This window comes from Lepidochelys kempii, chromosome 5 (genome assembly GCF_965140285.1).
Source record: "Lepidochelys kempii isolate rLepKem1 chromosome 5, rLepKem1.hap1, whole genome shotgun sequence".
NCBI lineage: Eukaryota > Metazoa > Chordata > Testudines > Cheloniidae > Lepidochelys > Lepidochelys kempii.
In genome coordinates, this window is record NC_136384.1 from 18,506,287 (window position 1) to 18,650,465 (window position 144,179).

The window sequence follows — 144,179 nt, forward strand, 5'->3', positions numbered from 1 at the left end:
TTGTTTGGATAAGCATCCTGATATTCAGATGCTTATTTGAACATTGGTTATGGTGTTGGCTGTCCTGTGACATGGATTATCATATTCATTTTGTGAATGTGCAACTCCCACTGATTCAAATGTTAGACCCTTGTATGTCTGAAAAATTGGTCTGGATTTCTCGAGGACAGCCTTTCTTGTGAATTGTAAAGCATTGCCATCTCTAAACTCAGTGAGAAAATGGAAATTGAAAAAGAAATGCAAAATTTCAGAACCTGAAGAAGATTCAGAATAGGTTTGGTTTTAGATATCTGTGAGTCTTCAGGAAGAGGAGATTCTTAAATTTTACATAGTAATTCAGTCATCCCTAGTTTGTGGGCATTTGCAGTCATACCTGCAAATATAAAGTAGCTATTTATTTAATAATCCTACTCAGAATCTCTGGACTTCCTCTGATAAAGTTTCTGAAGGGCATTATTGCCCAGAGATCCTTCATTTTTCCTGTAGACCCAAGTTTATTTTCATTTAGCTTGATATAAGTCACAGGGCTACAGCTTCTTTTTTAGCTATCAAGTGAAATCTTAAAGGAGACTTATGTGCAAAACCTAAACTGTATAAACTGGATTGGCAAGAGGAACAAATTGAGGTAATCTACCAATGTTCATAGCTTAGTAATTGGCTAGAGTATTTGGAAAATGGAGAAATTAAAAATTAATCCAAAAACTCAGTTGGTTACTTTTTTATGTGAAATATGTATTCAATAGGCACACTTCTACTTTTCCTGGCAAATTTTAAACTCAACTTGCAGCAGAAGCATCTTACTAACTAGAATGAAAAGTTTTAGCATTTCTTGGTATTAGCTAATAGAATGAGCTGTTCTTTCCCATAGTTTATTTATAGGATAGAGAACACAGGAATTTATTTTAGCTCAGACTTTGTCCGCAGTCCTGCAAAGTTGTATTGACTTAGATGAGACAACTCACTTCCGTAAAGTTAAACAGACGGGTTTGAAGGACTGACGCCCACATTAGGACTTCAAAAGATATTGACCTTCTACATAAACATCCAAACATGGGAGACTCACATGAGTGTAATGGCACAGAACCTTTAAAGGCATATTTTGATAGTGCTACTTTTGCAGTGAATTCAGCTGTAAAATTTATTTCAGTTTTGACTGATTCCTAAGCTTTCAGAATATTTAAAATGAAAAATTATTGACACTGAATCATTCTCTACCACAAACACCCTCGTAAATGTAAAGAAAGATAAATCAACTTGTAACGAATTTGTAAAGCTGCCATGGGGAAGTAGCTAGCTATTCACACCTAGGAATGGTTTCCTTGGCTGCCATTACAGGTAGCAGATAGACTTTGCAGTCAACACTTCTGCAGCTGTACATCTTGTATCATATTCATTTTTCTGAGAAAGACTTCACAGATGAAATGCTGCCAAGAACTTCATTGTTTAAGAATCCTCTAGCTTGAGAACTTGGCTGTCAAAGTTAGTTTGGTGATGGTTGGCTTTTTTTTTTTTGGAAGGCTTAGTTCAGGAAACCATCCAAACATTTAGTTACCTATCTAAGGCCATTTATCCTTTTGGTTGGTAAACTAGCAGAAAAATTGGTGTACTCCCATATGATCTCCATTACTTCATGGTTTGGGCTGGATAATACTGCAAAAGCTGCCCAAACCATGGTGTATGGGAATTTCTGCTTCCTGACCAGAAGAAGCCATGAATTGCAAAGTATTGCAAACTGAAATCATTGTGGCTCCATATGAGTACAGCGGCCACCCAGGTGATTGAGATTGCAGTCTCAAAGGCCTAATTTACCTTTTTGGAGTTTCAAAACAATGTTACCAATAGTTCAGGAGTTATTACTCATTTTCTCCAAACCAGTTAGCCCACCCCTAGTTGTGAACACAATTCCCAGGTTAGTCTCACAACTTTGTATTGTTTAACAAATGAAATCTGAAAACCACCCCACTAATATACAAATATACCACAAACATAAATAGCACCTCTCTGATTCCACTGAAGGAAAAACTCCATTAACTTAAATGGAAGAAGTATGATGGCCAAGTTATTTGTACATTCAAAGTTTGCCCTAAGAATTTTTTTAACATGAAGAGCAAAATCATAATTTACTAATCCCACATCCTTATTGTAAGAATCGTTTGGTGAACTGTTGTGTTGATAAAAGGCCTTGTCCTGCTCAGCACTGAAGTGAATGGGAGCTTTGTCATCGAGTTTGGTGGGAGCTGGTGAGTTTTATATTGCGTTATAAAAATGTCCTCTCTTAAATGCAATATTATTCTCAAGTCTGATTTTCCACAGTGTTACTCCAGTTATACACTAATGCAGACTCACTGCAATCAACAGAATTGAATCAACAAAAACTAGAGTAACACACTTGAGAACCAAGGCATCAGTTGTGATACTTTAGAAAATCATGTCTCTTACTGTATCAAGACTCAACCTCATAATGAAATGATTATTTCCATAAGAACATTCTGATCCTGTTTCCAGTAGCCCCTTATCCCTTGTTATTTGACAGCCAAATATCTTCACTGAATCCTTTAATAGGCATGCCAAATCTGTATTTTATTAAAAATGGCTAGGTCCCAATCTTGCAAACTTAGGGTTGTCAATTTTGGTTGGATGTATTCCTGGAGGTTTCATCACATGACATAATCTTTAATTAAAGATAAATCTTCGATTCCTGGAGACTCCAGGACAATCCTGGAGGATTGGCAACCCCATGCAAACACTTGTGCATATGTGTAACTTACTGCTGAGCCTACTCACGGTAATAAAGTTAAGCACATGCATATGTGTTTTCAGAGTCAGGGTGTTAAACATTATTGAATCTATATATAAGCATGTAAAAATATGGAAAATAAAAATATTTCAGGTCACAAACATACACATTGTACAGTGTAAATAAGTAACATAAAGGGTGGATAAGATGAAAAGCATTCAATATTCTGTCAGAAATGGAAGCACTGGAAACTGGATAAAGGAAGCTGATTATTAGCAAAGCCACAAACTACTGAAAGTGTTCAGAGATTATTTTTCTTATCTGTTTGACTTGTCTCTCTGTTGGCCAGCAAGTGTCCTGTCTGATTTCAAGTTGAATTTGCTCAGTCTTTCTTTTTAGATCTCAGCAGACAGCATTTTAAGCATCTTCATTCTGACCTTTTTTGATTGGAGAGAAACAATAACAATACAGTACATCTGTCATAAAGCAGCACAGGCCAGAGTCTCTCACTGTATGCTGTACACGTATTTTGAAGTGCAAGAAAGCAATGTTGGTAGAAGAAGGGAAAACTGCTGTTTTTATTATTGTAAAATATACCTGGCAATTCCTACATTTTTGAATTGTCACCATGTGTAGGATGGGAGGGTTGGGGGGAAGGGTGTACTTTTTATAAGTAATATTTAATTTATTATTTAGAGTGTTTTCTTTTGGATAATTTATGATAAAAGGGAGATCTGGTTGGAAACCTAGAGTTGGCTGTTAAAGCTGCTGTGTCCCATGTCTCAGTGTGTTGTGTTTTGAAACTATATTATTCAGACCTAACTATAAGAATACTCAAGAGTAACTGGCAAAGATATCTTGCTAAATATTCACTGGTATCTGCCACTGAGGTCACACAAAAGATGGTGTCTGTGAAACACTGACATAAACTGTTAATTAATCATTACAACATTAAGGAAAACAGTGCTCTCTCTTCCTTTAAAGGGCTTTGCGAGGTAATTCAAACAAATTGTTATCCTACTAGTGATACCTTAATCTGGTCGAAATGGGTTACACTACAGCTTTAACTAGCCTTAGTTTAAAAAAAAATCTTGTTGTTACAAAAGGCCTAAAAATGGCATTTTGAGCCTATAAACAGTTTCTTTAAATTGTCAAATTCTAGCATTGTTAACCAAATTAGACTAGTGACTGCAATATTTAAGTGTAAATCTCGTTCTATGCGAAAGGAAACTTGCTTACGATGTAAAAATAAATGACTGTTTCTACACACACTCTTGTATACTGCTACATGAAGAAAAAGGGGGTTTTGTAATGCACTGTAGAACAGTCTCATATTCATTTTTATAGAAATGTTATTCCAATGGTGCATTTTTTTGTTTAATAAATAAAGTTTTGATACAAACGTCCTCCTGTGTGGTATGGTGTATAAAGTTCAGGCATTTTTTATTTGCACTGAGTGACCCAAAGTGAAAACAAGAACATTGACTAGCTTTGTGAGGATTTTTGTTTGTCACAACACAGAAAGGGTAAAAAGTCTGTAAGCTTTATCCAGCTGAATTCACAGAGAGCAACAAAAATTAATTAGGAGGCTAGAGACTGATTTATGAAGAAAGATTAAAGAGTTTGAGTGAGGATGACAGTACAACCCCTAGATACACTGGCAAGCACTTACTCACCCAAGAAGTCCTTTGAGCTCCTCCAATAAGCAATTGTTCACCAGTATAAGTAAAGTTTGCACGATCTAAATCAGACTAGATAGTTTAGCTTGGTGAGGACAAAGGGTGGGTGGGAAAGAATCATAGAATCATAGAATATCAGGGTTGGAAGGGACCCCTGAAGGTCATCTAGTCCAACCCCCTGCTCGAAGCAGGACCAATTCCCAGTTAAATCATCCCAGCCAGGGCTTTGTCAAGCCTGACCTTAAAAACCTCTAAGCAAGGAGATTCTATCACCTCCCTAGGTAACGCATTCCAGTGTTTCACCACCCTCTTAGTGAAAAAGTTTTTCCTAATATCCAATCTAAACCTCCCCCACTGCAACTTGAGACCATTACTCCTCGTTCTGTCATCTGCTACCATTGAGAACAGTCTAGAGCCATCCTCTTTGGAACCCCCTTTCAGGTAGTTGAAAGCAGCTATCAAATCCCCCCTCATTCTTCTCTTCTGCAGGCTAAACAATCCCAGTTCCCTCAGCCTCTCCTCATAAGTCATGTGTTCTAGACCCCTAATCATTTTTGTTGCCCTTCGCTGGACTCTCTCCAATTTATCCACATCCTTCTTGTAGTGTGGGGCCCAAAACTGGACACAGTACTCCAGATGAGGCCTCACCAATGTCGAATAGAGGGGAACGATCACGTCCCTCGATCTGCTCGCTATGCCCCTACTTATACATCCCAAAATGCCATTGGCCTTCTTGGCAACAAGGGCACACTGCTGATAAATAACAGGCAAGAACTCTTTGAAAATTATGAACAGTAAGGCCCTGATCATAGAAAACACATGGGTACATTCTTTAAACACACGGAGAATCCTACTGAACTCAACCCAACTACTCATGCTTAAAATTAAGCTTGTGCATAAGGGTTTGCAGGATTGAGACCTAAAGAAAGAGAGGAACTTTTTAGGTAGAACTTGGGAAAATGGGATGGCATAGAAATAAGAATAAATATAACTAGGGGAAATAGGGGAAACTAGGTATAACTAGGAATAATAGCGCATAATTAAGAAAAGGGAAGATTTATGCTGAATATAAGGGAACACTTCTTGACAGTGAGCTAATTCAATTGAGTGGGGTGAGAATCCGCCCTGGGAAGTAGTTGAAATCCTGTTGCTTGGAACAGTTAGGGCCAAGTCTTACTTAGATTAGTAATCTCAAATAAGTGTTTGCATGGTTGGGGGGCCTTAGAATGGACAACGCACTATTAAAAAACCATAGTGAATATTCCTGTATTGGCAGAGAAAATGATCTAGGGGACTGATTTTCAAGGTGCTGAGCACCCAAAGCGGAAATCAGTGGAAGCTGTGCTTTCAGTACCTCTGAATCAGGCCCTAACCAGTATCTCCCATCAATAATATTTGTCTCCCTAATATTGTGAAAGGACCTATGACATGAGAAGAGTCATCATCCCCTGAGTACAGGGCTACTGTTACAGCCTGATTCGTGCTAATTGGCTACACCAATGGGTTCACAAATTTAAAAGAACATGAGAATTTATGACAGGTTTCAGAGTAGCAGCTGTGTTAGTCTGTAAAAAGAAAAGGAGTACTTGTGGCACCTTAGAGACTAACCAATTTATTTGACCATAAGATTTCGTGAGCTACAGCTCACTTCATCGGATGCATTCAGTGGAAAATACAGTGGGGAGATTTATATACATAGAGAACATGAAACAATGGGTGTTACCATACACACTGTAACGAGAGTGATCACTTAAGGTGAGCTATTACCAGCAGGAGAGTGGGGGATGCAGAACCTTTTGTAGTGATAATCAAGGTGGGCCATTTTCCAGCAGTTGACAAAAACGTCTGAGGAACAGTGGGGGGGGGGAGAGAATAAACATGGGGAAATAGTTTTACATTGCATAATGACCCATCCACTCCCAGTCTCTATTCAAGCCTAAGTTAATTGTATCCAGTTTGCAAATTAATTCCAATTCAGCAGTCTCTCACTGGAGTCTGTTTTTGAAGTTTTTTTGTTGAAGAATTGCAACTTTTAGGTCTGTAATCGAGTGACCAAAGAGATTGAAGTGTTCTCCAACTGGTTTTTGAATGTTATAATTCTTGACATCTGATTTGTGTCCATTTATTCTTTTACATAGAGACTGTCCATTTTGACCAATGTACATGGCAGAGGGGCATTGCTGGCACATGATGGCATATATCACATTGGTAGATGTGCAGATGAACGAGCCTCTGATAGTGTGGCTGATGTGATTAGGCCCTATGATGGTGTCCCCTGAATAGATATGTGGACACAGTTGGCAACGGGCTTTGTTGCAAGGATAGGTTCCTGGGTTAGTGGTTCTGTTGTGTGGGGTGTGGTTGCTGGTGAGTATTTGCTTCAGGTTGGGGGGCTGTCTGTAAGCAAGGACTGGCCTGTCTCCCAAGATCTGAGAGAGTCCTTCAGGATAGGTTGTAGATCCTTGCTGATGCGTTGGAGAGGTTTTAGTTGGGGGCTGAAGGTGATGTGGATACAATTAACTTAGGTTTGAATAAAGACTGGGAGTGGATGGGTCATTACACAAAGTAAAACTATTTCCCCATGTTTATTCCCCCACCACACCCCCCCACTGTTCCTCAGACGTTTTTGTCAACTGCTGGAAAATGGCCCACCTTGATTATCACTACAAAAGGTTCCGCACCCCCCACTCTCCTGGTGGTAATAGCTCACCTTAAGTGATCACTCTCGTTACAGTGTGTATGGTAACACCCATTGTTTCATGTTCTCTATGTATATAAATCTCCCCACTGTATTTTTCCACTGAATGCATCCGATGAAGTGAGCTGTAGCTCACGAAAGCTTATGCTCAAATAAATTGGTTAGTCTCTAAGGTGCCACAAGTACTCCTTCTCTTTATGAGAATTGATAAGTAGATCTGCCTCATTCCTATTACTAGTCATGATGAGCTGGTTTTAAATTTAAGCATGGGCAGTAACTGATGTCAAAAAGGCATCCAGATTGATATTATATAAACATGTTTTAGGAAACTGAAATTACATGAAATATCTCAAAACACCCTACCATTTAGCTCTGAACACATCAGAACGTGGTCTTCTGCACAGATTCCCCAACCCTTAGAGTTAGGAGCTTAGCCCTTTCCCTCTAATAAATTCCTAGGTAGCATTTAGTTCTCATCTTTGCCTTTACTAGATACTTTCCCGGCATGTTCTGATCCTTTAAGCAACAACAGAAGATATAGCCTGTAATGAGGTGTCTTTGCTGTAGGCTCTCTCCTTTCCATCTGGTAAGTATCATAGAAATGCAGGTCAAGGAGGGACCTCGAGGAGTCATCCAGTCCAGCCCCCTGTGTTGTGGAAGGACCAAGTAAACCTAGACCACCCCGACAGGTGTTTGACCAACTTTTTTTTTAAACACTTCCAATGATGGGGACTCCATGCCCTCCCTTGGAAGCCTATTCCAGAGCTTAATGCCCTTATAGTTATGTTACATGGGAGGAAAAACTTTCTGACCCATTACTTGTTGTCATGCCTTCAGTGGACACGGAGAACAGTTGTTACCATCCTCTTTATAACAGATTGGGAGACTGCTATCAGGGTCCCCAGTCTTCTCAAGACGAACCATGCCCAGTTTTTTTCTACCTTTCCTCATAGGTCAGGTTTTCTAAACCTTTTATCATTTTTTGTTGCTCTCCTCTGGACTCTTTCCAATTTGTCCACAATCTTTCTAAATGGTGGTGCCCAAAATTGGCCACACTACTTCAGCTGGGGTCTCAACTGTGCCACGTACAGCTGGACAATTACCTTCTGTGTCTTATATACAACATGCCAGAATCATAGCCCAGATCCTTTTCAGCAGTGCTACCATCTAAACAGTTAGTTCCCATTTTGTAGCTGTGCATTTGATTTTTCCTTCCTAAGTGTACTACTTTGCACTTGTCTTTACTGAATTTCAGCTTGTTGAATTCAAAGCAATTATCCAATTTGTCAAGGGCATTTTGAATTTTAAACCTGTCCTCTTGCAAACCACTCCCAGCTTCGTGTCATCTGCAAATTTTATAAGCATACTCGCTACTCCATTATCAAAGTCATTAATGAAAATACTGAATAATACTAAACCCAGGCCTAACCCCACTACAGGGTCCCACTGGCTCTGCCCACTGGACAGGGGACTCCAAGTGTGGCAGCAAACCATTGATAACTACTCTTTAAGTGCAGTCTTTCAACCAGTTGTGCACCCACCTTATAGTAATTTCAGCTAGACCACATTTCCCTGGTATATATAAACTAAATTATTATTTAACTGGCGTCGCAGAGACTTGGTGGGCTAAGTCTCATGACTGGAATATTGGTATAGTGAGGCATGGGCAGCGCGTGACTCCTCCATTTGGGGAGGCTGCGCGTGCCTGGTTTGTGGCCCCACCCTGAGGCCTGCCTCTGCTTAGCCTCCTCCCCCTAAAGCCTTGCCCACTCGTCACACCCAGAGCCACTCAGTCCCCCTTCCCGAGACCCCCCCTTGCTGCCACTCACACCTCTTCGCTGCCCTCTCCCAGGGCCTGCCCCCTGCCTACCTGATGGCTGGCCACTCACGGCTTTTGCACGCTTCTTCACCTCCTCACGTGAGGCCCCCATGCCAGCAGAGCAGAGGTGGGAAGAGGAGGAGCGGGGCAGAGCATGGCTGGGGCGCTTTTCAGCAGCGGTGTGCTCCAAAGGTGGTGGGCCAGTTGTTTGGGGAGGCTTAGCCTCCCTTCACCTCTTATACCCACTGCATGTGTAGAGGGGTATAGCTTGTTCAGCAAGAATAGGCAGGGAATAAAGGGAGAAGGTGTTGTATGCTACATAAAGGATATAGGCTCTTGTTCTGAGGGCCAGAAGGAAGCGGGAGGCAGACCAGTTGAGTGTCTCTGGGTGAAGCTAAAAGGGTTAAAAAATAGGGGTGATGTCATAGACCACCAAATCAGAATTAGGCAGTATATGCAACATTTCTAAAACAAACAATGTAAATATTCAAACACAGGACCTGGTACTAATGCGGGGCAGGATGGGGAGCGGGCTTTAACCACCCAGACTCTGTTGAGAAAGTAATACAGCAAAACACAAAATCGCCAATAAGTTCTTGGAATGTATCAGGGACAACTTTTGGTCCAGAAAGTGGAGGAAGTAGCTGGAGAGGCAGCCATTTTAGACTTGATATCCTTAGCTCCTATTATATTTTCCACTTTGCCTTATTCCTGAGGCATTGGCACAGCCTCAGTCTTGTTTAAAAGCAGCGTTTTATTCCTAAAGGTGTTTCTTCTCTTTCACAGTGTTTGTCTTGACTTGGTAATTTGGGGAGGTGTTTCAGTGGAACAAAATATTTGCTCTTTTTTCTCCCTGAAGTATTTATTTCTGAGGCCATGTGATCCAGTGTAATGTATCAAAAAAAAATATTTTTTTTGCATTCTGAAAAACTTGTTTGAGAAAATTAATGTCTGCTATAAGGATCAGAAAGCTCTTACGCAAATACCTGCTCTAAAAAATAATACTTAAGCATTTATATGAGACAGCACAGCCTCTCTCTATGGCACGATCCTGCTCAATAAATAGCAATTTTCTATCGTGACCTATCAAGAAATAGCCCAGCCCAGGCAGTTTAATAAATGACCCCTGAAAAAATCCCTCAAGCTTCTTGCTTTCCAGCCTTTCCTTTAGTCCAATAGTTCCTGCAGATTCTATAATCTAGAGCATCAACCAGTTTTTTCCATTTCCACCTTGTCCTTAGAAAAAGAAATGCTGATATTAGATTTATTAGGATTAAATGAACATGAGAAATGCATCAATACACTATCTAGGAAGCGCTCACCTCTAGTATTTTAGTATTTCCCCTTCCAATTAAAATCCATAAAAAAACCCCCAAGCCTCTCAGAGTCTCTGTGGTTCTCTTCACTGACATTTGATGGGGAATCACTAGGGACAACATTATCCCCCTGGGTTCATGTATCCTGTTAAAGGTTTATGATGGGGTTGTCACCCAACACCAGCCTCTGAAAAAGTTAAGGTGGCTAGATGAGCCAATTAATTGTCTAGGCTGCACCTGGAGGAGCAGTCAAGGAGCAGTGAGGACTAATTAAAGGAGGAAGCTCACCTGGACAGCAACAGTTGGGGTTTATATAAAGCCAGGTATAGCACAGAAAGGGGTGGTAAGGAGGAGTTCTGTAGTTATTCTCTTTGATGCTTGGTCCAGAGGGACAGGCCTACCTGGGTAGCGTAGAGATAGAGCCTGAGAGAAGCACTGTAGGAAGTAGTCCAGGGGAGGAGCAGCAATGTGTGGGACAGTGCAGACCTCAGCTGCTGATTGTAGGGTCCCTGGACTGGAATCAGCAGAAGAGAGTGGGCCTGGGTTCCCCACCAGCCACAAGGGAAGTGGCACCATTGAAAGGCAGTGAATTGGAAGACTGCCTGGGTTGGCTGGTTGGTACAGAGAGACTTTGATACACAACCTCATCCCCCCCAAAGGGGCAAACTACAGTGAACTGGCTGGAGGGCCAAGCACAAAAGAGGGAGCAATTGAGTCATAACAAAGTGATCGAGTGAGCAACTGCAAGAAAGGGATGGCATATTGGAAAGAATTCATCTCCAGAGCAGAGAGGCGGAGGTGCCTAGTGGTGAGTGGAACCCCATAAGTTGTCTTGGTTTTGGAAGACTTAGTCATTTTGCCCATTCTCCACAGCCCTTCTTACTTACACACACACACACAGTCTTCTCAGATGTCAATCACTGCAAACTTCTGCAGCCTTGGAGACCATGCAAGGTACTGAATAATTGCTAAGGAGCTGCAGGTACCAAGCAGTGCCAAATTATAATATCAAATTGGTAGGAGACTTTAAAGTTTCAAAGTTAATATAGAGAAACAAATAACCATGGAATTTGCAGAAGGGACAACTTAATGTCCTTGGATTTAAAACAGAATAAAAACAACTCTCATGCCCCTCGGCAGAGGGGAGACAGCAAGAGGCACGCAGAGCATCCAATCACATAACTTTCTTGAGCTGGGTAGTGTGTGACTTGCGTACCGTAGTGAGGTCCCTGGGTGACATCAATTCGGGATGTCAGTTTTGTGGGGCTTCTTAGATACCGCAGTGATGGGTCCTGTATTAGAGAGAGTAACTTGAAAGGCTAACCAGCTCAACCTAAAGATGAATATCCCCTATGCCAGCACCCCAATCAGCCAAGTTGGGGGAGTATTTGCATCCTCCCCTTATCCCTGCACCAGAACTTCACTAGTGACAAGGGAGGCACCAATCATCACAGCAGCCACTGGGAGAAATGGGGGCAGAGAGGAGACACTTCCTGGACAAGTTTTCTGCTACGGAAATAGGCTCCGCATCCCCAAGTAGCCAAGAGGCAAACCTGAGATTTAACAGTAGCAGACCCACCCGCATGACTCCCCTACATGCCTGAGACTCTTAAGACTCCAAGAGGCTGGCTTAGCCAATTAAAGATTTACTTATGTGAGTAAGAGCTTTGGAACTGACCACCTACACACAGCCCAACATCCACAGCCTCTGGAGCACAAAAGATTGTAGTTTTTTTGTGGAAAAATGAGGGCTTGTATACCTTGTGCATGATCCTGAGTTCCCTGCCCATTCCCAATCTCTCACCAGAGTCAATGACTGCCCCAGGAATGCAGGTGTGGAGTCAGTGCAGAGGTTGGAGGTGATAGTTTAGACTTTCCTTCTGGAAGCATCCATTGGTGCTAAATATGATTGGGCTGCAGCTGTAGAGGCTTATAGCCCCTCCTGTCTTGCAAGAGACTTTTCTACAGGAACTACTCAATAGAATTTATCCTGCAGGGTAGGAAATCATCTACAGGACAAGTCAAACAGGACCCAGGAATGTACATGATATGTTAAATGAAATCCCTTCCAGCCATCAAAATTGCTATATGACAAGTCCTTTACTTAACTGATAGACTAAAGAATCATTGTGGTGCAGTGTAGCAAACATGCTGACTCTGCCCGTGCTGAGCTGGATGGAAAGGATCTAGCCAGCGGAAGACACTGTATTACTTCGTTCAACAGCCAGCTGGTAGAGTAATCCATAATCCCTAGCCTACACTGTGCATTGCTAGCATTCTGCAGTTTGGATAGCAAAAATTCAGCCTTTCCCCAAGGGATCCAGAATGTGAACGGAATCAAAAGGGGGTATCTTACAAAGGAGTCAAACTGGTGCATTAATATGGGGGCATCTTGGGCCCGCCTAACCCTGACCCATTTAAACTGTTTTGTTTTGTACAGTGACAGGATCCCGTTTAACCCTTCAACTCTCTGGGCCCCCCTATTCCACCAAAACGAACAGTCTCTCCCTGTTTGAGACTTTTCTTTTATTCGGCTTTTAATCTAAACTAAATCATTCCAAGTGAAAGCATGGGATTGCCCTTTGTGTGTTTGGGAAGCAGGAGAGAAGGAGGGAGGAATATAACCAGCAGTAAACTGGAAACCAGCCCATACATGCAGCAGCTTGAGGGGGGAAAAGCAATCAGACAGGATGGGAAGTGCCAAGATCTCCTCCAACTGAAGACTCTTCTCATCAGCTCTTGAGTCACAGCAAAAAGCCTTTCTACCAACACAAGAGGAAACTCGCCTACTATAACTCTAGGAACTATTCTGGTCATTCTCACTGGTTGCCACTGAGGTAAGGGCAAGGGGAATTGTCTTTTTCATATACTCTCCCATGCCACAGCTGCTCTTAAAAATATTGGTTGGTGAGCAGGCTCAGACACTTTAGGCCTGGCCGCATTGAAAGCATGAATTTTGTAACCTGCCAAAGGGACAGGTGTCTTAACATCTTTCTGCTTGTTTGCTGTTGGGGAAAAAAAGGAGGCAGCTAGTAAGTACAGGACAAAGTACCAGCATGATATGAGACCATGCCCTCTGAGCTGTCTCGCTACACTATATAGAACCTCCCCAAAATATTCCCTTTTGCTTTGAGTGTAGTAAGACACAGCCAGGAGAATAAAGGACCACACAAAGCAAAAGGGAATATTTGGGGGGAGGTTCTATGGGCTGTGTTATATAGGAGGTCAGACTAGATGATCACAGCTGTCCCTTCCGACTTTGCAAACTAGTAGAATAAACCCATTTTTAAGTCAATGAGGTAGCGGGCCTGTAAGTCTTTACAGACGGGCTGGCCCAGTGGTTAGGATGCTAGCCTGCGACTTGGGAGACCTTGCTCATTTCCCTGCTCAGCCACAGACTTCCTATGTGATCCTGAGCAAACCACTTAGGGCTTGTCTTGGAGTGTAGTAACTGGTGCAAACTGTGTCCACAAAGACAAGCCCTAAGTCTCCCTGTGCCTCAGTTCCCCAACTACAAAGTGGGGATAATAACACTTCCTTACCTCACAGGACTATTGTGAGGATAAATGCAGTGTGAGGTGCTTATATTCTCTGCTGACGGGGGCCACATAAGTACCTAAGATACACCAGTACACACTACAGTGGCAATGCCACTGAAATCGTGTTACGCTGGTGTAAATAGGTACAAGGGTGGGGAAAGTCAGGCCCCAGCTTTTCTGTAGACAGAAAGGGAAGTTCCTGGAGTAGAATGTGATCAGCAAAAGAAACGTGCCTGGCTTTGAAAATAAACATCTCTGCTTTGCCTTGATGCCATCTCTTCTTCCCTGCCTCAGCACTTACCTAGCAACAGGAAACCATTATCTGTGACTATGTTCTTGTCTATTGATACTGGGCCAGATTCTCCTCTCACACAGTTATAACTTGATTTCAATGAATTACTCCCGATCTGCCCTAGCATATGAAAGAGGTGGATCATTATCTCTAAATGATGGTCCAGGTGCAAACCTGAGGACATGTTCTAAACCACTGCTTTTATTTTTGTGCTAGAGTCCTTGAAAAAATCTATTTGGGACTGTCAGTCGGGATTAATGGAAGCCTTTTCTATTATATCACATTTAAGGGCAGAGAAATATGAGTGTAGGGTAAACCAAGCCATGATGAATTGTATGTGTGAGGTTTTACTTTGAATTTAAAATAGTGGCTCACTAATAAACTGATCATGATTCAGTATTTTATTGGCCAAGTGGGAATATTTTTATTTCAGGCACAAAAAGATGCTGTCCTCCCTTGGGCCTAATAAATTAAATCCAGTTGAGAGTTTCATGTAACAAAATAACAGTATGGGAAATAAATCAATAGAGTTTAAAGAGAAAATGTTGCTATCTGGTTTTGGGGTGTTGGTTTGTGTTTTTTTAAAGTCAAACTTGACACTGTTACATCAATGTGCTTTCATGTAAAACCTTTATATTTGGGAGGAGGAGGAGGTTATTTATATGCATAGAGTTCAGTTGCTGAATATGTATTTGTGCAGCATCCTTTGAAGTCACTGATGCACGTTGAGTCACTGCAGTACTTGGTGCCAGTACAGGCTTCCTGTCCTGTCAGTGTTTGCCCTATGCATCTGTAGGGGGCTTCGGCCAGCTCATCCCTCTCCGGGGCGGCGGGGAGCCAGACCGCCTCGCTACAGCATCCTAATAATTCCAATAGTGCTGGCTGGCTCAGGAAGTCCTCCAGGGAACACTAAGTGTTTTTCTTTAAGACCCATTTCCCTTTTTCCCCCTCCGTCCCCCACCCTTTCCCCTATTCCCGAGAGAAAAACTAACCTTTACTTTGTGCACTGAGAGCTATGTAATTACTCATGCATCAGTGCTTTTAACTCCCAGAGCTAAGGGCATCCCAAGGAAATGAACCTCAAGTGAGCCTCTGTGTACATCTAGTCATCCACAGCGACAAACAGGGAACACAGAGCTGCTCTACTGCGTTAGTCTCATAGTTTGAAGGAACCACAGTGCCTCACAAAATCTTTCGAGTAAGAATAGGGCATTGCACAAAAGTAAAGCGAATGCTTTTTTGGAAGCTCTGCAGCGCTGGGGCCATATCTTGCACTAGGTCTAACACATTGGGTTTTGGGGACTCACCAACATATAAATATAAAATCATAATAAAATTGATGTGCATGATAGTCTACCAATTATATGAATAACAATGGGAAATAACATATATATGATTGCATGGGTGTTTTTTTTTTGTATGTTGCATATTTGATCAGTGAGCCACCCTGTCTAGCATGGACAGAAAATGAATTCTTGCGTCCTAGATATTTGTCCATGGGGGTGTTATGTGTTCCCCTTCTCACCATAATACTAAGTCTTTTAGAAAGAGGGAGCAGATGAGCTTATACAAGTTTTATCTGCAGGGAGGTGGTGGGAGGTTCTGTAGTTATGACCCCTGTGTTGCCTTCTCCAGACCATACCTCAGCTCATCACATGATGACATCCAGAGTGAATCTGTACCACTGGACTACCAGTGCCTTTTGGTACTTGTCTCAGACTCATTTTTGGGAGGACATTGGTACCACCTGTGTCTCTGAGTCAGAACAAATCTTCCCTCCTCCTACTCCACATATGCACCCTAGCAGGGTTGGGCACTGGGCTAAACCAGTGGCTGGTGAAGCCCCTACCCAGAAGTGCAAAACTCAAGAGGAATCCTTTCTCAGGCTCCCTGCCCTGTCTGGCACATACCCTGTTCCCTGCCATTTTTCTGATACACTCTCTCTCAGCCTCCACCCACTCAGCTGATGCCTTTAATCTGTTTATACTGGGAATCCAGGAAACCAATGAGCAAATGACTGGTGCTTGAGTGGCTAAACATGCACCTTCAAGTTTAGTTGTGCCTTTGGCACCACTCACTCAGAAGTACCTGACTGGGCATGTAGGGCCCTTTGAGTACATGGGTGAATGTTGCAGGAGCACACATCATGTATGGCACAGCCTCCTGGAACACTCAGCACCCGGAGATCTCAGGAGACTTTCGTACATCAACAGACTGTTTCTACAAAAAGGCCTGGAGTCCCCATATATATGCTGAGCCCCCGGTCAAGTGCGCAGTGGACCACTTGGGCTTCGGCAAACTTTGGAAAATTCCCATCTCAAGTTACAAAGTGCACTAGCAAAGGGTTCATGGGGGTGATAGACTGAGGAAGTGAAATTTATCTCCTCATTGCTTGTTTGTCCCATGCCTGGAGCGTTCCCTGGTAACATACAGTCGAAAAGTCATTGGTGTTCATTTGACTCTACAAGAGTTGGGTTGAGGCTTCTTGGCACATGCCAGTTTAACAGATGTAGTGATGTCCTAAGCCCAGTGATTCAAGTCTGTCAGTGCAAGTTACCTGTGGCACAAAGAAAGAGATGAAGACTATATTATCCGCCTCAGCAGCCAGGGCAGAATGATTGGGTCTCCACTTGAAACAGTTTTGGATACAGAAACAAAGCTTGGGAGGTCAAAAGTTTCTTAAAGGTGCCCTACAAAAGGAAAAGGGAATGGTTTCCTCTTTGGCTGGCTGTGTATAAAGAATGCCTGTAAGGTATTTTTCCTCTTTCTGTTTGTGTTTTCATCTGAGATTCTGGTCTTGTTGCTATTTTTTATTTGCATTACACTAGCTCCTAAAGACCCCCCACTGAGATATGGCCCCCATGGTGCTAGCCCTGTACAATCATAAATTCCTGCCCCAAATAGCTTATAGTCTAACTCAGTGGTGGGCAACCTGCAGCCCATGGACCACACATGGCCCGTCAGAGTAATCCACTGGCAGGCTGCCAGACAGTTTGTTTACATTTGCATGGCCATCCGCAGCTCCCAATGGCCACAGGAAGCAGCGCAGGCTGCAGGGACGTGCTGGCCACCGCTTCCCACAGCTCCCATTGGCCAGGAACAGAGAACTGCAGCCACTGGGAGCTGTGGGCAGCTGTGCCTGAGACAATCAATGTAAACAAACTGTCGGTGGCCCACCAGGTTGCCCACCACTGGTCTAACTGGACAAGAAAAGGGAAATGTTGTTGTTCCTGTTTTATGATGAACCACTAGTTTAAGATCACAGAGGGAGTCTGTGGCAGAGACAAGACAAAGATTTCTTGAATCTGAGGCCAGTGCCTTGACCACACAGCCAGCTTGCTCTAATCCACCTGTAAATATGGGAGAACTTACACAATGACATCACAAAGACAAAGAAGGGGAAAGCTGAGTAACTGAGGGGAAGGAATTCACAGTCAGACTTAAAAACCTTTCCTTTGTTTTGGTTAACAACAAGCAAACAACTGCAACACTGTTGGGACTGGGCATCTCTATCAGGGATTCAGTGCTCTTACCTCTTCAAATGGTAACTAAAAGTTCTGGTCATCCAAGGAGCTCACTAGCAGCAATAACAAAATTCCTGATATTCTTTATAGCTTTAAGGGGGAAATGGCCTTTTTATGCACACCAGAACTAAGCACAATTGGGCAAAAACCTAACTTTGTTTTTCCTTCACTTTTTTTTAACCAGGAGAATTACAGAGAGTGTCAAAATCATCAGTTGCTTCTCGTAATGTTCTATTCCTAAACAGTTTTAAATATTCAAACACAAATAACATTAACAATCAGCAACCTCTGAGGAAATCAATCACCCCATGGCACTGTATATGCCTCCTAAGAATGCTTGCTCTGATATGCCTGCTTTTATTCAATGACTCTAGCTTGATAAAGGCCATTTCTGTGATGGGCTGTATCGATAAGTTTTATTTATTTTTCCATCTTAAGCCCATCTACTAAACACAGAAATGAATCTTTTGCTGATTTGGGCAGAATTAATGTACTGAAATTGTTTGGTTGTTGCATGTGATAAATGGTTATGGATATGAACTCTGTTCAAGGACAGAACATTGAGTATTCAATTGGCCATATATCCATCCCTCTGTAGAGGAAAAGGCTTCATTATTAATGTGTGCTAAAATAATGACTTAGTTTAGTTGGCATATTTTGGAGGAGAGAGTCAGGATCATGTGAAATAACCTCAGAAACATTGTTTAAAAGAAATACTTCTATGTCCAGGCTGTTACAGATACTATGGCAATTATATCAATGTGATAAATTTGGCTGTACTGATCTTATTTGATATTTAAATTAATTACAACTTAAACTGGGAAAAATAAGGAAAAAATTCAAAACGGGGAAATCTGAACAAATTGTGAAATGATATCAATGGATGTGATGGAAGCCCCATCACTCAAAATATTTTAAAACAAGCTAGAACTCAGTGCTAGATATACCATAGAAAGTGAATCCCACATTGGCCAGGAGATGGACCGGATGCCAGAATAGGTCTCTTACCATTTTGGACTTCTACAATTCAATGACTTTTCCCCTTCCATCCTTGTTAACAATATTATGAAAATTGATGCTTCTGGAAACACCTTTCTCCTTAAAGCCTGGACTGAACTGTTCTAATTCTCTAGTCTCCTAACAGCTCTACCCAGTCCTGCAATTAGCAGACACCTGCGCCTGCATGGAACCTCACAGATTCCAATGGGTGCCTGCCTGTCGATCCTTACCATGTAACTAAGTCCACTGGCCAGCTCAGCGGAGCAGGTCATAACACTTGCAGAAGATCACAGACCTGGACAAAAGGAAGGTGACTGGGGAGTCAAAACAAGATATTACACAGAGAGAGAAGTGAATAGTATCTAAGAATCCTCCTTGAACATATTTTCTCTTTCAAGCAAGAACAAGAATTGTGTGTACTGTCTCCAGTGGGCCTCACTTGATCTTCTACCATATATTATGTAGTAGGGTGGGTAAAGCGGTCACTAATCCAGGATGAGCTACATTGGCTGTTTAAATGGCTTGGCTTTATAAGCACTTCTATCCAAGCTTCTCTGACTGGCAGAACTGAACAGAATACCAGCAGTGTCCCTCTTCTTTCTTAACCTTCAGAGAAGCTGTTTGACTGGAAATAGTCTGAACCCACGCTACCAGATACAAATGAGCTTGACAAGGCCGTTCAGTTAGACACAAATGCTATGCTGCAGATCAGTGTTTTCAGGTCTTTCGTACACGTTTCTAACATGAAAGGCAAATTTGCCTATCTGGGAATTCTACTACTATTATATCCATTTTACAGATGTGGAACTCAGATTAAGTGCCTTGCCTAAAGTCAATCAAAGTCTCCCCAGTCCAGTGCCTTAATCACAAGACCTTCTATTCTATTCTGTATAGGTTTTTATACCTCACTAACCACTGTTGTATCTAAGCACCTTCCAGTAGTACATTAAGCAACATGACTACACATGTGGCACATGTGAGGAGGTTTTCTCATCCTCTCCCAAGGGAGATAAATGTGTGCAGTGGAGTGTCTTGTTAGCAGGATGTGGGGTTTGGTTTTTTTTTAAAATATAAACATACCTATTCTTGTGTGTTGCCTCCAGAGAAAGCTCTGTCTCCTGCACAGATGAGCTTTACTCTTATTGTTGAGAGTTCCATTGTGCTATAAGCACACCATGGTCTTCATCCCAGAGCTTTAGATTATCTTCTAGATAGCACATCTTGGTCTGGGCCCTGGGTTTGAAGATCAGGCCTGAGACCTTGAAATGGATTCAAAATTCTATAGGAATCCAGTGTAGAGAGCAGAGGACAGGTTTGCCTGTGTTGCTGAGGAGACATGGTGCAGCATTCTGAATCATTGGAGTTTCTTATATGCTGAAGGCTGCATGCCCAGGAATATTGTTTTGCTGTACTCCAGCTGAGAGGTGATGAAGGTAAGAATAACTGAGGCCAGATCTTTGTATACCAGGAAAGGGTGGAGTTTCCTTGCCTTGCGGACATGGTAGAAAGTGTTACAGATGCTGATATTTCAAGCTAAATATGAGTGAACAGTGTAATACTGTTGCAAAGAAAAGCAAACATCATTCTGGGATGTATTAGCAGGAGTGTTGTAAGACAAGAGAAGTAATTCTTCCTCTCTACTCCATGCTGGTTAGGCCTCAACTGGAGTACTGGGTCCAATTCTGGGTGCCGCATTTCAGGAAAGATGTGGACAAATTGGAGAAAGTCCAGAAAAGAGCAACTGTCATAAATATAAAGGGAAGGGTAAACTCCTTTAAAATCCCTCCTGGCCAGAGGAAAAATCCTCTCACCTGTAAAGGGTTAAGAAGCTAAAGGTAACCTCGCTGGCACCTGACCAAAATGACCAATGAGGAGACAAGATACTTTCAAAAGCTGGGAGGAGGGAGAGAAACAAAGGGTCTGGGTCTGTCTGTATGCTGCTTTTGCCGGGGATAGAACAGGAATGGAGCCTTAGAACTTTTAGTAAGTAATCTAGCTAGGTATGTGTTAGATTATGATTTCTTTAAATGGCTGAGAAAAGAACTGTGCTGAATAGAATGACTATTTCTGTCTGTGTGTCTTTTTTGTAACTTAAGGTTTTGCCTAGAGGGATTCTCTATGTTTTGAATCTAATTACGCTGTAAGGTATCTACCATCCTGATTTTACAGGGGTAATTCCTTTACTTCTATTTCTATTAAAAGTCTTCTTGTAAGAAAACTGAATGCTTTTTCATTGTTCTCAGATCCAAGGGTTTGGGTCTGTGGTCACCTATGCAAATTGGTGAGGATTTTTACCAAACCTTTCCCAGGAAGTGGGGTGCAAGGGTTGGGAGGATTTTGGGGGGGAAGACAGGTCCAAACTACGTTTCCCAGTAAACCCAGTTAGAGTTTGGTGGTGGCAGAGGATATTCCAAGGACAAAGGATAAAATTAATTTGTACCTTGGGGAAGTTTTAACCTAAGCTGGTAAAAGTAAGCTTAGGAAGTTTTCATGCAGGTCCCCACATCTGTACTCTAGAGTTCAGAGTGGGGGAGGAACCTTGACAGCTACAAAAATTATTAGAGGTCTAGAAAACATGACCTGTGAGGGAAGATTGAACAACTGTGTTTGTTTAGTCTGGAGAAGAGAAGACTGAGTGGGGACATGATAAGTTTTCAAGTACTTTAAAGGTTGTTACAAGGAGGAGGGAGAAAAATTATTCTCCTTAATCTCTGAAGATAGGACAAGAAGCAATGGGCTTAAATTGCAGTAAGGGAGGTTTAGGTTGGATATTAGGAAAAACTTCCTGTCAGGGTAGTTAAACATGGGAATAAATTGCCTAGGCAGATTGTGGAATCCCCATCATTTTAAGAGCAGGTTAGACAAACACCTGTCAGGGATGGTCTAGATAATACTTAGTCCTGCCATGTGTGCAGGGGGGTCTTACAAGTCTATGTGAGAGCACAGTGTAAGTAAGGAATCAGAGTACTTCTAGACTACACACTATATCACCAATTGTGGGTTTGTATTTTCAACCAACAGAGACTGCACCGTGGCTGCAAGTTCTTCAAAGTATTGTCCTCTGCCCACGAGCATCACTTCTGACTTACTCAGTTTCAGCTTCAGCTTGCTGCTCTTCATTAAAGAGCAGATCTCATCCAATCACTTGATTCATCTTGGTGGTAATGGTGTGATTATGAATTTAGGTCAGAGTTACTTTGTTCTTAGTGTTCCACTTTGCATTGTGGCTCTGACGTATAAATGATTATACGTATTGGTGTATACATTATCCTTGATAACTGGAAATAATTTTCATAACAAGCAGACTCTTTTGATAAATTATTTAACTTCTAAAATTTGAAAAATACTATTTACTCTTTAATTTTGAAAGAGTAAACATAATCTATAGGGTTTGGAATGTGTGAAAAGAAAATGGCACCAACCATGTAAAATCCATATAGCTTTATTATGACAATGTGCTATCCAGCCTCACAACAACCCGCTCCAGACATGAATATTTCAGTAACCAAGGAAGAGTTAGTGTGAGATGGAAACAGAATAATCACAGTGTAGATTAATCACAAGGCTGTTAGAGGCATTTTAAAAGGATAATTAAAGCAGGACAAGTAACTAACACAACAGCATACGGAGAAAGTGGAAAGCTACTGCCTCATTATTATAACAATCTAAGCTACTGGCAACCAGAAGTTGACCAGGTGATTGTCCCAAGAGGAAAGGCCAGCAAGTAAATAGGTGCAAGGAAATTAGGAGTGGGAAAAGACCAAAAGAAAGGGAAGATACGTAAATGGAGTAGAGGGGAAGGGCAGGTTTCTTTCATTTGTTTACGCTAGAAACAAGCACAAGCTTCATCCGATAGAAACAAACTTCCTATCTGGCTCACATCCCTGCAAAACCAACAGTGATGAACTTCTGATTCAGTTGCAGATGGAAATCCAAACCTTGGGACTCTAGCCCACCTCCAGCTTAGCACTAAAATAGCATACTAGTGCTCAGGGGTGTTTGCCTTCATGAACTCAGGCATGTGGGTGTGAGTATAAAACAGATCTCTAACTCATAGATGCATGCTTTATAAGGCCAGTGGGTTCACTGTGATCATCTGATCTGACCTCCTGCATACCATAGGGCATAGGACTTCCTGGATTTAATTCCCATTTTAATTAGAAAAAAGAAAAGGAGTACTTGTGGCACCTTAGAGACTAACCAATTTATTTGAGCATGAGCTTTCGTGAGCTACAGCATCCGATGAAGTGAGCTGTAGCTCACGAAAGCTCATGCTCAAATAAATTGGTTAGTCTCTAAGGTGCCACAAGTACTACTTTTCTTTTTGCGAATACAGACTAACACGGCTGTTACTCTGAAACCTGTCATTTTAATTAGAGCGCAGCTTGTAGCTTTCAAAATTTCAGTGTTGGAGAATCCACCACAACCTTGGTACATTGTTAATTACTCTCACTGTTAAAAATATGAACTTTATTCTAGTCACAATTTGAATAGATTTAATATCTAACCATTGGATTGGGTTATATACCTTTGTCTGCTAGAGTGAAGAGAGCCTCTATTATCAAATGTATGTTCCCCATATGCGTACCTACAAACTATAACGGAGTCACTCATTAATGTTCTCTTTAACAAAACAAAACAAAACAGATTAAGCTCCTTGAGTCTTTCACCTTAAGGCATGTTTTCAATTATTCTTTGGCTCTTCTCTGAACCCGCTCCAATTTCTCAACATCCATATTGAATTCTGGACATCAGAGCTGGAATCAGTATTCCGTTAGCTTTTGCCTCTCTGCCAAATACATAGCTAATATAACCTCTCTACTCCTCCTCAAGATTCCCTTGTTCATACATCCGGGGATGAATTAGCCTCATGTTCAGAACTCATGTTCAGCTGACTATGCACCATGTACCCCCAGGTTTTTTCCAGAGTCACAGCTTCCCAGGATCATCTCTCATCCTGCATGTATGGGTTACACTTTGTTCCTGCATGTATAACTTTATACTTGGCCATATTAAAATGCACATTGTTTGCTTGCACCCAACTTACCAAGTGATCCAGTTTGCTCTATATTAGTGACCTGCCTCCTCATTATTTATAATTTTCTGCCAATATTTGTGCCATCTGAAAAAAAAATTAAAAAATTCATGAAAGATAGGTGCATCAATGGCTATTAGCCAAGGTGGTCAGGGATGCAACCCCACGCTCTGAGTGTCCCTAGCCTTTGACTGCCAGAAGCAGGAGTGGATGCAGGGGATGGATCACTTGATGATTTGGGTCTGTTAATTCCTTCTGAAGCACCTGGCATTGGCCACTGTCAGAAGACAGGATACTGGACTAGATAGACCATTCGTCCAACCCAGTATGGCCACTCTTATGTTCTAAACTTTATATGTAATGATTTGTTTTCTTCCTGTTCATAGATACAAAATGTTAAATAGCAAAGGACCAAGAACCAATCCCTCCAGGACCCCTCTAGAAACATTCAGTTGATGAGGATTCTCCTGTTCCTTGTTGAGGATATTCTATCAGTTAGCCAGTTATTAATCTGTTTGAAGTGTGCCTTGTTGATGTTGTACCAGTCTAGTTGCTTAATCAAAATGTCATGTGGTACCAAGTCAAATGCCTTAGAGAATTCTAAGCATATTACATCAACACTATTTGCTTTTATCAACCAGACATGTAATCTCATCATAAAAAGACATCAGGTACATTTCACAAGATCTATTTCCATACACCCTTGTTGCTTGGCATTAATTACATTAATCTCCATTAATTCTTCGTCTAATTATTCCTGTATCATCCATTCCATTATTTTGATTGGGATTTGCCCAAAACATCAAAATTCTAGAACCTGGCAGAATAGGTCCTTTCCCCTTGATATATACACACACACACACACATATTGTGACAGGGTCAGGCCAGATGGCTACAGCGGAGTGATAGAAGGCAGATATATTAGTCCCAGGTTAAGTAGGTCCCTTTTCCCTGGGTAAGGTAACGGAAGTTTTCAGAACAATCAGGAACTTTCTGGAAACAATTAAGGCAGACAGGCCGATTAGAACACCTGCAGCCAATCAAGAAGTTGCCAGAATGGATTAAGACAGGCAGGCTAATCAGGGCACCTGGGTTTAAAAAGGAGCTCACTTCAGTTTGTGGTGTGCGTGTGAGGAGCTGGGAGCAAGAGGCCCAAGAAGCTGAGCGTGAGAAGGCGTACTACTGGAAGACTGAGAAGTACAAGCATTATCAGACACCAGGAGGAACGTCCTGTGGTGAGAATAAAGAAGGTGTTGGGAGGAGGCCATGGGGAAGTAGCTCAGGGAGTTGTAGCTGTCACGCAGCTATTACAGGAGCCACTGTAGACAGCTGCAATCTACAGGGCCCTGGGCTGGAACCCAGAGTAGAGGGTGGGCCCAGGTTCCCTCCATCCCCCCAACTCCCTACTTGATACTGGAGGATTTGACCTGGACTGTGGGTTCCACCAGAGGGGAAGGTCTCTGGCCTGTTCCCTGATCCACTAGGTGGATCAGCAGAGACTGCGGGGATTGTTCTTCTTCCTTTTCCCCATGCTGGCCAGTGATGAGGCTAACTGAGTGAATGACAGATTTGACCCATGAAAGTGGCCAAACTGAGGGCTGCCGTGAACCTCTGAGGTGAGCAAATCCATCAATAAGCGCAGGACCCACCAAGGCAGAGGAGGAACTTTGTCACCATATATATATATATATATATACACACACAGCAGCACCCCGAAGCACCAACTGAAATCAGGGGGCCATTTGCTAGTACACAAAATATGAGACACTTCCTGCCCTAAACAGCTTGTGCTGTACGTAGACAGAGAATGAGCAGGAGAGCTGAACGGAGACACAGACTAAATGATTTGCTTAAGATCACACAGCAATGTGACAGAGCCGAGAACTGAACCCAGATCTCCTGAGTAGTCTGGTGCCTGAATCACAGTGTTAGGATATAGATATTCAGGCCTGTCTGTAAAGGCCTATACTCTAAGAATTTAGGTGTATTCTTATCACTTGGCTAGTTATAGAGGTATAAAAGAAAGAATCAAAATCACTGTCTGCCGGTGTAAGGGCCTTCTCTTACTGTGACAGTCTGAGGCCCTGTTCTTAGGCTAAGGCCTTTGGCTAAGCAACAGAGGCAGCCATAAGCTGGGAAGTGACCGGTCACATCCTCACATTCCAAACTAGTCACATTGAAAGAAGGTGCTATTGGGCTGTTAGGAATACAATCCTGTCCTGATAATGCCTATCACCTCCAGAGAAAGGGAAGTGCCTAGAAGATGTAAAAGGAAACTTAGTTTGATAGCATCGTGTCTGGCAAGAACTCACTTATCAATAGCTGGGATGTGAAATCCTCACTACTGTATTGTTTTGTCATTATAGTTCCCACTTTGCTATTGTTTGTCTGTATAATCTCTGTCTGGTTCTGTGATTGTTTCTGTCTGCTGTATAATTAATTTTGCTGGGTGTAAACTAATTAAGGTGGTGGGATATAATTGGTTACATAATCATGTTACAATATGTTAGGATTGGTTAGTTAAATTTCAGGAAAATGATTGGTTAAGGTATAGCTAAGCAGAACTCAAGTTTTACTATATAGTCTGCAGTCAATCAGGAAGTGGGTAGGTGTGGGGAGGGGAAATGGGAACTGGGTGGGGAACTGGAATCATGTTTTGATAAAGGGGGAAATGGGAACAGGGAATGGGGATAAGGAAATTGGAATCGTGTTTGGCAAAGGGCAGGAATGGGAACAGGGACACAGGTGTAAGGCTCTGTGGTGTCAGAGCTGGGAAGGGGGACACTAAGGAAGGAAACTGGAATCATGCTTGCTGGAAGTTCACCCCAATAAACATTGAATTGTTTGCACCTTTGGACTTCGGGCATTGTTGCTCTCCGTTCATGTGAGAAGGACCAGGGAAGTAAGTGCGTGAAGGAAGAAGCCCACTAACACACAGTCACATACAGCTAGCCCAGGGGTCGGCAACTTTGCAGAAGTGGTGTGCTGAGTAAGGTTTCGGGTGCCCGTAATACATTTTAATGTTTTTAGAAGGTCTCTTTCTATAAGTCTATAATATATAACAAAACTATTGTTGTATGTAAAGTAAATAAGGTTTTTAAAATGTTTAAGAAGCTTCATTTAAAATTAAATTAAAATGCAGTGCCCCCCTGGACCCGGGCAGTGTGAGTGCCTCTGAAAATCAGCTCGTGTGCCGCCTTTGGCACGCGTGCCATAGGTTGCCTACCCCGAGCTAGCCTGTAAGGAAATGGCGGCCATCTTGCTGGCTCCAACCCCACTGGCAGTAAGAGGGGATGGTGGCCATGTTGAATGAGGAAAACGCATCAGTTGGCAGCCTTTCATCATGTTGTCAGGTAAAACACCCCAGAATTGGTAGAGTCACAATAAAACTGTCAGAGTTGGAAATGCTGCTGCGCTACCTGGTGCCAAGCCTCATGGCCACTGTGCTAGTCAGGACACGTGCTAGGTCTAAACTTCCCCTGGCCTGCTCACCATAGGTAAAGCTGCTCTTGGGCCTGATCCCTCCAGCAGCTGCAAAATAAGATGTCTTTAGGCTTTAGCTGTGTATCTCCCATCACTCAGTCTACCCTTGTGCAGATGATTGGCCCAGAATCAATCTGGTGGCCTGCAGCTAATCCCTGCCCCACTTGGCCAGGAGTCACTCCACAGTAGAAGCTGAGATTCCCCACTTCCAGTGGGATTTGGGCAGGGACAAGATGATTTTGGACTTTGAAGACCAAGATGAACTTCCCCAGCCAGGGTGTGTGCGTAACCCACTCCCATTCAGTGTGGTGCACTGTCCCTGGGCCAGCTATAGAGATTGGAGAGGCTGTCATAGCATTGGCTAACAGATCAGTCTTTCAGCTCAGGCAGCAGAAACTCATGCTGGTGAAGGCAGAGGATTCTGGGTCTGATCCCTGCTGCTGACAATCCAGGGCCATCACATTGCGCTTACATTAAGGTTGTAATATTGAGAACTTTACTCTGCAAAGAGTCCCCTTGACTTCACGGATGGAATAAAATACTGCTCAGCGTGGGTAAGGGTGGTGGAATTTGGCCTGCTATAGGTCAAAGAAGAAAAAGCACATTTCTGCAAGATGTAAAAACAAAATACTACTAAAGTGATTTGAGACCTCCCTTCAAGGCCGCCAGTGATCTGTAATCCCCTGTGCTGCTTGTGTGCAGATCTGTCTACCAAGGCACCTTTGTGGGAGTCAATGAGGAAAGAAAGGACTCTGTCTGAGACAAGTCTGCATGTGGTAGAGGGTTGTATACGTGGGGGTATAAAAATAAGAGGCAATGAGGGACAATGTGAATTTGTCATGAAGGCCAGATCCACTGCAATTTTAGGCTGTACTGAATTCAGTAGAGAGGAAGGATGGTTAAATACTACTGTATACTGATATATTCAAGGTTCGTTATAGTGCATAAGCAAGTCAACATGAGCTTCCCGTGCAATGCTGGGGCAAAAAATGTGCTAATGTGATTCTTGGATGTATAAACAGGGAATTAGGAGTTGGGAGGTGATTTTTAACTCTGTATATGGTGCTGGTGAGACCGATACTGGAATAATGCCCCCAGTTCTCATGTGCATGTTTTTTAAAAGGATGTTGAAAATTTGGAGATTCAACAGCTGGAGAAAATGCCTTGCAGTGAAACTTAGAGCTCAATCTGTTTAGCTTATCAAAAAGGTTGAGGGGTGACTTGATTACAGTGTGGAAGTACCTTCACCGAGAGAGAATACTAGGTAGTAATGGGTTCTCATCTAGCAGAGATGGGCATAACAAGAACCAATAGCTGGTAGCTGAAGACAGACAAATTCATATTAGAAATAAGGCACATTTTTAATGGTGAGGGTGATTAACCATTTGAACAAACTACCAAGGGAAGCGGTAGATTCTTTATCTCTTAATGCCTTCGAATCAAGACTGGATGCCTTTCTGGAAGAGATGCTTTAGCCAAACACAAGTTATTGGGCTCAGTACGGGAGTAACTGGATGAAATGTAAAGGCGTGTGATATACAAGAGGTCAGATGCAATGGTCCCTTCTGGTATTAAATATACATCTATGATATTGGGACTTCTGAACACAAATATCACTGTCTGAATAATGACCTACCCTCCCACTGTCTTCTGACTAGAGGACTCCTTGTCCTCCCATTATAGTACCTAGGCCCCACCTCTCTTGAGATGTCTTCTAGGAGGGGGGCGTAGTCTATTCTTAATGGCATTCTATTCCCCTTCTTTACATCACTTATTATGGCTGCTAGTTTCTTACATGACTCTCTCTTCAGAGAGCAGCCAGCTAGTCCACATCTCCACCTGTGTATTTGTGGCAGAGAAAAAGCAGACCAGTTACTTTATTTTTTTTAAGTTTGCACTTCACTGCACCCTCCAAAGCCCCCAGATAAATATTATTAGAGAGGCAAGTAGCATGCAGCAGGCCTGGGAATTTCACCACAGGCACCCATTACTGAAGCTGAGACAGCCCCACTTGGGGGAGAATACATGCTGAATCTATTTTTCCAGGAGGCATCATTCCTAGCACTAAACTACTCCCCGCAGCAAATTGTCCTTCCAAAAAGGCCCTGCCGAGTTCTAACGAGCCATCAGTCTCCTGCTACTAGAACACAGATAGCAGCGAGACTGGCTAACACATACATTACAGGGAGCATCTGCACATTATTGCTGTTCATGCTGTGCTTGCATCTGCTTTGTTCTTGTTCACACTTCCTGGCAGTAAAGGGAAACTTGCAGTAATAATCCTGATTTTTGGCCTGCTTCCAACAACTGGCTTCTTTTGAATGGTGTCATATTCCTGTACCAGATATGGACTGGCTAGAGAGCTTGCTTATACACACCAGCTGTGTTCATCGCAAGTTCCTTTACTACTCTGCCAGGTATGACTGAGGTTCATTTATATAAGGTACTTTACACACAGTCCCACCTAGCAGATCAACAGTATAATACATTTAGCATTCCATTACATCTCCCCCTTAAATTCTACATTCCGACCATTTACAATATTTACACTAGCATGCTGTCTTTGAAGTTCAGTAGGTAGCAATCTCTTAAGTATCTCTGAGTTGTACTGGTTTTCTAATTACACGACCTGAACACTAACAACTTGGTCATCTGGCTATCCATTAGTTACAATGACTGTCTCCAGTTGGTTTGGAATAAGAGTCGTCATCTTCATGGTCTGCATCTGCCATCTATTTGAGATTTTGAGTTTGCTCTGTTGAAGCACTTCGAGGAGAGGAAAGTGATCAGAAACAGTCAGCTTGGATTCACCAAAGGCAAATCATGCCTGACTAACCTAATTGCCTTCCATGATGAGATAACTGGCTCTGTGGATGAGGGGAAAGCAGTGGACATGTTATTCCTTGACTTTAGCAAAGCTTTTGATATGGTCTCCCACAGTTTTCTTGCCAGCAAGTTAAAGAAGTATGGGCTGGATGAATGGACTATAAGGTGGATAGAAAGCTAGCTAGATCATCGGGCTCAACAGGTAGTGATCAATGGCTCCATGTCTAGTTGGCAGCCGGTATCAAGCGGAGTGCCCCAAGGGTCGGTCGTGGGGCCGATTTTGTTCAATATCTTCATTAATGATCTGGAGGATAGGGTGGATTGCACCCTCAGCAAGTTTGCAGATGACACTAAACTGGGAGGAGTGGTAGATACGCTGGAGGGTAGGGATAGGATACAGAGGGATCTAGACAAATTAGAGGATTGGGCCAAAAGAAATCTGATGAGGTTCAACAAGGACAAGTGCAGAGTCCTGCACTTAGGATGGAAGAATCCCATGCACCGCTACAGACTAGGGACCGAATGGCTCGGCAGCAGTTCTGCAGAAAAGGACCTAGGGGTTACAGTGGACAAGAAGCTGGATATGAGTCAACAGTGTGCTCTTGTTGCCAAGCTTGATATCAACATAGTCACGGTATTCTAGAATTAGCAGCTGTCCGAGTGACATCTCTTCTAAAAGTATTCCTAAACTCTTTTAGCTGATTCGGCTATTCTCTTCATGTGTGGCCACTTTGGAGATAGATTCTTTTCCAAAGTTGGAACAGTAGTTCTGAGTTGTCTTCCCATAGGGAGTTGTGTTGGACTATATCCAGTAGCTGCTACTGGTGGTTTTCTGTAACTCAAACAAGCAAGGAATGTCTCTTCCTGTTGTAGGATTTTCTTGGCTGTCTATACAGCTCTCTTAGCTTCTGCCTTTGCTTGTGGGTAACGTGGACTGCTAGTAATATGATCAAAATCATATTTTATTTGGAATTACTTAAATTCTGCTGCAGTGAATTGTGGTCCATTGTCTGTCACTAGTTGTTCTGGAATACCAAAATGAGCAAAAGTGCTTTTCAGTTTCTTGATAACACAGCTACGTTTTTTGTCTCAAACACATTTGTTCTATATTCCTGGAAAAATAGTCCATGCCCACCAGGTAATAATGTCCTCTGAATTTGCATAAATCTGCAGCAAGATTTGTCTGGGAAAGGTGGTGGTGTTAAAGCATCTTTGTGTTGTGTTGGCCTGTTAGTTCTGCAATGTTCACATGCAGACACTTCATTCTTTATGTCCTTGCTGATGCCCAGCCACCACAGTGACTAGTTGTTCCATTAATACTTGATGTCTTTCATGGATGAGTTTTATGTTTTCTCCTCTCATTTCATTTGGAAATGCGACGCAATTGCTTTTAATCATGAGTCCCTTTGACTCACTTAATTGTCCATGCACCACAACACAGTATAGGCGCTTCCTTGGTGACCTCTTATTATACTTACGCCAGCCACCCCTAATGTAACTTAGAATTGTGTGGCAAAGTTGCTTTTTTGTAACTGGAATAGTCTCTCTTCAGACATAGGTCTGTGTCCACAGCATACACGTATGCCTTTACTTCATCTTTGAGCTCATGGGTAGTTGAGTGTGATGGTGGGCTCCTTGACCGAGCATTTGCGACTACCAGATTTTTCCCAGGAACATATTTAGAAATGAGGTTAAATCTCATTAACCAGAGAAATAGATACTGGCATCTCAGCTTCCTGATCCAGGTCTTGTCCATCAATGAGGGTTACAGGTGGTTTATGGTCTGTTATCTGTGTAAACGATTCCAGTCCACACAAATATCTGTAAAACGCCTCACAAGCCCATATGCTTGCCAGGCACTCCTTTTCAATCTGCACATATAATTTTATGCTTGTGCATGTGCAATAACAAAAGGAATCCTGTGAGGTGTATGTACACTGTATGGCAGTGGTTCTCAAAGCCGGTCTGCTGCTTGTTCAGGGAAAGCCCCTGGGGGGGCCGGACCAGTTTGTTTACCTGCCACGTCCACACGGTTGGTCGATCGCGGCTCCCAGTGGCCACGGTTCACCGCCCCAGGCCAATGGGGGCTGCAGGAAGTGGCGCAGGCCAAGGGATGTGCTGGCCGCTCTTCCCGCAGCCCCCATTGACCTGGAGCAGTGAACCGCGGCCAGTGGGAGCTGCGATAGGCCGAACCTGCGGACGTGGCAGGTAAACAAACTGGTCCGGCCTGCCAGGGGCTTTCCCTGAACAAGCGGCAGACCGGCTTTGAGAACCACTGCTGTATGGTTCAGCATTGTCTCTTAAGCTTATTTGTACAGGATCTGCTTTCAAAAGTCCAATTTCACTAAATATTCCATTGAGTTCTTCCACCTTTCTCACTAGGCCCATCATGGCTGCCACGCTGTGGCTGAGAAGACTGTTAGTCTGTGGTCCTTTAATCATATATGCTCTGAATTGCACAGCTTTTGTCTTTCTAAGTTGTTTATGTGATGAACTGGCTCTAAAGCTTGTCTCTCTAACCAACAGAAGTTGGTCCAATAAAAGATATTACCTCATCCACCTGGTCTCTAATATCCTGGGACGGACACAGCTACATCAACATTGCATGAACTGGTCTATGCCATTAAGAATACCTCCAGGGCTAGTTTAGAGCTATGTCATTTTACTTGAGCTGTGGGAGGTGTTGAAGATTATTTTAAATCCCTTTTGAGATGACTGATATCAGCTTCTGAGTCTATTTTAAAGTCAGTAGTCTTGCTATGAATATTCAATTTCACTCTCCAGGCAGGTTGTATGACATCACAAGTGATAGGCCCCAGAAAGAATGGTTCTTGATTGTCTGTTTGTAATATGTCATCTCCCTGACCACTTTGGTGCATCGAACAGTTGCAAAATCTCCATATTTAAAGTGATTATTATGTCAGGAGCCTCTGGCTGGCCATGCATCACTTCTTGGGACATGATTTTTTCCACACTTTGTGCATGTAGACTGGAATTTGTCCCTGGGAGTTTTCTGTCCTTGCCTCAGGAGTTTTATGATGATGATTTTTGACATACAAGTGATTGTTTATAGCTGCTAATCTAGTTTCAGGTTTTTCACGTTTGTCAAGTTGCTCCTGTTTCACCAACTCTGATTGCTTTGAATAGCTGTGGCTAGTGTTAAATCTCTCTTCAGCTGTAGCTGCTGTGAAAAGTTTTTATATGTTAACCTAATAACCAGCCTGTCTCTGATGTTTTCATGTATTGCATTCCCAAAATCACAGTTTTCAGCCAGTGTATGCAGAGCTTCTTATAAAACATTCAACATTTCCCCCTGGTTCCTGAATTCTCTGGTGAAAACATGTTTTTCGTAAACCACATTTCTCTCAGGTATAAAGTATGCATCAACCTTAGCCAGAATGCTTTCATCATCATCTTTGTGACTGTCTTCAAAGGATTTAAAGATATTCTCTGCCTGCTTCCCCATAGTATAAATTAAAGAAGATACCTGTATACTTTCAGTTTTTGTGTGGAGTTTTCTTGCAATTCCAGTTCTTGAAAAATATTGCTTCCAGTCTGTCCATTGTGAAGGTTTGTCAAAGCTGAAGTTCTCTGGGGCATTGAAGAGTGGCATATTGATGAAATCCTCCAACCTTTGGTACTGTTCCTTCTGTCTGCAACCTTTGCTCTTTCTGTTTCTGTTTTTAGTTTACTCCTGACACCATGTTGTGTTCCTGGACCAGATATGGTCTAGCTACAGAGCTTGCTTATACACACCAGATGTGGTCATCATAAGATCCCTGCTATTTTACACACAGTGCCACCTTGTGGCTGAATAATATAATACAAGTATCAGAGGGGTAGCCCTGTTCGTCTGGATCTGTAGAAGCGAGAAAGAGACCGGTGGCATCTTATAGACTAACTGACGTATTGGAGCATAAGCTTTCATGGGTGAATACCCACTTCATTGGATGCATCCGACGAATACCCAAAGCTTACGCTCCAATACGTCTGTTAGTCTATCACAGGGGTCGGCAACCTTTCAGAAGGGGTGTGCCGAGTCTTCATTTATTCACTTTAATGTAAGGTTTTGTGTGCCAGTAACACATTTTAACGCTCTTTTTTTAGAAGGTCTCTCTCTATAAGTCTATATATTATGTAAATAAACTATTGTCGTATGTAAAGTAAACAAGGTTTTCAAAATGTTTAAGAAGCTTCATTTAAAATTAAATTAAAATGCTGATCTTACGCCGCCAGCCCGCTCAGCCCACTGCTGGTCTGGGGTTCCGTTCACCTAGGCCGGCAGCAGGCTGAGCGGGGCCTGCGGCCGGGACCCCGGCTGGCAAGGGGCTGGCAGCCAGAACCCCAGACCGGCAGCAGGCTGAGCGGGGCCGGCGGCCGGGACCCCAAACCGGCAGTGGGCTGAGAGGCTCAGGGTCCTGGCTGCCAGCCCTGCTCAGCCCGCTGCCGGTCTGGGATCCCTGCCCTGCCCACATAGAGTGGGTACCCACCTTCTCCCTGGTTCTAGCCCATTCTCTTCCTCTCTTTCTGCACTGAGCTGAGGGTGGGAGTGCACTGAGCACAGGGCTGGGGGTGAAGGAGCAGGCTGGGGTTTGGGTGTAGGGTCTGGCCAGGAACTAGAAAGAGGGAGGGGGCTCAGAGTTGGGGCAGGAGGTTTGGGTGTGGAGTGCTTACTTGGGCAGCTCCCATTTGGTGCGAGGGGTGCAGGTAAGAACGTGGGGGGGGGTGCAGGAGCTCCCGGTTGGTGCTGAGGGTGGAGGTGAGAATGTGGGGGGTGCAAGAGTCAGGGCATGGGGTGTGGGGGGGCTGGATATGTGTGGGGGTGCTGGAGTAAAGGCTGGGGGTCGTGGGGGGTGCAGGGGTCAGGGCAGAGGGCTGGGGTGTGTGTGAGGGGGGTGCAGGGGTCAGGGCAGAGGGCTGGGGGTGTGGGTGTGGGCTAGGGTTGTGGGGGTGCTCCCAGCTCCCTGCCCAGACTGGCTCACAGCAGGGGGCTGGAGGGGATATGCCCTGATTCCATCCCCCTTTCCCAAGGCCCCGTCCCCACCTCTTCCCCACCTCCTCTCTGGAGCAGCGAGCGCGCTGCGGCTCCGCTTCTCCCCCTCCCTCGCAAGGGCCATCAGCTGATCGGCAGCAGGGAGAGAGAGGAGGAGGGGCAGGAACCCAGCATGGCAGGGGAGTGGGGGGACCTTGCCTGCCCTGCAGCAGCAGCTGGCAGGACCAAGCTTCTTCACCCTGCCCCTGCAGTGGTGGAGGCGGAGAAGAGCGGGCCAGGGCGGGCAGGATTTTTAATGGCACACTGCTGCCTGCCGGGGTCCCAGCCTGGGTTCGGCAGCGCACTGAGCGGGGATTGGCGACTCGGACCCAGCAGGCAGCAGCGTGCCATTAAAAATCGGCTTGCGTGCCATCTTTGGCACGTGTGCCATAGGTTGTCGACCCCTGGTCTATAAGGTGCCACAGGACTCTTTGCCGCTAGCACAATACAAGTATCAGAGGGGTAGCCGTGTTAGTCTGGATCTGTAAAAGCGGCAAAGAGTCTTGTGGCACCTTATAGACTAACAGACGTTTTGGAGCATAAGCTTTCGTGGGTGCAGCCAATGAAGTGGGTATTCACCCACGAAAGCTCATGCTCTAATACGTCTGTTAGTCTATAAGGTGCCACAGGACTCTTTGCTGCTTTTAGTATAATACAGTTTAACATTCCCTGACAAATAGTTCTTCATTGACTGCTTACAAAAACCAAAAAGCAGGCAAGCATTGCAGAGAAGTTGTTGTTAGGGTTATGATTATTATTTGTATTGCCACAGCACCTAGGAGCCCTACTCCTGGACCTGGATCCCATTGTGGTAGGCACTGTACAAACACAGTAACAATAGTCCCTTCCCCAGAGCTTACAGTCTAACCAGACAAGACAGACACAGGATGGGGAAGGGTTGTAACACACTGGTTGCCAACCTTTTTTCACTTGCGTGCTCTTAAAAATTTTTGAATGAAGGTGTGGACCCCTTTGGAAATCTACTGTTTGTATATGTAGTTGAATTCTGTTCAGTCAGTTTTCAGTCTGTCTTTTGCAGACCCCTTAGGCCACAGGTTGAGAACCACCACTGTAAAACACAAGCAGAGTGAACAATGTGATGACTGCGACTAGCATGTTAGTTACACGATAAGTGTTTCTTTGGGGGGAGCCAGGGGGTTTACTTAGCTAGGGATCAGCTAAGTGGGGAAAAAAGGGAAGCAAGGGGGGAAGAGGGGAATGGAGCGGGGAAGGAGGAGCAGGTGTGGCGTGCAGCTGAGGTGATAAGACTATTGGGATTGCTGGTGCAAACAGCCAATCAGCACAGGGCAGGGAAATTCAGACCATTCTACTGTTTTAACTAGAATTCCCAGAGGTCCCAGGTTTGGCTGCTTCTTGTAAGGCTGGAGTCTCTGGCTGGCTCCTCTCTGCAGTTGTCCCCCAAGGCCACAGGGTAGGGCAGAGGGGATGCACCACTGGACCCTAATATCACCAGAGTGGGGGGTTCTCACTTGCCTTAAATGGGAAGGGTAGCCTTAAATGGGCCCCATTTTACCTCCTTCCTCCTAATGCAGCTGTCTCTGCTTTGGGTCCTACTGGCTGGAGCATCACCCTTTCATTCGCAGTTAAAAACGTAAAAGGTTTAAATAAACCTTGTGGGGGGGGTGACTCAACCCACAAACCTCAGCCTAAAACTGGCTTCCCCAAAACTCGAAGGGATTCAGATCTGATGTTCTGGTTTGAGTGTGTGTCTTTTTTTAATTTTTTCCAACTCTGCCAATGTATCCCTGGAACATGTGGACCCCTGCTGCTGCAGTTACATCTATAATCCACCAGATGGCAAAAATAAAATTGCTCCAGATACAACAGTTCTGGGCATCTTTCCCAAAGAGAATGATCCTGGTGCCTGGTGGAGGAGGTCAGTCAGACTCAGAATGGCTCATTATAAGCCAGATACCCTTTTAAACTATTATCTCCACAGTATACGGTAGGGAGATTTAAAATGAATATTCTGTGAATGAGGGGAGTCAGAAAGACTCCTTTGGAGAAAAAATCCTCCATTTATTCACACTGGAGGTAGCACAAGCAAAGCAGTGCAAGGTCCTTCACCTCCTCTCCAGCTTGACCTGGTGATGTGGCTAGAGTTCAGTTCCTATGGTCAGTTCAGTCCTTGCCTTTAATAAGACTACCAATAAGGGTGCCAGCTGCTGCCTAGTAGCACGATATTTTTTTGATACTTCTCCACAAGGAGCAATGCTGAGATTACCAATTAATGTCACAAGGGTCACTATACAGTTCTAAAGTAGCTTAGGTTGAGAAAATGCCTTTGTCTCAAAGTTCTAGCAAAACAAGCACACTCCCTATTACTTAATCAGTTCAACATTTTGGTCCTGTTTGTTTGTTTTTTAATAGCCCCCCCCCCCCCATGTACTTGCAATTTCGCATTGTACAGCCTTCATTTGCTAGTCTTGGATGTCCAGCTAGCTGATTTGTGGGCTTAGTCGTTTGCATCCATGATTATTTGTGTATGCAAAAGCGGCAGCTGAGGTTTAAAAAATCATGCCTGATGGCTACATTTTGCAAAAGACACATGACACACCGCAGCTTTAAACTGCAAAGGAGAGGGGCATTTTTAAAAAGCCCCGTCCTTTGGCCTAATTCTGCTTTCATTGTACTAGAACATCTTTGACCGTGATACTTCAGAGAAGAAAATCTAGTAGTGCACATCCAAATGAGATACAATTAAAAATTAGCTGTCTAGCTGGGAGGAATGAAATGAGGGGACAAGGCTATCAGTTTATACACTCAAATGCATGTTCAGAATGATCAGCTACCTACCTTGTTGCCTAAATTAAGGCAATGTATTTGCACATACAAGTAAAAGCTGGTTATTTACTTGTCAGATTTTGTTTCCAATTTCCTAATAATCAAATTCCCCAAGGGAAGATTTGAGCATTAATTCATTTTGAAAATGTTGTTTGTTGCAATACTCTCTGCTACATTTCTGTAAATGGAAAAGGCAGACACACAAATACCCAGCCAACTGCAACAAAATGGTTACAACAAAAAAGTATTGGGGGGGGGGGGCGGGGAGAAGGTATAAAGCTTTACAGATCATGTGACTCATGCTTCACATATATAGCTACAATCAGCCTTAACTATGGGTGAGCCATTAAGAAATACTTAGAATACCCGGATCTGAGAGCTCCACATTCAAATTATATCTCTAGCCAAATAAATGTGAAAAGTCTACTAAATCTGCCTACGGAATATACCCCGGAAGGCTCATGCATTTCCATTGGATGTAAACATACAGGGGAATTTTTATTCTGTTGCCCATCTCTGTAATATCTGAACATCTTCAATGTAAAAACAACAGCAGCAACAAAGTCCCAAGAGGATTTAACAGAATCTCTGACACTTCACCATTTGGAAGTGGGGGAGGGAGGGGAGAGGAAGGAATTGTGTGCTGGGGTGGGGGGGGGGGGGTAGTGCTACTTTGGTTTTTGTTTAGGTTTAGGATTTGATTTATTTCAGGGGATGGTTGGTTGGTGTCAATGTGGTGACTTACTCTTGTGATTACAATGCCTATTCAAAGAACCATAGGACTGGAAGGGATCTTGAGAGGTCTTCTAGTCTAGTCCCCTGCATTCATGGCAGGACTAAGTATTATCTAGACCACCCCGGCAGGTGTTTGTCTAACCTGATCTTAAAAGTCTCCAGTGATGGAGATTCCACAACCTCCCTAGGCAGGGGTGCTGGAAGAATTTGGATAATGGGGGTTCTGAGAGCCATTGAACCAAACTGTAAACCCTGTATATGATGGGTTTGATGTAACTTCAAGCCAGGGGGTGTGGCAGCACCCCCCGCACCACTAGTTCCAGCACCTATGTCCCTAGGCAATTTATTCCAGTGCTTACCCACTCTGATAGTTCGGAAATTTTTCCTCATGTCCAACCTAAATTGCCCTTGCTGCAATTTAAGCCCACTGCTTCTTCTCCTATCCTCAGAGTTTAAGGAGAACAATTTTTCGCCCTCCTCCTTGTAACAAAATTTTATGTATTTGAAAACTGTTATCATATCCCCTCTCAGTCGTCTCTTCTCCAGACTAAACAGCACCCAGAACTGGACACAAGACTCCAGTTGAGGACTAATCAGTTTGGATTAGAGTGGAAGAATTACTTCTCGTGTCATGCTTACAACACGCGTGCTAATTCATCCCAAAATGATGTGTGCTTTTTTTGCAACAGTGTCACACGACTCCTATTTAGCTTGTGATCCACTATGACCCTCCCAAATCCCTTTCCGCAGTACTCTTTCCTAGGCAGACATTTCTCATTTTGTACGTGTGCAACTGATTGTTCCATCCTAAATGGAGTACTTTGGATTTGTCCTTATTGAATTTCATCCTATTTACTTCATACTATTTCTCCAGTTTGTCCAGATCATTTTGAATTTTAACCCTATCCGTCAAAGCTCTTGCAACCCCTCCCAGCTTGGTATCATCTGCAAATTTTATAAGTGTACTCTCCATGCCATTATCTAAATTATTGATGAAAATATTGAACTGAACTGGACCCAGAACTGATCTCCGCAGGACCCCACTTGATATGCCCTTTCAGCTTGATTGTGAACTACTGATAACTACTCTCTGGGAATGATTTTCCAACCAGTTATGCACCCACCTTACAGTAGCTGCATCTAGGTTGTATTTCCCTAGTTTGTTTATGAGAAGGTCATGCGAAACCGTATCAAAAGCCTTATAAAGTCAAGATGTACCACATCTACTGCTTCCCCACTATCCATAAGGCTTGTTACCCTTTCAAATAAAGCTATTAGGTTAGTTTGACACAATTTGTTCTTTGTAAATCCATACTGACTGTTACTTATCCCCATATCAGCTTCTAGATATTTGCAAACTGATTGCTCCATTATTTGCTCTATTATCTTTCTGGGTACTGAAGTTAAGATGACTGGTCTGTAATTTCCCGGGTTGTCCTTATTTCTTGTCTTATGTCCTTTTTATAGATTGGTACTATATTTGCCCTTTTCCAGTCCTCTGGAATCTCCCCCATCTTCCATGAAGATAATCGCTAATGGCTCAGTTGTCTCCTCAGTCAGCTCCTCGTGTATTCTAGGATGTATTTCATCAGGCCCTGGTGACTTGAAGACATCTAACTTGTCTAAGTAGTTTTTAATTTGTTCGTTCCCTATTTTAGTCTCTGAAGAAGGACTTTAAAGAGAAGCAAGAGTTTTAGACATATAGGCCAGCACAACCTGTATGGCCCTGCTCTTCAAGGAAATGCTGGCCCTACTCCAAAGTCAGAGCTGTTCAGCCATGTGCTGGGGCACTCCCCAAGGGTTGGGATACCTGGGAAGTGAATATCACCCACCCAGGTTGTTAAGAACTGCCCTCTTTCAGTGAAGGAATACCCTAGAGAGCTATGTGAATAACTGGTGTGGGTTGCTGGGTTATTTTTTGGTTGGTTGGTTAGGGGGGTTTTTTTTTGGTTGTTTTTGTTTTGCTGGCAAACTGAAAAATGTCATTTCCAGTCAACAAAAATGTTTCATCTGACCTGAAATGAAACATTTAGTTTTAAAGAGGTTTTTAACCTTTTTTCCTAATAAAAACTGAAGTAAAATTTGGAACAAAAAACTTTCAAATTGAGAAACATTTCGTTACAAAAATGTCAATTTTTTTGGGGGGGAAGTGGCTTTGAATGAAACAACTCAGCAAATTCGACACGAATTTGCGGAATGTTTTGGTTGACCCAAATATGAACTGTTCAGTGGAAAAATTTCACCCACTTCTAGTGTCCCACTTAAGTTGCAGGCAGGGCCTTTTGTACCAGCAGAGGACTGATCAGAAATTGCCTCAACATGCACACAGCAAAACTGCCAGCCAGTGCACCATCACTGAGTCTACATCCACAGCCCACTGCTACCAGAGACTGCGTTTGCTAACTGTCCTTCCTTTTTTCCCTTCCTAGGAAGTCATGTCAGATTCCCTGAACATTGTTCAATACGAATTATGAGCTCAGACTCTCTTTCAGAATATGCTGAAAAGTGAATGTTTTCAGGTAACGCTTCAGGCTGAGGCCCAACCTCTGTTTTTGTGAGAACAATTTGCAGCTAAAATTGAATGCCCGGTGGTGTTAATCCCTAGCACTGTCTCCTTTAACTACCTAACTTGCACCTTCAACCAGCAAGAGGCACATTTCAATCATGAGCTGTAGTTCAGAAGTCAAATATTTTGCACTTATGAGAGTAGGACTTGTCAAGCAAAGAGCTCAGCAATTTGCAAACAAGCTTCCTGTTCTACTGGTGGCTATACCAAGGCACAGAGATTAAGTCAGTGGTACAGCCAGGATTCCCTGCACTGGCAATGGAACCCAGTTTTAATGTGTTAATATTAGGCCCTATTTCTCAATTATGGTTGCAGATGCATGGAGCAACTTGGGCGGACTCACGAATGAGTATTAGAACAGCTAATGAGATATGCTGCTATGCACTAATATCCGTGCTGTATGTTCTGTGAACTTTCCATACACCAAATATAAATATCATCTGACAAAGGAATGAGCCTGTTAAAGGAAAAAATTGCCTCCAACTCTACAATGTGGATAATCGGGCTGCACTGTATTATCTGTTGGATTTGATTCTCTGTGTGTTATTTGCTGTCCGTTTTTGTTTGTTTGTTTTTTTATTTATGTTAGAAATTGATCTACAGAACACTTCATTTTCTTACCAAGTAAATCAGCAAGAAAATTCATCATATTTCTGGACTCTCCAGCCAAGGAGGGCTTTTCATGGATTTTTAAGGCCAGAAGCAACTATTTTAATCATCTAGTCTGACCTCCTATATAACACAGGCCTTTGAATTTTACTCCATGATTCCTGCATCCAGTTCATTAACCTTGGGGCCTTGGGGGAAGGGGTGGAGTCGGGTCATGGCATGGAGCGGAGCAGCGGTCCAGCACCCCTGGGGGAAAGTGAAATGTTGGCACCTCTGAATGGAGCAAAGTTTCCTGCAGCAGAACCAGCTGGATGGCTGAAAGCACTAAGAAGCTCTGCAGTGAGCCTGGAGAGGAGGTTTAGTGAGAGTGATGCAAATGCACAGTAAGCCCAGAGAAAGGCTTTTGGAAAGCCCTGAGATAGGGCTGATAGGAAGTGCTTCAGGAGGCAGTCAGGGGTCCATGTAGCCAGACCTTGACTGTTTATTAAAGGGTGCCTGGACCGGAACCCAGAGGAGGGGCTGGGGCCTGGGTTTCCCTACTGACCGACTGAGGAAGATAGGATGGAAGCCTCTGGACACAAGAGGGAAGGGTTATTGAAACTCCCTGATACAAGTGGTAAGGACTAGAGAGCCTGGAATTGGGAGGTTGATGGACTATTGGTTGTTGGACTGTTTGTTTATCCTGGAATGGCGGGATTATATATAATCTGGATGGAGGGCCGAATCTCAAGAAGAAGCAAACTACCTCAGGGCTGGTGTGACTGTCAGCTGACAGCCATGCCAAATAGGAGGAGACCCTGCTGTGCCATACCCTGCTACAAGGGGGCAGGCTGACTGGTGAATCACACTTACAATTGGGTTTTGGGCCTGTCCAAAATAAAGAAAGAGGCCACTTAGGAAATGTTGATCCAGATCTAAATTAGATTAGTAATCACCATACAAATTTAGGAATGTTTGAATCCAGGGTTTCAGGTTCAGCCATCACTACAACTTTAAACACAAAGAGAAACTTAGAAGGTGTGAAACCATGTGGATCGAAACCAAAGAGAACATTTTCAGAAACCCTTATGAAGCAACACACTGAATTTCTTTTGGCTCTCATCTTGACTACAGATAACTATAATCTGATGCACCCTGACATACAGATCCACGTACCACCAGAATACACACAGGAAATCAGCAAACCAAAGTAACTCTTAACTGTGCTTTTTTTTTTTTTTAACCCAAAGAAGCCTGAGTAAATTTCCCAAATCCCACTGACTTTCAGTCGGTATTGGACACACTTCACACTCCTCTGAAAAACATGCAGTGTGGATATTCAGTATTTCTCGTATTCATTAAAAGGCTCCACTGACATGTAGGTCAAAAGAGATCTAGTGATTAGAGTACAGACTCAGAATTCCTGTGTTTTGTTCCTTACTCTTCCATTGACTCAACCTTCACATTTTGCAGAGCTAACCTATGTAACCATGTGACCTTATTACTATTAACCTCCTTATTCCTTCCCTCTTCCCACCTATTGATTGTCACATCTTGTTTCTTGATTGGGGTCTTTGGACTCTACCACAATACAGATAATAACTTGCTTTTGATCCTGCCTCTCTGTGCCTCAATTGGCCTGAGTGGAAATAAGAACCTCTCACAGAGGTGTCAGAAGGGTTTAGTTTGGGCCACCTTCTTAACACCCTTGTATTAAGTAGCACCTCACTCTGCGGATTAATTTTCATGGATACTCACAGTGTGAGGTGCTACTCAGTGTGAGTAATGATTCAGTCTCTGGCAGCCTATCATTTAATCATTGAGATTCTCAGGAGGAAGGCACTATGTAGTGGTGCTCATTCATTCATTTCAATATTACTTTGCCAGTATTAGGTCTAGAAAGAGTTCAGATCTATCTGAGCAACTTTCTCAAATAGCTGGTGCTCAGTGATACTTTCCTGTTCAAAAGTCAACCCCAGCTCTGCCTGTCTATGGTTTACCCTGATATAGAGTTCAGATATTGATTGCCTGAGGAGAACTGTGCACCAACAGGTTTATCTTTACATAACTCCGGCCCCTGTTAAAAACTGAATCACATGAAACCATTACTCATGTACAGCAAGCAGTACTGTCATGCAGGAAGGATACTCTTCCAAAATCCATAGCAAGGATAATGTCCTTGGAGATAATCCCTTTTGCTGAGTTCTTACTGCAGGATTGCAAAGTAATCCACTGGTAAGAGCAGAGGTTGCATTCTAGCAGAAAAATCTTCTTAAAACATTGGCAACTCAACAGGGGATGTAAATCCAGGTAGCTTCTCCTTACTACCATTTGACTTACAGCTTGTGGTTAATGCAACCAATATCTGCTCAGGTAAAGCATGGACAAACAATGTTTAGTGCAGCATTTAGAGAGCAGCTGCACCATACATGGCTAGATAGTCGCAGGCCTTACTCAGCTTTGCAGGTGAGTAAGGGGGACGACAACAGTTTCCCCCACACCCTTACTTGGACCTGCTCAGATTGTGATTCCAGCCAGAGAGGGGAAGAACAAGGGCTATTCAAATACTGCAAGCAAGTGGGTAGGGATGAGAAGTAGAAGCTCTGGCTCCACCCCCTCTACTGGCCAGCCTAGGCGGTTGGCTGGGCACATTAGGGGACTAAGATGCTCCATGAAAAGAAATGAAGGGAGCACAGGAGAGGAGTTTTCCATGAGTCTCAACTTGTGCTCTGCTTCTGGAGCAGTGCAGCTGTGGGTCACCCCTTCATCAAGACAATTAGCCCCTAACAATCAACACAGAAAGCCTCCCAATTCTTGGAACAATACTCCTTTCTACTTCCTCTGCCCCCTCTGTTTCAGGGTTATACTAGAAATATTTGCTGTTGCTCAAACTGTCACCTTCCTGCTGTGTGAGCTTTCTCCAAGGGAATATTGTTTTTCTGCATTTACAATTCACTGACGTGTGGTATGCATGCAGTTCAGATTACAGGGAATGCACTAACCCACTTTCCCAGCCACCGCCTGAGTGCTGAGCCCTTCCCCTGAGAGACTGAAGCACTGAGCAAGCTGTGCCCAGCCACAGGTGTACCCTTGCAGGTCTGATAACTACAGATGCTGAAAGGCTTGCTGAGGAATGAGAATGAAGCAAATTAACTGGTGATGTGCAAAGAATGTAGCCTGAGTGAATAGAGCCATCTGTGCTTCTTCCCAAGCAAACACAACCACCTTTAAAGGAAAGCCACCAGGGTGTTTGCATAAATATTTCATTTTGCAAAGTTCAGCAAACGAATGGCTTGTGGAGAAACGACAAAGTTGGGAACTCGCACACTCTCCCCAGGTATTTTCCCCCCATTGTGGGTTTTTTGCTATTGATCTCAAAGGTTAAAAATTCAGACTGCCAGGGTAAAACTACTTTTCAGTCCCTTGCATTGATGTGGCCATTGTGCTCTATTTCACTTTCAAAGCTAGTGATGGATTTTTGAATGAAACTTTAAAAAAGAGAGGTCCTGTGTGTTCTGCATTAACGATCCCATGCCACTGTTACTAAGGTTAAGGGCGCTTGATCAGCCATTTCTCCTCAGCCAACCAGGGGGAACTGTTCTGTGTGTCAATCAGTTTTCTACTATCCAGCGCCAATGCTGGCAGAAGCATCTTCACTGGTGCTGCACTCGTCCATGCCCCATTCTGTATTAGTTTTGCTACTGAGGACCCCTGCACCTATGCAGAGCCTCACTAACTAGTGAGTTTCTCCAGCGAGAAACTGCTGAATTGGAATTCATTTGCAAATTGGATACTATTAATTTAGGCTTAAATAGAGACTTGGAGTGGCTAAGTCATTATGCAAGGTAGCCTGTTTCCTCTTGTTTTTTCCTACCCCCCCCCCCCAGATGTTCTGGTTTAACTTGGATTTTAACTTGAAGAGTGGTCAGTTTGGATGAGCTATTACCAGCAGGAGAGTGAGTTTGTGTGTGTATGGGGGTGGGGGGGATGTGAGAACCTGGATTTATGCAGGAAATAGCCCAGCTTAATTGTCATGCACATTGTGTAAAGAGTTATCACTTTGGATGGGCTATCACCAGCAGGAGAGTGAATTTGTGTGGGGGGGTGGAGGGTGAGAAAACCTGGATTTGTGCTGGAAATCACTTTAGATAAGCTATTACCAGCAGGACAGTGGGGTGGGAATAGGTATTGTTTCATATTCTCTGTGTATATATAAAGCCTGCTGCAGTTTCCACGATATGCATCTGAAGAAGTGAGCTGTAGCTCACGAAAGCTTATGCTCTAATAAATTGGTTAGTCTCTAAGGTGCCACAAGTCCTCCTTTTCTTTTTGCGAATACAGACTAACACGGCTGTTACTCTGAAAACTAACTAGTGTGGCTCCCTGCAGCTGAAAAGGTACATGGACTGAGTCTGATTGTAACAATGGGTCCATAGTTTGTGAAGCACTTTAGGATCCTTCTGGATGAAAGGAGTTTTGCATGTTTTACATAAATATATACGAATATTTTATTATGGATATTCAAAAACCCATAGACAGTATATTTGCAGCAAATTTAGGACAGAATAAAGATCTTCATTGACTTAGTTTTTAGGGTTGATTTTAAAGGATCACTGAAAATGTCTTTACACTAGTCTCTCTTATTGGTGTTTGGGAATATAATGCTAGAGAACTCTGCTTTTGCTAGGGGAAAAAAAAGTAACGAAAACACTAAAATATGAACAAAGAGCTGTCATATTACAATTGGCTCACAAAAGGTGTTGGCTAATAGTCAGATGGAGACTTCAGAATTTCACTTGATCCGATGGCAAAGTCATCCCAACGGCTTGCTTTAAGAAAAAGACAGGGATGAGAGGAGTGGAGAGTTGAAGAGACACAAGTCAGGCAGTGCAGTAATTGGCTGGAAGTCATTCCTCAAATCTACCTCAAAGACCACAACTGAAATAACTCTGATAACCTTGCTTTAAATTTTAATGACCAGCTCGGTGCTCCTAACAATGAATCATCGTTTTCAAATGTTCCATATGATTAGGAACTACATGCTTGATTGCACTGTGGATGAAAAGTGGAAGGGGGAAAAAACCCAGCACTTGTAGCTTGAAAAGACAAAATAATGATTTGGTTGCAGGTGTTTTGTTGAAGCAAAGAAAGGAGAAACCTTCTGGGTAAAAGTGTCCTTTGGAGAACTCCACAGTCAGAATCATTTTTATTTTTAAATTAGGTGAGTGCAAATGAGGAAAGCACCATTCCAGGGGGGGAATGCTGTTGACGAATTTCCACTCTAAATAGCTAATAAAATAGCCTAGATGTGCAGTTCGATGAGGAAATTGAATTGGTCCAAAAGAGAGATTTCTGCTTTAGTTAGTCTCTTGGACTGAACTTCAATTCATGGCATTTTTCCCATTAACTTCAAGGGGAAGAGAGTGGGATTCAAAATATCTTGCAGATGCATTCAAAAAGAGACATAAATTCAGTGGTATTTATGAAAGCCTCCATTAGCAAATGGAGCAGGCAGGACCGGCTCTAGGCACCAGCAAAGCAAGCAGGTGCTTGGGGTGGCTCAATTCCAGGGGCGGCATTCTGGCCACTTCCCCCCCGCCCCCCCCCCTTTTTTTTGTCTTTGCTTGGGCTCTCAGAGCTTGGGGTGGCAAAAAACCTAGAACTGGCCCTGGGAGCAGGTCAAATCAAATGTAGGCCCTGATCCTGCAAACACATGCATATGTTAACCTTATAGTCAATGAGCTACTCATGTGTAAAATTAAGTATATGCAGCCGACATCTTCAAGAATCAAAGCTTTAGTGGGTTTGAGAATCTGATCCTTTCTCTTCCAAATGGAATTCACAAGAGGTAGCACCGACAGAAGATGAAGAATGCAAGGCAATGAAATTGGCTGGCAATAGCTAACCTTCTTTGGGTCTGTTGTAGTTCAGATACAACATGCACAGGGTGCCCAATGCAGCTTCTATAAAGGTTGTGTGAAATCTGCGTGTACACTGTACAGAGTGAAACCAGGCAAAGCTATAATGAGAAGATGGTAGTGGTGCAACCCTTTCCGCCTTCCTACTCAATAGCCCAGGGGTTAGAGCTCTCATCCAGGATGTGGGAGACCTGGATTAATATCTGTATCTGATTCAGAGCAGATACATACACCCAGATCTCTAACTTCCCAGCTCAGTGCCCAAACCACTGGGCCACTGGGTAAAGGGCACATCACCACCACCTCCTCTTCCTCCTCCTCCTGGCTGCCTTTTGTGCAGGACAGGTGATGTTGAAGAATGCCTGCTGGATCTGGCCACGGAGATGAGATAGAGGAATGCCTTGTTTGAGAATCCTACCAGGGCGTAGGTGTGAGTTAGGTATTGAGCAGCTCAGTGGTGTCAGGACTTAGGCCCCTAGGAGACTTTACACATGGAAACTTAGGTACCTAGGAGGTTAAGTGCAAATAGGACTAGGCAGTAGCTGAGCAGTGGTTTTGTGAATGCAAGTGACACCCAAATGTTGAATTTAGGTGCCTAAAGTGTCAGCTAGGCACATTCTGATAAGTAAGCTGGAGAATTGCAGGCTTGGTGAAACTACCATTTAATGGATACATAACTGGTTAAACAACCACAAACAAAGTGTAACTTATTAATGGAATGATGTCAGATTGGAAGGAGGTCTCAAGTGGGGTTCCACAGGGCTCTGTTCTGGGTCTGGTGTTATTTAACATCTTTATGAATGACCTGGATGTAGGAATAGAGAGCATACTGATAAAACTTGCTAATGACAAAGATGGGGGGGGGGAAGATTCAAACACTTTGGAGGAAACTGGAAAGGATCCAGAGACAAGTGACAAAGCTAATCAAAAGGATGGATTGCAAGCTATCTGAGCAAAGGCTGAAAAAACTGGGTATGTTTAGTTTGGGAAAGAGGAGACAAAGAGGGGACGTGATGGCAGCCTTCAAGTACTTGAAAGGCTGCTATAAACAAAGATGGAGAAAATTTCTCTCTTGCCACAAAAGGCAGGACACAAGGCAATGGGTTCAAACTACAGCATAGCAGATTTAGATTAAATTGCAGGAAAAACTTCCTAACTGTAAGAACAATAGGACAATTGAACAGACTGCCTAGGAGATCATGGAAGCTCCTTCTCTGGATAGGCTAGATAGCCATCTTTCTTGGATGATTTAGACACAACAAATCATGGCTCTTGGCATGGGATTAGACTAGATGACCCTTGTGGTTCCTTCTACTTCTATGTGTCTATATAGATCCCCTTTGTGAATCTAGCCCTAAGCTACTTCACACCTCTCTGTGGCAATGCAAAGGGTTCTGTTGTGATAAATGGTCCTACAAATTTACCCTAATTGTCAGCTCTACTGCAGAAAAGTGGGTGTAAATTCATAAGATGTCACAATAAATAAACAATAAATAACAATAAATGTTGATAAGTAAAGGTGCAAAAGCAAGACAGAAAGTCTGAATTAGTCCAAAGAAAAAGGATTACTGATTTAACTCATGGACTGTGTTACAGTCATGCTTGGTAAACACGATACGTGTGGAACCAGAAATCAGTAAACCAAAATTGATGTGTCAGAAATTAGGCCTAATTGGTGGAAATAATGAGCTGTTTCACCCATCACTCCATTTTGGTGTCCTTCAAGAGACTTTGAGGAATAAAACTGGATACTGGAGCAAGTTTCACTATCCTGTCTGTCACCCCCACCATCTGCTGCAACCCCAGACCTTCATCATCCTGATCCTGAGAGATGTCCTGACCAGACTGGGCCAGAGAGACAAAGCCAGATGACCTCACCACCTCTACCAGTTCTGTATGAATCTCAAACACCTGGGATGATAGACTCTCTCCCTCTCCTTTTTCCTTCTGTTTAAAAAGAGCCTGGCTTAGCCAGGCAAGACTACATATTTTACAAGCCTGTGAGTAAAAAGGCAGCTAAAAGCAACACCCTAAACAGCTTGACACTGTATAAGTTGGCCAGGTCTTGGAGTGGTTGTTAGGACAGTGTGCTGTGCCTGTCTTTTTCCAGCAGCGAGGTTGCACATGAGAGTCAACACCAGAGACAGAAGCTGCATTTTCTATCATTGCTGTTCTTTTCTCTCTCCCTTTTGTATGTGTTTGTCCTGTTTTGTCCTCTTAGTAAACTAGATTGGACTTTAACAACAGCAACAATAAAAACTCCAGCCCATCTTAACTAACTTCTCTTTTCTCCAAAAGGACAGTTATTACTATCTTTAATAAAATCTAAGAGATTGTCAAAGGAAGGTTTTTTCCTTCGAGCTAAAGGGAAAGGGAACAAGAGATGTTGTTAAAATGAAAGCCTTTATTTAATACTTTGCATTTCAAATGCTTTAACTATTTTTCTTTCTTTTCTGTATCTTTAATTAAAATTTAAAAGGATTTTTAATGGTGTGTTTGCTGTGGTACTAAGCAATCTGAGATCTCTGTATACCAAACCCGAAATCTTATTTAAAACTGTTTAATGCTGTTCAGTGACTGGATTATGTTAGTGCCTTTGACATTTTGGGCCTCTTTATTCCATCTAAATTAATACAACAGTCCTTAAAGTGGAAGTAAATTATATTTGCACATACATTTTGGATCCTTCACTTTGCTAAAATGATGAAAAAGGGGCCTTTGTGTACATTAGAATTAGGCTCGATAAATTCCAGATTATCGCTTCTTTGTAATTTTGAAATCCTTTTCAAAGCTGAATATATTAGGAGTTGTTTGGAAATTCTTTAGTTTATTGAGGAAGCTCATATTTTAAAAAAAATTCTAAACCTTTGTTCTACAGTATTTGCTTAGGGAAGAAAAATCTATACCTATATTTGCAGCATTATTTTCTTTAGTGTTTGCATTAGAAGAAACGGGGAAAAAATCAAAGCAACATTGATTGTAAGTCCACTTTAATATTTATTTAAAGACTTTTGTCAGTACCTTTTTATCTAGTTTAGATGCGGTATTCCAGAAAGCATGAACCTTTGTCTCACTCAGCTTTGATTTAGATTGCAGCCCGTATTGGCTTATTCCAAACTTCTTTCTTTAACAGTTTGTAACTGTTTAACTGCCCACTAAATATACTGTCTGCTGGATGGGTGTGGAACAACAATAGTGCCTAATGATGATCTAGAAAAATCCCAGGTCATCCTTCCTCAATGTCTCAAAGCCTAGAGGCAAATTTTTCTATATATAAAGTACTTAGATGCCCCCCCTCACAATCTTTGATATATTTCTCCCCTAACACACTCCTAAATCAACTAGGTGTTATACTACTGACACAGCAATGCCTAAACCCCTTTCCAAATTGGGCCTAAGTGACTTGCTCAGTATCACACAGGAAGTCTGTGCCAGAGCAAGGGCTGGAGCCCAAGTCAGCACTCTAATCACTGGACTATCCTTTCAAACAGCTGTCATTTCAGGAATCACTTGAGGGAAAGGATGGAGGAAGCAGGATCTCAAGCATATAGGGTCTAGTAGAAGTCACAGAGACAAGAGCGGGAGAAGAACACAATGGGAACAGTAAATTATGGAATGAAGGATGAGTCACCCATCTGTAAAATGGGGATAACAATATTTCCCTCCCTCACAGGGGTGTTCTGGGGACAAATAAGATAAAAATGGTGAGGTCCACGTAAGTACCACAGATAGGAGAATAGAGAATAAGGCTAAAGCTGAATTGTGAGAACTAGCATAAGCAGCTTCAGTTCTATACAGATGACAAGGGGAAGGCTGCAAATGGATTTGATAGGGCAATGCATGGTAGCAGCAGAGTTATGCATTTATGCTTTACAGCTTACTAAAACATAATTGCCCCTTTAAATTTACATCTTGAAAATTAAATATGCTGAGATTAACCTTCCAGCTTGTGACACTCTGGAAAATAAGTGCCAATATGGTTCTGTACACTAAGTATATAGTATATAACTGTCTGATGATTTTAATCCAAACAAAACAGGCTCTGCCGGAATTGAGGATGCACTGGTATTTTAAACGAACAAATAAAAAATATTAACTGGCTTCTTGAACAAAAAAAAATCTCTTTCTCTCTCCCCTGTAGTCACAGCTGTTATCCTTCATATTGTTTTGGCCTTTGGCTGCGGCTAGTTTGTGATCACAAAATGAATCTCAAACCAAAATACTGGGAAGGTAGGCAGTTATATTTGCATTATGGGAGGTTCTCTGGGCCTGAAATTAATAAGTGAGGACTTGTTGCCAACTACGCTGTTCCTTTACATATCATTCCTTCAATCTGCTATCAGAATGAATGACTGTTGCACAGTGGTCAGTGTTATTCAAAAAGTCTGTTTGAATATTCTGTTTGGGATGTCTGTCTCTGTTAGAGCTGAACTTCCCTGTGGCTCTGTGGGGGTGCAGGCAGCAGGAGTCAGCCAGGGAGTTTGCTCATCTGTGATTGTTATACCGTGATGAGCCTGTTCCTGGGTTACCTAAACCTGGATTTGTTTTGTGCCTTTACCCATCTAACACAAAATACCAAGGACATGAGTGAGCATATATAGGACAAAGAGCCAAGACTCGGGACTCCTGGGCCTTACTAGTTAAAAACCAGGGAAACAAATATTATGAAAATATTTCAAACCATGAGATGTCAAAAAATGCCATCAACATTTTCAATTTAAAACAAAATTGCAACTATTTCTCCCACTGGCTTTCCCAGTGACCTTGAGCAAATGCACACAGAAGTACGGTGCCTCAGTTTCCCTCACGATAAAACAGGATAGTAACTACCTTACATGGAAGTTAGGAAGATTACTATTTGCACAGTATTTTGGGATCCTTTGGAGTGATAGATCAAGTAGCACTATACACTGTCAATGTTTGCAGACATAACTTTGGGTGCTCCCTCCCTTTCACCAAGCTTTAACCCTCAGGAGCTTTCTTGACAAGGCTGAATATTTTCATGAAATATCCTTGGCACTTACAACTATGGTGGTTTATAGGAACTCTAAGTGCGAGTCACAAAGGAGACTTAGTCGCTGTAACAGAAGGCAGACCTATGGATTACCAGCAGAGAGGTCAGTCCAGCTTGGACCTCATCCTGAGTGCCAGGACACCCTGAACTGACAGAAAGACTGAATCAGAGGCCCAGACCACTAGGCCTTTTGACTGACTAAACCACATCACTACTCCCAGACCCTCTGTTTTTTTCTAGTTTGAAATATAAGTTTTCCTGGAATCAAAAAGCATAGCTTCAGTGTGGTGAGAAGATGTCGGGGAACCAAGGTTCATACTTCAAACCACAGCCTTCTTGACAAATACAGGCAAGTGAAAGCAAAATCTACATTTGCTAGAGCTCTCTGGCCAAGTGAGAATCCAGGCTGGAAATCTCCAAAAAAGAAAACTGGGTGTCTTTACACTTCTTGGAAGTTCAGTGGGGAACTCTTTTAAAAATGTCAACCCAACATATGCTAAAACAAGTGGCAATAAATGTTGAACTCCTCTTTAGAAGCTGAAAAAAACAAAGTAGCCCCTGAAAACTTCTAGGCAAGCAACAGCATTGTACATTGACTTACAGGGACTGCAATGGATTCATCACTTAACTCTTGGAGCATCAATTCATATTTCTGAAGGTTAATATAAAAGAGTAAACACATTAAATCAGAGGCTCTGAAGACAGAATATGATTTAATTAGTTATGGTCAGAAAAACAAATTTAATTAAGGAATGAATACTTAGCACATATATAGCAAAACTGCTGTTGGGTATAATATATATGTAATTATTAATGTTCCCATTTTACAGATGTTAGAGAGTGTTAAGTGCACAACTTTGCAAATCCTTAACAGTTCCGACACATAAAAATAGTTTGAGTTCAATAACAGTATTCTCATGAGTACGAATGGCTCAGATGAGTAAGAATTTCAGGATCAGGCACTAAAGGCCAGCTCCTCAAAGGTACAGAATCATCAAGTAACAACTATACAGTTAGACAGCAAAGGATCATAGCACCGAACGTCCATGACCATGCCTTACGGCTTTATTCCAATGCTCCAAGAGCTCCTCACTGATCTGATTCAGCCACGTTAATCCTGGGTGACCACATGACTGCTGGCAGGTAGTGACCCTCTCCCCCCCATCCTGACCTCAAGTCTGATCTTCAGAGCTCCGTGTGCATGGACCTTGTCTCTGAGGCAGACAACATGACCAAAAAGAGCCTGTGGTCAATGATGATTGCAGTCCTCTCAAGGCCCATTCTCAACGATACACCCCTACTATTGATAAAGTCAAACCAGTTTATATCCTGTAGTCACCACTGGCAACGAAGAAACATATGAAATGCCTCCAGCTTCCTGATGTCTTCTCTAAGCAATGTCCATATTTCAAACCCATATAAGAGCATTGGAAGTACACAGGTTTGATTAAATCCATACTTTTGCATATAGTTTTGTCTTCTTTTGGCACCTGACCTTATGCAGGTCCTTCATGACTGAGGCTGCTAAAACAATTCTCCTTAGAATGACTGACTGGCTGCGCTCATTTGATGACAATTTATTGCCTAGATAGTTAAAGTCATCCATTATTTCCGCAGTCTATCTGGAAGCATAGATGTTTTGTATCACAACTTTTGTGCCAACATTCTGGATTACATTTGAGGATCGGGGCCTACTTTGCTTGTCCCAGGCCACAGACAGAGTCATTGTTTAGAAGGTTTAAAATTCAGGACGACTTCCTGGCTTGCTGTCCTGAGTTCAGATCACTAGGACGTGACTCTTGTTTAATCAAGCAATTTCGTTCTGAGACAGTTTGATGTGGTATGAGTTCACTTCTTATTTAATTCAAACTGCTGTGTGCTGGAGACCGAGATTGCTCAGGGGATTGGTAACAGGCCAAAGAATCTTTCAGACTGCTTGAAATCCAACCCAGCTAGGTAACCCAGGTTAGAAATGATTCAAAGTCATTAATTTCTAAAGGATTTTCAGAGATCTGTATAAAGTGAATTAGTCACAGTTCAGCTCATGGTGGAGTGAAGCTACCATCACCCTTTGCACTAATAGACACCTTTGTTGGCACTCCCTGCAAGGACAAGTCCATAGACAGAAAGGAGTAGGGAAGCTTGAGTAGCCACTACCTAAGATGTACCTGTTCCACTCTTGATTTGCAAGGTGCTGAACACCCTCAACTCCAATCTGATGCCAGGCCCTCATGCCAAAGTCTAGATAGCCATCTCCAGGCATGTCAATACAGCATTTTTCACAACCACTAACGGATTCATTTAAAAGAAAAACAAAACGCATCTGTGGCCTAGATCCTCAGATCCGAACTTCTGTGGGAGTTAGATGCCTAAAATACCTTTGAGAATGTAGGCTGCAGGGAGAAGGGGGATGGTAGATAAAAGATAAATTACATGAGAGAGAGAGGTTTTCATAGATTTTAAGGCCAGAAGGGACTATCAGATCATTTGGTCTAACCTCCTGTACATAATAGGCCACATAATTTTCATCCAGTTACTCCGGAATTGAGACCAATAACTTGTGTGGCTAAAGCTCATTTCCTGAAAGGCATCTAGTCTTGGTCATTTGTTCCAATGATCATTACCTACAAGAAATGAATTTTTAAATACTGTAGAAAGGTTTATAACCTACAAACTTTTCTTTCAGGAAAAAATGTGTGCTACAGATACGTATACCAGGAAGGAAAAGGAGAGCTTTTCTATAGTTAAACGTTCATGAGAAATGTTTATGGTTACATACTTATTTTGGTAGTTCCTTATTGGGTTTATTTGTTGTTGTTTTTAATTTGCTTTCATTGACACTGAACAGATTAAAAGGTGGAGACGGTGTCTGGAGCGAAGCCCAGGGTGCAGATCACTGGTGGAAGGCTGACTAAAAGAAGGAGCCTCAGTACAGAAAGTTAAAGAAGTGTGAGCTGAAGTTGCTCCAGGCCTAAGAAGATGAATGAAAAAAGTTGTGGATCTGCTTTATGTGTACCAACTTTTCGACCCTTTCAAGGGTCATCCATCACTGGTTATGGTTATGCGCTGAAGTAATTGCTCAGAATGTATTAGCATTGTACTGATGATACAGAAGTACTGAAAATGTCAGTTAAAATTAGCACAGCCATAATCAATGCCTCACAGCAATAGTTTTACATTTAGTAGGCTACAGTCTTTTCCTACAGCAAAGGAAGTTGTACAACTTAATTATGTTTTGCAAGACTTGTGTTTCTGAGTGGAAACAATAATAGAATCTAGAACCATTACAAGCTTTCACACAGTGATATCACCTGTCAATTCTCCTATAAAATAGGCAGTTGTGTTGAGCATACACTGTAGATAACAGACAAGTTGTTATTTGCAACTGTGTTCTGTCTGTATCATGCTGACATTTGCATTTCTTTAGCACCTATCACCTGAGATCTCAAAAAGCTATGCAAACATAATTTAAGACTCACAGTAACCCTATGTGCTACGTGGGTGTTGTGAGATATAGAACTTTGGGCTCCAAAATCAGAGTTAAGCCACTTGCAACCAAAACAAATCTTTATCAGTGATGAATAGTTGTGGCATTTTCTTGATTTCTTCGAGAAGCAATCGTTGCCCCCATGGTAAAGCCTCGAATAGGTCAGCGTGCATCCAGAGGTGAACATAAACAAACCACTATGTATAGCAAACTTTTAACTAGTGCAGCATCTAATGCTTTGCTAGAGCCTAGCGAAAGAACACAAATAAAAAGTAGCTGTGAGCAGAGTTCAGTTTCAATAATTTTTCCACTTTGTCTCTCTGTCTCCCCCCAATAACTGTGGATGGCCATGAGCACCAATTCTAGTCAACCATGTAGTCCACAATACATTTTGGCGACTTAAGATGCTGCTATGCCAATATAAATGCAGGATATCAGAACAGCTTGGGCTGTGATGGATCACTATTGATCACACTGATATTCATGACAAGGCCTTTCCTACCTACAGAATTAATTCTGACTGTTAAAAAGAATTTTAAAAATGTTTTTTGCTTGTTTGTGTTTAAAAAGAAAAGGATTGTCCAAGATTGCAACTCTGTAGGTATCTGAGTTTCTGAAATAACCACAGGTTAAGAGCCAAAAATGAGAGAAGAAACAGTTAATACAATTTATAAAACCAATAACATGCTCCAAAAAAAGTGTAGCTGTTAATAATCTGCATTTTTGAGTAGTTGAAATCACTTTGCTTTTGGCCTCGCTCACTATGTACTGTTGTGATATGCTGTAGGATCCTAAGCCTTGATGAATAACAGTAATTAAATGGGAGAGTGATCCGCTTGACTAACAGTTCCAACTTGCTTTATTATATCTTATCAGCATGCCCAGCTAGTTCAACTCTATGCAACCTTTCTAGGACCAGACTTTTCCAGAACTGAGTATTTGTATTTAAATTCCAGGCACTGTTACCATTACTGTATGTTTGTTTGCAATAAGTGCATTTGCAAATGATCATAGTGGCTTGTAAATTACAGCCTTAAAAAAAAGTAGCCAACACAGTGCAAGCACTAATCACCCAAGCAATTGTATGGTAAAATTGTCCTGTCTTCATCTCCCTCTCACTCTGCCATTAAGTCCTTTTGCTCTTGTCTTAATTTAGGCCTCCCTCTTGCAATCTGATCTGTGCAAACAGACTCTGGCACTTGTGCAGAGCCCTATTGACGTATTCTGTGTGGGGACTGTTTGTATTGATCCCATAGCAGGATTGGGGACAGAGGCTGTAAACTCTTCAGATCAGGGAATTGATCCTTGGTGCTCTATAAGTAGTAATAGCTCTTCATTCTCACACACTATTACCCTATACTGCACAGGCCACTAGATAGGGTGATGGCTTATGACTCAAGCCACCAGGGTTCTATTCCTGCCTCTGCTATTGATCAACTGTGTGACTTTGGGCAAGTCAGTCTACTTCTGGTTCCCCTGCCACTGACTGTCTGGCTTGTCTTGCTGATTTGGACTGTAAGCTCCTCAAGGCATAGACTGCCTCTTAGCATGTGTATGTATAACACCTAGCACAATGGGGCCTGTAGGTACTACTGGAATACAGATAAAAAAAGGTGTAAATTAGGTTCACAGAACACAACTCTGAAAATCTGGCACTTCAAGTTATATGTCTGTATAGGTCTTTAAGTCACCCCATGCCACTGTAACTGAGCATTGTAAGCCCTTTGGAGGCAGGGAATGTCTTTTTGCTCTGCGTTATACAGCACCTAGCAGAAAGGCTCTGGTCCATGGTGGGGCTCCTGGACACTCACAATACATTAACTAATAATAGCGTATCTGCTTATATCATGTGTTTGTGGTGGAAGCTGTCCTCTCTGGTAGTTTGTTCCAATCCCATCCTTTCCCTCTGGGTGGAGAAGACTTTATCTCGACTGTAGACGTTACAGCAATACACTTATTAGTGAGCAAACAGTCTTCATTGCTAGCAAACAGGCCAAGTGTCCCTCCAAAATCCTCCCTTAGTCACCAATCAGGGCACATTTGTGCTCAGCCTGAGTCTTGCATACAGTGCAATGCAGGTTCCTATTAGCCGCGCACCCAGGGTGCCCTCTAGACCTGACCAACAGCCCTGACTCAGGCTCTGGACTTGCAGTCTCCCTAGAGTAGTATCTGTCCTCTAGCCCATGCAACACTTTATCAAATGGCATCCCCATCTTTCAACAGGAAGAGAGCTGGTGGCAGGAAGCATGGGTGGGATTTCCCGCCAGCTCTGTAGCCAGCTGGGGCCACAGGAGGTCAGCTCTGCTCTCTGACAGTCCCCAAGTCCATCAGTGTTCATGGGGAATAGGGCTACCCCTTCCCTATTGCTGACATGTGTAGGGGAGACCTTCGTAGTCTCTCTCTAATTCAAATGTTGAAAGTATAAAGGGGACAAACAATGTGAGAAGTTATCTGTGAAAGGAAATGAACACTATGTCTTGTCTCAGTGCTGTTTGGACGTCGTATTTTGGTTCTATTAGCTGTGGGCTTGTGGGGATTTTTTAGCAAGTCCACTCTGCAGTTTTGTAGAGTTGTTTAAAAATTAATAAAGAGATTGTAAAAATAGAAAATGCTGTAACAGTTGTAACCTCAGAGGTGCTGCTAATGGAGACATCTGTAGGGCTAAAGGGCCTTGAAGATAATACTTTATTGTAGTCAAGATCTCCATCTATTTTAAGAAGAGACTGTTCAGTCCAATCAGCCCTCCGGAAACTATTGAGATGGAAATTGATGAGAAAAACCACTGTAACCGCAAGCAGCCCTGGCTCCTGACTCTTTCTGGAAAATATGCTGTAGCTCAAACAGAAGTGAGGGACTTGATGCAGGAATTGTTGGATGAGATTCTTTGGCCTGTGTTATGTAGATCAGAACAGCTGATCATAATGGTCCATCCTAGCCTTAAGATTATGCATCTGATCTAATTATGGAAATTGTGAGGAGAGATAACCAATGAAAGTAGCCTCACCTCTTCCTATGCACTCAAGGCCTTTTAAGACTCCAAGGCTGTGTCTACACTATGAGCGAGGGGGTGTGATTCCCAGCTTGCCTACATATACTTATGCTAGCTCTCATCTAGAATGCTATAAACAGTAGCGTAGCTGTGATAGTTTGGGCAGCACCGGCACATGCTAACCACCCTGAGGATGTATCCATGGGACTCGGGGCGGGGGAGAAGGAGGGTTGAGTTTGAGGCAGCTAGCTTATGCTAAACAGCTACACTGCTTTTTTTCGCTGGTTAGCTCAGATGAGAGTTAACATGTTTGTCTATGTGAGCTGGAAATCACACCCTAGCTCCGAGTGTAGATGTAGCCCAAGTTTGACATTTTGCCATTACGAGGTTTATTTCCTTGCTATATAGTTTGCCAAGCATTGACGTAACCATGCCATGAGCATCCGTCCATTCCTGTGGTGCAATATTTGTCAGTTCTGCTCAGTCAGTTAAAGTATTCGCTGCATCACAGTCACGTTCCAGACAACTCCTTGCACTAACTTCAAGGTCTGATTCAATGAAATGGAGACTCCATATTATATGCTCCATTGTCTTTATAGCCAAAACCACATATGCCAACATAAAAATATCTTCCCTAGTGTATGCAAAACAGCAAATATCTCTTTCCAGTTCTCCCATTCACCCTGTACCTTAGGAATGGCAATAGCAAAACAAAGGGCTTCAGTCACTGTAACTATCTTCCCCAAACGCCACATCAATGGGATTAGAAAGGCTGCTAGCACTGTACAAATGGATGAATTCAGCCAACATAGATCAGCATAGTAATGTGCACTTTTATGAGCAAGCTGTTTTCTTTATTCCTGAAATACAGGAGTCTAAGCTCTCAAATGAAATGGGTGCATGCTCAATAATGCTGATTCATGTACACCCAGATGATACTAACCAACTGAGCTGCATGCCAAAGCTTATGGGCCTTACATGTGCTCATACACTGCTGGACATTTGCCCCAACCTACCAGGTCCCATCTAAGGCAGTTGCAATAGAGTTTTCCACTAGGAGCCTTTACCCAAAGTCCACTGAAGTCAATTTGTGTTGTTATATGGTTTAAACACACTTTGGATCAGACTCTAAAAGCAGTGGAACAGGTAGCAGCTTTCACTCCTGCTGCAACCTCATTCTTCTGTTAGTCTTTTAGAACTGTTCTATTGTATGTTATTTTCACTCAATCAGTAGTGTTAGAATACAGATATTCAGGCCTGTCTGTAAAGGCCTATACTCTAAGAATTTAGGTGTATTCTTATCACTTGGATAGTTATAGAGATATAAAAGAAAGAATCAAAATCACTGTCTGCCGGTGTAAGCGCCTTCTCTTACTGTGACAGTCTGAGGCTCTGTTCTTAGGCTAAGGCCTTTGGTTAAGCAACAGAGGCAGCCATAAGCTGGGAAGTGACCGATCACATCCTCACATTCCAAACTAGTCATATTGAAATAAGGTGCTATTGGGCTATTAGGAATACAATCCTGTCCTGATAATGCCTATTGCCTCCAGAGAAAGGGAAGTGCCTAGAAAATGTAAAAGGAAACTTAGTTTGATAGCATCGTGTCTGGCAAGAACTCACTTTTCAATAGCTGAGATGTGAAATCCTCACTTCTGTATTGTTTTGTCTTTATAGTTCCCACTTTGCTATTGTTTGTCTGTATAATCTCTGTCTGGTTCTGTGATTGTTCCTGTTTGCTGTATAATTAATTTTGCTGGGTGTAAACTAATTAAGGTGGTGGGATATAATTGGTTACATAATCATGTTACAATATGTTAGGATTGGTTAGTTAAATTTCAGGAAAATGATTGGTTAAGGTATAGCAAAGCAGAACTCAAGTTTTACTATATAGTCTGCAGTCAATCAGGAAGTGGGTGTGTGGGTGCGTGTGGGGAGGGGAAATGGGAACAGGGAATGGGGGTGGGGAAATGGGAATCATGTTTAGCTAAAGGGGGAAATGGGAACAGGGACGCAGGTGTAAGGCTCTGTGGTGTCAGAGCTGGGAAGGGGGACACGAAGGAAGGAAACTGGAATCATGCTTGCTGGAAGTTCACCCCACTAAACATCAAATTGTTTGCACCTTTGGACTTCAGGTATTGTTGTTCTCTGTTCATGTGAGAAGGACCAGGGAAATAAGTGGGTGAAGGAATAAGCCCCCTAACAAGTAGATTGGCAATAATGTTCCTGGAATTGAAATCTGGGCCCAGCTGAAGGTTTCCTTGCCACTTACAAAATGCAGTAACCCATTTCCCTGCTTTCTCACAAGTTTATTTTCTCCAAATGCCTTGGTATTTACCTTTCAGCGGGAATCATTACTCAGTTCCAACATTCCTTTCCAATGACAGTATCACTTAGTTGTTCCATTTTCATAACAAGGAATCTATTTATTGCAATACTGGAAAAAAGTGATGATTCAATTAGCTATATAAACACTAATATGAATACTTCGTAGGATTCTTACTGTGAATTCTAGCAAAGCTGGTGTAAGTGAATCTGCATACATGTTAATCCAGTGATCCCAATTTGTCTAAGGGATGCAGAAGGACTGTGGCTAGGACAGATGGTCTAGCATGTACTTGTACCTGCATATAGTTGACAGGTTTCAGAGTAGCAGCCGTGTTAGTCTGTATTCTCATAAAGAAAAGGAGTACTTGTGGCACCTTAGAGACTAACAAATTTATTTGAGCATGAGCTTTCGTGAGCTACAGCTCACTTCATCGGATGCATTCACTGGAAAATACAGTGAGGAGATAGGCTTGAATAGAGACTGGGAGTGGATGTGTCATTACACAAAGTAAAACTATTTCCCCATGTTCATTTCCCCACCCCCCACCCCCCACTGTTCCTCAGACGTTCCTGTTAACTGCTGGAAATGGCCCACCTTGATTATCACTACAAAAAGTTTCCCCCCCCCCCCACTCTCCTGCTGGTAATAGCTCATCTTCATCACTCTCCTTACAGTGTGTATGATAACACCCATTATTTCATGTTCTGTGTGTATATAAATCTCCTCACTGTATTTTCCACTGAATGCATCTGATGAAGTGAGCTGTTGCTCACGAAAGCTTATGCTCAAATAAATTTGTTAGTCTCTAAGGTGCCACAAGTACTCCTTTTCTTTTTGCATATAGTTGCTGGCTCATTCAGAGACTTCTTGTCTGGCCTTTGGCAAGTCACTTAATGAACCTTGTGCCTCAGTTCCCCATCTTTAAAAAAAATTGGGACAAGCACTTCCCTACCTCACAGGATTGTTGTGAAAATAAAATCCATTAGCGATGGCGAGGTGCTCAGATACTAGAGAGATGAGGTCAGATAAGTATCTAGATAGGTAGAAGTCACTATTCCCACTCTTAAACAGGTATTGTTTCAGCTGCATGGTCTCCCTGCAGAATGAAAGCTAGAGCCCATCTTTTTCCCACCCCCAATGAGTTGTCAAGGTTTGTGTGGAGGGTTTGGCTTGGTGAGTTTATTAAGCAGAGGAAAGATTAGATGTTTGTTTAGTTGTTTTTCACTAAGTTGTAATTTTCTGTAGTCAGGCTCTAGTAGATCCATCTGGATAGCGAAAGCGTCTGACTCCACTGTTCCCAGTAACGTCACATTGTCTCTCCTGAAAAATGGAGTTGGATAGCCTCAATATGCACTACATTATTTGTAAGCTTTTACAAAACAGTGTCAGTGGTATTTAATCCTGTCTTTTTTTTACATAAACCCCACAGTGCTATATCTCATCACTGCTGGAGAGCTCATAACTATCTGGTACAAAGATATTTCAAAATTTCAGAAACCAAATCTCCAAATACATTGCAACAGTTATTAACACTACTTCTTGGCCATTACGGTATCTTTTACAATTTCAAAGCACTGTATAAATCAGGGATCAGTAACCTTTCAGAAGTGGTGTGCCGAGTCTTCATTTATTCACTCTAATGTAAGGTTTCGCGTGCCAGTAATACATTTTAACGTTTTTGGAAGGTCTCTTTCTATAAGTCTATAATATATAACTAAACGATTGTTGTATGGAAATTAAATAAGGTTTTTAAAATGTTTAAGAAGCTTCATTTAAAATTAAATTAAAATGCAGAGCCCCCTGGAATGATGGCCAGAACCCGGGCAGTGTGAGTGCCACTGAAAATCAGTTTGTGTGACACCTTCGGCACGCGTGCCATAGGTTGCCTACCCCTGGTTTAAATCAATTATCCTTAAGTCTCTTCTTTAGGATACAGAAATTTTCTCTTTCAGGCCCTGGTATGATAGATGACCTTATTCTCTACCTAACTCACGTGAGTAGTCCTTAAGTACACTGAACTACTGTACTGAGCTCACATATGTAATCATATCTTTTAGTTCTATTAGCTGTCCCAAGCAGCTACGGCAACTTGTTCTTGATTCATTCCTAAAGGAATTCTCCTTTTGCTAAAGGAGCAGGGGCTCGATCATGCTACAGTGGCTGAAAATCCCAGATTCAATTCTAGTGGATGAAGAGGGGGGCTTATAGATACTACATATGACCACAGTTTGTTTATATTACTCATGTGAATAACACTTTGTAAGTATGAACCTACAGGGAAATTGATTTTGAAGCTATACTGACTGCCAAAAGACCCCACTGCAGTATATAGAAATAATGTTTCTAGTTCCTTCTCACAGTGCCCCAAAACAGAGAGAAAGAGATGAATGAGAGAGAGAGAGAGCATAGAAAATGTAATCACTCACACTAGCCCCGCAAAGACCCAGCTGTGGGAGGTGAACTGGGGAGAGGATGGAGTCCCTAACATCCAGAGGCACAGGAGGTAGAACAGAATGTGTGAAAGCATCAAGGCAGTGGCCCGCTGGAAAATTACAGAACATTTTGCCTTTAATTGCAGGAATTTTCTTCTGCTTCTGCTGGAAAAAAAACAGACAAATGTGATACTGCCCATGTTTCTTTGGAAACATACAATTTTGTTCCATACAATATAATTATGCTTACACAAGGCTGCTGAACAAGCCGTTCACATTAAATTAAACTCCTGAAGTGTTGTAAGATGTACTACTTTGGCCAAAGCTGGATTTCACTCAGAAAGAATTACTCCTGTCTCTTTCTACCTATTCCTGCTTAGTACAGCTGGTGGAAAAATTGATTTTATTTACCACAAAAAAATTCCAAAAAGAAAACAAAATTTAAAAAAAATTTGCTGAATTTTCCAGGTTTTTGTCAGGAAAAAAATATCCTCTCTGAAAACCAAGTTTTAACAAATGAGAACCACAATGTTTTCAGTCTTGAGGTGGTTTTCTTTTTGCAAACCCAGAAATTTATATGAAAAATTCCATATCATCAAAAAGCCATTTACAGAGAAAAAAAAATTTTGGTGGAAAATTCTTGACTAGCTCTTTTGCTTATTTCAAACTGTGAAGAGACAAGCTCCAAGCTATCACAAATGTCACTGTAAATGGAGAAGGAGCCATCTAGTTGGCTACATATCCACCAAGTTACCTCTTCTCCCATTCTTCACCTATATTTTCCTATTTTTTCATTTTTGCCTATATTTCTCTCTCATGTCACTCCCTTCTTTCATATGTCATATTCATGTTGATACTTCGCTTCCATTTCTTTTCTTCTCCTTTCCTCAATTCTATCTCCCTGTTTTTTAGCTTGGAATGTCAGTTCAGACCCAGTGAGCCAAAGCAGCCAACGGCCAATGGCTACTAATATAACTCAGCCCTGGTCTACACTAGGAGTTGAGGTCGAATTTAGCAGTGTTAAATCGATTTAACCCTGCACCCGTCCACACGATGAAGCCCTTTTTTTCGACTTAAAGGGCTCTTAAAATCGATTTCCTTACTCCACCCCCAACAAGGGGATTAGCGCTGAAATCAGCCTTGCTGGGTCAAATTTGGGGTACTGTGGACGCAATTAGACAGTATTGGCCTCCGGGAGCTATCCCACAGTGCTCCATTGTGACCGCTCTGGACAGGACTCTCAACTCAGATGCACTGGCCAGGTAGACAGGAAAAGGCCCGTGAACTTTTGAATTTCAATTTCCTGTTTGGCCAGTGTGGCAAGCTGCAGATGACCATGCAGAGCTCATCAGCAGAGGTGACCATGATGGAGTCCCAGAATCACAAAAGAGCTCCAGCATGGACCAAATGGGAGGTACGGGATCTGATCGCTGTATGGGGAGAGGAATCCGTGCTAACAGAACTCCGTTCCAGTTTTCGAAATGCCAAAACATTAGTCAAAATCTCCCAGGGCATGAAGGACAGAGGCCATAACAGGGACCCGAAGCAGTGCCGCGTGAAACTTAAGGAGCTGAGGCACGCCTACCAGAAAACCAGGGAGGCAAACAGCTGCTCCAGGACAGAGCCCCAAACATGCCGCTTCTATGATGAGCTGCATGCCTTTTTAGGGGGTTCAGCCACCATTACCTCAGCCGTGTTGTTTAACTCCTTCAATGGAGATGGAGGCAACACGGAAGCAGGTTTTGGGGAGAAGGAAGATGATGATGATGAGGTTGTAGATAGCTCACAGCAAGCAAGCAGAGAAACCATTTTTCCCAACAGCCAGGAACTGTTTCTCACCCTGGACCTGGAGCCAGTACCCCTCCCGAACCCACCCAAGGCTGCCTCCTGGACCCGCCAGGCAGAGAAGGGACCTCTGGTGAGTGTACCTTTTAAAATACTATACATGGTTTAAAAGCAAGCATGTTTAATGATTAATTTGCCCTCGCATTTGTGGCTCTCCTGGATATACTCCCAAAGCCTTTGCAAAAGGTTTCTGGGGAGGGTAGCCTTATTCCATCCACCGTGGTAGGACACTTTACCATTCCAGGCCAGTAGCACGTACTCGGGAATCATTGTAGAACAAAGCATTGCAGTGTATGTTTGCTGGCGTTCAAACAACATCCGTTCTTTATCTCTCTGTGTTATCCTCAAGAGAGTGATATCATTCATGGTTACCTGGTTGAAATAGGGTGCTTTTCTTAAGGGGACACTCAGAGGTGCCCGTTCCTGCTGGGCTGTTTGCCTGTGGCTGAACAGAAATGTTCCCCGCTGTTAGCCACGGGGAGGGGGGAGGGGCTAGCCACGTGCTGGGGGAAGGCAAAATGCAACCTTGTAACAAAAGCACATGTGCTATGTATGTAATGTTAACAGCAAGGTTTCCCGTGAAAGAGTGTACCCGTTATTCTAGAAAATGTGTCTTTTTAAATACCACTGTCCCTTTTTTTCTCTCCACCAGCTGCATGTGTTTCAAGGATCACAGGATCTTCTCCTTCCCAGAGGCTAGCGAAGATTAGAAGGAGAAAAAAAGGCACTTGTGATAAAATGTTCTCTGAGCACACTGACAGAGCACAGACGAATGCGTGGAGGCAGACAATGTAAGAGTGCAGGAAAGCACAAAATGACCGGGAGGAGAGGTGGCGGGCTGAAGAGAGTAAGTGGTGGGTGAAGAGAGGGCTGAAGCTGAAAGGTGGCGGCAGCTTGATGAGAGGAGGCAGGATTCAATGCTGAGGCTGCTGGAGGCTCAAACCAATGTGCAGGAAAGGCAGCAGGAGCACAGACCGCCGCTACAGCCCCTGTGTAACCAACCGCCCTCCTCCCTAAGTTCCATAGCCTCCTCACCCAGACGCCTAAGAACGCGGTGGGGGGGCCACTCCACCCAGCCACTCCACCCCAGAGGATTGCCCAAGCAACAGAAGGCTGGCATTCAATAAGTTTTAAAGTTTTAAACTTTTAAAGTGCTGTGTGGCCTTGTCCTTCCCTCCTCCACCACCTCTCCTGGGGCTTCTCTCCTCCACCACCCCTCCTGGGCTACCTTGGTAGTTATCCCCCTATTTGTGTGATGAATGAATAAAGAATGCATGAATGTGAAGCAACAATGACTTTATTGCCTCTACAAGTGGTGATTGAAGGGAGGTGGGGAGGGTGGTTAGCTTACAGCGAAGTAGAGTGAACCAAGGGGCGGGGGGTTTCATCAAGAAGAAACAAACAGAACTTTCACACCATAGCCTGTCCAGTCATGAAACTGGTTTCCAAAGCTTCTCTGATGCGCACTGCGCCCTCCTGTGCTCTTCTAACTGCCCTGGTGTCTTGCTGTGCATAAGCAGCAGCCAGGTGATTTGCCTCAACCTCCGATCCCACCATAAACGTCTCCCCCTTACTCTCACAGATATTGTGGAGCATACAGCAAGCAGTAATAACAGTGGGAATATTGGTTTTGCTGAGGTCTAACCGAGTCAGTAAACTGCGCCAGCGTGCTTTTAAACATCCAAATGCACATTCTACCACCATTCTGCACTTGCTCAGCCTGTAGTTGAACAGCTCCTGACTACTGTCCAGGCTGCCTGTGTATGGCTTCATGAACCATGGCATTAAGGGGTAGGCTGGGTCCCCAAGGATAACTATAGGCATTTCAACATCCCCAATGGTTATTTTCTGGTCTGGGAATAAAGTCCCTTCCTGCAGCTTTTGAAACAGACCAGAGTTCCTGAAGATGCGAGTGTCATGTACCTTTCCCGGCCATCCCACGTTGATGTTGGTGAAACGTCCCTTGTGATCCACCAGTGCTTGCAGCACTATTGAAAAGTACCCCTTGCGGTTTATGTACTCGCCGGCTTAGTGCTTCAGTGCCAAGACAGGGATATGGGTTCCGTCTATGGCCCCACCACAGTTAGGGAATCCCATTGCAGCAAAGGCATCCACTATGACCTGCACATTTCCCAGGGTCACTACCCTTGATATAAGCAGATCTTTGATTGCGTTGGCTACTTGCATCACAGCAGCCCCCACAGTAGATTTGCCCACTCCAAATTGATTCCCGACTGACCGGTAGCTGTCTGGCATTGCAAGCTTCCACAGAGCTATTGTCACTCGCTTCTCAACTTTGAGGGCTGCTCTCATCTTGGTATTATTGCACCTCAGGGCAGGGGAAAGCAAGTCACAAAGTTCCATGAAAGTGCCCTTATGCATGCGAAAGTTTCACAGCCACTGGGAATCATCCCAGACCTGCAACACTATGCAGTCCCACCAGTCTGTGCTTGTTTGCCGAGCCCAGAATCGGCGTTCCACAGCATGAACCTGCCCCATTAGCACCATGATGCCTGCATTGCCAGGGCCCGTGCATTGAGAGAAGTCTGTGTCCATGTCCTCATCACTCACATCACCACGCTGACGTCGCCTACTCGCCCGGTATTGCTTTGCCAGGTTCTGGTGCTGCATATACTGCTGGATAATGCATGTGGTGTTTAATGTGCTCCTAATTGCCAAAGTGATCTGAGCGGGCTCCATGCTTGCCGTCGTATGGCATCTGCACAGAAAAAAGGCGCGGAACGATTGTCTGCCATTGCCCTGACAGAGGGAGGGGCGACTAACGACATGGCTTACAGGGAATTAAAATCAACAAAGGGGGGTGGCTTTGCGAAAAACTGAATGGCCCCCTCAAGGATAGAACTCAAAACCTCAAGGATAGAACTCAAAACTGGGTTTAGCAGGCCGTTGATTTCACAGAGGGAAGGAGGAGAAAATGAATACAAAACAAATCTGGTCTATTTCTTGTTTTGAGCCACTTCATCTATCTTTATACATCTTGCTGGCAGCAGACTGTGCAGTACAACTGCTAGCCATCGTCAACACCTGGATGCTTGGCAAAAGACGGTGCAGTATGACTACTGGCCATCATCTTCTGCTAGCTGCAGATTAAAAGACAGTGCAGGACTGAATCGCCACGAGACGAAACAAGGGAAATGACCTGGCTGAGTCACTCCCATGTTTGCCCAGGCGCCCGGTTAAAAGAGCACCCGGGACTACGTTGATGACAGCTATCAGTCATACTGCACTGTCTGCTGCCAAAAGGCAATAAACTGCTGCTGTGAGGCAATGTAGTACCACGTCTGCCAGCACCCAGGAGACATACGGTGACGGTTTGCTGAGCAGGCTCCATGCTTGCCGTGGTATGGCGTCTGCACAGGTAACTCAAGAAAAAAGGCGCAAAACGATTGTCTGCCCTTGCTTTCACGGAGGGAGGGAGGGAGGGAGGGAGGGAACGGGGGCCTGACGATATGTACCCAGAACCACCCGCAACAATGTTTTAGCCCCATCAGGCACTGGGATTTCTACCCAGAATTCAAATGGGCGGCGGAGACTGCAGGAACTGTGGGATAGCCACCCACAGTGCAACGCTCTGAAAGTCGACGGTTGCCTTGGTACTGTGGACACACTTCGCCGACTACATGCACTTAGAGCATTTGTGTGAGGACACACACAATCAACTGTATAAAACCGCTTTCTACAAAACCGACTTCTATAAATTCGACCTAATTTCGTAGTGTAGACATACCCTCAGACAATAAAAAAAAAGAGGCTGGAATATAAATGGGGGAAAATAAACAGGGAACCATAAAAGATGATAAAAATCATGGAAACCATAATTTATTTTAACCTTTTCAATCTTTTACTGTTCTTGAAAGTCAGCTTAAGACAGTCTAAATTCCAGTGCTGAAATGCAGAGGGAAAAGTCAATCAGGAAAGCAGATAAAGATGTAACCATTAATATTAACAGTCCAGAACTATTAACTTTCATCACCTCAGAATTGAAAGCAATCCCAAGTGCCCAAGCTGTCCTGCCTCTCACCAAGTTCAGCTGGAGATATATCCTTCAGTGTCCTTTAGACAGTACTAGCAACAGGTACCACTGAGAAGTGGAAAGTGAGACAAGGATACAGAAAACAAATGTTCCATAGAAAAGAGTTCAGCGCAACATTTAAACCACCTGTTAAATATTTCCAGGGCGAGAGCAGCAACTCTATGGATACCAAAACTTAAAGAAGAGCAACATACCAGCAAACAGCCAATGATTAATTGCAAAAAACTGCAGCAAAGGAATGGTGATTTAAAAAAATAAAGATAGTATCACACTGCACAGCTTTGGAAGTGTGTGAGATACACAGCAAACCATCCATGCAGCAATAGCTCCACAAAGATGCCAGCTGCTCTTAGACAGACTTAAAAAACAACAGCTCTCACAAATGGTACTAACAACAAATAAAAATCCCCCAGGCATAAAATGCCCAGCTAAATAAACTACACAGCTGAAGAAAAAACAACACAGAACCAGAGGACATTGATAACTGCCTCTCTCCCCATTAGCCTGCATACACACGCACAGTGGATTTGATTGTGACTTTAGGCACAGTCCTGAATAAAGGGTGACACATAGCTTGTGCCATCCTAGGCCTAGCCCCTGAAACCCTTAGATGACCCCCTTAGTCAAAATTCCTCCCCAGCTTCCACTTTGCTTCTGATGTACAGGCCAGCAGTAAATTACTAACCCTCCTCAATATGCTGGTTTAGCTACTCTATGAAGCAAGTTGGGGCTTGGAGCTATGGCTCCGCCCATTATCTGCTCAGTCCCAGGCAACCCATGCGTTCTAAGGCAGGAGTAAGTGGACATCTAGACTGACTTACTTCTATGCTTCTGGAGCCAAGGTCTAGTAGTCTGTTTAGGAAATCTACAGGGTTGGGTTGGGCAGGGGGGCTCTTACTCCAAGCATTATAAGTAGTTCATGTCAAAATATGGTTCTTAGGGGGCAAATTTTGAAAAGCATAATTAATCGTTTGCTCTTCTAGACCCTCTAAGCCTGCAAACATTGATTCTCTTGGGTAGCATCGTTTTGGTCTTGCTTCGGTACAGTTACAGCCAGCTGCTATTCCTCCGGGAGCCAATCTCTTGTAGGCATGGGGACATTTTAGTAATAATGGTTGGCGCATCAGTGGAGAATGAGATCTGCAATTCAGTGTCATCATTGGCATATTGTTAGTAGTGAATCCCATGATGTCTCACTGTATTTTTAAATGGTTTCGTGTAGATACCAAAGAGAAGAGAGAATAGTGTTGAGTCCCATGGGACCCTACAAAGGAGGATCTTTGAGGAAGAGGAGCAGTAATGCATCACTGCTTTGTGGTTTCTACTGAAGAGTAATCATTGGAGACCAGAGTACTGCCTACTCCTGATATGTAATGTAGGTAGGTTAACAATAGCTGTAATCTACATGTCTTGTGAGCCTTTAGGATGGTAAATAGTAAATTGATATAAAATATTTTAGTGTAGGAGTATTAATAATGCCTATTAATTATTATTAGTCATGAGTGATTTACAATATTTATTTTAATGTGTTCCAAACTTGTATAAATAAATACAAATACAAATAAATAAATATAAATGCTTGTACAATCACTGGCAAGTCCAAATAATACCAAAAATGTTCTTAATTTTAACCAAGACTGCTGTAAGGATACCAGGGACATTTATATGGATCAGAAGAAGCTGCAGAGCTAGAACAGTAAGGCTATTTTTTAAAGAGGAAAAAAGGCATTTTGAAAGGAATATGAACTCTCTTGCTTCAGGGCGCAAACCAACTCCTAACTAATAGAGGTTAGGAAGAATTTTTTTCCTGTGGTCAGGTTGTTCCAAAACTGGTTACTGCAAGGTTTTATTGCACCTTCTTCTGATGCATCTACTATTGGCCACTGGTGCAGACAGGATACGGGATTAGATGGCCCACTAATCTGATGCACTACATCAGTGCCTATGTTTGCAGGAATATGTCTGAATATGAAGTTACCATTTATAAATGTGTGGATTAGGAACTGAAGGGATTAACACACACTTCTGTTTTATATTGGGTACAGCTGAGGATTTAGAAGAACAATGTTACAGATACCCACACTACATTTGTAAAATCAAATTACTCTAAAGAAATATCTATTTATATTCTACCTCAAGCCTGCTCAAAAAAAGAGTGTACATGATTGGGCAATTACAAAGCCAAGCATGAGCAGTTATATAAATGAGAGAGCTGGGAAGAGTATAGAAGAAAGGGCTCAGAGGACAGCAGTTTCCTAAAACGCAGAGAGAAAAAACTACAAAACAAGGAAAAATGGCTCAGAGAATGAATTAGAGTTGATTAAGAAAGCCACAAAAAGGGGTAAACGTAATAGAGAAAGATCAGGAAACAGTAACATCAGAACAGAGGATGCTTAGGCCCTGATCCGGCAATGTGTTGCATGCACACAGACTGCTGTATCCAGACAGCACTACACTGAAGTAAAAAAATAAAACAAATCAATGGGGTTCCATATGAGTTCAGCTGTCAGCCGTCATATAACAAATTGTGCGATCAAGTCCTTTGAACTAAAAAGCCCCCTCTGTGCATTCAGTGATCCAAGTTTAATGTGTTTGATCTTGGTCCAGTGTTCCAAAGCTCCAGATTGCAAGTAATTAACTCCAGAGCTCTGCTATTTGTTACATTTTAAAACGTGCTTTTCAAGTCCAGCGGCGCTTCTGTGAAAATGCTCTGTATGTCCTGAGAAATGTTTTGCCTGTTGCTTTTCACTCACTGATTGGCAGAAACAATTTCTTATTTGTAGTGCATCTTTGATTTGCAAGCTGCTTTGCATAGTTTTCATTACCTGGTTTCGTTATATGGTGTTCAGGTTCCCTGACTGGCTAAGCCTACTCCACATGCTGTGAAGATCAGCAAAAAGCCATTTAAAGGGGGAAAGGAGAGTATTATTTCTCTTTAGGAGTCACGAATGAGAAGGAGTAACCTTAACATGTATAAAATACTGGTCTAGGGACTTGATCCAGTCCCACTGAAATCAGTGGGAGTCTTTCCATTGATTTCAAAGGACACTGACTCAAGCCCTTAAATCCAAACCCCGCTCAGTCCAATTTATGTCTGCCTGAATTAGGACTGAGATAAAAAGTAAGGACTCCAGCATTCAGTTCACTGGCCAAAAAAAAAAAAAAAGGGTGGGGGGGGGGAATTGGGTCAACCCAAAACTAAAAGTAGTTGAATTCTTCTGTGAACTGAAAGAGCAGGGGAAAAAATAATTTTTGTTCCACCCAAAATGAAACATTTTGTTTTAGAGTTTAACATTTTTAAAGAAAATTAAAGTAATAGTTGAAACAAAGTGGTTTTGAATGAAAAACATCAAAACATTTTTAAAATGTCAAAATGAAACATTTTGGGTTTTATTTTCAAAAAATATTTTTGACCAAAACAATTTGTGGCTAAATATTTTAGCCAACCCAAATTTTCATTTTTCAGAGAAAAAAAGTTTTGGCCAAAAAAAATTGCCCAGACTTGAGATCATCTGGATCAGAGGCTGCCCCAGCTTGCAATGGACTTTGATTCTGGAGCCCTTATTCAGGCAAAAATCTCTTTTACTTTTATGGGAATTTTGTTTTACGTGGACTTCAAGGTTGAGTCTTAAATGTGGAAAACACTCCCTTTTGGGGGGGATGTCTATTCAAAGTATGACAAGTAGAATGTGTTCATAATTTACCTCTTTGCCTCCTTAACACAGAGTTGTATCTTCTAACTCTGCCCATATGGCCATTGTAAAGAAATGTGATTTCATTAGCCAGCGCGCATGGCTCCAGTGATCTGATCCAGGTTGTGATTTTATGGGCCCACTAGATAAAACATGATAACTCTGATTCACTTTGCCAGCTTCGAGCTGATGCTATTCTTAAATAAAATTCAATACTGCAAACCAGAAGCAGGGCACGACAGATTTGCCAGCTGTTAGCATTATGTTTACAGCATGAGTTTGGAGCCAAAAGCATTACACAGAATAATTTATACACAACTGGAGAATAAAATGCATTTGACAAAAAAATGTTTTCCTGCCAAGATACCATCCCTTGTTTCACTAACATGTCTCTCTCTCCATCACTGTCTGTCAAGATTTGTAGGTTTCTTTGATGTTTCCTTCTTGAGGACGGCCCACAGAAAGGGTAAGTAACTTGCTACTGATGTTCTTCCTTTATGTTAAGTGTTAGTATCCTATGTTTTGGAACTGAAGGACCAGAGTTCTAAGTTTGCATCCACATGGGCTATGTGTAATTTATATAGTTATTGTGTCATGTGCAGCACCCCCATTATTATTTTATGATAGTTCCCATAACATGCTAGGTGCTATGCAGACATTCAAGAAGGGACGATCTCTGCCATAAGATGCTCACAATTTAGGGACAGAGCCAGTAGACAGAGGTTAGGGGAATGGAAACATCACTTGTGAGTGAGCTGGGGGAGGAGGGGAAACAGAAGAAACCTGAAGGTGAATATATAAGGTGGTGACAAATGGGTAGATAAGGGTGGGAACACAGGTGGAATCATAGAGGATTTACATGAAGCTCCATCATTTCATCACAACTGCTTTGTCATTTCACCAGAGTGTCTCCATCTCCCACAACACTCCTCCCAAGGCTGCCTACTAACTGTTCCTTTGTGTCCTTCACCTACTCTTGCCTCTGTGCCTCCTTTCACACTGTCTGCTGTGTTTGAAACGGCCTTCTTCATCTTATGTATCTTATGCACCTTTCTTCTTCTAAACTAATTATTCACTTACCTTAAGCTCCTCTTTTCATGATCTTTCTCACTGACAGCTGCACCTATCACTACCTAGCTGTTATCCAGAGTATTGCATAGGTCTGAGTCAATTTCTAAGTTCCTTGTGGCCAGGACTTTGGCCAAAAGCCACTCCTAGTACGTTACGTTGTGTTGGCTTACACCACATCTGAATTTGGCCCATATGTGTAAAGTGATATGGACCTTTGCTGTATTGTGAATTGTAAGTAACAACAATAATTGTTCAATGTGCTGTGCCTGTCTTTACAGAGCAATTCTCCAACCTTTCAAATCAGCATTTCTCAGTGCTAACAATGTAATAAGCAGGTGATTATTTGTTACTCACCTTAGTGTGGATAGAAAGAATACTTCCCCACAGGATACTTGCATTTTACAGGACATTCAGCGGATACATTTTCCCATCTCTAGCAAAAGATGCATACCATACACTCACATAAGCCTATCACAGCATGCATCTTTGTAAAGGTACAGACGCAGTGTAAGTACATGTATCTCCACTGACTCTGCTTATACACAGGCTGAATTCGAGCTTCATTGTTGCTATGACATTCACAGTTGTGGCCTGATTTTCAGTGGAAATTGTGGGTGGTGAAAAGTGCGGTTGAGATAATTCTCCTGGCAGACACTGGATCTCCCTCTCTAGAAAACTACAGAAGAAGAAATAGCCCCATCCTTCAATCTCTAGCATGCCATTATTCCAGTGACAGGATACCCTGAGCGACACCACTACACATGGGTGCTGCTGCGTGGCAAACAACACCTAGAAAGTTCAGGTACCTATTGAAAGAAAGGAGACCGCAATATGAGACAAATATTTGCCCAGAAGAAAAAGAAACTCTTCTGATGTTTTCTCAAGCTGGGGAACTTTGTTTCGCACACCACCTACTGAATTCATTTTGTTTTCAGCATTAGCCTTATTTCTTCATCTAAAGAATTTCCAGATGACTTGAAGTGCATCCTTATTTGTTTGTATGTCTTGTCAGGATCAAGTTAATTACTTCTATGTTCAGTGTTTTAAAAAGTAACCTGCCCTCAAGTCTTGCAGGTAAATTGCGTTGGCATGGTTACCTAACCCATTACTCTATGGATATTGATCCTATTACTCTTGAAAGCCATAAATTCACTTCCCAATAATATCAGTCTAATCAAGATTCAGAATTATAGTACATGGAGTTTCTAGGTCTAGAAACCCTGTGACAAGATGAGAACTGGGAATCCAATACCAGATTCTTTATAATGGCTGTTGCATATCGATGGAAGAAGTATTAAAAGGAAAGAGACAGACCAGTTTGCATACGAATGAAGATGTTACGGAAACATGCAGAGGAGCAAGGACAGATTTTCTCTCTCTCTGAAATCACTCAGTTGCTTTTATTTAGAACATAAGAATGGCCATACTGGGCCAGACCAAGGGTCCATCCAGCCCAGCACCCTGTCCTCTGACAGTGGCCAATGCCAGGTGCCCCAGAGGGAATGAACAGAACAGGTAATCATCAAGTGATCCATCACCCGTCACCCACCCCCAGCCTCCGGCAGAGGCTAGGGACACCATCCCTGCCCATCCTGGCTAATACACATTGATGGACCTATTCTCCATGAACTGAATTTAGTTCTTTTTTGAACGCTGTTATAGTCGTGGCCTTCACAATATGCTCTGGCAAGGAGTTCCACAGGTCGACTGTGCGTTGTGTGAAAAAAATACTTCCTTTTGCTTTTTTTTTTAACCTGCTGCCTATTAATTTCATTTGGTGACCCCTACTTCTTGTGTTATGAGAAGTAAATAACACTTCCTTATTTACTTTCTCCCCACCAGTCATGATTTTATACATCTTGATGATATCCCCCCTTAGTTGTCTCTTTTCTAAGGAGAACAGAATGCAGGAATTATCATATGGAATCAGACCAGGGCCATTCTAGTGCAGTATGCTATCTACAACCATGCCTAGCCCCAAATATCTCAGAGAAAAGTCCAAGAAACCCCATAATAGACTAATATGCAATTACTTACCCATAGCCATTTCATGGGGCATGGGTCTCAAGCTGAACCAAAGCCATATCCTCCGTGGATCAGTGTCAGGTGGGGACATGGAAGGTAACACACAATGACCAGTGGGTTACATATTTCCCACGTCCACTAGCATAACACCAGGCAGAGCCGTGTGGAGGCAAGTGTTCCACAAACAGCCCCCCTTGGCTCTACCTAGCCACCTGCATCCTCACCTGAACGCTCCTGCTATGCCAGTCTCGAGGCTCTTGAGCAGAAACTGCCAACTGCGTGTTTCCCTTTTGTTTTTTTAGGCTAGAGCTAAATCAGACACCTTCCTAATGCCGAAAGGCTAGTGCGGTCTCTGCACCACTGCTGTATCAGCCCACAATATGATGCTGCAGTCAAACTAACTGTCTGGTATGAGAGTTCCCAGCTGTAAGAGGTTTCCTCATATAATTATTCTTTTTATGCTGTTTAGTGGTGGGAACAGCGGATTGGGAATTAGGATTCCTAGCTTCTGTTTCCAGCTCTATCACTCACTTGGTCTGTGACCTTAGGCAAGGCCACTTATCCTCTTTTCCCCCCATCTACACCCCATTTCCCCTCATCCAGCTTATGCTCAAATAAATTGGTTAGTCTCTAAGGTGCCACAAGTACTCCTTTTCTTTTTGCGAATACAGACTAACACGGCTGTTACTCTGAAATCTGTAATATAGCGATTGCACTTACATAGGCCCTAGGGGTGTTGTGAATCTTAGTTTTTGTAAAGCATGTTGAAATCTTTGCATGTAAGGTGCTACATCTGTACAAATATTATCATCAATGTGTAACCCCCCTACACACATGCACACACACACACTCCTGTTCACCATCCCTGTAGGATTTGCTCAAGATAGGGCCTTGTGACTTTTTACACAACTCTGGGGGACAGGGCTCTGCGTTGTGTGCCAGTGTGTATTCACCACAAACCAGACACACCACCAGGAACAAAGTTTTAGTTTTATTCTGTAACAAAACACAGAACAGGATTCCAGTCCTGCAGCCACCTCTCTGCACAGCTCCTGCTCCCAGCTTCAGTGCTTAAACTTCCTGCTGGGAGGGCAGCGGGTCTTCCTGGCAGGAAACGAGGAAATTCTCCCAACATGCAGTCGTGTGTAGTCCACCATTTGTAGTTCCTACCACTGCACCTTAGGCTTATAAATGTATTATAACTTTATTCTCATGCAATCTCACCCACGAGCCATCCTTACTTCTACATTGTGTGGGTCTCAGAATACAGTTGCATTGTAGACTCTTTGTTGCGAGATTAGATAACGAATGTATATTGCTTATATGAACCATCATTAGGAAGAATCTATATTGATGTCACCAAATTGCATCATTAAGTGGCGTTATCCCATTAGCAAGGAAACTCCAGGGATTGTACCTCCCAGGATGGTGCTTGCCAACATACAGGGGAGTGCGTGGGCCAAACCATCACATAGGTATGGATACATTCCAAACCACTGGTGGCAGCGCATAGGGTATGCGTAGCTACACGCCTCAGTGAAAAGCAGGCTGCGTCCACACTACACTATGAAGCTACACGTCTCAGTGAAAGGTGTTCGCAGGGGGAGGCAGCAGGGAAGGCTCCAGCAGCTTCTTGTGGCAGACAAAGGCTCTAGCAGCGGGGAATCAGCAGGACGCTATGCTGCTAAAAACTGTAATGTAGCTGGGGGAGGCATTGCTTGGGCATGTAGAGAAACATGGAGGGTACAGACCCACAGGGGTCAGGCATGCCTCACCCAAGCAATATCTCACCATCTACACTGCTATTTATATCCACCCGGGGAAGGGGGATGAGGCATGCAATGTATATACTCAAAATACTGCTGTAAGGCATGTGCAGTGTAGATGTTGCCTTAGGATGGGAAAGCATGCTCCCCTCCTTCACCTAACCAGCTCCATGGGCTACTAAAGGGGAGACAAAGGCATGCCAGCCGTGTCTCCTTCCTACCTACTTTGAGGGAACTTCTAATCACATGGTGCACAGAGCAGCAGTCTCTGGAGTGTGGGGCCTGCTACTTATTTTAGCCCTGACATGAGGATCAGCATAACAAATAGCTCCTTTTTCCTTCCCGTGCTCATGCCAGGACTAAGACAATCTGGGTCTGCCAGATGCAGCTCCCCCCACTCCCCTAAGTGAAAAGCTTGGTTGCTGTTGGGGTATATAAGATTAGCCCAAACAATTTAAATCTGTGATGCTAGAGGACTGAGGCATAAGCTGTTAAAAAGTGTGAAATCCTGTACTTCTGATGGCGTTAAATATTGATCCTTTCCACACATCAGAAATTATTGGTTGAAATCGACGTATTGACCAAAAGGCCAGGGTTCTCAGCTTGTATCTGAAATAGCCAGACCACCTGAGGCACTGAAATGTTTTGATAAGGTGATAGCTATTGATGTGAAATTAGAATGACCAGAGAGAGGCTCTCACAAGATACCATGGTAACTATGCTATAGCCATTTATTATATGGCCAACCATTTTAATTTATTTTTCCTAGGAAACGTTTATTTTACAATATATTTCACTTTCATTACAGACACCCACTCACTTAACATGCACTCATTTAAAAAAAGGGGGATATTGTGAGTTCGAATCCCTTGAAGTTTCCTAAAGAGGCAACCTTGGAACCTTATCTCAGCCGAGGTTTATTAAAGACTCATTTGTGGACATAAGCAGTAAAAGCTGCGCTAAAGATCTGTTTGGTCTAATTTCAGTTTTGTCATTGCCTGTGTTATCTGATCTTGGGGGCGTGAGAGCAGAATTTTGCAGAGCGGCAACTGAGCGATGGTGCCGCTGTGGTGACAAGCTGGAGTCAATTTTTTTTTAATTTTAACTTTTACATGGAATATTGATCATCGTTACAGAGCATGCTACCACTTGATTCTATATGGGTCCTTATGCCACCGCATCCTGGTAGTATCTGAGCACTATCCAATAGTACTTTAAGTGACGTGACTGACATTTTTTCACATGTGGTTCATTCTCTCTCTCTCTCATCCTCTCTGCAGGGAAAGAAATACGTGTGTAGGTGAGAGTTTGGGTAGGGTTTTGTTTGGGGATTTTGTTTCTCTAAATGTACATGTGTCAAAGGGTGTGCCAGCCCTGTTGCACCCCTTGCTAAGTTAGTCTGACACTGTGTGTACTCCCTGCCTCAGTTTCCCTTCTCAGGAAGACAATAATTCCACTTCAGGCATTCTGGATGCTTAACTTAATAATACCCTTTTTGGAGCTTGTTTATTACAAAACCTCATACAAAAGGATCCATAACTAAAAGTCCCATATAAAAAAAAGTGCTTCTTCAAAAGTGATTCCTCTGAAGTCTGCCTTCTAAGCTCTGTTACGAGCCCCCTCAGGGTTATCTTCTCTGTGTCTTATCCTTATGGCAGGTGCCCCAGCCCTCCTCCTGGAGCTGGGCTGCAACTTGTGATCCTCAGCTGGCCCACTTAGTCCTTAGGCTCGGAGGTTTGGCAGCCTTCTCCTGTCACTACTTTCCTGTTCCTTGTTTGCAGGTTTAAAACAAACAAAAGGAAGTATTTTTTCAAACACTGCACAGTCAACCTGTGGAACTCCTTGTCAGAGGATGTTGTGAATCATAGAATCATAGAATATCAGGGTTGGAAGGGACCCCAGAAGGTCATCTAGTCCAACCCCCTGCTCAAAGCAGGACCAATTCCCAGTTAAATAATCCCAGCCAGGGCTTTGTCAAGCCTGACCTTAAAAACCTCTAAGGAAGGAGATTCTACCACCTCCCTAGGTAACGCATTCCAGTGTTTCACCACCCTCTTAGTGAAAAAGTTTTTCCTAATATCCAATCTAAACCTCCCCCACTGCAACTTGAGACCATTACTCCTCGTTCTGTCATCTGCTACCATTGAGAACAGTCTAGAGCCATCCTCTTTGGAACCCCCTTTCAGGTAGTTGAAAGCAGCTATCAAATCCCCCCTCATTCTTCTCTTCTGCAGGCTAAACAATCCCAGCTCCCTCAGCCTCTCCTCATAACTCATGTGTTCCAGTCCCCTAATCATTTTTGTTGCCCTTCGCTGGACTCTCTCTAATTTATCCACATCCTTCTTGAAGTGTGGGGCCCAAAACTGGACACAGTACTCCAGATGAGGCCTCACCAATGTCGAATAGAGGGGAACGATCACGTCCCTCGATCTGCTCGCTATGCCCCTACTTATACATCCCAAAATGCCATTGGCCTTCTTGGCAACAAGGGCACACTGCTGACTCATATCCAGCTTCTCGTCCACTGTCACCCCTAGGTCCTTTTCCGCAGAACTGCTGCCTAGCCATTCGGTCCCTAGTCTGTAGCTGTGCATTGGGTTCTTCCGTCCTAAGTGCAGGAACCTGCACTTATCCTTATTGAACCTCATCAGATTCCTTTTGGCCCAATCTTCCAATTGGTCTAGGTCCTTCTGTATCCTATCCCTCCCCTCCAGCGTATCTACCACTCCTCCCAGTTTAGTATCATCCGCAAATTTGCTGAGAGTTTCCACACCATCCTCCAGATCATTTATGAAGATATTGAATAAAACCGGCCCCAGGACCGACCCTTGGGGCACTCCACTTGATACCGGCTGCCAACTAGACATGGAGCCATTGATCACTACCCGTTGAGCCCGACAATCTAGCCAGCTTTCTACCCACCTTATAGTGCATTCATCCAGCCCATACTTCCTTAACTTGCTGACAAGAATACTATGGGAGACCGTGTCAAAAGCTTTGCTAAAGTCAAGAAACAATACATCCACTGCTTTCCCTTCATCCACAGAACCAGTAATCTCATCATAAAAGGCGATTAGATTAGTCAGGCATGACCTTCCCTTGGTGAATCCATGCTGGCTGTTCCTGATCACTTTCCTTTCATGCAAGTGCTTCAGGATTGATTCTTTGAGGACCTGCTCCATGATTTTTCCAGGGACTGAGGTGAGGCTGACTGGCCTGTAGTTCCCAGGATCTTCCTTCTTCCCTTTTTTAAAGATTGGCACTACATTAGCCTTTTTCCAGTCATCCGGGACTTCCCCGGTTCGCCACGAGTTTTCAAAGATAATGGCCAAGACTATAACAGGGTTCAAAAAAGAACTAGATAAATTCATGGAGGATAGCTCCATCAGTGGCTATTAGCCAGGATGGGCTGGGATGGTGTTCTTAGCCTGTTTACCAGAAGCTTGAAAATTGGTGACAGGGGATGGATCATTTGATGACTACCTGTTCTGTTCATTCCCTCTGGGCCGTTCTTATGTTAACTGAGGACCCTGCAGGAGCCCTTTACTCCCTTTCGCATCTACAGGCATCTGCCCTGTTATGAGGGAGGCAGCATTTTATTCCCCTTTTCTCCCAGCCAATTGAGGGTGAGCTGGGAGAAAAGAGAGCCTTGCTCCATCCTGTCTGCCAGGCTCCTGGTCCTGAGCCCTTAAAGAAATACAGTAGTACCAGCATTTCCTTCCAAACCCTACTTACTCCTGGGAACGCTCCCTGTTTCCAGGGTCCTTGCCTGCGATGGACTGTCCCATCACTTCAGCGGAGGAGTGTTCAGCTACTATTGACTTGAGTTCAGGGTTTATTTTATTTTTACAGCTTCTCCCATGGGAAGTGAGTCTGATCTCAGATTTGCACATTTCATTACATATCTTGCAAGTGTAGTCATTGTTGGGGGAAGGTGGGGGATGTTGGCATTATGCTGTGCTTTCTTTTCCCACCGACACCTTATTTGCCATTCCTCAAAAGTGGACATGGCCTCATGGCACACACTTCTCCATCTCAGGCTGTCCAGTGCAGAGTTCCCATGCTTTAATGTCCCTCTCGCATGCTTTGAGCTTGGCCTTCAAGGTGTCTTTATAGCTGAGGATGGGTCGACCCTTAGAGTGAGTTCCTGTGCTCAGCTGGCTGTAGAGAATTGCTTTAGTATATAGCAGAGGTCCTCAGACTGTGGTGCACGGAGAGGGAGGACCACTGGCATATAGGAAACCTCTATGAGGACACATGTCCAACCCAGCAAAGCTGAACCCTGATAAGCATGCATCTCAATGCCAGGGATCTTGTCCTGCCACTTGACATTGCAGATGAATCTTAGGCAGTGAAGGTGGAAGCTCTCCAGCTATTTCATGCAGTGTCAGTACAGCATCTGTGACTTGCAGCTGGAGAGTAGTGAGTACAACAGTGCAATAGAGTTTTGTCTTCGTTCTGAAGCAGACTACACACTCCCTCCAGAGCCTGTGGGTGAACCTGTCAATACCAAGCTGGCCTTGGCCAGGCGCTGAAGAATCTGATCACCCTAGAAAGTACAGGTTTCAGCTATCCAGGCAGCAAAATTTCCTGACCAAGTTGAGGGGTGTATTGTCAGTTGTGATGATGGGCTTATGGTGCTCGTGATGCTGGTGGCCTGGTGCTGGCTGGTACATGACCTCCATCTTTTTCAAGCTGTTTGTGAAGCTAAAGCATTTTGAGGCATAGGCAAAGTGATCCATGATAAGCTGAATATCCGCAAGAGTGTGTGTGTGTGTGTGTGTGTGCGTGCGCGCAATGGAGGGTGCAGTCATCAGCAAACAGGAGCTCTCTTAATAGTTGTTTGATTATCTTGGTGTGGGCCCTGAGTCACTATGGCCTGACTAGATACCCAATCAAAACCAGATGTGTACACCTTTGTCAAAGCCCTGGAATGCAAACAAGAGCAGGGCTGAAAAGACAATGGCAAAGACAGCTGAAGCCATTACACATCCTTATTTGGTGCCATTGGTAACAGGGAAAGCTTGCCAGGAGTCACCACACCCTGGCCATCATGCTACTGAGAAATGAGCAGATGATAGCAATCAGCTTCTCCAAGGAGCCACATTCATGAAGGAGTTTTCATAGACCCTTGTGATTCACTGTGTTGAAGGCCTTGGTCATATCAACACACACCATGTACAAATCCTTGTTCTTTTAATGATCCTTCCCTGGTACTTTTCGGCCTGCAAAAATGGTCCATGGTACCACGGCCAGCACAAAAACCACACTGAGACTCTGGATACACCAAATCAAGTAGGTGAGAGATAAGCCTGTTGAGGACAAGCCATACAAGGATCTTCCCTGATACAGATAGCTGTGAGATTCTGTAATGTCACAGCTAGATGTGCTTCTCTTCCTTTCATATAGATGGACTATAAAAGCACCATTATACTCCTGGGGCATGGTTCCCTTTTCCCGTTAGTCTTCAAAAGGCTGTTGACTTTCCTGAACAGGTGAGCATCTCCATATTTGCACACTGGAGACTTGTCTGTGGCCAGATGCTTGATAGCCTCAGAAGCCTCATCCAAAGCAGGATCCACAGATAGCTCCTCCAGGACAGGACGCTGCAAGAGTGAGTTGATGGCTTCATTGGACATAGTGGATTGACAGTTCAGGAGACTATCAAAGTGCTCTGCCCAGCAAGAGAGAATATTGCCTTTGTCTGTGAGCAGCTGGTTACCATCTGCTGTGAGGACAGGAGCTGTATCATTGAATTTCAGGCCAAACACAGCACAGAGACCTTCATAGAAGGCCTTCAGATCTTGCTTGTTAGCCACTTCCTGCAGTTCTGCAGCCTTTTGTTCCCATCAGTGGTTCTTCATTGTATCACCCTCCTCTTCATAACAACCTTCTATGTACTTGAACACAGCTATATCCCCTCTTAGTCTTCTCTTCTCCAGAGTAAACAAACCCAATTTTTTTCAGTCTTTTGTCCTAGGTCATGTTTAATAGACCTTTAAACATTTTTGTTCTGGTCCTCTGGCCTTTCTCCAAATCTTTCACTTCAGGAAAGATGTGGAGAAATTGGAGAAAAAGGCTACATCACCTTCCTCTCCATTGACAGTAAAGTGTTCTTCCGCATAGTCAGCCAATGAAGACTTTGCTGTAACCCTAGCAGGGAAAGTTAGGGGTTATCCACACTTACCCAAAGTTTAGCCCAAGACTAGTGGAGGGGAACAGTGTCTCACTGTTCCTATACAGACCCATCAGGTCTGCCCACTGCCCAATCTTGCATCTGTAACTGGACCTTTCAGTTCTTAAGAGCCATAACAGGAGTGGGGTGAACTAACCAATAGGCAGTAGTGCCCTTAAGGGGCAACTACCCTGTCATGATTTGCTGCTGTTTATGTTAGAGAAGGCAGGTCAAAGAGGTGCATATTTCACTTGGAGGGGATGGTGGTGAGGTCTGTGATAGTCCTCAGACCCTGTGGGAGTTCGTTCCACAGTCTTAGACTGATACAAAAGTAGTCTCTTTCTCCTGCACAAACAAGCTTTACCCTTATTGCACAATTTCTATAGTGTCTGTGGAGTGAAGTTGTGACCAGGGTGAGACAGAGTCTCATATTCACCAGAGACAGTAGAAACCATTACTCATGAATGCTGCTAGGTGAGAGCTTAGTGCCAGGAATCCAGGCACACTCTCATCCAATGGGAGCTGCGGGGGTGGCATCTGCAGGTGGGGGCAGCACAAGGAGCCCTCTCACTGTGCCTCCACCTAGAAGCCAGAGGGACATGCCATCCACTTCCCAGGAACCGCATGAGGTCAGCACTGCTCAGAGTCTACACCCCAAACCCCCTCCCTTGCCCTAACTCCCTGTCCCAGGTCAGAACACCCTCCCGCAGCCAAACTCCCTCCTGGAGCCCATACCTCCTCCCACACCCCAACCCCCTGCCATAGCCCAGACCCCCCCCCACACACACTCTGAACCCCTCATTTCTGGCCCCACCCCAGAGACTGCACCCCCAGCCAGAGCCCTCACCCCCTTCTGCATCCCAACCCTCTGCCCCAGCCTGGTGAAAGTGACTGAGGGTGAGGGAGAGCAAGCGATGGAGGGAGGGGGGATGGAATGAGAGGGGCGGGGCCTCAGAGAAGGGGCGGGGCAGGGATGGGGGCCTCAGGAAAGGAGCAGGGCAAAGGGCAGGGTAAGGATGTTTGGTTTTCTGCAATTAGAAGGTTGGCAACCCTACTGGGTTGTGAGACTCAGTGTCTCAGGTCTTTCATGGTAGTGTAGACATACCATTAGAGGCTACAGCTGAGATCAAGGATGTATTCTGGTAGCCGCTGTACATACACGTAGTAGGAGAGAGTTTTTTTGGAGTTGCAATCTACTCCCAGTCTGCTACTGGGGCAGCATAACAAAGTGTTGCCTCTTTATCAGACATTTTAATGCTTAACTATGGAGATATTATGGCTTCTCCACAGTTAACATCTGGTGAAGTGTTAGCATCCCTGTTTTACAGATGGGGAAAGGGAGGCACACAGACCTTAAATAATTTACTTAAAGCAACATAAGTCAAGTTAGGGCCAGCACTAGCCTCCCGTCATCCTGGTGCCTGTTCCTAGTTGGCAATGCTGCCCAATGAGTTCCAATTCCCCAGTTATATATATACACATATATATTCTTTACACTCTCTCGCATTTGTTCACAACATGATGCTCAATATTCCAGGCAATGAGTCCTTTATTCTATTATGCCATTTGCTTTGCTACTGTGGACAGTGTTCCTTCAATGTTGTTCCAGACGCTTAGCTTCCTGGAAACTGCATTTTTTCTCCTTGGCTATAAAGTTTGTTTTATTTCCTGTGAATGGGGCCATGCACAATTCAGGATTTTTATGTATTTTGTATAGAATGTCTTGTGCTCTGAACCAGCTAATTAATTATATTTTTGTCCCTTTACAACAGGCGGGGGAAGGTGGAAGAGACAGAAAAGGTTAATGGTATGGAAAGACTTACCTTAAGATGCTCTTATAAAATTTTGACACTTTTACCAAAGTCTTAAATATTTCAAGAGACTGTGCTGTAACCTAGCGTAAGCCATAGATGGGAAAACTGTGGTCAGCTCAATCTAGCTTTTCAAAACATTTTGATTCTGGATTCAAATTCTGACTCTCCAAAGTTCTTTGGTGTGTGGTTTAAGTTTGGCTACATTTGGGTAAATCTGGGTATATTTCAAGCATTGAAGAGTAGCCAATAGCCAAGAGCCCACTTGAATCTCCTTTAAAATACTTAACTTTGATTTAAATTAAAAAAAAATTAACACAGCACTCTCTAGTATTACATGGTCTTCTACTGTAGTATCTGAGCACTTCAGAATCTTTAATTAATTTATGCTCACAACAACCCTGCATGGCAGGGAAGTGCTATTATCCCCATTATACAAATGAGGAACAGAGGCACAGAGAGACTAAGGGTTAGATTAACAAAAGGATTTAGGTGCCTAACTGCTGCCTAATCAAGCCCCACTGAGATACACAAGCCCTTGCTGTTTTCCCTGAATCCCATAGATGCCTAAACTCACTCAGTTTTTGAAGTTAAATTTCCCTAAGCACTTAAGTCTCTGCCTCTGAGCATACACACTGAAGCCCTATGCCAGGCACCCAGAAGCCTACGCCCAAGAGTGATGCACTATCTGGGAGAAGATAGGTTTCCTCCACCTAACCTGCCGGTGGGGCTCAATCCAGTAAGTGTGCTCAGACCTCGCCTACCAGACAGGGCCCCTATAGGGAAGCTTACACAAAATGGCTGTGGTGGGGAGTTCCCTCATAACTTTTAGTCCAGTGGTGAGCGTGTTCAGGTGGGAGACCCCAGTCCAAGTCCATTCTTCCCTCTGAGGAGCAGCAGGGAAAGGACTGGATCCTCGGTAATCTATGTCCTAGCTGAGTGCTCTAACCACCAGACTACAGTATCAGAGTTGGCCTCAGTCTTCCTTTCTCTCTGGTCCAACGATTTTCTAAAGTTATTGAACCCACAATGGAATAGTTTCAACGGGAGAGATTCAGGAAGCCCTATATCCAAATATACCACAGCCCCGTAGCTAAGGCCTCACCTGAGAAGTGGCAAAGCCCAGTTTAAATCCCTTCTTCCCCTCAGGAGAAGGAGGGGGATCTGAACTGGCAGTTTTCCTCCTCCCAGCCGAGTATCCTAACCCCTGGGCTAAAAGTTATGAGGGGAGTCCTCTCCTCCTTCCCACGCTCCCCTGGCTTCTTGTTAAAATGGCACAGGAACCTAACATTATGAGAAGATTTCAGCTCAGAATCCCAGATGGAGGGAGGTGCCTCCCTGCCCCCAGGCATCTATCTCCAAGACAGGGGTGAGGCTCAGCACACAGCCCTCAGGTTGGCCTTTCCCATTGGTTAGTTCAGGTAGGGAGCCATCTCACATGCTGGCTTTTGTGAATCTCATTCTAAGCCATGTCTCTCTCCCCATGCATAGAGTTTAGCACCAAACTCAGGCTTTAGCACTTAAAAGTGATGCCAGCAGCACCACACCTCCATTTCTTTGTGAATCTAGCCCTGAGTGGTTTGCCCTGGATTACACAATGACAGAGCAGGGAACTCAGTGTGATACTCCCAGGCCAGCACTCTAATCACAAGGCCATCCTTCAGCCACTGCTAAAGGTCAGCACTCTACCGCTAAATCACTCTGAGCACAGCACTTCTCCAGATGAAGGCTGATATTAGACTGCAGGGGAAAGAACCAGTTCTCACAACCTTTACACTGTTTCCCGAAACTTCTAGACAACAGAAGCGCAGCAGATATCTGGGCCTACTGGTCTAAATTATACTGGAGTACATCATTCCTAATTCCATTCAGTTCAATCAAATTGCTCTTGATTTCCACTGGAGATGAAATTGATATCAAAAACTAACTTGTGGTGTACATATTAACACATCCATAACAGATGTAGTAATTAACTCCTGAGTTACTGGATGAATGTGTGTTCAGTACATACAGAATGCTATCCTATCATTCTTTTTTGTGAATTTGCCCCATCAACTCCTTGTCCATTTTACTTCTCTACATTAATTTCTAATTTGTCTACTACTTCCTAGGGAGTTTAGAACATGATACTTTATCTGTGGTCTTACCGGTACAGTATTTAAAGAGACTTGCAGTGCCAAATCCTCACACTGATGTAAATCATAGCACCTTCTGCACTTAGCGCAATTTTGCAGCAGTTTAGGAGCGTACAGAGGTTTTTATAGTGTTTGCCATAATAAATATGGTTTGTTGAGGAATAATGGTGAAACAAAATTCATGCCCAATGGTTTCAGGCAAATACATTTTTATCTCATGCACTACATTAGAGAAATTGTTCAAGAGTAGTTCATGTTTATGTACAGATGGGCCTTGGGAGTAAGTCACACAAGAGAAAGCTGCCTGCAGGCAGGCTTAAATGAACTCTCATTTGTTTTAAAAGTGTTTTTCTATCATTCAGAGATTTTAATGTACTAGTTTGAGCCCATTTTCCTCCTTTTCCAAACTCTCCAGCTCCTTTTAGAAATCTCTGCACACAACCATTACATAAAGATCCTTTATTTCAGTGCTTGATTTGAAAAAAGTTTACCGAGGGGTAATTCTGATTTGAAGTGAATTCACGGGAGTGCTGCATTTGATCAGTCTTTCATTCAAACTGAATGAAAAACATGCATGAGGATAAGGTATCAATTCTGTTAAACAGCTATTTGATGTCTGTATTTTAATTAGACAGCGCAAATAAATCTTTTTAAAAAGCTTAAAAATAATATTTTCACCAGCCTAGAGCAGCTCATATTTTGTTCCAAATAGCTGAACAAACAAATTGGGTTTCTTTTTCCTCTGAGGTTTAAAACAAAAATAAAAACACACCATACTCTATCCACTCCTAAACAGAGCCAGCATGTCATGTGTGACTTAAGCAGAGCAGCTTCATGTATTGACTGAAATGTGCTATACATAATTTCCTGCAGAATGAAAGAAGCAGACAAAACAGATTCATTCAATGGGGAAAACATTCAGTCTTTTTCTGCTGTAGAAGCCCCATTAAATGTTTAAAAACATGTATTATATATAAGAGCAATCTTCCGCCTCATCAGCTGAATCAAGATGTACCTTTTATTTTTACATGCTCCACAGACTCCTGGAGTAGTAGCTACTAAAGGCTATGTCTACACTACCACTGGATCAATGCGCTGGCGATCAGTACACCAGGAATTGATTTAGCGGGTCTAGTAAATCAATGGCAGAGCGCTCTCCGGTTGACCCCGGTACTCCACCCAGAACAAGAAGAGTAAGCTAAGTTGATCGGAGAGTGTCTTTCGTGAACCCAGCATGGTGCATACACCGCAGTAAGTCAACCTAAACTACATTGACTCCAGCTACGTTATTCACATAGCTGGAGTTGCATAACTTAGGTCAGCGTACCGCAGTAGTGTAGACATAGCCTTAGAAATGTGAGCTGTCCAGAAGACAGAGCATGAAGGCATGGCTGTCCATTGTAGATCTAAGTTTGCAGAGACTGTTGGAGCTGCTATTACAAAAATGTCCTTTCCTTGGCTGCAGTTCCATCAGGAAGTACTCTTTCTCATGATCATTTTTTCAAAGTGATCATTGCAGCCAATAGGAAAATTTTTAAAAGAGATAGTGTTTGCCTTACTGTCAGAACAACAACAAACTGAAGGTTCTGTGCATAATTTGGTGAGTGTGTGCATACGTCCAACTGGAGTATAAATCAAGAGTTAAGTCCATTCCAACCAGTAGGAAAAACAAAACGTATGGCGGTCCCTTGGGATGATATTAAGAAATGGAAAATTTAGGTTGATTATTAGGAAAACTTTTCTAAGAGCAATAAACTTATAGGGTAAAGTAATCTCTCTAGAGAAGAGGTGGAAGCCTCACTATTCAGCATACCTACCAGACTGGACAATGAACATGTAGGTAGTTCTGGTTGGAAAACTGAATTTCCGTCTCGTGGGAAATTACAACAACAACTTTTCAAAATCTGTTTTTATCCCAAATCGGAACAAAAAGTCTTAGAATGGAAATTGTGGAATATTGGTATGTTTAAACATTGCAACAACTTTATCAAAATAAAACTTTCCAATAATTCAAAACTACAATATAAACTATAATTAATACAATACGTAAAAGTTGAAACAAAAGAAGGCAGTTGGAATGAAACAAAACATTCCGTTTCAATTTTGAATCATTGAAATCAACACACTCCCATGAAATATTTCTATTTCAACAACAACAAAAAATTTCTGATGCAAAAATGTTCTTTCAAAAAAAAAAATTTAACCAGCTCTTCTTGTAGGAAACTTTGGTAGTGAAGTTACATGACCTAGTAGGTTTTTTAAAAACGCTGGCTTTCATGATAGCATGACAGATAACTATGCAAACATGGCAGTTAGAGGTTATCCTGATAAACCTCCAGGCCATCCATCCCCTCACTTTCAGTCCAGTTAATGATCGATAACTCATTATCTGACACCAATTTAACTGCAAAGCACCAAGTAATTGATATAACCAGTAAGGAAGCATATATAGCTGTTCAATAATAGTTGCGGGGCAGCCAAGCACGAAATGCCAAAATAGAAGAAAACTTATATGTAATCAATTTATTTTATATCTGCACCCCAGGTACCATGCAACCCCCATTCAAATCATATGAGAAAGACCTGAGGATCAGGATGCCCTTGAGTGAATTGTAATGGTTCACCCACTTTATTGTAACATTTGAAAGCTACATAGCTTTGAAACTAGTTGCAAGTTATTACTACTGTGGAACCTAATTATTTGTTGTATCAGCTCAACACCAGCTATTTTTCCACTTCTTTGTAAATTTTATCACTCACTTTCACTGATCAGAAGTGCTTAGCTTCTTCCTTGAATTTCTTAACTGCAGCAGCGACCTTGGAGTAACCTTGACTTGTTGAAATAATCTAAAGTCTGATTGTTTTTTTCCTGATTACACTACATGCTTTTTCCATATCACCATTTCCATGGGGAAGCACTAGCATAAATGTATTCACTTCTTCAATTCAAAAGAATCTTGCTATATTTGTAAAAGGTCATTCAAGACATATCATTTACGAGGCATGTATTTCTCATCTCCACCAGTCATCAGGCCAAATGCACCCCTAGTGTAAGCAGGTGCAGCTCCACTGATTTCCTTACAACTCCATTGACTCTCTACATTTCCTTCCAAATAAGGACACACAACAAGAGACATTTTCCTCTTAGGAGCTGGAACAGCAACCAGAACCAACTGAAAACAAGGGCAGTCAAAGTGTCTGGATTTTTTTTTCCTCAAGCAACTCATGTTTTCCCTCCATCTAAAAATATGACTTGTTCAGTACCATATTACTTCATCATATTGGACTCCTCCTCTTCCTCTGGGGGAATCATTCCTAAGAACATAGGAACAGCCATACTAGGTCAGACCAAAGGTCCATCCAGCCCAGCATCCTGTCTACCGACAGTGGCCAATGCCACGTGCCCGAGAGGGAATGAACAGAACAGGTAATCATCAAGTGATCCATCCCCTGTCACCCATTCCCAGCTTCTGGCAAACAGAGGCGAGGGTCACCATCCCTGCCTATCCTAGCTAATAGCTAGTACCTCTTCACAAAGAACAGAAATGTGTATCATAAGTATCTTTTAGGAGAACTGTGGCCCTCTTCTGACAAAATGGAGTTATCAAGAACACATTTCCTCCTTTCAGAAGGAAAGCCTCTGCTTTTAAAACTGAGAGTTGGCTGGTACCTTGATATTCTCAGACACTGTTCTAGGTGGTGCTATAAATTTGAGAACTAAATGAGCCATTTTATAATGCCTATTAAAAAGTTCCCTTAAAATACTGACTGCAGTTATGTGGGACTGTCTCCATCCAACTGATACTTGAACAATAATATTTTGATTTCCTATAGCACATTGAATTCAAGGATTTGCAAGGTGATTTACAAATGTTAGTTAACTAAGTTTTACAACATCCCTGTGAGATAGGTAAGTATTACTATAGCATCCACTGTCCATCTATTAATTCACATAACGCAAGAACCAGGGGTCACTCAATGAAATTGATGGGCAGCAGGTTTTAATTTAACATAAGGAAGTACTTCACATAACACACAGGCAGCCTGTGAAAGTCATTTCCAGGGGATGTTGCAAAGGCCAAAAGTATAACTGAGTTAAAAAAAAAGAATTAGATAAGTTCATGGAGTAGAGGTTCACCAAGGGCTATTAGCCAAGATAGGCAGGGAAGCAACCCCGTGCTTTGGGTGTCCCTAAACCTCCAACTGCGAGAAGCTGGGACTGGGGACTAGATCATTCAATAATTGCCTTGTTCTGTTCATTCTCTCAAGGCATCTGGCAGTGGCCACTGTTGGAAGATAGAACTTGGACAAGAAGGATCACTGGTCTGCCCTAGTGTGGCCATTCTTATGTAATTTTTACTGAATAGAGCAATAATGCTTTATTCAGTAAAAACAAAATAAATACATGACATTGGAGAAACCACATAATTCTGGTGCAGAACTATCTGAAAGTACTCATTACTATAACCAAAATTTAAAAAACACAGGGCCTCCACTGTACTTTCCTTTTTCCTGCCAACCCTATTATCAATCAGCAGGTAAGTTACAAGGCAGAGGATAATCCTGCCATGAGTGGAGGGTACTGGACTAGATGATCTCTCGGGGTCCCTTCCAGTCCCACGATTCTATGACTAGGCAAGCTGAAGTCAGGACATAAACAGGTGTTAGGTGTAGGCAGTAGCAGTAGACGTAAGGGTATCTTGGCTGAGTTTTCCTTTCCCTTAATGCCTCCCAAAATCTTTACTGTTTTGTGGTATCCACAGTTTGCTCAGTCTCTTAGCACAAAAGAGAAAAAGTCAGCATAATCCAAGAAGAGAAGAAAATTCTTCTTGACAAAGTTGTGGTCTAACATTAAAATTAACCTCTGCTTTACATAATTATAATAAAGAACATTTGGTAAATAATCAATTATAGGCCTACATTTTCAAAATTGGCTAGTGATTTTGGGTGGCTCAAGTTTTTGGTATTCAACCTAAGACCCCTTAGGTTTTCAGAGGGCAAGTGTTTTATAGTTTCCTAATATACCCTCCTATCAACTTCTAAATGGCACAATATAAACCATTTATATGCTCACATCACAAATAGGTCTAACAGGATAGATTGCAGGATTCACTCCAAAGCACAGAGCTATCCCAACACCTTTTTCAGCACAGACACTGTAAAGACTGTCATTCTAAAGACTAGCCAATCGGAATATAACAAATCCCACATACCTAAAAGGAACGCTACCTCCATCACTCACAAACTGTCTCAACTGCCCCTCCAACCCTGGTTCCTTAGTCCCAGATGAAGGCACCTCCTTCCCTTTGGGCAGTGACCAATTCTTACATGCCGTGCTGGCTCATAGGGATCAAGCATTCAAACTGGGCCTGCCCCTCATCCACAAGATAAGCATCTGCTTGGGCTTGCTGTCTCTGCAGTAGCAGAATATACCATCTCCGGCAACATATACAGTATGTGGTTTTGAATGGCATCCCCACCCTTCAGTTGGAAGAGAGCGGGCAATTGGAAGCAGGGTAGAATATCCCCCCATCTTTCTAGCTAACCAAGGCTCCAGGCTGCCAGAAGTAACCAAGAGCTGGTGTCCTCCCTGTGGCAGAGCTATTTCCTCCTCCCCCGGTGGCATGAGAGCAGTCCTTTTTAGCTAGATAGCTTCCTCAGCCTTGGACGTCTCCATAGGAATACTCTTGAGGAATTCCTCGTGGGCACACAGATGCTTCTCAGCCTGGCCACCTACTCCTGTAGCTCTCCCTGAGAGATTCCACCAGCAGGCACCTTTCACTCTGGACGCTCCCCCCAGCCTGGCTTTCTGAGAGTGGAAAATGCGGGCAACGATGTCTGCAAATCCACACCAGGATTTGGGTAGAGATAGCCATGGTCAGGTTCTCTAGATACAGACATAGGTGGAGGAGACAGGAGCAGCGTTGGCACTGGTGATGTGGCCCTTCCTAACCATAGTGATTATATTAAGACTCCCTCTTACAAGCTTCCCTGGTTGCTACCTCCCATGGTTGCTTAGCCTCTGGTTTTTAAGGCCTTCTCTCCTAGGTCAGCCCTACCTCCTCATTATTCACACGGGGGAAGGTGATCACAAGGCTGATTGAAGCTGATCAAAGATGATCCAGGGAACAAAGGCTCAAATAGTCCCCAAACTCACAATCTCAGCTGACCCCGTAACTTTAAATAACCTGAAAGAAAATGAAAAACACAAACAACCACACAAACTCACCCAAAAATTAGTAAGTGCAAAATGCAGAAATATGCCTTGAGCCCTTTGACCAGACAAAGTTATGATAACGTGGCTTCCTTCCTGGGTGTTTTAGAGGCTTCCAACATTGGAACCCAACACGCTTTCTGCAAGATCATCCTTGATATCCATATCCAGAACTTTTAGCTCAAGTTCTTTTGGCTATAAAAGAACACAAGTCCAAATCACTTCCCCTAGCGGGACACCTGCCACTTTTACCTTTTGGGATCGTAATATTTTTTTCTAAGTGCTGCAGTGCACTTCACTAGTTTTGAAATTGCCTGAGTAGTTCAAAGAGGAGATTTTCAGATAATTTTATTTTACTACCTAAAGTGTGCACTGCCATCATTTTCCGCCACCCTCCTGGCTTTTAGTTTAGCAGATTTTGGAGAAATACCAATTGCCTTTTCCACTGAGAAGGTAGTGCAGAGAATGTCTTGCTTGGAATTAATCCAGTCAGTTTTATTTCAGGATAGAAAAAGCCTCTGATTGAGAGTGCAGCCACCTGCATGTTACTGGAAAAGACCTTAGATTAAAGTCCAGATGTCCATTAAAAGTAAAACTAAAAATGATCATGTTTTGCTTCTCCAGATTTAGCATCTTTTATGTGTTTGGAGGAAAACTCCCGCTGACTTTACTGGGAGCTGAATTAGGCCAATAATTAGCACTTCTGAAAATTCCACCTTTCAATTCTATCATCAGTGAAACAAAACCGCACAAAAAACCAACCCCCAACATGATATACGGATTCAGATGGAGCTCCTGGATCATGCCTCCAGCAAGCGCCTTGCTGAGACCCTTCCAGCACTGCTAACATTAGTACTGACTTTTCCCTATTTTTGCACATCTGGAAAATGCATAAAATAAATTTAGAATAAAAAACTTCATCCTTTGTAACAATAATTAGGAACTGGTGACATTTGCAAAAAAGTGTTGCATGAAAATAAATGAGAACACATACAGAACAAAGAATGCATGGCGTTTAAAAAAGTGAATACAAATAACTACGGTTGTATACCTATTATAGAGATGGATCAACTTAGGCACAGAGAAATATCTGCCTACAAATAGAACCTGGTCTTGACTCTGCATCCCATGCCTGTGCCATTAGAAACATTTCCAGTTTTTAAAACCTATAATTTCAGTCTTAAGCATCACTTGTTACCACTGTCATATATAGAAACTAAATTAAGAAACACTTAAAATGCTTTTTTGGAACATCTTTGGAGTTAGAATATCACAGGCAATGGCTTTCATTGTAAACTATCCAATTAATGTTGATCAAATGTACATCAAAAATTGGCATAATATGTCTTACTGAACCATCTCCATATTTTTACCCAGGAATCTCAAAAATGCTTTATTTTGCCCATCAGCTGACCTATTTGATTATGGGAATTTTATTTTTGTTTCTCATTAACCAACAAAGCAGCTTGCTTAGCTTCCTCATTCTTAGTGGTATGATATTTTTAATGGTCATTTTGGGGGATGGGAGGGAGGTTGTTAAGCCAAACATGCAAACTCAGGATGACGATGATGAAGAGCAAAGCTTCTGACAAACGGCAGATAGCTCATGAACTTCCACAAGTGAGTGGCAACGCTGATGAACAATTAGCTACAGCTCTATTTAAAGCAAATGAGGGAGACAGTATCCAGCAAGATGAATGCTAAGCTTCCAGCAAGTCTAAGAAAACCGGCCAAGAGAAATAGAAAGATGATCAATGAACATGACTTTAAATATGTCCTATATATATGGGGGACAGAGCAAGGGCGGGGGAAGGCAGTTATCAGATCTGAGTATGCTCATCTCTTCCTTAAAACATAAAGCAGAATCTTGTGTATATTGCTTGCTAAAAGCCATCTTGTCCCAGTGAAACCTATTATCTCTCTGCACAAACCCATGACTGCATCTCAAGGATTCTAACATGATGTTTGCTGCCATCACATTGTTTGCTTGTTATACCTCTGCTTGCACCTTGTAGTCATCTTCTCTACTTAGGCTATAAGCTCTTTGAGTCAGGGACTATCTACTACTCTGTGGCCGTACAATGCCTACCAAAATGCAGCCCCACTCTTGATTGGCCTTTAGACACAACCTTAACAAACACAAATAACAATGAAAATAATTCTGGCTCCCACATGTATAATATCAAGTAAAAAAAATGAAAATACATATTCATACAGAGAGCTTGCTGAATTTGGGCCTTATTCAAAGACTGTTAAAGCCCACCCAAGTCTTTCCATTGGCTTCAGATGAGCCCTGTACACCTTGGATGAAATCCTGGCTCCACTGAAGCCAATGGCAAAATTCTCATTGATTTCAATGGAAGCAGTACTTCACTCCTCTTGCTTTGTCACAGCTCATTTAGGACTAGTGGGAAGAACCTGTAGAGAGAAAGGCCATGGCATAATTAGAAGCATATTTGGGTGTTTTGCTGCTTTCATTTTCACCAGCGCTGGGAAATACCAATTCTTCAGTGACAATTTACGCTGGAACTAATGCTCAAGACTGTATGCAGATAAAACTTTCTTTAACTTCCATATCCAGTCCTTTATTTGTGAGCTGGGTACATTACATTTGCTATACACTGACACCTGTCTTCCATGACGACCAAATATATTGGGGATGATCCTTAGCTGATGTAAAACAGCATAGTGCCATTGACTTGAATGCGAGTATGCAGATTTGCAACAACTGATGATATGGCTAATATTAAAGTTAAATGTCTGAGGTTTAGTGGGATCTACAAAAATGCTAAGGAAATTCCCAGAGCCATGGACAATAATTCAAAATGTCATTCAGTCCTGAACTCATGCATGGGGGCAGTACATTTTAGAAATATCAGAAAATATGAGATTTTATGAGCTATGTATGCTGCAAAACTCAGGAATTTAGCCTCCATTCTGAATTTTATTCTTGTTATGGCTATATGTTACAGTAACACTACTTATAAAATTGCCTAATTCATTTCAGTAATGATAATTAACTCAAACAATTTAAAGCTAGACTAGACATAACTCTCAAAAATAGTAATTCCCAGGGAGGGGGATACATAAGTCCCTCATGCTCCCTAATACAGAATATTATGGAGAATGAAGGGAAATATTAATGTAAGATTTTGTGTCTTGCATGACCTGCAAGACTAGATTCCACTATCAAATTCAGTTGTCATTCTTGTTTACTGTCCAGTCAGCAGTGAAGTGGGATAAGCAAAAATTAGCCTGAAGAGAGGAGTTCATTCACTATCTTAATGCAACTTTTCATACTGGGATTCTGCATTAGGCCGATCTTTTGCCTGGAGAGGTTAGTTTCCCACAGAGCCAGGATCTTCAGACTTTTAAAGTTTGTGACAAGCCAGAGGCTGCAGTAACGTGCATTTTATTCTGCATAGAGACCTAAAACACCTTTTTAAATATACCAACTGTTATTTAAAGCTGTTTTTGGTTTCTCAGCAGCTTGTTCGTTATGAATGATGTACTGCTAGTGGGCTTCCTCACAGTTGGGAGCCTGAACATCAAAATTGCATCAAATTAGGTGTAACCTTCAAATAAGTCTGCAAAAGCAAGGCTGAGCAGTGTTCTAATTTATTTTATAATGTCTCATTCTTAGTGAAGTTGGGGATGGTGAAAAGTGATGGCACAATACCTCTGGAAACAGAAATTCTCTTTATACATAAGAGCAGTCACAGTACAGACAGTAAGGGTGGAATTCATACAGGGACTTAGGCGCTGCAATACTGAGTGTCAGGGTACCTAAAAGTTAGAAACTCAAAGGAACAATTCTGCAGTGCTGTTTGCAATCCACAAAGCAGAGTTGTGCACCGAGGTGCCTCCACAAAGAATGGGGAGAGATAGGCACCTACACTAGGTGGCCGCCCACCTAAGCTAGCCAGCGGGAGATGCCGTATCAAGCCCTGCACTTTCTCAGCCATAGGTGCCTAAATCCAGGATGCAGGGACATGCCTAGCTCTGCTGAAGACTCACAAACAGGAACCCCTCTCCTGACTTAGGTGCCTATGTTGTTTCTTGCAGGCATGACTGAGGCACCTGCCTCACTCCACACAAAACAGCTGGAGGAGGTGGTGGTGCCCTACTCATTAGTCCAGTGGTTAGAATACTCACCTGGTATGTGGGAAATACAAGTTCAACTCCCCCTTCCCTGGCAGAGGAAGGGAAAGGATTTGAACAGGGGGTATCCCATCTCTCAGGAGAAGGCTCTAATCACTGAGCTGTGGGACTTCCTCAGTCTCTCCTGTTGAGCCTGGTCCACTCTGGATAAATAAAGATAGTGAGTGAAGCAGGGAGATTTGACCCGGGGGCTCCTGCACCCCTCCTCCCTGGATAGGTGCCCCATCCACTGGATTAGCGTCATTCCCACTCACTCTCTCTCTGGCCCAACTACTCTTTTTGTATTTATCCAAAGTGCAACGGCTTCAACAGGAGAGACCCGGGGAGCCCCAAAATGTGGACGTTGAAGCTAAATGAATTCAGACTGGAAATGTGGTGTACATTTTTAAAAAGTGAGCATAATTAGCCATTGGAACAACTGAACAAGGGTCATGGTGGATTCTCCATCACTGACAACTTTTAAATCAAGATTTGATGTTCTTCCTTGCAGTAAGCTGAAGTGCACTTTCACTGAGAAGAATTCTACATCATATGTGTACCTTATACCATATGAGAAACTAAAGCAGACACTGCAGGCAGTCACTGGATAGAGTTAAGGATATACTAGCCCCTATTAAATGCCAGGGGAAATTTGTGTCAAGGTGCACTGCTCAAATGGAAAGGCAGTAGAACTATGGATATTATTATATTTCACTTTGGGGCCCCAACCAGGAATTTTTAATCAGGTAAGATGGCCACTGACCTTCCAATCACTTGTAAAGATCAATGGGAGTTTTGATCCTTAAGGATAACAGTGAGGGTGATAAAGGGTAAAGCTTTAAGGGGTGAGTGAAAATGTATTGACACTGGTTATAGTATGACAAAGGTAGCAGCAGATAACACTAAACCAATTTGACCAAGATGATTTTCCCTTTTGCTTTTATTTCACAGTCAAGGTTTATTTTTAAGAAGCAGGTTTCAAATCAAATCAATTGCAAGTAAATCAAACATTAATTTTAGACAGAAAATGCATCTGTGATGAAAAAGGGAATATCAAATCATTGAAAACTCCTCTTCTTCTCCTGCATCTCAATATTCAGGCTATTTTATGAAAGTTCACATTGGCTGTAAGATATATGACATTTACCACACATACATTTTGTTATTACTTTTATTTCATCTTTAACTCTCAATACAAAGTATTTTCCATGAATAATCTTCTAATTTGAATCTAAAAAGAAATCACCTCTGAATTACAAGTACAATGCAACACACAAAACATGCCACTTTTGTAAACCCTGGGTCCAGTTCTGTTCAATATATTCATCAATGATTTAGACAATGGCATAGAGAGTACACTTATAAAGTTTGCGAATGATACCAAGCTGGGAAAGGTTGCAAGGGCTTTGGAGGATAGGATTAAAATGAAAAATGATCTGGACCAACTGGAAAATGGCCTGAAGTAAATAAGGACAAATGCAAAGTACTCAATTTAGGAAGGAACAATTAGCTGCTCACATACAAAATGAGAAATGACTGCCTAGGAATGAGTATTGCCAAAAGAAATCTCAGGGTATTGTGGATCACAAGTTAAATATGAGTCAACAGTAACACTGTTGCTCAAAAAGCAAACATCATTCTGGGATATATTAATGGGACAGTTGTAAGCAAGACATGAGAAGTAATTCTTCCGCTCTGCACTGATTAGGCCTCAAGTGGAGTATTGTGTCCAGTTCTGGGAGCCACATTTCAGGTAAGATGTGGACAAACTGTAGAAAATCCAGAGAAGAGAAACAAAAATGATGAAAGGTCTAGAAAACATGACCTACGAGGGAAGCTTGAAAAAACTGGGTTTGTTTAGTTGGGAGAAGAGAAGACTGAGAGGGAACATGATAACAGTTTTCAAGTACATAAAAGGTTGTTATAAGGAGGGAGGGAGAAAAATTGTTCTCCTTAACTTCTGAGGACAGGACAAGAAGCAATAGTCTTAAATTGCAGCAAGGGCAGTTCAGGTTGGACATTAGGAAAAACTTCCTGTCAGGGTGGTTAAGCACTGGAATAAATTACCTAGGGAGGTTGTGGAATCTCTGTCAATGGAGGTTTTTAGGAGCAGGTTAGACAAACACCTCCCAGAGATGGTCTAGATAATACTTAGTTCTGCCATGAGTTCAGAGGACTGGACTAGATGTCCTTTCGAGGTCCCTTCCAGTCCTATGATTCTACGGCATACCTGTTATGGCACAAGTCGCTAATGTAGACCTGGCCTAGGACTGACCCTCAGGAATAAACATAGGCACTGAACAGCCAATTGCATTATCTCCCTCTCTTCGACCACCCTGTTAATACCTGCTGCAGTCACACCCAATAGTCTCTTTTGCTATTCCTGCAATGATGGCACATAGTTTTCTTTCACTAGGCACAAAATATTTCAGAAGTATTTTTTGTGTGCTAATGACTCAAAAATTTCTTCTTTTCAAAATTCGGAACTTGCCATGGGTATAGTCCTCAATGAGGACAAGTTCATTCCTGGTATAACTAACTCCACTGCTCTTAAGGATGCATTTGTCCCATTTTGATCAGCAGCCACAGAACAAAAAGGCAAAGTGTGCTTGTTTGTTAACAATGTGTGAAGCTGTGATACTGCAGAAGATATACCCTTGCAGATGCATTCATCTCTCTGGAACCTGGCACTCCAATAATTTGTCCAAATTACCCCCATCTCAATTTAGGGCATTCTGGACCCTTGCTGCACACTGCCAGCCTCTCTCACTGAATACCCCTCTTATCATCCATGCTCATATAGATGTGTAACCCATCTGCCAGGTGCCAATACTACAACAATCTATCTTGTGGTCCATTTCTAAAATAAATAAAACTGTGGTTCAAGCCTTCACTCACAACCTTAGTCTTATTCTTGGCTCTGGGACATTAAATAAAACTTGGTCACATTTGCAGATTTTTCCCCAGTCGCAAGCACTATGAGTCCTTGTGAACACTGTATCATCTTATTTGGGGAAAAAGAGGAAAACAGTCAAAAGAAACATGCAAACTCATTATTATATATATACATCCAAGTATTTAAGCAATCCAAATCAATACATCTGGAATTTGGTCAATCCCCAAGTCCCAGATACTACTTGTCCATCTTATGGAGGTCCAGAACTGTCTCTCACCATAAACCCCATCCAAATAATACTTCATTCACAGGTAATGTTAGTCTCAGTGGTAGTCAGGTGCATTGGGGGTTGGCTCGCCTCTGCTGGTCTGCTCGAGTCCTGATAGGCCTGCACCATCAGGTCCCACTCCAAGGTGCTAGACTGTGTGATATTATACAATGTGTACAATATTTGTACATCTCTCAAAAGAACTCATCTATTGTAGAGAGCAATAAACAGGAGGTCCTGACTATTTATGGACTTTAACAAGTCCATGGAATGCTTCATAAAAGCAGAGCTGTTCACACCAATATCCAGGCCAAATTCTGTCCTAAGTAATTACTCTGTGCCTGCCTAGATACCTACTCTAATTTTAGCTACAATACATTACACACACACACACCCCTTCTCTCCTAAACTATTGTATTATATTGCTGTGAGCATCAATTAAACAGATGCTCTAGTCTATTACAGAGGTAGCTGCATTTCAGTGATGAGTGAAGGGAATTTCCTATAAGTTACCTACCTCACAAGGATGCTGTAAACTTTCATAGATTTAGTTATTTTTATTAATTATTATTGTTTCTTATTTCTGTATTAAGAAATACAGTCAAGATCAGGGCACCATTGTGCTAAACACTATGCAAACATGAAGGAAGACAGTTCTTAGACACAAGAACTGAAAATTTAAAGAAAAAACCCAAACCGGATATAACATACAAGTAAAATAGTTGTCAAGTGCTTTGAGATTAAGTTTATTCATGCAAAGAGTTGTTACTACCTATATCTATCTATCATCCAAATGGGAGAATTTTTACTTATTTGCCCCTATTTTTTGAGAAACAACACCCCCCAAAATAATGCAGCCTTTGGCAGAATTTAGAATAAGGGCCCTGCTTTGCTTTAAAATGTGTGTGTCTTTCCAGTTTTAAAATATGTCCATATAAATGTGTTATCTGTCAATTAGTTTCCTAAGTGAAAAATGTACTGGAATCTCTGATTAAAAGGGACAAAGACAGCCCGCACTGGGTTTGACAGCTTGAATATTGCTGAATAGTATCTTCCCTTCCTATGGTAGCAGAATAGCTAATATGAAACCAAGGCACATTCTCTGCACTGGATATGCTGCTGTATATTTTATCTTTGGTGAAATATTTCTTCAGGGGCAGTAAGCCTACTATGCATTTCAAAACTTGTAATATTTTTGTATGGGGGTGGCTGAATAGCTGCCAGCTATTCTCCGCTCCCATCCCCTGCATGAATTCAATCCTGCATCTCTTCCGCACAGGTCTTTATCAAGTGCACTGCTGCATATATGGCATGACTTACCCAGGTTGTGTGCCAAAGAGGTGTGTTTTTACAGTGAGATGGCAAACTCAAGTTGCTGTCTCAGTGTAAAATCCTGGTGGAGACAAGGCACAGACAGTTTTTTACCTCAATGTAGGTAGTCAAGACAACTTTATACCCCTCTTCTGAGGTAATATTTAGTTGCGCCCTGTCTACTAGGATTTTATAGTTAGGTAGCAAACTCCAGTTCACTATCTTGCTCTAAAAACAAGACATAGCCTTATGTCTACATTGTACTGCTGTAGAGTTTTAAGTGTAGATACATACCATAGCAACAGAAGGGGTTCTCCCTTCGCTGTAGGTAATCCACTTCCGCTGTCTACACTGGGGTTAGGTCAGCTTAATTGCATCTCTCAGGGGTATGGATTTTTCACGCCCCTTTGAGATGTAGCTATGCCAATGTAACTTTTCAGTGTAAACCAGCCCTCAGAAACTACTGTTCTAAGTAGCAATGGAGTAGTATAATGGAGTAGTGCTCCCACCAAATCTGCTGCATGAAATATTGTGTATTACCAAATTCACTACAAAAATGTACATAGAATTGAGTTGGTCTAATATAAAGGTAAATTAGAGAATCTGAGCTGGGTTGCCTGTTGCCTTGCACCTGTGGAGACATTTACACCAGTGTAGGTAAAACACTATTCAATGAAAGTGGTAACAGTTTACACCCACTTTGCACTCGTATAAACCACTACAAAAGAGCAATGGAGAACCTGCTCATTCCCCCATTTTTGTCAATCAGTTGCTCTTTAACCCTGCTTGTCTAGGAAGAGGGACAAAATTGAGGCTTGGGTTTTCTCATTCTACCAGCACGTTGACAGGTGACTTAAATGGACAGTTTGGCTATTGTATAGAAAAAGGACTGTAACAATTCCTGGTCAGAACTATTCAAGCCTTTTTGTTTTGTTCTTTAAATATAAAGCTCTTTAAAATTCCTTTTAGATTCCTGGAGCTGCAAGCCAGTTTGCTGCCATATATAGTGTGTATGAAGTTTGCGCAAGGTTCTTTGTCAGAAGCCTGCACTGAGTTTGGTTCTTCGTGAAAACAAACAAGTACACTTCTCCTGGTTCCAGGTTTTCTTGGTATTCCCTTATAATGGATAGTAATGACCAAAATCTCCGCTACGTAGTGTATTTTACTTATGCTGAAGCAGATGTTACTGCAGTCAGGGGTTTACTCTGTGAAAACTAGAGATGGTCCAGAGATGGTGAAAAAGCAAAACCCAACCAGGAGTGGTCCAAATCTAACCCCCCAAAATTTTGGGGTGATTTAAATAGCAGAATCTATTTTGGTCCAAGTCATAGATCAAATGAACTGTAATAAAAAAATTCAAATATCCCTATTATTTATTTGTATTACATAGCACTATTGGCCCCTTTGTGCTGGCCACTATGCAAACACAGTAAGAAAGGAGAGATGTGACTGCGTCACAGGATTTACTCATTACTAGGGCACCTCCTCCTGGCTGCTGTGGGGATTAGCGCTTTCCAGGTCCAATGCTCCCTTCTACTGCTCATTCATGCACCCTGCCTTCTGTCCGTCTGTCTCTCTTTCTGTCTCTGCGCCTTAGGGTGCTCCCTCTTCATGTGTTGGCCTTCCAGCCAGGTCACCATAGTCCGCTCCATCCGGGGTATCAAAGTCTCTCTAACAACAATAGCAGTCTTCCCTTCACATCCAAGACTGTGCCACTTCGCCAGGGGCTGGTAAGGGACCCTATATTTAGCAACTGCTCCCAGACCTTTTGCTATTTCCCTGGACTCCTTCTGACATCTTCTGGCTCCCTCTTCCTTGAGTTTATCAGCCCAAAATCCTTACTCCCACAGAGTAACTTCAGACTACTTAACTCCGTAGCACCGAACACACCTCCCTTCTCCCAGGGAGTGACTGCAGACTACTTCCTGTGCAGCCCCTTTCTGCTGCCATTTTCCTGGCTTCATCCCTGTCCCTCTTGTTATTTCTCAGCTGGACTCCATCATCAATCAGCCTTTCAATCCCTGGCCCTCTCCTAGGCGCAGCTTCTCTGGTTATTTAATTAATTTAACCTGCTTACCTTGTCTTGGGTGGACACCCCATTACAGACTGCATGACAGCAGAACAAAGGTTTAGAAGGGAAAAAATAAAATCAGAAGAGGACAGAAAATAAAGATTTGATTAGGAGAGAAAATAAGGGGAGCAAAAGAATGGTATTAGGATTCTTCTCCTCTTGTTCAAAATCCAGAGGCAGTGACACTGTTGCTTGTACAGTCAATATTTTTAAATGTTTATATAAATAATCAAAAGGATGTCTATTTATGGCTTTAGGTGCAGAACTCCCATTGAATGCAATGGGGCCATTTCACCTTACTTGCCCTAATGTTAATATTGCAGCATTAAAACAATCATTCAGACAGGCCCTCTGCCAACCAACCTCCTTCCTAAAAGTTCCTTTGCACTCCTTCATCATTCCAGGAAACACACCCTCAGCCCTCTTCAAGAACTGTATTGCAGAGGTATCTTTTGCAGCATAACCAGAAGGTCACCAGATTCGGGCTGTTTCAGATAGTGTGTAGGAGCAAGTTCCAGAGACCTCAGAAACCCCCCTCTTTTTTAGAAGGGGAAATCCAGCATGAGCACCTCTTCTGGCCACAGATGCTGCTGTATGGCCGAGAGAGAGAGATGTGGTATTTTTTTAATCCAAAATGTTGCTGAATTGTTGACAAAAACATGGAAGGATGGGGGGAGAGATTTTTATGAAATGTTCATGGTCTCCCCTTCCTTCCATTTTTCAATTAGCTCTAATACAATCACCTGTACTTTTATTTTGCTGCACATACAAAGGAGTGGATGGGCAAACCACCCGATTGCCATCCTGAGCCTAAGTGACAGGTTTGAGCATGGACAATCCTTGTACCCATTTTGATTTCTGAGCTATGTTACAGTCCTGAATGCAGCTGGGACTGAAGGGGAGGTTTATTAATACAGTGATTTTAGAATGTTCTTGCAATTCTCCAAAGCAATTTACCAATACCAGAAAATTCAGAGTTTTGGGGAGGATGGTTTTAGCCCACCGCAACAGGTATTCATAAAAATGAACAAAAAAGATCATTTCTTTATCTTGCAATCATTGTCTTATGGGAAATAAACTACAATACTGGAACACTAGTGGGGTCAGATTGGAGGCTAACACCAGCTGGAGCAAAAAGCTTCTCTCTCCAATAAGAGAAGAAAACAGCTATCTAAAAGATAGAGGTTGCTGACCTTTCAGATTGCAGACTGAGAAGAAATGACTCTTTAATTCATAACCGCCTCACTGCTGCCAGTATGAACATGCATCTGGATTGGAGTTTTCTGATGAATACTCCTTAAATGGAGAGTATTTTAGGACGTGCCTAAACACACCTATGTTTCTCTCAGCAGTGCACATGGAAGTCAGTCTTGCAGATCTGGACCATTCCACATTCCTCAGCCACATCACCAATATCTATTATATTAAAAGGAATTCATTATGTTTCTAGAACATGACTGGAAAAATATGGTAGCTCTCCAGTGACTAGAACTATCCATAGAATTCAATGACTATTAAGCAATATCTGTGTAACCTAAAGACTACTTGACTTTTCTTCCAAACTATTGAGTTCCAAATTAGTGAGAATGTATCTACTTTATTATTTTCTATTAACATTATTTCATCTGCACAATTTAAAGCAATCTTTAACAGCTTTCTAAAGTGAACAAGAAATGATATCACCTCTGAAACATTTTCTCATGTAAAGAAAAGCGCTTCAGAGATGTACAGTTTAATAAGTGGTTTTATAATATGGGTCAGATCTCTACTGATGGCAATTCATTTCAGTTACACTGATTTCTACCATCTGGAAAACTGGCTCATCAACTAAAAATCCTGAAAAATCTCATGTCAGAGAAGGATTGCTTGTTAAAATGCACACAATTACAGCCAACTTGTTTTCTTTCTCAGAGTTCCCTAGTACTCATTTGCCTTTTGAGTGATGTGTTCCGAATTACAGCTGGATATTTGGGTTTTGTTAGTAATCATTTCCTAGCAAAACCAAGAGTCTCACATTTATTCATCATTTTAGAGGGTCTGGTGATTAATTATAGCCGGTGATTTGATTTCATGCTGTGTCTTTGAGATCACCTTTGGAGCTGAATGTTTGGAGCACCATTAATTATTTTACTCTATTTTCCTTCCTTTTCAGCGGTTGTTCAAACAAGCTTCGGCCCCAATCCTACAAATACTTATGCATGTGCTTAATTTTTAAACATGTTTGTAACTTTAAGTATGTGAATAGTCTCCTTAATGAGATGTTCACATATATGTGTTAGCACATTTGGGGCCATAGGTGTTACACTAAAGTGTGTAATCTAACTTCAGAAAATACTATAAGAATAAATTAGACAAAACAAAACAAAGAGCTACCCAGCATCGACATATTGTACTTGTTCTCATCACTGATTGTTTCATTAGTATTCTTTTTTCCTGAATTTAAATAATTATTTTATCACCTTTGTCATAAATATAAAGGGAAGGGTAAACACCTTTAAAATCCCTCCTGGCCAGAGGAAAAACCCTTTCACCTGTAAAGGGTTAAGAAGCAAGGATAACCTCGCTGGCACCTGACCAAAATGACCAATGAGGAGACAAGATACTTTCAAAGCTGGAGGGGGGGAGAAACAAAGGTTCTCTCTGTCTGTGTGTTGTTTTTGCCAGGATCAGAGCAGGAATGCAGGTCTGATCTCCTGTAAAGAGCTCATGAGCAATCTAGTTGGATATGCGTTAGGTTCTGTTTTGTTTAAATGGCTGATAAAATAAGTTGTGCTGAATGGGATGTATATTCCTGTTTGTGTGTCTTTTTGTAACTTAAGGTTTTGCCTAGAGGGATTCTCTATGTTTTGAATCTGATTACCCTGTAAGGTATTTACCATCCTGATTTTACTTTTTCGTCAATTAAAATTCTTCTTTTAAGAACCTGATTGCTTTTTCATTGTTCTTAAGATCCAAGGGTTTGGGTCTGTGTTCACCTATGCTAATTGGTGAGGATTTTTAATCAAGCCTTCCCCAGGAAAGGGGGTGTAGGGCTTGGGAGGATTTTGGGGGGAAAGACGTTTCCAAGTGGGCTCTTTCCCTGTTATATATTTGTTAGACGCTTGGTGGTGGCCGCAATAAAGTCCAAGGGCAAAAGGTAAAATAGTTTGTACCCTGTGGAAGTTTTAACCTAAGCTGGTAAAAATAAGTTTAGGGGGTTTTCATGCAGGTCCCCACATCTGTAACCTAGAGTTCAGAGTGGGGAAGGAAGCTTGACAAACTTATTTATTCTGTACATAAGATCAAAAAAGTTTAAAAATTGCTTGCAGTGCAATATCTTTTCCTTGTATTTCTTCTGCATTTGTTATATTATATTCACTGCAAGCAGTTCAGCTATAGCATTAATAAGATGTAGCTGTAGCTCACGAAAGCTTATGCTCAAATAAATTGGTTAGTCTCTAAGGTGCCACAAGTACTCCTTTCCTTTTTGCGAATACAGACTAACACGGCTGTTACTCTGAAATATGGCATTAATGCTGCTATAAGAGAACTCTGCACAATTATCAGTCCCTGTTACATGGAGTGACGGGGTGCGACTCACCACACTAGCACCTCCTGCTCATCATCTTGCAGTTCAACTCCACAGGTTGGTGTGCTGACTCTCGATGGTGTCTCACCCACTATCACTTCCGTTTCTGGACCCGTGTCATTCCAAGGACCATGGCATCCTCTTCAGGACAGAGCCCTCCAGCTGTGCTACCTTCTGAACCCCACCCTTGCAGGAGACAATACCAGTCTGACAGTCCAGCCACTTCCTGAGTGGCGAGTATGGACAAGGGGACCCAGGTCCACCCACTACTCTGGGTCCCAGCCCAGGGACCCTGTAGATGGCAGCCACGTGCTGCATCCCCTGCAGCCTCTCAGTCTATTTCTCTGTGCCACTTCCCCACACCTTCTTTGCCCTTACCTAGGGGCCCCAGCATACCATTCTTAGCAGCAAGCCAGGAGCTCGCTTTCACTAACCTAATCCTGCCCAGCACTGCTCTGTCCAGGGTGCTAGTTTTAGTCCTCCTGCAAGGCCAGCAGTCGTCCCTCCTTGAGCTCCAGGGAGCAATTAAACCTGCTCTGCCCTGCAGCTCTTCTTATATGGGCCTACCCGGCACCAATTAGCTGCTCCTCACAGCCCCTCTCTAATTGGCTCCTTTCTGTGCAGGCTCCCTATGGCCCCTTATAGGCCAGTGTGGGGCAGATGACTCAACACACATGGTAATTATAAAATATTTTGACTGTTTTCCTCTCTACACACATACCTTTTTCATTCTTTTTGAAAATGTCCTTCAAAATATTTTTTTCCTGAAATGCTCCAAATATGGGGTACTTAAATTCTTAACACCCTCTTAACCTAGAGTTGCCAATTTTAGTTGGACATATTCCTCGAGGTTTCATCATATGACATAATCTTTAATTAAAGATTATTCTTCGATTCCTGGAGACACCAGGACAATCCTGGAGGTTGGCACCCTTATCTTAACCTCCTGATGTAGTGCATTCACCCCAGGTAGATTTACACCAGGGGTTCTCAAACTGAGGGTTGGGACCCCTCAGGGGGTCACAAGATTCTTACATGGGGGGTCATGAGCTCTCAGCCTCCACCCCAAACCCCGCTTTACCTCCAGCATTTATAATGGTGTTAAATTTATAAAAAGTGTTTTTAATTTATAAGAAGGGGTTGCATTCAGAGGCTTTCTATGTTAAAGGGGTCACCAGTACAAAAGTTTGAGAACCACTGATTTACACTCACCTGCATTTTGGTCTCTCTCTCTCTCCAGTTCTCTGTGCTCTCAGAATCACAATATCTGGAGTATTCCACTAACATCATAGAATCATAGAAGATTAGGGTTTGAAGAGACCTCAGGAGATCTAGTCCAACCTCCCACTCAAAGCAGGACCAACCCCAACTGAATAATCCCAGAGCTTTGTCAAGCCAGGTCTTAAAAACCTCTAAGGATGGAGATTCCACCACCTCCCTCGTAACCCATTCCAGTGCTTCACCACCCTCCTAGTGAAATAGTTTTTCCTAAAATCCAACCTAGACCTCCCTCACTGCAACTTGAGACCATTGTTCCTTGTTCTGTCATCTGCCATCTCTGAGAACAGTTCCATCCTCTTTGGAACCCCCCTTCAGGTAGTTGAAGGCTGCTATCAAATCCCCCCTCACTCTTCTCCTCTGCAGACTAAATAAGCCCATTTTCCTCAGCCTCTCCTCATAAGTCATGTGCCCCACCCCCTAATCATTTTTGTTGCCCTCCGCTGGACTCTCTCCAATTTTCCACCTTTCCTGTACTGGGGGGGGCCCAAAACTGGATGCAATACTCCAGATGTGGCCTCACCAGTGTCGAATAGAGAGGAATAATCACTTCCCTCGATCTGCTGGCAATGCTCCTACTAATGCAGCCCAATATGCCGTTAGCCTTCTTAGCAACAAGGGCACACTGCTGACTCATATCCAGCTTCTCGTCCACTGTAATGCCCAGGTCCTTTTCTGTGGAACTGCCACTTAGCCAGTCGGTCCCCAGGCTGTAGCAGGGCATGGGATTCTTCTGTCATAAGCGCAGGACACTGAACTTGTCTTGTTGAACCTCATCAGATTTCTTTTGGCCCAATCCTCCAATTTGTCTAGGTCACTCTGGTCCCTATCTCTACCCCACAGTGTATCTACCTCTCCCCCCAGCTTAGTGTCATCCACAAACTTGCTGAGGGTGCAATCCATCCCATCATCCAGACCATTAATGAAGATGCTGAACAAAACTGGCCCCAGGACAGACCCCCTGAGGCACTCCGCTTGATACCGGCTGCCAACTAGACAAGGAGCAATTGATCGCTATCCGTTGAGCCTGATGATCTAGCCAGCTTTCTATCCACCTTATAGTCCATTCATCCAATCTATACTTTTTTTAACTTGCTGGCAAGAATATTATGGGAGACTGTATCAAAAGCTTTGCTAAAGTCAAGATATATCACGTCCACTGCTTTCCCCATATCCACAGAGCCAGTTATCTCGTCATAGAAGGCAATAGACTGGTCAGTCATGATTTGCCCTGGGTGAATCCATGTTGATTGTTCCTGATCACCTTCCTCTCGTCCAAGTGCTTCAAAATGGATTCCTTGAGGACCTGCTCCATGATTTTTCCGGGGACAGAGGTGAGGCTGGCTGGTCTGTAGTTCCCCGGATTCTCCTTCTTCCATTTTTTAAAGATGGGCACTATATTTGCCTTTTTCCAATCGCCTGGGACGATCGCCATGAGTTTTCAACGATAATCATAGAATCATAGAATCATAGAATATCAGGGTTGGAAGGGACCCCAGAAGGTCATCTAGTCCAACCCCCTGCTCAAAGCAGGACCAATTCCCAGTTAAATCATCCCAGCCAGGGCTTTGTCAAGCCTGACCTTAAAAACCTCTAAGGAAGGAGATTCTACCACCTCCCTAGGTAACGCATTCCAGTGTTTCACCACCCTCTTAGTGAAAAAGTTTTTCCTAATATCCAATCTAAACCTCCCCCACTGCAACTTGAGACCATTACTCCTCGTTCTGTCATCTGCTACCATTGAGAACAGTCTAGAGCCATCCTCTTTGGAACCCCCTTTCAGGTAGTTGAAAGCAGCTATCAAATCCCCCCTCATTCTTCTCTTCTGCAGGCTAAACAATCCCAGCTCCCTCAGCCTCTCCTCATAACTCATGTGTTCCAGTCCCCTAATCATTTTTGTTGCCCTTCGCTGGACTCTCTCCAATTTATCCACATCCTTCTTGAAGTGTGGGGCCCAAAACTGGACACAGTACTCCAGATGAGGCCTCACCAATGTCGAATAGAGGGGAACGATCACGTCCCTCGATCTGCTCGCTATGCCCCTACTTATACATCCCAAAATGCCATTGGCCTTCTTGGCAACAAGGGCACACTGCTGACTCATATCCAGCTTCTCGTCCACTGTCACCCCTAGGTCCTTTTCTGCAGAACTGCTGCCTAGCCATTCGGTCCCTAGTCTGTAGCTGTGCATTGGGTTCTTCCGTCCTAAGTGCAGGACCCTGCACTTATCCTTATTGAACCTCATCAGATTCCTTTTGGCCCAATCTTCCAATTGGTCTAGGTCCTTCTGTATCCTATCCCTCCCCTCCAGCGTATCTACCACTCCTCCCAGTTTAGTATCATCCGCAAATTTGCTGAGAGTGCAATCCACACCATCCTCCAGATCATTTATGAAGATATTGAATAAAACCGGCCCCAGGACCGACCCCTGGGGCACTCCACTTGATACCGGCTGCCAACTAGACATGGAGCCATTGATCACTACCCGTTGAGCCCGACAATTTAGCCAGCTTTCTACCCACCTTATGGTGCATTCATCCAGCCCATACTTCCTTAACTTGCTGACAAGAATACTATGGGAGACCGTGTCAAAAGCTTTGCTAAAGTCAAGAAACAATACATCCACTGCTTTCCCTTCATCCACAGAACCAGTAATCTCATCATAAAAGGCGATTAGATTAGTCAGGCATGACCTTCCCTTGGTGAATCCATGCTGGCTGTTCCTGATCACTTTCCTCTCATGCAAGTGCTTCAGGATTGATTCTTTGAGGACCTGCTCCATGATTTTTCCAGGGACTGAGGTGAGGCTGACTGGCCTGTAGTTCCCAGGATCTTCCTTCTTCCCTTTTTTAAAGATTGGCACTACATTAGCCTTTTTCCAGTCATCCGGGACTTCCCCGGTTCGCCACGAGTTTTCAAAGATAATGGCCAGTGGCTCTGCAATCACAGCCGCCAATTCCTTCAGCACTCTCGGATGCAACTCGTCCGGCCCCATGGACTTGTGCACGTCCAGCTTTTCTAAATAGTTCCTAACCGCCTCTATCTCCACAGAGGGCTGGCCATCTCTTCCGCATTTTGTGATGCCCAGCGCAGCAGTCTGGGAGCTGACCTTGTTAGTGAAAACAGTGATAATGGCCAATGGCTCTGCACTCACATCAGCCAATTCCCTCAGTACCCTTGAATGCATCAGATCTGGACCCATGGACTTTCTAAATAGTCCTTAACCTGTATTTTCACCACTGAGGGCTGCTCCCTTCCTCCCCATACTGTGTTGCCCAGGAATACCAAAACCTGGAACCAGTAGAATTGTGATGTGGCTGAGGAATCTGGAATGGTCCAGATCTTTCCTCGTGCACTGCTGAGAGAAACACAGGTATGTTTGGGCACGTCCTAAAATACTCTCCACTTAAGCTCTTCAGGGGAGGGACCATCATTTTGTTATGCATTAATATAGCACCTAATCTATGACTTGTGCCACAATACAAATAGTTATTAATGAATAACCATAACAAGCAATTAATATAATTTGGAGGTTGATAAATATCCCCACTATTTTCCTACTTGTGGATGGGGCGGTACTAATATGTAAAGGCAAAAAAATTAAAGAAACAAAGGAAAACATTTCAAAACGATTAGGAAAGCTTAGACCCATCATGAATAAGAAATGACTTTTGCAGTTCATTGTAAAGTCGTGTTAGATACCAGGGCTAAGAAATAGCGACATGTGAAACTTGCAGTTTTTGCTTTTGCCAAATGTTCACAGTGAAACCAAAAAGTCACAAAAGACCATAGCCATAATGGAAATGTCACCACAGCAATCCAGCTGTGGAAGCTCACAAAGCTGTGCATTTTTCAGACAACAAACATCCACTTAGATGACAGTGTTTTAATCACCAGATGTTGAAATATATTTATGGTAATTTTCATAGTAGTCACAACACAGTGAAGCATTAAAACAAATGCACGTCTTCTTGTGGGTTGATGGGCATTCGTGAGTAAAAGGCAAGTCACACCATGTTTAACCTAGGTCAGATTTGAGGATTATAATGTACAGTTCTGCATCCTACAAAGCTTCGCATCTCAATATTAGCAGTTCTTGTGACAAAATAACCTTTCTGTACTTTCCCCATTGTCATTACCTGTTTCACTTGGCTCGGTGTACTAAATTAGCTAATGATGACTTGTGAAGGTGAAAGGTGAATGCTCATTCTCATGAATGTCACTAGTTTGACAACAGTCGTAAACAAACAAGTCCTCTGGTCAGTTACACTGGCCCCAGAATCAGTGAAAGCATGCTTATAATAAAAACCTGTGTGAAGATGTCTGAATACTTGTGTGACACTGAGCCAATGAGCGTTAAGCAACCAGGAAGCTGGTTGAACTAAAAGCAATATTTAAGGACATATTAGAAAGTACTGAAATGGTAAACGGGGCCATTCCTTGTAGACAGTTAGCAAAGCCATGTTAAATAGACTAGAGGAGAGGTTCAACAATGTGATCTAATTAGCTTGTAGATGCTAAAACTTCAGCTCCTGACTGTAATGTTCCATTACTATACTCCATTGATTCAGAGATCATGGCAGGGCCTGCTCAGGCTTCCCCTCCCTCACAGCTGCACCCTGTGCTTAGACTGGTCAAATAAAGAGTCTCAATGCCCTCCTGTGCTGATTCACCTTCGTGTTTTTACTTACAGTGCTCCCGTTAGCCCCCAATTCCCCCAGCCGCTATCCCCCGACAGACCCTTCCCAGGGTCTTCTGGCCCTTGAGCCGTCCTTAGATTGGTACAGAGGCAGAAATACAGCCCTCCTGTCCTCTACCAGGTTAGCCCTGACTGAGCTTTTCTCAGGGTTTATATAATCATCCCAGTACTCAGCACAGCTGCCTCCACTTGGCTCAGCTTATTCCTCTGGGCCAGCCCTCTTTAGGGCCTGCAGCTGGGCCCCCTGCTGAGTGCCTGGGCCCCCATAACCAGCCACCCTGCCAGGAAGCAGGGTGCGGCCAGCCCCTTTTAGCAGGGCATTCATGGGGTTCCCTCTGCCCTGCCACTCGTCTCCCCGCTTCAATGAGCTGCCAGGCTCCTCCTGCTCCCAACCCTCTGCAGCCGGACATATCCAGCCCTTGGCGGGGCTTCTACTACCCTTGCGGGTCCTCCTTGGGGTTTCCTGCCCCCCTCCCCTCTCCGCGGTAGGGACAGGCCTCCCTCTATGTCCCTTGGCCCGGCAGAGTTTACACTCTTGTTCGGGCCGTGGTTGGTGGCCTAGGTACCCCACTTCTGGGTTCGGCTCTCTGGCCTCCAGGTCCTGGCCTTCCTCAGGCTCTCGGGGCCCAAACTCCTGCCCGGAGGATCCCCTGTTGCCTCATAACAAACATTCCCCAAGTTCTTTGACCGGTTGTCTAGGAGTTTCCTTTTTTGTTGCCGCGATGGGGAGCTCTTGCCCCTTTGGGGATTCAAACTTCCTTTCTCCCCCTTTTGTTCCTCCTTCCCCCCTACCCCAGGATCCATGCCCCGACTCCCGGCTTTGCCTGGAGGGGGTCCCCAATCACCTCCCAGTAGGACCGGGTAGCGTAAGTTCTTTATTACCCCTACCTGCTGCCACTGGAAGTGCCCCTGGTCTCCAAAGGCACCCGGGCCATCTGGTAGCTCCGGGTGTCGCCATGGACGCATCGCAGGGCCACTTTTGCCCCTGGAATCATCCAGCGTGCCCTCGCTAGACTCTTCCTCACTAGTGTGCGGGTGGAGGCGTAGTCTACTACCCCCTTCCGGGGCTCCCCCCACACCAACACAGGAAGGGCGGTCAGGAATCTATTTTCCTTTGCTAAGTTCTTTATCTAGTTTTGAACCATGTTATACATCTACCATCTGCAGACCAAGCTCCCATTCCCAGAGCATGTTGAGGGTATAGAATTCTATGAAGAAGAGGGGGGAGTAGTCAGCCATTCGGGTCTTTTTCATTGATCTGCTCCTAGTTAATAGTGAAGGAGCTTCATCTTCATTTCTCACTAATATTCTCTGATATTAAGTTGGAAGCCTTAAACATAAGAATTTTTCTGTGTTGTTCCAAGTTGCTTTGGCTACAGTCTTTGCAAGTGAGTTTCAGCCATATAGACAATGAAGGATAGGCCCCTCTGATTCTTTATTTTTATGTGAACGTTCCCTGTCACTATGACAAATGTGCTGTCCAGCAGAGCACATGGCAACCTTGTCAAACAGCTTTTCCTTCAGATTCACTACAGTAAGGGCTTTTTCAAAACGACAGAAAGAGCCACTTATTTACTAGGACAGTGGTCATGAACTAGAAATCTAGCCACCTTTGACAGGGTGTTCCTTGTGGTAAGTGTGTCATCCTTCTGATTGATTCAGCAATAGGCTGTATTATCTGATAGACATATTGGCTAGGTGCCACCTTACTTATAGCAACTGCCCAATACATCACATAGCTTCCCTTATTATCTAGTGCAGTGACAAGTGGATACGACAATAAAAAGATAATAGATGTACAAAACTCAGTTAGGTGCCTTTCCCTAACTTACTCCTGTCTTGCTTCTGTGACTCATTTTTCCTTACTCTGACCTGTTCCTCATTGTTAGATGCTTCCCCATGACACATTGGCAAGTAGGTTCTTAAAGTAGATTTTCCCATGCATGCAATGTCTTTTCCCTGGAAAAAAATTAGCCTCACCATGGCATGTTCAGTAATATAGCTCTTGCTCGTGCCCCCACTGCCAATACATACAGGGCGAAACTCACCCCAGTGCAGAAGGCCAGAGCAAAGCCTAAACACCACTGTTATTTATTTATATGACAGTAGCACCCAGATGCCCTGATTACAGCTCCATATGTTAGGTGTGGTACAAACAGATAGTATAGTTATTGTCTATGCTTAAAATAGTGTAGGCCTGCTAAGGCAAACAACTTCAGTGGTGCATAGACCTTTTGCTGGCTCTCTGCAAAGAGATGAATTTCAGCCATACACATCTTTTCTAGGCCTTTCTTCATTACTTCCATTGTTGTTCAATAAATGTATTACTTTTATCAGAACAAACACATAAAAGTGAAATAAAAGAAAAAAAACACCACTAAGATAAGTCAAGAATCAATAAGTCAAGGATGTACAATATCTCAATGGAATATAACAAAGAGTATCAGTCCTACATTCAAGAAACTTATTAAGTGGGATGCTCAGCTGTAGAATTCCAAATGTTGGTCCACAGTTCCAAGTTCTTGTGCTGTAGAGGAAAATAGTTGTCCAAATTGTAAGTTGGGAACATGAAATGGATCCAGTGGTCAATATGAAGTTGCATAGTCTCTTTCCACATCACCACAACCAACCATCTCTCTGAATCCCTCCATTGGCTCCCACTCAGTCCACCACATCAAGTGTACACTTCATGTACACACCTTCAAGGGCCTAAAGAACTCCACTCTAGCCAGTATATCTGTGATAGGGAATTACCCATGTCTATTTACCAAATAACTTGTAGCCCCTTTTACAGAAGGTGCAGGCTCATATACCACAGTAATACACTGAAGTCATGAGTTGTATGGTTTTCACAAAATGGACTATTTTTGAACATTTTAAACAAACTGTAAATGTCTGGATTTTTGACAAATTTAATTTTGTTTGCACAATTCTAAGGGCATTGGTATTGTCCAAGTGCCCATATTGTCCTCAGAAGCACATGCAGAAATATCAGAATCAATATATGCTGCATCAGAGGGAAGGATTTTGATGATCCTTGGCTCTATTCTTTGTGTGTTCTTTCCTCACTTTCTGGGGTGCTCTTCTGACTTAGATCCAATTTCTCTCCTAACATTTTCACAGCACCCCTTTATTTCCCACAGCAGCAGCAACAAAGTCTTTTACTGCTAATCTCTGGCAATTGGGGATATAACATGAACAGAAGAACTCTAGAGAAACTAGGAATCTTTTTGTCCATTTTAACAATCTGAACTTCGAGTATCCATATATTTTTTTTAACTTGCTGGGGACTTCCTGTTGCAACAGTAGCCTTTAGTGAGGGTGTAGGTAACGACATTCCAATCAAGTTTGAGAGATGCAACCAGCTGTATTTTATAACTTCCTCTGTAAGCGGGCTGTGCATTTCGCACAATTCCAAGTGTATAAAGCAGTCTTCAGATGGAAAAATAAGTTGTTTTATGGCACACTTGGTGAAACTAATCCAGATGGAAATATATTTTTCTGCATGTACTGAAAACAGCAAAGGCACATTTCTTCACTTTTCCCACTGATATGAAATGTTTCACACAGTTCTCCAGGAAACTACAAGTATTTACAGATGCTAGAGGCATGTAATGTTCCTTAACACTGGGTTCAGGTTTGGACTTAGAAACATTTGGATCTGGCTTGAGCGCTAAACTCGGGGCCTTTTGTGATGGCTTCATTTCATCCTTACTGATGTTCTCTAGTTCTCCCTTGATTTATTTCCCCCTTTTCATATACTTCCTAACCCTTACTTTTCTTCTTTAGAGCCACTGAAGGAGTCACACTTATTATTACCAAATTGTTTTCAAAAGAGAGACAGGTACATGCTAGAAATATTATTAATTATATTTCACAGCATGAGAGGCAAGGCTGATGCTTGCATGTCTACAGTGTTTTCTATTATTCTTTATTTTATATGACTCACAAAAGCCACACCAGAGTAACAGCTGGAAAATAAATGAAGTTTTCCTTCCATTTGTTAATATTAAATATATTAATTTATTCGCTTTCCTAACTTGCTAATACTGTGAAGCCCACATAGTAATAGCTTGAGAGTAGGTGTCTCGATTACAGCAGCAGTACTGGAAATATCTCTGGTAGGTATTCTTATATTTTTTAAGTGTGTGACAGTCAGAAGTAAAGACTGAAATAACAAAAAGGAAATTGGCTATAGTTAACTTGAACGCAGTAAGACAAGAAAGAGCAGCAGTTAAGTATTACAAGAGAAAAAGAAAACTAAAAAGCTTTTATTTGATAACCTGTGCAGCTCTGTTTGAGTCCTGAGAACTCAATTGAGAGAGAAAGCTAAAGAATAGTTTAACAGCACAACTGTTAAAAACTTTCCAGTCGTAACTTTTTTTAGCTGTAAAATGGCCAGTTTTCCAAAACTGAAATCCTTCAGCAGCAACAACAACAAAATCAAAAATGTTTTGGTTTACAAAAGTCAAAACTCAGCCTTTTCTGGTTTAGGTTGTTTTGTCCCTTTACTCTCCTTCCCCTTCTCCTCCTCCCTTTTTTTCTATTTTGCCACTGAAAAGGGACAAAAGGGAGAGAAAAGGGGGAAGATCCCTAAAACCCAAGAAAATGAAAAGTGAAAAAAACAAACCCATAGATTTTAATCAAAAACAATTGGAAAACTTAAGAAAAAATTGCAGCACTTATTTACCATTTTCCAACCAGCTTTAATGAACAGCACTGGAGTAGATCTCCTTTTCTCTAAAGGATTTTAAATTATTCCAAAATGTGGAAACTGTGGGAGGAGGAATGTTTGTGGATTTCTGAGATAACTCCTGACCAGACCAAAAAAAGGAAGGAAGAAGACAACAATGTATGTGACCAGAGCTAAGGCAAGAGCAGCCTAACAAGCCCGGCTGATCACCAGCCTTGGAATCCTGTCTAGGAACAAAGGCTAACAAAATAAGAGCCTGGACATAGATGTTTTCTGGTATACACATAGCCATAAACACATACCTACAATATATATGATATTCCTACCAGAAGCTTTTATTCAGCTAGACCCTACGTTTATAGTTAGTTGAAAGGGGGAAAACATTTTGAGACCATTTTTTCCAGAGTGTTTCTATCCCACTTTCCCCCTGAAATTCAAAATTTACCAAGATTGTCAGCAAATTTCAGCCAGCTTTACTATAGTCACACTGACATCGCTGTAATTCCATTTCTGTTTGTAAGAGTAGGCTGCCTGCAAAGTGAGGTACTAAGCTATTGTAATAGCTATGGAAGATAAATTGCTTAACTTTAACCTAAGATTAATTTATGTGCTGATGCGCATTTGTCACAGCCCTGGTTGAGCTCCCTCTGCTGGACACTCACCAGGCTGCTGCATTTGGCTCCCATCACACAGGCCTCTCTTAAGCTTCCCTTGGTCTGGGTAGGCTCTAGCACTTTCTCTCCCCTTGGCCTTTCTGGCCCACTTCCTGGGAACAGACTCTATCATCCCTTCACAGAAGCAGGACCTTGCAGTCCGGTTGCTCTAGGCCCCCAGAACCCCCTTCAAGACCACCGCTGTTGCTTAAGCACATTGTTTTTGAGAACTCCAACCACGTGAGCATGCTGGTTTACACTCTACCTCTCCAGGGAGATGTGATAGAGGAAGCACAAAACACATAAGCTTTGCAAAGTTTTGTAACACAATTATTACTCTTTACTTTAGATTGCACAAAAGATAGATCTAGGTAAAAACAACAAGCCCTTCCCTGCCTCAGCTTGCTCACCACTCCTGAGTGTTCTTTGGGACTCAGAAATTGTACCTCAGTCCCCCTCTTGAATATGGCTTTTCCGCTGAACAATGAAATCTCTCACTCCTGCAGAGAGCTTCCTTGTTCCCTAGCTGGTCCCACAGTCAAAAGAACCCCTCTGCTACAAAAGCATTCCCCTTTGTTCCTTGCTTCTGCCCAAACTTCCATTTTAGTGCTGTCAATCCCTCTGAGTTTTTAAGCCCTAGCACTGATTTCTTTCTTTGTTTCCCCTTTCAGGGGTGGGGGGATGGGTTTGGACTGCTGCAAAACCCGCTCACTGTATACAAACATAGTCCAACTGGTTTTTCTAGGCTACAGCCAACCCATCTTCCTAAAACGCTCCCACCTGAATGAGATCCATTCATGTTAATGACTTTCCATTTCCCCATCTGGGAGGCACATGACACAACCCCTGTTAAGAAATGGCCGACCCCACACCTGCTGAGCCAGTCATTGATCCAGCAATTTCATAAATTCCACCAGAATTCCCCAAATCATTAGAGTACTTATTTTTATTTTCGTAGTTGTGTTCAAGCATGTTTTCAATTGATCACTCAAGCTTCACTTGATTTTATTGTGAAAGGTGCTATTGCATCTGATAAAACCTATGATACATACATACCTATGATACATAGTACATTATTTTGGTATTCAGTATAATTAAGCTGGTCATGAACGACGAGTTAGTTATGTTTTGTCTCTTACCTGTTGAGCTGGTAGTAGTAAAAACAGAACTTGGTTTGTTACTTACAGAATCCAGTTCTTGACTTTAAGATTTTGTTTAATTAGAGTGCAAGCAACCTTTAGTCCCACACCCCAGCCACTTTCTCAATGCTTTCCCTTGTGAATAAAGTCTCCCTGCAGATCTACACAGCACTTATTAAGGGCAAGAAAAAGACTGGCGAGAGATCATCAATAATACGCTAAAACCATCTGCACAATGTTTAGCAACAGTAAATGAGATCTTGAGATGTATGCATGGAGACATATATTATAAATTGGAAGCAGCTTTGCTGACACTGTTTAAACTACTAGCAAGACCAAGATTAGATTAGAATTGTAGTTTACAGTTTTGGTCAAGGACTTTGCTGAGCTTGAAAAGGTTAGTGGAAGACAATCAAACAGATTCAGGGAGAAAGATTAGGCAGATCAGACCTCAAAAGGAAATTAAGAGGGGAAATTTCAAAGGTTTTCAAGATCCTAAAAGGACAGGACAGATTCATGCAAATCACCTGAATATTATAGTTACTAGTTAAAAAGCAAGAGCATAAAAAGCAAGGACATTTGATGTATGGAACTAGTTGCCAACTCATCAGTACAAGCTATTGAAATTAATCCAAATAGGAAGATAAGTCGTTATTTGGGGGAAAGGCTAGATGGTGATGGAGTTATACAGTGAGATATAGATTGACGAGTACATATCTAATCAAAGTTGGACAGACCTGATTGTCCTCTTCTGGCATGTAAAGTTTGAGTGGTGAGAGGAACATTCAGAAAGAAACATTACTATTAAAATCCATCACCTCATACAAAAGTTGCAAATCAGAAGTTGAGTTGGTGCCAGGAGCAGCCTGAAATTCCATACCTCCATTTAATATAATGTTAAAAACTGAATAAGCAACATTTTTGTGAGATATTTATTATATATAGTGCTATACAACGCATATGTACATTTATCTCCTGGTTGTTACATAATTTAGTTAATATATTTTTGTTTTGCAATTATAATGTTAACCCTTTGGCCTCAGTGGTTAGCCATTATGGGGAGCCTTGGAGGTTTGCTTCTGTTAGAAGGAGAAATTGATAATCTTGAGAAATCTCAAGTTGTGTATTTTTATGGTGCAATCTTGTTTATTTACAAAGATGTCCTGTTTCCATGAACACAATGGAAACAAACAACAGCAGGTAGTTTCCTTCTTCAGAAATACCCTGGGTGCCTGCTCAGTGAATTCTGTGCCAAGAAGATCGGTCTCTCTGCACCCTTTTAGCCTGGAGAAGCAGTTGTGAGCAGGCACATTTCTCCCTCTGCCACTGATACCTTGTAAATTCAAACTCCGAGCCTCCTGTGTTTTCAGTCAGGGAATGCTGTGCGAATCTACATGGGTTAGCTCTGCTTCAGCCTTGGACAGTAGCTCCATTGTTTCCAGTTATCTCACTACATAAAGAGGCCTAATTGCTCCTCCCATTGAGTCTGAAAGAGTGTCCATTGACTTTAACAAAGTCTGTGATTGTCTTTGGATCAAAGACTCACATGGTGGCAGCATTAGCACTTGCCAGCATAAGAAATGAGAGGAAGGACACGGGAGGAGGTTAAGGATGGGACATACTTGAAACACAGGAAAATGTAATTTCCAAAGGCTAAAAGTACGGCTGTGATTCCTTTGAAGATCTATTTCAAACTGCTGTCACCGAAAAAAGAGTAGAAATTAGCTTCAGAATTTATTATGCCTCCAGAATCAGGCTGAAAGGTGAGGCTGCTCTCTACTGATTGCATTAGCAATTCCGTGTGATGGTATGAAAGAGATCCTTCCGGGTACAACCTCTCCCTGGAAAGCAAATGAGCCCAGTTCCTTACACATTGTACCCTTTATCCACATATTGATGAGAGGTGTGTGAAATATTTCTAATGAGATGCAGCACCCAATCAAAATTCATCTTTTTTTCCTTACACTTCTCTTTAAGTCCTCAAAATGTGATCATTTACACAGGCAGCTTTACTGAGATATACACATTATTTTTTAGAGAAATATTAAAATTTTTCCCAGTGAAATGGAACCCTGTTTTCAAGGGAAAACAGGCTCACTTTCAAGGGGGAAAATTACATTTTTACCACATTCTTTTGATATAAAATTAGCCAGAGGGCTTGAAATTTTTGCATACAGTGAAATGTCAAGGGTATGAAATCATTCACAATAATGAAAATGTCGACATAAAATTTTACTAGACAAAATTGGGTAAATTTTACTCAGGTCTATAGTGAGCCCGATACAACTCACAGCCTCCCTCACTGCTCTCTTTGTCATTACCAAGAGCAAAACGAGGAGCAGGAGGAGAAGACTTCTTTAGTAACTGGCACTAGGAAATGAAATGAGTGAGAGACAGCTTTCTTGTTAGCTTGCCCTTGGAGTAGCACTCAGCTATGGTGAAGCTATTGATGTTGAACACTCTTTTCTAAATTGTTGCTCTGGCATGTACATAAAGAAGATCCTTCTTAAAAATAAATGCAAGTATCTTTTTGCTAGCTTGTCCTTATCCACATCAAGTATTGCTTGTTCAGAGCTTAACCGACAATAGGCATATAGAGAGACAAAGTGGGTGAGGTAATATTTAGATCAACTTCTGTTGATGAGAGAGACAAGCTTTCGAACTCTTCTTCGGCTCTGTGAAAGCTTAAAAGCTTGTCTCTCTCACCAACAGAAGTTGGCCAGATAAAAGATATCACCTCACCCACCTTGTCCTCTAATATCCTGGGACAGCCACGCCTACAACAACACTGGATACAATGAGGCACAGAGGAAGGTAATAGAAAAAAGGTCTCTCTCTTGCAGCAGATGGCTAGGATGAGATGTCTTTGTTCTTTCATTCTTCCTCCAGAATATTAATTCGAGTGGTGCTGCTCCCACCGAGGATTTTGCTGCAAAATGGTTTGGATCATCTACGAAAGTTCTTTTGGGGTGGAACGTATCAGACTAAATGCAGCCACCTCTTCCCACAGTTCCTCAAGCGAGAATATATGACAGACTCTGGGAAGCGCCTACACCATCTTATTTCTTCAACAAGCGGCCAAGGGAAAAGTTTGGGCTGCACAAAGCTACATTTTTCCTGGTTTCCTTCTCTACGCAGAAGGGAAAGACTGGCCCAGAAGTGGCCATCCACACTTGCTGCTTCTTCACATAGCGCAGTGGAAAACCAGGCAAAAAGAGCTTTATGAGCTGAAGAGGACATCAGGACTTCTCTGTCCTTGAAACATCGCAGTGGCACATCTGCAGCTGCCCTGCTGTAGCATTTTAGTGTGGGGTTCTCCTATCAGTGTCGGGAATCCGCTTTGCCAGAAGGCTGTGGGTGGGTTGGTGGAAGAACTCTTCCATCGACCTAGTGCTGTCTATGCCAGGGGTTAGGTCAGCTTAACTACTTCGCTCACTGCTGTGGATTTTTCACACCCCCAGCAACGTAGCTGAGTCAACCTAACTTGTTAGTGTAGATGAGGCCTTAGAAATTATTATGGTTGGAGAAGCCTTTGGTTTACTTGATTGGAGTCTGGGATTGGACCACAGCGGGCTGCAGCCATTTCTCTTCATTAGCTGTGAGAAGATGGGGTGGTTGCAGGGTAGAGCTCTGGTACACTGAGGCAAGTCCCATGTCTTACAGAGGGAAAATAATGTGGGAAATCTGTCGAGAGGAGAGCCCAGCAATCATGAGTCTCATGGCAGGGGGAGAATATTCTTTTCAGCAGGTCTCTTACAGCATTCATGGTGGGAAGGCCAGTCGTGGGTGGGGTTGCTGGGATATATCTTAGGTGAGCAGGAAGAGAAGGAATCTTTTCTATGGAAGCAAGAATTGCCCCTAAGGTGAAAGGCGTCTCATAACAGTTTAGCTGGCTCGAGTGGGGAGGCAGGCAGGACGTGAGGGGAAAATGAAGTTAGCCCCAAGAATTCCCCCCACTTACACACTTCAAAACCTCTCGTGGTGCACAGCCCCTCCTGTGCATCTGACTATTACAGACACAACACCTGTCTGGGGCTCATTCTTTTTTAAACAGAACTAGCTATTTGTTTTTAAAAAGGGCCAAGTGTAATGACTTAATTAAAGCAGCTGCTATTTTGATGATACTTTTCGTACCTCTCCCAGATTGTCACATTCCTCCCCTTCCTATCAGACAGCTGAACAACATCTATCAGGATTTTATTTATTTATTTTTCTGGGCAGCATTTTTCTGTAATCAAGTATTACATTTTAAGAAGCTGATTTTTTGAAGCATGAAATGGATATATAAATACAAACCCATGACCGGTAACATCCAATTTCAAAATATTTTATCGTGCGACAGCCATCTAACAGGAAACCAAAGATTCTCATTTCTTGCAAAGCTAAATGTAAATATTCAAAAGCATTAATCATGAAGAATGAACTTTCAAATCTTATGCTTATTTCCAATGTCTTGTTTCTATAAAAACTAAAACAAATCTTTGGAATTTGTATCAAAATTGCCTTTTCCCACCCTTCTGACTGTTTCCTACATGTGTGTACATAGCAGCAGGTAAAACATACAGCCTATAATATACACCCCTGAAGAATGAAACATAGTGTTCTAAGTATCAGGTAAGAATAACCAGGAGTCCCTGAAATTGCAGGTTCCAGTCCTGGAAGGACTGACACAGCCCTTCAGTAAGTCTGATTGAAGTATTCAGGGTAAGATCTTGGCCCCACTGAAGTCAGTGTCAAAACTGCCATTGACTTCAATAGGGCCAGGATTTCACCCACTGTACAGGAGGTGTTTTGAATGAGATATAAAAAGTGAAATTTACCTCTATGCAGACAGCCAGCACAAGGCCTCAAAAACAGGGCTTAAGTGGTACATAGGCCTCGAGCTGAACTTCTGCACGGAGGTGAATTTTACCCTTGCGCCCTCTCTTCTGTGCTCTGACCTTAAAAAAAAAAAAAAAAAAATCAGGGATCTGTTTAGGGTTTAGTGTCTGTGTTGTTGATCAAAATATCTAGTTTTTTCAGTGTGGTGTGTAATGCGAGGCCACCCTTCATCCCTTGGGTGGCAGCTTTTGTATTAAACATATGTGGTCTGAGCCTCCAGACCTTTACTGCTGAGTATTATTATTGTTAATTGTCTGCATTGTAGTAATGTCTAGCAGTCCAAATGGAGATCAAACCCTCACAGTGCTAGGCTCTGTACATACATATATAAACAGCCATAGTAAAAGCATTGCAGTTAAAAGCAGTCAAGTGAGATGCTCAAGTGCTAACCCAACGTTTTAGGTGTTTCTTCTTTCCAGTAAATAGATTTTTCAGTCATTATAGCATAGTGACACTTTCCAAGTCATTACAGCAGGGAAATCAGTCTTCTCCCATTTTGCCAGATTGGGTGAAATCCTGGCCCAACTGAAGTCAATTGCAAACATCTATTGACTTGAATGGGGCCAAGGTTACACTTATTGTTTTTGCCCACCTAAATTGTTTCAGTTCCTGCAGCTACTATCTCTGCCTCTAGGAGAACAAGAAAATACTTCTCTCTATGGAGTGAATGATCATTTGTGCTAAAAACTGTGGGATTCCAGGATTCACAAGTAAGTTCATAAATAAACTAGTCACATCTAAATAATCATGAACAAATGATATATCTCTGTGGATAACAATGGAGTGAAGTCCCACAAATCACTTCTGTTATTATTCAAGGAGCTCTAGCTATCTGCCCTTCTAGGAAGAGATAGGCCATGGGAAAAAACTCTGAAAACTTCCAGAGGAAGATGGAGTCAGAATGACTCTGGTAGCCCCATATTTAAGTCACTCATCTGGGCTGTGGGACACTCAGGTTCCAATCCCTCTACTCCACTGCATATGTATTTATTTATACACAGTTAAACAGCGTCAACAGGAGATACATGGAGATTTTCCCATAATCTAGTCATTTGGGCAATTTCTTGAGATGGAAGACCTACTTTGTGATTCCCACCAAGGCTTAGGCATGAGATAAGAAAATAAAAGGAGGTTTCTGGAAATGATAAGCTGTATCTGTTAATAATAGTAAATTATTCACTGTTCATCTTTTTAGTCATTTTCTTTTTGTATATTTGATTAATTTATATATTATCTATTCTTTAAAATCTGTAGGATAGTAACAAAGAGTATGTTGAATTCTAAGACCCAGATCACTGGTCCTTGAACAATAAATAACCCTATTCAGAAATTCTGTGCATTAGACTGTATCAAATATTCTATGGCATCTCTATGTCTAAACCTCAAGGTAGTCTGAGAAAGCAGCCCCTTCACACACACAGCTTACATAAGCATATATAAACCTGGGAAACTGATAAGGGATAATTGCTACAGCAGATGTTTCCTATTAGGGAATCAACAGGGAAGAATGATTACAGGGGAAGAAAGATTCACTGAAAGATATTATCTTGAATTGTTAGTCCTCTGAGCTGAAAATTATTCCTTCACACATAAATTAGGTAAATTGAGAATGTATAGAAATGACATCAAAACATATATTTCTTTTAGCAAAGAAGGTCTCTTTGTTTGAGAACTCTATATAATGACACTGGTGCTGGAATTTAGTTGGAGAATGAAACCTGATTCATCTTTCCAATTACAATGAAGAAGAGACACAGACCCAACTCTTGATTTTACAAGAAAAGGGTGGTAATGTATTTATTTTTTCTGTAATCTATAGAGTATTTACTAATCCCTGATTGATCATTTTTGATTAAATAATTCCAATTGAGCCTGTTATTCAACAATCTGGAGTCGCCATTAACTCACACACACAAAAAATTGGTGACCCCCAACGTGATTGTCAATAACAGTATCATTTGGATCCAGATTACCTGGGGTTGCAAACTATGTTTTCTGGAAAAGTCTAGGAACAGAGTGTTTTTCTTTACTGTTTTAAAGCCTACGTGCATAGCACACTGCGGTACTTTGGCAGTAAGGTACCTTGGGGGGAAAGAATAAAGTAAGATTAATAATAAGAAGAAAAATTTGAAATAGGTTAAATAAGAAAAATCTCAGCCGACAAGTGGAAAACCCTGGACGATTTTATAATAAGCTGTTACTGAACAAGGAACCATTTTATTTGCATTAAAAGCAATTAATGAAAGTGATCCTTGGAAATACGTGTGTAAGTTGTTTGAAGACGAGACAGAGGGAAAAGGTAAAAAAAGGAAAAAGAAAGTTAAAAGGTATGGCTATACAAGGTCTGTTGTAACCTGCATGGCTTTAAGTAACGTGGTTAGTAAAATGAAGGAGAAAATGAGGCAATTAGAATATGATTTGGAAGCAGAAAAGGACTAAGAGGATTAATATTTACCAACAGATACTAACAGAGCTTAGGACCGTTAGGGTGAAATTCTGGTCCCAGTGAAGTCAGTGGGAGTTTTGCCAACAACTTCGGTCAGACCAAGGTTTTAATCGTTATTGTCTACACTTTGCAAAGCAAAAAAAGACTGGGACCTTGCAAAAGGTTAAAGTTCATCAAGATTGCTACCCCCCCCCACCCAAAATCCTGCAGTTTCATTAGGTGCTCATGCCTGATATGGTATGTGCCCATCCAGTTCAGAAACTGACTTTGCCCAGATGGGAAATCAATATTTTTTCCTAATTTATCCCTTATTTCCAGTTAGAGTTCAACCATATGTAATAGCAAAAGACTCCTTAAAAAACAACAGTAAGGACACATGTGATAGTCATCTTTCTGGAGTATATGAATAATCATCAGGCACACCAGATGCTGTAACATTCTAACCATATTTCTATTGGATGTGCAAATTTAGAAAAGCCTATTTAAGCATTCTTTGTGAGCCTTTCAGTAATGAGAAAAAATGCTAATCTGGTAAAAAGAAAGACATGTCATTTGAGAAATCTGAGCCACCATTTTAGTGTTGGAATTTTAGAAGTTCCCCAAGGGAATCTAAGCTCTGACCCTGGAAAAAGGATTTTTCCCCCTCAAAATGAGACTGAATTTTAACAAAAGAAAATTCCTTGGCAGGCAGATTTGAAGAACGTTCTTCCTTTCATAAGTTCTCTGTGCATGTAACCTTTCAACATACTTTCTTCTGCTTTTGGCTCTGCTTACCAGAGTATTTTCACTGTGGTAATTTGGGTGAAGAGAAACATAAACCTCTACAGGTTTTAAACAGCTGTGAAAGAAACAAATCAGAGGTCTATTAAATAAAGAAGAAAAAAAGGAATACACAGTATTACTTAGCTTTTTATGCAGCACTTTTTATCCTTATCTTTTCTCAAGCTACTGAGAAGGGAGGGGATTGGGGTGGTTATATGCATCGGGGACAGTTATTGTTTGTGTTTTAAGCTATGCCAGCACAGGATGAGTACCTAGAATTATAAATTATACAGTAACATTAAAATAAAGTGCTTAAAAAGAAATAAATCATCTCCATTTTACAGAAGGGTAAACCACAGTACAAAGGGGTTACAGGATGCTGTGTTCAGTGATCTCTCAGGCCCAGATCCTCAAAGGTATTTAGGCATCTCACTCCCAGGGGAGTTATGTGCCTAAATCCTTTGAGGATCAGGGTCTTGCAAGCTTAAGGTGCTTGCAAGAGATCTGGTTTATTCTATCAGGTTCCAGTATCTGGTTCCAACCGGCTGTGCATAATCTCAAGGACTTCCAAATGCCCCAGCTAGACTCTCGGTTACTCAGTCCCCAGCACCACACATGACTTGGCTGATGTCTGGATAAAACCCAGATCTGAGTCCCAATCCTATGCTCCCTCGCAGGACTACACTACCTACCAAAAAGGAATTTTTAATCCTGATTACTCCTCACAAAGATATATTTTTCTCCGACGCTGTACAGTCGCCTGTAACAATCATTCACCATTTGGTCTCCTCCGGTGCAGCCGCAAAGGCTTGATGGCCCGAATGTCCAAGATTGGAACAGACTTGATGAACCCATGGCCTCCAGGCCGCCTCCACCCCTCAGTTGGTGGAATTTTATCCCAGATGTTACAAGCCACCTTCAATGGCATTTGCTGGAACGTCTTGTGGCATTCTTGCGACATATATGAAAAACATAAGATGCTGTCTGAGGACAATGACCCCAGTAGTCTGTAGACCAGAGTGACCATAAACATCTGCATTACAAATGAAGTAATTCCACTTTATGCCCAATAGACAACATTGGCATTTTGTGTGGAAAGCCTCCAGCTGAGTTGCATAATGTCCATGTTTCACAACCATACAACAGTACGGAGAGGATACAACTTGAATAGATCCTGAACTTAGTTGGCGTGCTGATATGATCATAGAGTCATAGAATATCAGGGTTGGAAGGGACCTCAGGAGGTCATCTAGTCCAACCCCCTGCTCAAAGCAGGACCAATCCCCAATTTTTGCCCAGAGCCCTAAATGACCCCCTCAAGGATTGAACTCACAACCCTGAGTTTAGCAGGCCAATACTCAAACCACTGAGCTATCCCTTCCCCTATGTTGATTGCATACTCATTGTATATGACCCATGGCAGACGCTGCGATGCCAATCCAATGGAGAACCTCCGTGTGAGAGTTGGAGGAACTGGTGAGCATAGAACCCAAATAGCAAAAGCTGGAGAGTCCTTCGACAGTTTCATTATTCAAAGAGATTGGAGTCGCAGATGGACTAGATTGGTCCTAGATTTTGCAGCTTTGTTTTTGACCGTAAAACTTGGAGACCAACCATGGACAACTCCTTCATGTGCTGGAGTGCCTCCCAAAATCTGTTGGGGTTCTGTACTAGAAGAACAATGTCATCAGCACAGTCAAGGTCTGAGAGAGAAAGAGATCACTGATCTTAATGCCTATGGACCTGACGGAATGATACATTATGAAATCGATTGCCCGACAAAAGAGTGTAGCCCTGTCTGACACCAGATACTGATTTAAAAGGTGCCAACATCTGATTCCCTAGACGTATACAGCCAGTCGTTCCATTATGCCATTCACTAGTCAAGTCCAAGTGCCCTTTAAGGCCACCCATAGTGTGACCTGATCAACTGAATCAAACGCAGCCTTAAAAATCTATATATGCTACATACAGAGGCTTCTTGAACTCATGATGTATCTCCGACAACAAGTGGATGGCCAAAATGGACCTGTTCCTCGTAAAGCCTGACTGTTGAGGACGATACTTTCAATGTAGCAGGTGCTCCAAATGCGCCAGCAGAACATGTGCAAACACTTTCCAGGGCACAGACAACAAGGTGATCGGCCTGTGGCTGCTACATTCACCACACAGTCTCTTGCCCTTATAAAGTGAAATCACAAAACTGTCCTTCCGGGAGGTTGGAAGGTTCCAGTTCTCCATACAAGATGAAAGATGGCCAGAAGTGATTCCGCTCCAGGGTCAATAGCACATTGTAGCAGCTCTCGGTGGATGCCATCAGTGCCAGCTGCATGTCCGTTTTTCAGTTTGCAAATGTCACCCTTCATTTCATCCAACGTTGGTGCATAGGTACAAGTGTCAGGGTCCGAAACCACAGTGGCTGCCAAATTGTCCAGCTCTGAACAAGCAGCAGCTGGAGGTTGGTGCAGGGCACTGTGATAATTTTCCACCCAATGTGAGAGGATGTCATCATCCGATTTATGTGGATGGCCCGGCTGTAGTTCAGGATGCTGTTTGTAATGACTACCTCTTGACCATTGAGGTTGTGGATTGTGTGGAGTACCAGCTTTAAGTCTCCCCTGGCTAAGCCAAATTGAACATCATCCGCCACTTGGTTATAATATGCCTCATGATCGCGGCCGATCCCCCGCCATTCCAAGTCTGACCTGTACCTTATTGTTGTGGAGGGGTGTAACATCTGAAGTAGAAGATTGCTCGTTGGAGCTATGCCATCAATGATGAAGGCTGGTCTGAAATATCACTTGGGCATTATGAAAGGTGGAGAAACCCAACAAGAACCCTGAAAATTATGTCTAACACAGGTGGCAACGATGCAGGGCAGCAGCTGCACCTAGCTACCCAAGGTAAAGGAAGTTACTGAGACACTCAACAGCTCGGGGTGCATAGCTTGAAGCCAGTACTGATAGACCAGGAAAAGGTTTGTGTTACTACACCTCTGTCTCATGTCAGTGGGATTAAGTATTCTTTGGGACAATTGTTCGCTTTTGCATTTGATCAAGAAAAGAATATTCCAGGAAAGAAATCCCTAATTATTTAAAAAGCAGAATATACAAGTGTAAAAACAAGAACTGATTTAATCAAACCAATTCAATATTTTCAACCACTGAATCATGAACTCCCAGTATTGGAAAGACTACATGAAAAGAAGCCCTTGAGGAATTCCACCATGATTTCAACAATTTCCATCCCACTGTCAACCTCAGCCTGGTCCAGTCCACACAAGAGATCCACTTCCTGGACACTACAGTGCTAATAAACGATGGTCAAATAAACACCACCCTACACTGGAAACCTACTGACCATTATTCCTACCTACATGCCTCCAGCTTTCACCCTTACCACACGATCCATTGTCTACAGCCAAGCTGTACGATACAACCGCATTTGCTCCAACCCCTCAGACAGAGACAAACACCTACAAGATCTCTATCAAGTGTTCTTACAACTACAATACCCACCTGCTGAAGTGAAGAAACAGATTGCTAGAGCCAGAAGAGTTCCCAGAAGTCACCTACTACAGCACAGGCCTAACAAAGAAAATAACAGAACGCCACTAGTCATCACCTACAGCCCCCAACTAAAACCCCTCCAATGCATTATCAAGGATCTACAACCTATCCTGAAGGATGACCCAACACTCTCACAAATCTTGGGAGACAGGCCAGTCCTTGCCTACAGACAGCCCCCCAACCTGAAGCAAATACTCACCAGAAACCACATACCACACAACAGAACCACTAACCCAGTAACCTATCCTTGCAACAAAGCCCGTTGCCAACTCTGCCCACATATCTTTTCAGGGAACACCATCACAGGGCCTAATAACATCAGCCACACTGTCAAGAGGCTCGTTCACCTGCACATCTACCAATGTGATATATGCCATCATGTGCCAGCAATGCCCCTCTGCCATGTACATTGGGCAAACTGGACAGTCTCTACGTAAAAGAATAAATGGACACAAATCAGATGTCAAGAATTATAACATTCATAAACCAGTCAGAGAACACTTCAATCTCTCTGGTCACTCGATTTCTGATCTCAAAGTGACTATCCTTCAACAAAAAAACGTCGAAAACAGACTCCAACAAGAGACTGCTGAATTAGAATTAATTTGCAAATTGGATACAATTAATTTAGGCTTGAATAGAGACTGGGAATGGTTGATTCATTATAAAAAGCAACCTATTTCCCCTTGTTTATTCATTCTCCCCCCCCCGCCCACTGTTCCTCAGACATTCTTGTTAAACCCTGGATTTGTGCTGGAAATGGCCCACCTTGATTATCATACACATTGTAAGGAGAGTGATCACTTTAGATAAGCTATTACCAGCTGGAGAGTGGGGTGGGGGGAGAGAAAACCTTTTGTAGTGATAAACACCCATTTTTCCATGGTCTGTGTGTATAAAAACATCTTCTGTATTTTCCACAGTATGCATCCGATGAAGTGAGCTGTAGCTCACGAAAGCTTATGCTCAAATAAATTGGTTAGTCTCTAAGGTGCCACAAGTACTCCTTTTCTTTTTGCGAATACAGACTAACAAGGCTGTTACTCTGATACATGAAAAGGGAGTTTAAGAGTCAGTTGCTACTACTGTTATAGCACCATGGACAGGACAGACTTTGTGGGTGATAAATGGTGTGATCAAGCATTTTTTCTGAGAATTATGTGAGCTAAGCCATGCTATTAGCTAGTTGCGCATCGCCATGAATACCATTGAATGGAGCATGTTTTTATTACAAAGATCAGGGGAGGGTATGATAGATTAACAGGGAAGAGGAGTCCAAACCAGATGGAAGTTCAGGGAAATGAGTAAGAGAAGGGGAAAACACTGGGAGAGGACTGAGGAGGGTGAGATGCCCCATAAAAGGACCATACTGCAATTTGACCCCAAAGGTTTTGGGGGGAAAGGAAGCCACCAGATCTTCCCTCAGAAGGGAACAACAGCAAGGAAAAGCCAGGGCCTATTGGGGTACACAGTTATTGGGGTACACAGCAGAGCTCACATAGATATACAACATTTTGGATACTTATCCAAACTGACAGGTTTCAGAGTAACAGCCGTGTTAGTCTGTATTCGCAAAAAGAAAAGGAGTACTTGTGGCACCTTAGAGACTAACCAATTTATTTGAGCATAAGCTTTCGTGAGCTACAGCTCGCTTCATCGATGCAGTGAGCTGTAGCTCACGAAAGCTTATGCTCAAATAAATTGGTTAGTCTCTAAGGTGCCACAAGTACTCCTTTTCTTTATCCAAACTAATGACAACTAATAACAAACTCATTGTTGCAAAACCACCTATTATAAACGATGTTGGTACAGAGTTGTATGTATGAGCCCTTAGAGGTGTACCAGGTGTTTTTCAGAAGGGCACTGCCCCCCAAAAGTTTACAAAATCTAAGATTTTGGACATGACCTTATTGTTTGCAAAATAATGTGATTGTAATGAAGCACTGTCCTGTGTTGATTGACCATTACATGATATATAAGATAGAGAATGCAGGGTTTGGTAGATATTTGGGGGGGTTGCCCTCTTAGTCTCATACAACATATCTTTAGCAGTCTGGACACTGAGTGGGATTAAACTCACCCACTTTAGCCTAACTCTGCTTCCATTGAAGTCAATAGTAAATCTTCCACTGATTTCAATGGGAACAGAATGAGGCCAGTTCTTTTGAAAATCGGATCCTGTGTCTCTGCTGAGGCTGCAATAAAAATCATCGAGAACATGCACACAACACAACACTCTTGCAGTTGGGGGCCTGTTGCTCCCAACTCCAAGTCACCGTTTAGTTGAAGAACTGTTAATGGAGAAAGTTTTAAATGTAGCTAATTATTCACAATAATACATTGTATCACTTAATATTGCTCACACTCTCTCTGCTACAATCTGCTCAACATGTTTTTTTCTTCTCTTCACATTGGAAAACAGGGCCCCCTCTCAGGGAAATTCTGTAAACTTCCCCTCCTTCCTTCTAGCTCATTACCACACACTGTTTACTCATACTGATTTTCCTTAGCTAATAAATCTTTTCTCAGCCTCCCCATTTAATATCCCTTTATTCTCAGTTTCTGTGGCCAATAAACCACCTCCTGTAGATCTAACACTTGTGGTTTCCAAACATTTCTAACGAATAATTGGGAAACATCAGGGGAGTCTGAGTTCTGGTTGTGTTTTGATTAGCTACTATTTCCCTTTTACTATTCCATTTAGAATGCAGGGTGTTTGGTCCCACATACAGCTAAAAAGTGTGGGCACTCTTTTCTGTACCCTTCAGCTGGGCCCACAAACAGCCTATTCATTTCAGTGGGAGCAGAACCAGCCCCCAAATGCCCAATGTGCATGAACAAATTAGGTAGTTTGCGTGGAAAACCGAGAAATATCTAATTTTTTATAGATGTTGTGCATGCCTACGTGTTTATGATGGGCTGCCCTTTCTGAGAACCTAAAACAATCTCTGAAGGGGAAACCTGTGCAGGGCCTGTGACAATTTGCATGTATATGACTGTGTGAGTAATCTTTGGGTGGTCCAGAGTTAACTTTACCACTCCTCTTCTAATGCTTCAACACAACTCTGCTAGAAAAGCACATGGAGACCCAGAATTCAGACACGGAGGATTCTGAGCAAGGATTGCAGAGGGTCACCCTGCCCACAATCAAGTCTGAAAAACAAGATGAATGCACTTAATTCTCAAGTACCAACTATGTAACATTTTATAGCGAAGAAAAAAAACAGCTTAATTTCTACTACAAAAAAAAGCTATTTTATGATCCACATACATTATCTTCACAGTTATACAGAAATATATAACAAAATAAATTGAAACAGGTCAGTCCCTGCAGAAATACAGGGAGAAGTAACTCAGGGTTCCAAAAGCTCAGGTTGAGTTCACCTGAGTCTCAGAGTCCTTATTCATCAGCTCGACACAGTCTGCTGGGTCAAAAGCAGGGTGGCAGGAGCTTCCCTACTCTGGCTTACAGAAATTTCCAGTTGGAACCCGTGCAGACTCTTCTTCCTCCTTTGCTGGACTGCGGAATCACGCAATTAGCTAATCAGCTAACTAATTAACTGACTCATTCTATAATCAGTATTGATTAAAATGTGTAAATGAATATCCTTGACAGCACAAAAATAATGAACTGAGAATAGCAAAACATAAAGGACTCTTTCCCCATCTCACATTTAAATAAGAAAATAGTTGGTGAACCGTAGTGATAAAAATGGTGAAAATTGAACAACATTCAAGGTATTCAATTAAAATGAAAAAAGTTAATTTTCCTCCCAATTTTCCCCTTCTATAACTAACAAGGTTTCCCTGTGGGAAAGTTAACAGTATTATCAATCTGCTGCAGAATGCTTCAAAGTTAAGGGAAAACAGACTGCTTTCTGCTCTGATAGCTGAACTTCTCCCAACCCATGCTGGTCACATGTCCTTTTGTAAAGCAGCTGCCCTGTCTGCTTTTGCTCAATAGAGTCTACTAGTCCAGCTACAGGGAACCTATTGAGCATGCCCAGAAACTCTGGGCATGAATGCTAATTTTGCATCTGTGGAGCAACAATGACTCAGACACATCTCATTCCTCCCCCTCCACACACACACTTCTTCTCTTTAGATGACTTAAAAAGCTATCTCCATATTAGGCTTGTGTGGGGTACATGTACCCATAGTCATCCATTGCCCTGGGCCTTGAGTAGTCTCTAACAACAGCACAAATTTGATCTAAAAAGCTGACATTCTGATCTGGTAGCATTTTACACCCACTTTGCACAGGTTTCAAAGACTCCACAAGGTACAGGGCAATGGAAAATCAGACCTAGGGTGTTTGGCAGATGCACCTAGGTGAACTTTTAAAAATCAGGTCCTCCATCGGATCAAGCTAGGGTTTGGATCAGCAGCTTAGTACAAGAAACTGGTAACACATTTCCTGACTTTTGTGCATTAGTGTCAACCTTTAACTTGATTTGACTAGCTTTTTTTGTGAGTGTAATCAGTGTTAGAGAGCTTATTCCTTCACTCTCCCACTTCCCTGGTCCTTCTCGCATGAACAGAGAGCAACAATACCCAAAGTCTGAAGGTGCAAACAATTCGATGTTTATTGGGGTGAACTTCCAGCAAGCTTAAATACAAGTTCCTTTTTCCTTATTTTCGAATCCCAACTTACTTCCTGTTTGACCCTAATTTATATTCTTAGCTATACCTTAACCAATCATTCTACTGAAATTTAACTAACCAATTCTAACATATTGTAACATGATTAGCTAACCAATTATATCCCACCACCTTAATTAGATTACACCCAGAAAAATTAATTATACAGCAGACAGAAACAATCACAGAATCAGACAGATATTATACAGACAAACAATAGCAAAGTGGGAACTATAATGACAAAACAATACAGAAATGAGGATTTCACATCCCAGCTATTAATAAGTGAGTTCTTGCCAGACAGGATGCTATCAAACTAAGTTTCCTTTTACATTTTCTAGGCACTCCCCTTTCTCTGGAGGTGATAGGAATACAATCCTGTCCTGATAGTGCCTGACAGCCCAATAGCACCTTATTTCAATGTGACTAGTTTGGAATGTGAGGATGTGACTGTTCGCTTCCTAGCTTATGGCTGCCTCTGCTGCTTAGCCAAAGGCCTTAGCCTAAAAACAGGGCCTCAGACTGTCACAGTAAGAGAAGACCCTTACACCAGCAGACAGTGATTTTGATTCTTTCTTTTATACCTCTAGAACTAGCCAAGTGATAAGAATACCCTTAAATACTTAAAGTACAGGCCTTTGCAGACAGGCCAGAATATCTATATCCTAACAATCAGCTTTTTTTTTAAATAAGCACAGTCATGCAGTTTCTAATTGAAATGTAAATTATCAGTAGTAAAACATTTGTGTTTAATATATATTGTAATTGAGTGTCCCAAAAAGTCCAACTTATGTGCCAAAAAATAATTACATTTCTCTCTAACAAGATCTCTGGTGAAGGTACAGGACTTAAATCCTCAGGCTTCCCAGGAGGAGGAGGGGTGTGGGAATGCATATAATGTGAAAAATAATAACTCTTCCTGTGATGTAAAGTTTAATTCAATAGCAGGACATCATGGGACTAATAAAGTACAATTAATTAAAGGAAAATTGACTTTCTATCACTACTAACATGACTTAATTTCTCAAGGCAATTAAGGCATAAAATACATATGCAAACTTTTTATTCTCAGTCTAGACACTCAAACAAAAAACAAACCCTGGTAAACATGGACATTTGGGGGTCTTAAATCCCAGATTGAAATGGCACTTTGTTGAGCAAGTCATTCCAAATGTCTTCACCTCTAAAATTTAGCAATAGATGTGGAGTGGAAAGGTTTTTAAGGAAACAAAAATTACAAGACAGTTGAATGAGCCACTGTCATAGACAATCTTTCATTTCAAAGGGTTAGTTGGAATATTTTCCCTAAGGCAAAGTTACCCAATTACTGCCTGCTGCAGAGTTTCTTGCACCTTCCTGTGAAGCAGCTGGTACTGACCACAGTCCCAGATGGAATAATGGATTAGAAAGGCCACTGCTTTAATGTGTTCTGATTACCATAGTTTTGCTACCTTTCTCCTCTTTTGTAAGCCTCGAGTTTCTGTGATTACAGAAATCTTGCTGTATAGAAGTGTCCTTGTTTCCTAATGACATCAACACCGGAAGTGAGGAGGCTACCTGTGAAGGAAAAATAACTGTGTTGGGTTTTATTTAAAAACTGGGTGGCTGCCTCCAGTCTTCCCAGAGATGCAAAATAAGATGAGGAAAAATTCTGGGCCAAATTCTGCTGTCAGTTACACTGGTGAAGACTCAAAGTAACCATACTGAGTTCAATGGAATCGCCCTACACTCGCATAGGTGTTATGGAGAATGGAACCCAATATATTGCACTTTATTACATTGAAACAGAGATTGTTATAATTTTGCATTTAATCAAAGGGCTTTTATTATTAATTATTATTATTATGGGTATTATACTGGCACATAGAGGTCCCAGTCAGGATTAGGGCCCCATTGTGTCTGGTGCTGTGCAAACCCATGAAAGAGAGATTCCACATTTCAGAAATCTTATAGTCTTAAGGACCTGCTCAAAAGCCCAATGAATCAAAATGAGTCTTTCCTCTGACTACAGCAGGTTTTGGCTCACAGTTTAAGGCTCTGATGCTGCAATTAGATACTGTCATAAATATAAAGGGAAGAGTAAACACCTTTAAAATCTCTCCTGGCCAGAGGAAAAATCCTTTCACCTGTAAAGGGTTAAGAAGCTAGGATAACCTTACTGGCACCTGACCAAAATGACCAATGAGGAGACAAGATACTGTCAAAAGCAGAGAGGAGGGAGAAAAACAAAGGGTCTGTGTCTGTCTGTGTGATGCTTTTGCCGGGGACAGAACAGGAATGGAGTCTTAGAATTTAGTAAGTAATCTAGCTAGATATGTGTTAGATTGTGAATTCTTTAAATGGCTGAGAAATTACGCTGTGCTGAATAGAATGGATATTCCTGTCTGTGTGTCTTTTTGTAACTTAAGGTTTTGCCTAGAAGGATTCTCTATATTTTGAATCTAATTACCCTGTAAGGTAGTTACCATCCTGATTTTACAGAGGTGATTCTTTTTTACTTTTTACTTCTATTAAAATCCTTCTTTTCAGTAACTGAATGATTTTTCATTGTTCTTAAGATCCAAGGGTTTGGGTCTGTGGTCACCTGTGCAATTTGGTGAGGATTTTTACCAAACCTTCCCCAGGAAGTGGGGTGCAAGGGTTGGGAAGATTTTGGGGGGAAAGACGTTTCCAAACAACGCTTTCCTAATAAAAATAAACCCAGGTAAACATTTGGTGGTGGCAGTGGAAGTCCAAGGGCAAAGGGTAAAATAGCTTGTACCTTGGGGAAGTTTTAAGCCAAGCTGGTAAAAGTAAGCTTAGGAGGTTTTCATGCAGGTCCCCATATCTGTACCCTAGAGTTCAGAGTGGGGAAGGAACCTTGACAGATGCATACTGGCACATGCTGTGCCTGCAGGTCCCGTTGGCTTCCAAGGGGTTCCGCATAGGTGTAGGGATCCGCCCACCTGTAGTAACTGAATGGTGCAATAACTGGGTGACATTGGGAGATAAAGGTAATAGTGAAAGGAACACTTGATTACATGGACTCATATTTTAAGGCCCATAAGGGACCATTAAGTTCATAGAGGGTAAGTCTACCTACCCACAGCAGTTTGAAGCCTGTGGGAGTGAACCTCCCAGCCCCAGTCAACAAACTTAGTTCCGAGAGGCTCACACTAGAGCTCTAAAAATATCCGTGTAGATGGTACTTTGAAGTTTTGGCTTGGGCTGGAGCTCAGCCTCTGAAGTCTAGGAAATCAGGCCCAAAGGGATAGAATTTGTTTCATCATAATCCTTGTAAAAAGGAAGATTATTAATATATAAGTACACATTAAAATACTGAAAATATTTTGATTCACAGCTACAAGGAAGTGTATTCCATGTTGCATGATTTATTTATTCTTTTACATTACTTGTCCTTCATCTAATAGTATGTAGCTGGCTGAAGGAGTTAAGATCCCTAAGTCAAAACTGGAGCCAGTGAGCACTCCCGCTGGTTGTTAAGTGGCTGACAAAAGCCAAAGTAGTTCTAAGTTCTGCAGTATTATGAAACATCCAGTGTTGCAGATAAGCCTCTTTCAAAGTTCTTAATGTTATAGTTCAGAGCAAATTATTCCAGTGGTATCAACATGAGAATCTTTTCTTGCATAACTTTATTTATGTGTAACCACTACATAATGGTCAAGAACGTTTCCAGATGAGATCAGGTTTCTGATGGCAAGAACTCTGAGCTCCATCTCTGTGCTTTAAGTCTTATACCTGTGGCCTGATCTTGCAGCTGGACTCCAGAGACTAGAGTTTACCAATTCCACACAAACTGGATTAATGATGGAACAATTGTGGGCCAATATATGCCAAGTGCAATTCAGTGCTAAGGCACCCAGTTTGCTGGAGGGATGGAATGCAGCCATTTATGCATAAGTGACACCTGCCAGGCATCAGGAGAGTGATGCTGGCATCAGCTGTGGAGGCAGCTGTTTGTCTCCCTTTCTGGCTGGTGGAAAATGGTTGGAAGAATAAAGAGGACAGCAAGCGTTATCTAAATGAGCAGTATGGAGAACAAAAGTGAAGACTACATTACCCAGAATGCAATGTATGGCAGCATATTTATGCACACCCTGTATTTGATGTTGACTTTTGCCCAAATCCTCCACTGTGCTCCAAGCCTGAGTGAACAGAGTGGTGCAGATGGGTTCCCCCAGAAGGAAGAACCAGGATGTGTCCAGAACCAGAGGCCTCTCTTCAATGAAATGTAGAAGTAGCCCCATTATTTGAAAAAAACTGTTATATAGAGCTGGACAAAATTTATCAATTCAAATATTTTTTTTATTAAATGGCCTTTTTAAAAAAATTAAAATTTTAGTGACAAAGTTTGGGTTTGTTTTTTTTTAAAGTTTTCTAATTTTTCAGCAAAAATGCCAGCAACCAAAAAACTAATTATTTTTTCAGTTTTCAAAACCAACCCCCTTCCACCCACCCCCAGTTTTCCATTTTCCATACCTCTTTCACTCTCCTTTTTAAGCCCCTTTAGGCCCTTCTTTTTCATTTTGCCAGTGAGAAAACAAGGGGAATGGAACAAGGAGGGAAAAATTTCAAAAAACAAAAAGTGGTTCTCACTGTTTTTCATTTTTATTGAACAAAAAAAATGAGGAAAAATTCAATATTTTCTTCACTTTTTTGTAAAATGTACAAAACATTTTCCACTAAATGAATCTACTTACCATTTGTGACCAGCTCTATTTTCAGATATGAGCAGAACTCCAAAGTCACTGCTCTTTACAGAACTTTTCCTAAGCAATGTTTCTAAACTACTGCTGAAGTAATTTTTCATTGGGTAAGTTACAGATTAATTTTCTTAGCTAAGTCTGATGTACCATTGTCTACTACATATTTACAGCTGGAATGTTTCCCCCTACAATTATTGTCTTATAATTGCTTTCAAAATAAGAATAGTTGTTTATATCTGTTTTTGTGCAATGAAAAATAGCAATGTAGATTTTAAATGTATAGGAAACATATTTTCCAATTCCTATAGTGATAATTACTTCTGCAGTCTCGGACTCAAAGATAGTGGTTCATTTCCTCAGCTGTCATAAACAGATGTAAATCCGTTGAAGTCAAGGGAGGTATGCTGATTTACGCCTGCGGAGGATCAGCTCCAGTATGGTCACCTTTTGCAAGCAGTTGACAGACTCATAGACTTTAAGGCCAGAAGGGACCATCCTGATTATCTTGTCTGACCTCCTGCACATTGCAGGCCACAGAACCTCACCCACTCACTCCTGTAATAGGCCCATAACCTCAGGCTGATTTACTGAAATCCTCAAATCTTGATTTAAAAATTTCAAGTTACACAGAATCCACCATTTACTCTAGTTTAAACCTGCAAATGACCCATGCCCAGTGATGCAGAGGAAGGCAAAACAAACAAACAGTGTCTCTGCCACACTGATCTGGGGGGAAATTCCTTTCCAAATATGGTGGTCAGTTGAACCCTGAGCATTTCAGCAAGACCCAACAGCCAGATACCTGGGAAATAATCTTCTTTAGTAACTCAGAGCCTTCCCCATCTAGTTCCCCCTCCCCGGCCATTGCGGATATTTGCTACTAGCAGCTGCTGATTGCCTACAATGGCTTGTAGCCAGTCTCATCATACCATCCCCTCCATAAACTTATCAAGCTCCATCTGGATGCCATTTACATGTTTTGTCCCCATTGCTCCCCTTGGAAGGCTGGAGCTGTTGGAGTTTCACAGTGATCTAAGATCTAATGTAAAATGAGTTTGATCTGACTCAGTCCAGTGTCTCATGGACTCATACAGAAAGTATCCCATATAACACAACTACCATAATCTGGTGTGATTCAGAACTAGTATCAGGGAAGGCCCAGGATTAAGATTAAGATATAGAATAAACTGTTACCACTATCCCTAAAAGTTCAAGCTAATGAAGGAAATAGAGAAAGAAACAAGCACTGGGAAATTTACACTGAAGGTGTTGAAAGGCCCTATCCAGTACCCACTGGAGTCAGAGAACTTCCGTTTCCATTCCTACCAAATCCTTAGATTTCAAAAATGTGATGGATTTGGAGTTGCTCTGTAATAATTTATGAATATTGTTTGTTGACGGGATGTTTACAGTGTGAATATAGTGGTTTAGTTTAAGAGAGGGCTGTCAGGAAAAATAAGCAGGAAGAAAAAAGAATGGCTCATGATAAGCCATGTCTCAGCAAACATTAAGAGTTGTAAGAGACAACACCAGATCAGTTTTCTTTTGACAATTTTACCTCTGGCTCCAGTCAACCTACAAAACTGCTTTTGATGAGAAGGGCCAAAGCCCTGGAATGTAAAAAAACAAAAGAACTATATCAGTTTAGAAGGGACTGTCTATCAATAGGTGGGTAGATGCTCCAGGGAAGAAGACTGGGATATAGGCACCAACTGGGATGTCTGAAGAAGTTAGGCCTGTCTAGGTTACCATCAGGGTATAGTAAGTCTTTAGGTAAAACATAGATGTATGTAGACTGTTGTTTTAATATGCTTTTTCTCTAAATACTTAG